General features: G+C 37.8%; 8 protein-coding genes and 2 long non-coding RNA genes across 17 annotated transcripts in view; 8 read left to right on the top strand and 2 right to left on the bottom strand.

The window, feature by feature from the left end:
• Positions 1-16734, top strand: part of LOC136261113 (adhesion G-protein coupled receptor V1-like) — a 17701-nt gene extending 967 nt beyond the window's left edge. The window contains exons 5-26 of the mRNA XM_066055081.1: positions 7400-7603; positions 7653-7790; positions 7842-8042; positions 9678-9818; positions 9869-10066; positions 10819-10956; positions 11006-11212; positions 11276-11413; positions 11465-11497; positions 11544-11735; positions 11788-11922; positions 11983-12183; positions 13519-13671; positions 13715-13924; positions 13979-14122; positions 14172-14372; positions 14423-14560; positions 14610-14813; positions 15716-16087; positions 16144-16281; positions 16333-16533; positions 16589-16734. Coding sequence (XP_065911153.1) covers positions 7400-7603; positions 7653-7790; positions 7842-8042; positions 9678-9818; positions 9869-10066; positions 10819-10956; positions 11006-11212; positions 11276-11413; positions 11465-11497; positions 11544-11735; positions 11788-11922; positions 11983-12183; positions 13519-13671; positions 13715-13924; positions 13979-14122; positions 14172-14372; positions 14423-14560; positions 14610-14813; positions 15716-16087; positions 16144-16281; positions 16333-16533; positions 16589-16734 — 3833 coding nt within the window. The remainder of the gene's footprint in view (positions 1-7399; positions 7604-7652; positions 7791-7841; positions 8043-9677; positions 9819-9868; positions 10067-10818; positions 10957-11005; positions 11213-11275; positions 11414-11464; positions 11498-11543; positions 11736-11787; positions 11923-11982; positions 12184-13518; positions 13672-13714; positions 13925-13978; positions 14123-14171; positions 14373-14422; positions 14561-14609; positions 14814-15715; positions 16088-16143; positions 16282-16332; positions 16534-16588) is intronic.
• Positions 16735-16869: 135 nt separating this feature from the next.
• LOC136260664 (uncharacterized) lies at positions 16870-21613 on the top strand. Its single transcript, XR_010703633.1, has 3 exons — positions 16870-16982; positions 21069-21344; positions 21499-21613. It is a non-coding gene; the product is annotated as an uncharacterized lncRNA (long non-coding RNA).
• Positions 21614-21668: 55 nt separating this feature from the next.
• Positions 21669-43267, top strand: LOC136261112 (adhesion G protein-coupled receptor L4-like). Its single transcript, XM_066055080.1, has 26 exons — positions 21669-21758; positions 21869-22100; positions 22233-22330; positions 22385-22495; positions 22546-22636; positions 22750-22851; positions 22902-23181; positions 24281-24338; positions 24388-24444; positions 25759-25882; positions 27074-27217; positions 27280-27340; positions 27397-27502; positions 27676-27728; positions 27889-27994; positions 29153-29256; positions 29301-29412; positions 32209-32365; positions 32439-32508; positions 32572-32638; positions 35030-35127; positions 37304-37430; positions 37482-37523; positions 39375-39437; positions 39500-39530; positions 43012-43267. Exons 1-26 carry the CDS (start codon positions 21669-21671, stop codon positions 43128-43130), a joined length of 2703 nt encoding a protein of 900 aa, XP_065911152.1. The 3' UTR covers positions 43131-43267.
• A 6566-nt stretch (positions 43268-49833) lies between these two features.
• LOC136261388 (kynurenine formamidase-like) lies at positions 49834-56518 on the top strand. The gene is made up of 10 exons (XM_066055390.1): positions 49834-49981; positions 50852-50944; positions 50992-51058; positions 51372-51457; positions 52129-52201; positions 52821-52918; positions 55028-55106; positions 55219-55348; positions 55401-55505; positions 56333-56518. The coding sequence occupies exons 1-10, from the start codon at positions 49861-49863 to the stop codon at positions 56363-56365; spliced, it is 885 nt and encodes a 294-aa protein (XP_065911462.1). The 5' UTR covers positions 49834-49860; the 3' UTR covers positions 56366-56518.
• Positions 56519-58332: 1814 nt separating this feature from the next.
• Positions 58333-60529, top strand: LOC136260581 (uncharacterized). Its single transcript, XM_066054373.1, has 4 exons — positions 58333-58654; positions 58917-59164; positions 59216-59492; positions 59686-60529. Exons 2-4 carry the CDS (start codon positions 58948-58950, stop codon positions 60506-60508), a joined length of 1317 nt encoding a protein of 438 aa, XP_065910445.1. The 5' UTR covers positions 58333-58654; positions 58917-58947; the 3' UTR covers positions 60509-60529.
• On the bottom strand, positions 60393-63746 carry LOC136260580 (uncharacterized). Of its 2 annotated transcripts, XM_066054371.1 has the most exons (8): positions 63605-63746; positions 63507-63554; positions 63014-63457; positions 62837-62968; positions 62088-62689; positions 61935-62037; positions 61482-61781; positions 60393-61435 (listed from the first exon to the last, which is right to left on the bottom strand). In XM_066054371.1, the coding sequence occupies exons 3-8, from the start codon at positions 63158-63160 to the stop codon at positions 60518-60520; spliced, it is 2202 nt and encodes a 733-aa protein (XP_065910443.1). In that variant the 5' UTR covers positions 63161-63457; positions 63507-63554; positions 63605-63746; the 3' UTR covers positions 60393-60517. The 2 variants fall into 2 exon arrangements, with proteins under 2 accessions (XP_065910443.1, XP_065910444.1); XM_066054372.1 differs by lacking the exon at positions 63507-63554 and having other exon boundaries at positions 63605-63725.
• A 6069-nt stretch (positions 63747-69815) lies between these two features.
• LOC136262038 (uncharacterized) lies at positions 69816-98840 on the top strand. 5 transcript variants are annotated; one of them, XM_066056167.1, is made up of 14 exons: positions 69816-69834; positions 70432-70551; positions 70596-70716; positions 76878-77110; positions 77487-77679; positions 79688-79825; positions 89339-89468; positions 89545-89660; positions 90490-90633; positions 94175-94247; positions 97339-97417; positions 97539-97668; positions 97721-97825; positions 98657-98840. In XM_066056167.1, exons 2-14 carry the CDS (start codon positions 70436-70438, stop codon positions 98687-98689), a joined length of 1611 nt encoding a protein of 536 aa, XP_065912239.1. In that variant the 5' UTR covers positions 69816-69834; positions 70432-70435; the 3' UTR covers positions 98690-98840. The 5 variants fall into 5 exon arrangements, 3 of the variants coding, with proteins under 3 accessions (XP_065912239.1, XP_065912238.1, XP_065912240.1); XM_066056166.1 differs by lacking the exon at positions 69816-69834 and adding an exon at positions 70252-70277; XR_010704083.1 differs by lacking the exons at positions 69816-69834; positions 97539-97668 and adding an exon at positions 70252-70277.
• Positions 81081-113881, bottom strand: LOC136262042 (uncharacterized). 3 transcript variants are annotated; one of them, XR_010704087.1, is made up of 3 exons: positions 113783-113881; positions 81558-81691; positions 81081-81391 (listed from the first exon to the last, which is right to left on the bottom strand). It is a non-coding gene; the product is annotated as an uncharacterized lncRNA (long non-coding RNA). The 3 variants fall into 3 exon arrangements; XR_010704086.1 differs by lacking the exon at positions 113783-113881 and adding an exon at positions 83369-83749 and having other exon boundaries at positions 81082-81391; XR_010704085.1 differs by lacking the exon at positions 113783-113881 and adding an exon at positions 82216-82330 and having other exon boundaries at positions 81082-81391.
• LOC136262040 (uncharacterized) lies at positions 103664-125724 on the top strand. The gene is made up of 9 exons (XM_066056171.1): positions 103664-103862; positions 103907-104027; positions 108428-108660; positions 109037-109229; positions 111287-111424; positions 120900-121029; positions 121128-121243; positions 122080-122223; positions 125495-125724. Exons 1-9 carry the CDS (start codon positions 103747-103749, stop codon positions 125609-125611), a joined length of 1308 nt encoding a protein of 435 aa, XP_065912243.1. The 5' UTR covers positions 103664-103746; the 3' UTR covers positions 125612-125724.
• A 560-nt stretch (positions 125725-126284) lies between these two features.
• On the top strand, positions 126285-138676 carry LOC136262039 (uncharacterized). The gene is made up of 9 exons (XM_066056170.1): positions 126285-126445; positions 126503-126623; positions 127524-127756; positions 131096-131288; positions 131457-131594; positions 133317-133446; positions 134945-135060; positions 136810-136953; positions 138469-138676. The coding sequence occupies exons 1-9, from the start codon at positions 126330-126332 to the stop codon at positions 138583-138585; spliced, it is 1308 nt and encodes a 435-aa protein (XP_065912242.1). The 5' UTR covers positions 126285-126329; the 3' UTR covers positions 138586-138676.
• Positions 138677-144179: the final 5503 nt, after the last annotated feature.

Genomic DNA, 144179 nt, shown 5'->3' with positions numbered 1-144179 from the left:
TAAAATCCTGCCTTCAAAAATCATCCTAGAGACATCTTACACCACGAAAATCACCGTTACGGAATAATATTTGTCCATCTAGCATGAAATACAGCATTAAAAACAAGAAAAACTTACCGGTGACCGGATATAGAATTTTTTTTTAAATCTCCAAAACTTGAAATTTTGTCTCACTCACTCACTCACTCACCCACTGACCACAGTCACAAACCTAGAGGCCAAATGAAGCAGCGTACGGTCACCATTTTACGCCACAATAATAAACTCACCAGTGGGATGTGCCTTTTGGGGTTCCGACGAGTATAGGCCCTCTGCGCCTTTATCATTTCTTTTATTTTCAATCAGGCTGCTTGTCTTCTTCTTCATCATCCAACGAAACCATACCGAGGCATTAATTTTCCATATCAACACTTTCTTTCACAGCATATTTAGATGCCATGGAATTATTTCAGGGCTGGATATCAGAAGCACTTCAGTCCCTGCACTACTATAAGAGGTATACTAGCTAGATATCTGCAACTTTGCAATTGGGATCCTGTTCGTGATAGATTCGCGACCACATCCATCAAATAAGGACTAATGGCGATAGAGTGCAATCTAGCTATTTGACTTAACAGTAAACAAGATGACCTCACCCCTTATTGGTCTGCACACCCGTTTGGTAGATTGAGATACTCTAATAGAACAGTCACTGTTATTCATATATGATACAGTCACAAGTTACACTGTAACTAGCTGTGCTGCAACAAAAAAACTAAACAAACTAGTATTTTAAAAATTGTTAATTTAAAAGTGAAGTAGGGATCTATGCAATAAAAAGTAGTGAAACAGGAGATGAATGGTGGTATTACAACATAGCTCGGTGGGAAAATCCCTACTTTGGCATTGGCACATTAGCTATAATTATTATTTTGTTCAATGCCAAAGTAGGAATTTCCCACCAAGTTATGTTGTAATACCATCATTCATCTCTTGTTTCACTACTTTTTATTGCATACTTCATTTTTAAATTAACAATTTTTAAAATACTAGTAATAGAACTGTTTTGGTGTGCCATAGTAGCTGAAGTACTTTTCCCTTTTCAATATAGTTAAAGACTGCATTAACGAATGACTGATTTTGTGACCAAAGGCTTAGGTCTGTAAAGACATACGCATAGGCCAGTAGGTTACTAAGTCATGTGCCATAAACCCAGATGTGACAAAAACTTTACGACAGATGAAGTTGAAAATTTATAATGACATAGCCATATCTGTTGAAAGCTTAATGCTGCAGCATACTGGTAAAATAATCTGTCAAAGACAAAAATCAGGCCATGCAGACTAGGCATTATATCCTTCTATTAGACTGGTATTATCAAACCTTTGATCCTTTGGCGAAACAGCATATGAATAGTTACAAAAGAAACACAGATAAAATTGCATTATGAGTGATGTTGTTTGTAGCCTATTAGCCTGTAGTAGTAGTAGTCATTCATTGCCTACTACTGTATACGTACATTTTTTTCAAGGTAAATAATTTTTTAGGATTAACAATTATCAGCAGTTTTATTTTCAAGGATCACTCATTTTTCACTTAGATTATCTCTATAGCAATGAGCCAATCCTGATAATCATTAATTTTCAAGGAGGACAATTTCGTGGACAGCAAAGTCCACAAAAATTACGTCCTTCGAAAATTTGTATATTGCGGTATGCTCCCATCTTAACCTATCATGCTTTTACGCAGTGCTCAAAAATCTTTCCTATAATCTTCATAATTTAGTTTTCAAACTAGAGATCATATGCTATAAAGCTGACTATTTTATTAGAGAGCATCAAGTTCCTTGACTGTTGTATTAGAGTAAGTGACTGCTCTATTGGAGTATCTTGTTGATATTCAGTGAGGTGTAAGTAAGTAATCAGTAAGGAAAATATGCATCAAGCAGTATTACTAAAGTCAGTTAACTGTGTATTTAGTTCATTATTTGCTTTCACTTTTTTGAGGGCATGCATTGCAAACTATAATTAAATTTTTCCTCTATGTGTATAATGCTGGTATAATACTTGATGCTTTTAGTTACATCTGTTATACTTCAAGTTATGCTGGCATGATCAGCTGTGACCTAGCGATTTATATAAACACACGAAATGAATTTTGTTGATGAGTAAAATACATTCATGTAGGGGCAGAGAAATCAGTGCGCCCTCCTTTTCCAATGCCCAGTTGCTAAAGTAAAGCAACTATTGTGGTCATTAGCCAACTTATTTTGCTTTGATTTACTGGGATTAGTGCTAAAGGTTATACAAGAATGGAATATTGCATGAATCAGTGGTGGGAGTGCATGAGATCAAGATACTCTAATAGAGCAATCACCTAACTTCTCTAATAGAACATTCAGCAAAATCATACAGTCCTGCTACACAATTAATTCAATCTCTCTCCATTAACACATATATCTATCTAATCCAAAACAGCCAAGCTGTAAAAAAAGAGTGCGGCCCTCAAAAAGGCTATGGTGAAAAAAGATGTGAAATCCAAGGTGGCGGCCAAGAAATGGCTGTGATGGTAGGTTAATGGTAAAAATTTTAATAACGACAATTCAAGTGAATTTTGTGCCAAGACCAAGCGGCACCAAATTCACTGAATTGTTGTTATTAAAATTTTTACCATTAACCTACCATCACAGCCATTTCTTGGCCGCCACCTTGGATTTCACATCTTTTTTCACCATAGCCTTTTTGAGGGCCGCACTCTTTTTTTACAGCTTGGCTGTTTTGGATTAGATTTCACTTCTTTTTGTATTTGTATACCCCAAAGCCGGCCTATGGCCGGCTTTAGGGCTTTTTAACCTGTCATTTTTTTCTTACTACAGGAAGAAGAAAAGATGAAGCAGGGTGATTTCTTTGTAGCTGACCTCTCTGCAAGGTGATCCTTCTAGCTGATCCCTCTACTGGATGACTTGTTTGTAGCTGAACTCTCTACAGGGTGATTTGTTTGTAGCTGAACTCTCTACAAGGTAACTTCTTCTAGCTGATCTTTCTACAGGGTGATTTGTTTGTAGCTGAATTCTCTACAGGGCGATTTGTTTGCAGCTAAACTGCTGAACTCTCTACAATGTAACTTCTTCTAGCTAAACTCTCTACGGGTGGCTTGTTCCTAGCTGATCTCTCTACAGGGTGACTTGTTTGTAGCTGAACTCTCTACAAGGTGATTTGTTTGTAGCTGCACTCTCTACAAGGTAACTTCTTCTAGCTGATCTTTCTACAGGGTGATTTGTTTGTAGCTGAATTCTCTACAGGGCGATTTGTTTGCAGCTGAACTCTCTATATGGTAGTTTCTTTGTAGCTGAACCCTCTACAGGGTGATTTGTTTGTAGATGAATTCTCTACAGGGTGATTTATTTGCAGCTGAACTCTCTACATGGTAGTTTCTTTGTAGCTGAACTCTCTACAACGTAACTTCTTCTAGCTGAACTCTCTACAGGATGACTTGTTTGTAGCTGAACTCTCTACAGGGTGATTTGTTTGTAGCTGAACTCTCTACAAGGTAACTTCTTCTAGCTGATCTTTCTACAGGGTGATTTGTTTGTAGCTGAATTCTCTACAGGGCGATTTGTTTGCAGCTAAACTCTCTACATGGTAGTTTCTTTGTAGCTGAACTCTCTACAATGTAACTTCTTCTAGCTGAACTCTCTACAGGATGACTTGTTTCTAGCTGATCTCTCTACAGGGTGACTTGTTTGTAGCTGAACTCTCTACAGGGTGATTTGTTTGTATATAGCTGAACTCTCTACAAGGTAACTTCTTCTAGCTGACCTTTATACAGGGTAATTTGTTTGTAGCTGAACTCTCTACAGGGTGATTTGTTTGTAGCTGAACTCTCTACAAGGTAACTTCTTCTAGCTGACCTTTCTACAGGGTAATTTGTTTGTAGCTGAATTCTCTACAGGGCGATTTGTTTGCAGCTGAACTCTCTATATGGTAGTTTCTTTGTAGCTGAACTCTCTACAGGGTGATTTGTTTGTAGCTGAATTCTCTACAGGGTGATTTATTTGCAGCTGAACTCTCTACATGGTAGTTTCTTTGTAGCTGAACTCTCTACAACGTAACTTCTTCTAGCTGAACTCTCTACAGGATGACTTGTTTCTAGCTGATCTCTCTACAGGGTGACTTGTTTGTAGCTGAACTTTCTACAGGGTGATTTGTTTGTAGCTGAATTCTCTACAGGGCGATTTGTTTGCAGCTGAACTCTCTACATGGTAGTTTCTTTGTAGCTGAATTCTCTACAATGTAACTTCTTCTAGCTGAACTCTCTACAGGATGACTTGTTTCTAGCTGATCTCTCTACAGGGTGACTTGTTTGTAGCTGAACTCTCTACAGGGTGATTTGTTTGTAGCTGAACTCTCTACAAGGTAACTTCTTCTAGCTGATCTTTCTACAGGGTGATTTGTTTGTAGCTGAATTCTTTACAGGGCGATTTGCTTGCAGCTGAACTCTCTACATGGTAGCTTCTTTGTAGCTGAACTCTCTACAATGTAACTTCTTCTAGTTGAACTCTCTACAGGATGACTTGTTTCTAACTGATCTCTCTACAGGGTGACTTGTTTGTAGCTGAACTCTCTACAGGGTGATTTGTTTGTAGCTGAACTCTCTACAAGGTAACTTCTTCTAGCTGATCTTTCTACAGGGTGATTTGTTTGTAGCTGAATTCTCTACAGGCGATTTGTTTGCAGCTGAACTCTCTACATGGTAGTTTCTTTGTAGCCGAACTCTCTACAGTGTAACTTATTCTAGCTGAACTCTCTACAGGTGGCTTGTTTCTAGCTGATCTCTCTACAGAGTGTCTTGTTTCTAGCTGAACTTTCTACAGGGTGATTTGTTTGTAGCTGAACTCTCTACAAGGTAACTTCTTCTAGCTGATCTTTTTACAGGGTAATTTGTTTGTAGCTGAATTCTCTACAGGGCGATTTGTTTGCAGCTGAACTCTCTACATGGTAGTTTCTTTGTAGCTGAACTCTCTACAATGTAACTTCTTCTAGCTGAACTCTCTACACGGTGACTTGTTTGTAGCTGAACTCTCTACAGGGTGATTTGTTTGTAGTTGAACTCTCTACAAGGTAACTTCTTCTAGCTAATCTACTTTTCTACAGGGTGATTTGTTTGTAGCTGAATTCTCTACAGGGCGATTTGTTTGCAGCTGAACTCTCTATATGGTAGTTTCTTTGTAGCTGAACTCTCTACAGGGTGATTTGTTTGTAGCTGAACTCTCTACAAGGTAACTTCTTCTAGCTGATCTTTCTACAGGGTGATTTGTTTGTAGCTGAATTCTCTACAGGGCGATTTATTTGCAGCTGAACTCTCTACATGGTAGTTTCTTTGTAGCTGAACTCTGTACAACGTAACTTCTTCTAGCTGAACTCTCTACAGCATGACTTGTTTCTAGCTGATCTCTCTACAGGGTGACTTGTTTGTAGCTGAACTTTCTACAGGGTGATTTGTTTGTAGCTGAACTCTCTACAAGGTAACTTCTTCTAGCTGATCTTTCTACACGGTGATTTGTTTGTAGTTGAATTCTCTACAGGTGATTTGTTTGCAGCTGAACTCTTTTACATGGTGGTTTCTTTGTAGCTGAACTCTCTACAAAGTGACTTCTTCTAGCTGATCTATCTACAGGATGACTTGTTTCTAACTGAACTCTCTACAGTGTGATCTGTTAATAGCGGAACTTTCTACTGGGTGATTTGTTTGCAGCTAAACTCTTTGCATGATTGTTTCTTTGTAACTGAACTCTCTACAAGGTGACTTCTTCTAGCTGATCTCTCTACAGGATGACTTGTTTCTAACTGAACTCTCTGCAGTGTGATCTGTTCATAGCGGAACTTTTTACTGGGTGATTTGTTTGTAGCTAAACTCTTTGCATGATTGTTTCTTTGCAACTGAACTCTCTACAAGGTAACTTCTTCTAGCTGATCTCTCTACAGGGCAATTTGTTTGTAGCTGAATTCTCTACAGGGTGATTTATTTGAGCTGAACTCTCTACATGATGGCTTATTTGTAGCTGAACTCTCTATTAGGTACCTTCTTCTAGCTGATCTGACTACAGGGTGACTTGTTTGTAGCTGAATTCCCTACAGAATAACTTCAATATAATATAACTGAGTAAATTATAAATGCAGCTGAATGCTTTATTAGGGTGACTGTTCTATTAGAGTATCTCGATCTCGCATTTGCTGCACCTAGTTGCCTTTCGAATCATAACTCAGTGATTTGTAATCCGATTCTTCTGTACTACTGCAAGGACTTTCTATGATGATTATTCCAGCTACATACTGATTTTCAGCTCGTTGCTCTAAGCGGTTTGCCTGGTAGATACGAAAAGTAATAGTTTTTTTATTCATAAAAATCGATCGCGTAATTTTGACACAGGTTGGGTTTCGTGTCATATCTCCGTGGTCTTTATCCCGATTCCTTTCAAACCACAAAAAGGCACTCCTACGATGGTTGCTCCATCTACATATCAATTTTCAACTCATTCCTCCAAGGCGTTTACCCTGTAGGCGTGACAGACCTTCGACCTTATTTTACGCAAATAATCGGTCATAACTCCGTGAATGTTCATCGGATTCCTACCAATGTTGGTACGGAGATCCGCCTTAATGAGCCCTTTAAGTGTGCCAAATTTCAGCCAAATCCGAGCACGCATTCGTGTTTTATGGCGAAGTGTGCAAGATGAAGAAGAAGAAAAAACGAAGAAATTAAAATGAAATTTTGTTCGCTCGTATCTCGGAAATGGCTGGAGCGATTTTCTTCAAATTTGGTATGTAGACTACCCTAACTGGGCGGCACGTCTCCAGCAAATTTGGTTCCAATCGGATAAGGGATCACAGAGCTACATAGGTGTGAAAATTGCGTTTTCTTTCTTCCTGTTAATATACTCACGGTGTGGCGCGCCGACTTCTTGGGCCGCACGACACACTATCGTGTGTCTTGATACATAATCAAGAGCATGAGTCGATCTGAAATGGCTTCATGTATTTAATTGTACAGTATCTTAATGATAGTCATTGCTAATAGGAGTATCCTATTGAAGTATACATGTACCACTGAAAATGCTCTCAGATTCAATCTCAAAATTTTCCTATGGAGAGTATTCCCCAGACCCCTCTAGTATTGGCATGTGTTTCACATGCTAGTGTTCTTTGCACACTATGGTACAGTTAAAACACTTTGTAACTTACAGCCATCCCACATGACTTGCCCCCCACCCCCACCACCACCACCACCACCACCACCACTTTTGAGTACTGTTCTCACCCCTGCATTCATGATAACCATGGCTGCATTTTATAGGCTTTGTATATATCACACAACACGCAATCTCTGACTGCTACATGCTATACATGTGACAATTCTATAGAAAACATTGACTATGATTCTGGACCATTCGACATTGTGATACCTTCTGAAGTAGTCAATTTGACTTTTAACATTTCAATATTCACTGACAATATATTGGAAGGAGATGAAGCATTCTACCTTAGAATTGATTCATCATCTGTACCTGATAATGTTACTGTTGGTAAATGGAACACAACAACTGTAGTGATATTGGATGATGATTGTAAGTATTTCAATATAATCTTCATATCAAGTATATATAAATACCATAGCTATTACCATCACATTCAATCAGTCAACATATATTACTGATGAGGACAGTGGAATGGTACAGGTTGAACTAGTAATCAGTAATCCATCAATGACTGATATAACAGTACAAGTTAGCACCATTGACATCACTACAAATGGTATACAATAGGTCATACAGATAAAGTACTAATAGTATTATATTATTACAGGTGATGATGATTATGATACTGGACCATACAATGTTACATTATTTGCTGGAATGATCAGGAGAAGGTTTAACATTGTCATAATTGATAACAATGTATTAGAAGATAGTGAAACCTTCAACATATCTATTCATTCAACCTCATCACCCCATGAAATATTCTCTAATAATCAAGCATCACAAGTAGTTATTAATGATAATGACAGTAAGTATTAGTAACCTATCCATAAAAGGAAATACAAATAGATAAAAGTGTTTGGTATTGCAATGGTCAAATGGTGAAGTATGTAGCTTACTGTACTGTGGGAATTCCTACTCCTAAAAGAAAGTAGTGCCTGCCAATCTGCCTTACTGATGAAAGTTAAATGCTAAATGCATTTAATACAACCACCACCATTGCATGAAACAGCTCTAGAGTGGCAAATGCCTTTTGAGGTTCTGACAAACATCTGCTCTCTCTATCTTGCCTTTATTTTTCACCTCCAATTCTCTTTATCATTTTGTATTGACACTTTTCTTTACAGGAACGAATATAGACACCATAAAATTTATTTAAATCTCTTAGATTATTACAATATGGTCAGCACAGTAATGGTAAAATATTCAGCACTTGTAAACTAAAAAGTGAAGCAATAGACTACTGGATTGCTACTTTAGCTTTGAGTATGTATCAATGTAGGGATTCTTCCACACAGATGTATAGTAATACCATCAATCATATCTCTTGTTTCACAACTTTTATTGCATGAATACCTACTTCATTCTTCTTAAATACACTAGTACTATATACTGTTTATTATATCTAGTTATACAAGTACACAAAAAATTTAGAATTTTCAACTAGAGTAGGGACCATAGCACATCGATAAAAAGTACTCAAACAAGCTAGAGTAGTACACGATATTAAATCACAATAAGACGTGTTATATCCCTACTGTGCTCTTCTTATGGTATCTTGAGCACAGTAGGGATATATCACTTCTCATTATTTTACTGTGATTTAATATTGTGCACTACTCCAGCTTGTTTGAGTACTTTTTATCGATGTGCTATGGTCCCTACTCTAGTTGAAAATTTCAAATTTTTTGCATACTTGTTTGTTATTTTTTTTGTAATCATTATGGCTGGTGAACCCACACATACCGCATCAAAATAAATGGCGCCACGCGCCCCAGATACTAATTATCATCTGAAAAGTGAAGTATCCATTATGCTTTGTTGTCAACTATGTTCAACCTGTTACACAGCGTTACGAATCAAGAACTGTTTGAAAAGCGCCTCTGCAATCAAAGTAGCCACTAGGATGATTTCCATTATGAAGGGAAGCCATCACATGCCACAGCAAAATCGCCACCTTTCGCTGTCAGCAGAGAGGAATGGGACACAAAGGAGGACACTGGTAAATGCATTGTGCATACTGCGGTATGCCAAAAGGTACCTCTCAAGTTGAAGCAATCTCGAACAGTGAAAAAAATCAAGCCCGTAGCTTTAGCCGTTATCAAGTTATGCTTGTCTGAAGGAATCAGTTAGTCAGTCAGGCAGTCAGTCAGTAGAAAATTCCATTTAATAATTTTTTTTTTAATTTCGTAGCAACTTGTTGAAAGCGTTTTGGGTCAATCTAAAAGCTTGTTTGGGCTTAGTTTTACCTAACCAATACTGCCCCATCGTTGTCAGGGAAAATTGAGGCTGGTTTTTGGGTGATGTTTTTTCGTGGGCCACACCTACTCCTTTGTGGTCCCTACTACACAGTACCATCGTACTGTATGATTAATTTTATATGCACAAAGAGGTGTATGTGTACTTTCAGCCTTATAATGCTCAACCTGCTTTCTGTAACTAGACATCATAGTGAATTTCAGCCATGCGGTATATATTACTAAGGAAGATTACGGACTGGTTCAGCCTGAAATAACCCTCAGTAACCCATCAGCATTTGATATTGCTATACAAGTTAGAAGTATTAGCATCAATGTGACCACTGGTTAGTAAAGGCATATTATTTGTCCTTAAAATATGTGTAAGCTTCTGTAGATGATTACAATCCTGGACCATATGATATTGTTGTTCATGCCACTGAGATTAATGTCACATTTGATGTTCCAATAACTATTGATAACTTGCTGGAAGGAGATGAAATATTTCATTTAGTGATTGACTCATCATCACTACCTGATGCGGTTACTACTGGTGATCAGGAAACAACTGTTGTGCTGATACTTGATGATGATCGTGAGTATAGTTACATAGCACTGAGTTAACTAAATGCTTTCTAAAAAGATAAATGTTCCTTTATCCAGGTACATTCTAGGCTCCCCGGTTTCGTTAATCTCACTGTGTTTATTAAGTTCTTAGACTCCCTTGGCTTAGAGACCACCCTATTATCCTCTAATATGTGATGCTGAAAAATTAACACTATTATGCTCGTAATTATTATTCCGAATTTATAACTTACAATAATAATAACTTTTGGGTTTGTGAAAAACTGTTTAAAACTAAACGTATTGCTGCTTGTGAAAATTTTAACATCTTGGGTGCTTTGTAATGTATCCCATTAGTAAACTAGTCATGTCAAAGAGCTACTTGACTTCTCTATTATAGTCACTGACTATTCTATTAGAGTATGATTTCTATCAGTGACATGTATTTTCACCAGCAAGTATGGCACAATAAGTCCACTTATTCATTATACCTATGCTTCAGGCATCTATTATATTCAATATTATGTCATCATAATTTATGGGTGACTACTTGGTAAACATGTAATAAGACTGCAAGTTGCATGTGTGTCTTTTTGTAAACCCAGACCATAAAATGTTCAAAAGATAAATTTTATTCATTTTCATTAATGCTCTATTAGACTAATTCACTACGTCCTGATTGTTTTATTGGAGGGTGTATTATTCAATGCAAACAAGTTGATATTGTGCGACCCACATGTATGCTTTAGCTTGTCATCAGCTCTGTGTATTGCTTTAATGTAGCTATCAGTATCAACTTCAGTAAATCACTCTACACAAATGATGAGAATACTAGAATGATCCAATCCACACTACTTCTAACTAATCCATCATCAAATGATATTACAGTACAAGTTAGAAGTACCAATATTACTGCATATGGTAAGCATGGTTAATAACCAATGAGTATTACATGGAATATTAATGTTAGGAAGAGGTATTGATTATGATTCTGGTCCTTTCAACTTGATAATTCCTGCTGGAGGAACTAGTTATCAGTTCAGCATTGAAATTATCAATGATAACATTCTTGAAAGTTTTGAAATCTTTAATTTAACAATTAATCCACTCTCTTTACCCACCAATGTCAGTGTTGGCAACCCTAATCAGACTATGGTGTTAATTATTGACAATGATGGTAAGTTCAGGAGCTCAAGCAGATAATTCTGTATGTGTCACATTGCAAATTCATTTTCTGTAGCAATTGTCGTTAGCTTTTCCCAATCACTGTACACTTTTGCGGAAAATATTGGAGTGGCCAGACCTGAACTAATTTTCAGCAATCCCTCTGATACCAATGTAACAGTGATTGTTATTAGTAGCAACAACAAAGCAACAGGTAATTATATACAAGATTCAAGTTTCTAAAGTTGCATAATTTTGTCCACAGGTGGTCCTGACTTTGTGTCTGATAACAGCATTGGTGAGAACAAAGCATTGTTTATTATAATCTTCAGCCCAGTATTTAGATTTCATATCTGGACCATACAATATTACATTTCCTGCTGGGGTAACTAGGGTATCCTTTGATATTACACTAAATGATGATGGAGTAACAGAGGGAAGAGAATCTTTTAACCTTACAATATCTGATATTTTACACCCCAATGTAACTCTAGGCAATATTCAGCAAGCTATGGTATCAATAGTGGATGATGCTAGTAAGCAATTATCACACATCTACATTTCATGTAATACAACATACTTGTAAAGGTGTGGTAATGTTCAGTCAATCAACTTATGAGATTAATGAGGGTGATGGTTTACTACAAGCTGTGCTAGTACTTAGTGTATCACTGGCCAGTGATACAGTCCTACAAGTTGAAACTAGTAGCATTACTGCAACAGGTACATACATAATTTAATGTTTTCACTGTAAAACCATGTGTTTCTGTTCCAATGCTGCAGGAGATGATTATCGATCAGGAGTACATAATGTAACATTAGCAGCTAGAATGACTAGTGTACAAATCAGTGTAACTATTAAAGATGACACTATACTTGAATCACAAGAAGAGTTTAAGCTAACCATCTTATCCCTATCACTGTCAGAAACTCTGATCATTGGCAGTCCTGGTGAAGCTATAGTCACTGTTATAGACAATGACTGTAAGTTGTACCCTTTGTGGTGAATTTTGGAGGTGTCTAAATGCTTAAACCTTTTTTATGTTTACTATAGATTTCAGACCACTGGGGCCTACACAATTTAATAACCCTTAGGCTCTGTAGTAGCACCTTTGCTTTGTTTAGGTGCCACAACACAGGGCCTTCTGGTTACTAAATTACATAGACCCCTGTAATCTATAGTCCAACTATCTGCATAAAATGTACAATCACACAATGTTTGACCAGCTTCACTACCAATTCAATGATGTGCTACTGCTCCCCATCAAGCAAAATCATTTCCAAGGCCAGAAGTTGTCATTCAATCTTGTCACAAAAAGACAACTTTCAAAACCTGTCTCATTTACATAGTTTAAGTTTGAGGAATCTGAAGCATAAATTCAGTAGTATGACTGAGTAGCTACCCATTTATGAATTGTATGTGATTTGGAATGGTTTTGTAACATCTTGTCATATCAATTTATGGGTAAGTAGAATTCTAGGATAACAGGAATGGGATGGGAACAGAAAGTAGTAACAGGAACTATCAATGGAAGGTGTCTGACAAAGTTAATTTACACAATGCTTCTTTGGAGCAATGTTATTGAAACACTATAACAGAGCAGTCACCCAGCATTAAAATACTCTAATAGAGCAGTCAAGCAATTTGTTAACTATCCCACCAGGGACCTGCATTGAAAGCCTGTGAATTGATGGACTATTTAACGGTTTACAAAGTATTCTAGTTAACTGACATTGCATATTATAGGCTGGAGAATGTAGTGGTATGCTTATTAGGTTGGAGCGGCTTAATGAGGGGGCCACATGACTATAGCCTCCTCATTGGAGTTCCAGCTTGGCAAGCATACTGTAGCTGCCACACATCCCATCATGTGACCTATATCATGAGTACATATGCAGGTACTGTCAGTTAGCTAAACCTCTTCATAGTTCATGGTTGAATCTTTTAAAAGTTTTAAATGAGTAGCTATTGCTTTTAGTGTTCATAACTTAGCCAGTCCATTGCTTGTACCAGCTATAGTCCATCAAATTGATAGGCTTACTTTCAATGCAGGTCCCTGGTGGGATAGTTATTAACAAAACAGTCTTAACTGTTGGCTCTATTAGAGTGTTCCAACTGAAACATCAAACAATGAAGCTGCAAAAAAACATTGTACTGTAAAATCCAACCTGTATAATGACATTATGACCATCACAGGAATTTTTCGGTAGTCATCCCTGTTCCTGTTTTCTGTTACCATCTGTATTCCTAGAATTCTACTTATCCTAATTTTATACCCTTTATGAAGCTGTTGTCTTTGCTAATTTCATTGATGTTAGGGCCATTGACTGTACAGTTTTCTCAATCAACTTTTATGGATTCAGAGTCATCCACAAATATGACAATTGTTTTGGTTCTGGGTGGAGGTACCTCCTCTAGTGACATTACTATAACAGTGATACCTTCTGAGCAGTCTCCATTATCTGCTGAAGGTAAGAAGTGTTTAGCTGCAATGTGGTGATGTTAATTTATCAGGTAATGGAGTGGACTACACATCAACACCATTGTTGGCCACTTTCTCTGTTGGAACTACCAGAATTGAAATTAGTGTACCAATTACTGAAGATGACATAATAGAACCATTGGAAGAACTTGACTTTATTTTTGCCATTCCTTTATCAATAAGTGATGTGATTGTCGCTGGAACTGAAATGATTGCTACTGGTATTATTATAGATAGTACTGGTGAGTAGGTTTAGTAATATGTGTTCAGATAATTTCTGTATCTATTTTACATAGTTGCAAGGATGACATTTAATCAGTCAGTTTATATGGTTGGTGAGTCTGATGGAGAAGTCCATCTTGAAATAAACCTCAGTAATCAGACATCACGATCAATTAACTTAACTGTAGAAGTATTATCTGATGGTACTAATGCAACAGGTAGGTACTGTGCGTGTATAAAATGTATTGTAATGTTGTGACATTACAGGAGGTGTTGATTACCGATCAGGACCATATAGTCTAGTATTATCTGCTGGAACACAAAGTGTTTCATTTAACATTTCAGTGTATGATGATAACATATTAGAATACAATGAAACATTTATTATAACAATTACTATTGATGATCCAACACTTAGTGATAGGATATCAACTGATACTACTTCAGTAATCATAATAGATGATGATCGTAAGTTAACAACCACTATTACTAGATATTAAACTTCATTTGCCACATAGCCATCATTGTTGAATTCAGTCACTCACTATATTATGTAAAAGAGGATGATACAAAAATACAATTTGCTCTACTTTTCACTAACCCATGTGCATTTGAAATAACTGTAATCATCAATACCACTGGTATAACTGCTCTGGGTAAGTGACACAATACAACAACTATTTATGATGTTGACACACAACACAGGTGATATTGATTATGAACAGGGGCCATACATGATTACATTTCCTGCCAATACAACTGAGACATTGTATGATATTTCAATTACTGTTGACAATATTTTGGAAGTTGATGAGATGTTTGATATCACAATTGATTCATGTTTACTTCCTTTTGATGTGTTCACTGGAAGTATTTATCAGGCACTGGTCATTATATTGGATGATGATCGTAAGGAGTCTTAGTAGTTACTGTACTATGTGGTTGTGTAGATATATACAGTACCATATTTCCTCACATACAAGCCTGCATGGGCTTTCATTTTTCCCCAACATTTTAACCAATCTTGTAGATATAGGGTCTTTAGGCATTTATTTTGTGTAATCCTGAGTGGCATCTGGCATTTAATTGAAATTGAGTTGTGGTGTTCTACCATTATTGTAATGGTAAGTGTAGAGGACTTTTATACAATGTGTCTACTACAGAAAGAAGTGTACCTAAAATGTTTGAATAACAGTTGTATGATCTCAGGTCCTGGTTGTTGTGGCTCCTCTGGCGCATGCCTAGACTGCATGTTGCGGGGGATCAAGTCACAACTGGGTCTGGGATTTTTTCCTGAATTCTTCATGTTTCAGCTACACATTTCTGACTCCTTGTATTCTCGTAGGCTTTAAGCCTCCTCAAAGGTCCCTAGTGGGATAGCATTCACAGAATGATACATACTTATTTGCATGTGCTGTATGTGGACTCACACTAACTGCTCACACACATAATCACTTGTAGCATCTTCAGCCTTAGATGGCTCTAAACTTAGTGTTAATAAGTTTGACAAAAAAGGGATAGAACTAAAACCACTAACAGTATACTTCATTGAGACCAGGTGTTATTTTCCAAATGTACTGGAAACTGCCTAGCTTATAATCAAGGCAGGCATTAATCAAGTGCGGCTTTTATAGGTTTCAGGGAGTCAGAAACTTAATATTAAAACTGTTGAAGGTAGAAAAATCCCAACCTAGGTGGTGACTTAATCCTCAGACAGCTTAATATACAAGGACATGTGGTACATGATTATGTGTATAATGCCTATTGTCATTTTATTATGTTTACATACATTTACATACTTGTGTCTGTAGCAATTACAGTGAGATTCAGTGAAGAAAATTTGCAATTTAATGAGAATGTGAGGGCACAACCTATATTAGCTCTCAGTAGTCCATCATCATTTGATATTATCATCAATGTGATTACTAATGATATCACTGCAACGGGTGTGAATAGCAGCGAATGTTTGGAAGCCGGCGGTGCAAGTGATTACCTTTATGGAGTATACGCTGTCACTTTTACAGCTAATGTGACCGTACGGATTGTGGATATTCCGATGTGTGATGACAGTGTACTTGAGGAGGACGAGACATTTAGTCTTACCATTGTTTCAAATTCCCACCCCAACAATGTGACAAACGGCAGCCCTGACCATATCACTGTTGCCATTGTGGATAATGATCGTAAGTTTTACAAATAGATATTACATGTTGTACATAATGAATGTTGTTAACTATAGCAATTAACGTGATGTTTCATCAACCGATGTACAATTTTAATGAAAGTGATGGAATAGTTCAATTGATAGTCAACTTCAGTAACCCGTCATCCACTGATACCACTGTACTAATTGAAAGCAATAACATCACTGCATATAGTAAGTGCTGCTTTTATTGTGCTAAATCTTTTAACTGTAGTAACTTCACAGGGAGTATTGATTATGATTCTATGCCACACAATATCACTGTTCCCGCTGGTGATACCAATGGGGAATTCAATGTTACATTGAAGGATGATAGTATATTTGAACTTACAGAGACATTCAGTATTTCCTTACATGTTGATGCAACTCCACTTAAGATCAGCACAGATGGTGGTGTTGTAGTAGTGACTATACAAGATGATGATCGTAAGTGTTGATGATAATAAAGTTCCAGTTCTCATCATGATATTTGTGTGTATAGCTATTACTGTACAGTTTACCCAATCAACATATTTGATTGATGAAAATGAAGAAATTGTACAGCTAACACTGGACTTCAGCAATCCATCATCATTTGATATCATGGTACCAGCAAACACTATGGATATTAATGCCACTGGTAAGTGAAATATTCTGAAAATAGTGCTAAATATTATTAATTGGTTTCTGAAATACAGAAGGGACTGACTATGTTTGTACTCCGTCGTGTAATGTCACGTTTGGTATTGGAGAAGTTACAGAAGTGTTTGATATTACAATACTCAATAATGAAATATTTGAGGGGATAGAACACTTCAGTGTGGGAATTGATCCACCAAATTTTGTTTTGCAAGGCAATCCCACTGAAGCTGTAATACTGATTATAGATATTCATGGTTAGTTTGTTAAATAAGTATACATGTATTGTTTTGATGTGGGAACCTTGTGTCAATCTTAATGCCACTCTCCTTTTGTAATTTTCTGGTTCATTTTGCTATCAATTTTAATATGCAAAGCATGCAATGTATGGCTTCTTGTTTATAGTCTAAAAGTAGTATCTAGTATTTTAAAAAATTGTCAATTTAAGTAGGGATCTATGCAATAAAAAGTAGTGAAACAAGAGATGAATATTTAAAAAATTGTTAATTTAAAATGGAAGTAGGGATTTGTGCAATAAAAAGTAGAGAAACAGAGACGAATGATGGTATTACAGCATAGCTCGGTGGAAAAGTCCCTACTTTGGCACATTTGCTATAATTTTGTTCAATGCCAAAGTAGGGAATTTTCCACCAAGCTATACTGTAATATCATCATTCATCTCTTGTTTCACTACTTTTTATTGCATAGATACCCTACTTCAATTTTAAATTAACAATTTTTAAACTACTGGGTTTTTTTGTTGTTGTACTACATAATGGCTAGCTGTAGCAAATAAGAAACACACACATAACAACCACAAAGTAGTGCTGCCACAATATAAAAAAACTCTATATGTGACTGAATTTGACAAAACCCAGCTTCGACGCACAATGCTTCGTTAGGAGATATGGCAATTTTAAGTAATCATAGTGTAGTAACTTCCCAGTGCCTACAGCTGTGCAAACAAAATTTGCAACAATTATTCATCTATTTATTAGCTGGGTGTATAAGTTTCTGATACACAAAATATGCCCTGTTTTGGCAGCTTTTTTCAAGCGGGTAATAATATCAAAGGCGGTAATAATAAGGGCGGTGGGTGGGCTTAATATAGGAGTATAAAATGGAGCAAGAAAACAAATGGAGTCCAAAGGCCACGTTTGGGCCCTCTATGGCCCTCAAATCACTCCTAATTGATTGGGAACACTATTGGTGAGCTCTCTGTGAAGTCCCAGCTCACTACACACCATTACAACAAATCCATGGCCATTTAATGGCACCAATCTTCCACTCATGGCTTTGACAGGGTCGGAAGATAGCTGCTGCAGAAACCAGACTTGCCAGTCCTGAAGGAAATACAGAGTGGAATATGATAGTGTATTAGACCAGCAATCCTTTTCTGGTAAAACGTAAGTTTGATTTTGTGTGTGTGGAAGCCTTGTTATGTGAAATCCGGTCACATATTACATCATGTCACGATATGAACATATATCACGATATAGAACTAACTGTAACATTTGCAAAACAAACATATGCATACTCTTCACTGTAAGGTTAAATTTAAGTTGGATGTATACCACAAGCAAAAGCTACTCTTGTTTATCAGGTTTTAATGCATTTTGCTACTGCTTTACAGTTGAGACAAGTGGCTGACACTACACAGATACCTTAAAACCTCCCAGTTTACTTTGGGGTTGGCTTGTTTACCACACTACACCATCAACGCATAACTTAATTAAATGCCAAATATACCATATGTCTGGCCACCCCTACATCATTATACTAAGCTGCGCCTCTATTGCGCAACCATCGATATAACTGATTGGCTATATCATATTATATCACTACCTTGTTATATCGATACTATTGATGTATCGATATATCGTGACAACACTACCATGAAGTGACATAAAAACTATATAGCTAGCTATTAAGTTCCCATGCAGCTTATTAAAGTACGTACTGTGCCAAAATTGGAAGCACATAGGCCCATAGTAGCGTGCATAGCTTACCTTTGATTGTAGTAGCAGTGGCGCTCAGATCTATGACCTGTCTCAGTAGGATGGTCCGTGCTCTATTCCCCCAGGCCGGAAGTTGTTCAGACGAACAGGCCCTTTCAGTTGTCAGGAGCTTAGTCTCGACTAACAGGATGAAGTAATACAATTTCCACTCAAGTACTATCCAATCACATGAATCACTCGCTGATCTCGCCGTCCAACACTGAGTGGCTGAGTCAGTGTGTTCAGAGAAACAAGCCATCGAGTATCAGTCTGTCTATTAAGTAACAAATGTCTTTGTCCCCCCTTGTCAATTGCAATCCAGGCATTGGCAAAAGTCAAAATGACAACTCAGCATTTAATTTTTAATACCAGCACATGTACAACTTATGGCTTACAGTGTGTAACTAAAAGTGATTTTCCTGCATCATACAGTACAATAATACTGTATCAGCCTTAATGTTTCACGTGCAACATTTGAAATTATAAGCACCCCGCTCTTTCAGCAGCATAAGTGCTTTCTGAAATAATTTTGTGGTGTCTACAGAAAAGTGTTGATATGGAAAATACATCTCGGTATGGTTTTGATGCTTGAAGAAGACAACCAACCTGATTTAAGATAAAAGGAAAGACAAGGCACACAGGGCATACCCTCGTCGGAACCCCAAAAGGCACATCCCACTGGTGAGTTTGTTGTGGCGTAAAATGGTGACCATGCACTGCATCGTTTGGGCTCTAGGCTTGTGACTGTGGTCAGTGAGTGAGACGAAATTTTAAGTTTTGGAGATTTTAAAAAAATTCTATATCCGGTCACCAGTAAGTGTTTTCTTGTTATTAATGCTGTGTTTCATGTTAGATGGACTACTATTATTCCGTAAAGGTGATTTTCATGACGTAAGATGTCTCTAGGATGATTTTTAAAGGCAGCATTTTAAGCAATGCACGTCATTTTCGGGGGGATTCCTACATAAACAGTACTACAATGATGGTATTACAGCATGGCTCGGTGGGAAAGTCCCTACTTTGGCACATTCAATTAACAATTTTTTAAATTAATTTGTTTAGTTTTTTTGTTGTAGCACAGCTAGCTACAGTGTAACTTGTGACTGTTCTATTAGAATATCACACATTACTGTTGTATTAGAGTATCATGACTGTTGGATTAGAGTGACTGTTGTATTAGAGTATCTCGAGTCAGCCAAGGGGTGTGCAGCTAGCTAGACCAAAAAGGGGTGAGGTCATCTTCTTTACTGTTACGTAAATTACTAGATTTGTTAAGAGGTGTGGTCTCCACACTCTATCGCTATTAGTCCACCTAGATCTTTATTTGATGGATGTGGTCACAAACTTATCGCGAACGGGATCCCATCATGAAGTTGCAGATATCTATAGTAACTGGTATAATAGTAGCGCTGTGACTGAAACGCTTCTGAAATCCAGCTCTGAAATAATTCTGTGGCATCTGAAAGAAAATGTTGATACGGAGAATTATTGCCTCAATATGGTTTCATTGGATAAAGAAGAAGACAAGCAGCCTGAACATGAAAGAAAAGACAAAGCACAGAGGGCCTGCACTCATTGGAACCCTAAAAGGCACATCCCACTGGTGAGTTTGCTATTGTGGCATAAAATGGCGTTTGGTCTCTAGCCTTGCAACTGTGGTCAGTCAGTCAGGCAGTCAGGCAATGAGACTAAAATTCGAGATTTGGCAATTTTTAAAGATCTATATCTGGCCACCTGTAAATATATTATATATTATATGGACTGGTACTATTCTGTAAAGGTGATTTTCGTCACGTAAGATGTCTCTAGGATGATTTTCGGAGGCAGAATTTTGGGCGGCGTGCAAATTTTTTGGACGATGCCTACTTAAATGGTACTACCGTACCATTTGATAAGTAACATAGCTACTAGTTAGTAATTTGGAAACAATTCTTTGAAAGTTTCTTTACGCAAACTCAAGTTCTGTAGTAGATCACACTTCAAGCACTGGCATGAGCATTCATGGCCAGCACGAACCAATTATGTTTTGAAATTAGCCTATTATACCTATGAATAATGCAAGCCCATTAGGTGCAAAATTCTGCTTTTAAAATCATTGAGAGCTGACTGTTTTATTAGAGTATATCAGCATTTCCTGACATATAATTATTAGAGTAGGTGACTGCTGTATTAGGGTATCTCAACTGTTTAACTAAGTAGCAGTAAAATTAATATAGTATATTTATCTGTAATGCATTTTACAGTAGTACTGTATTCTCAATTTCTTTCATTATTTCATACAACCTTTTGTAAATCTATTCATCATACACAGAACATAATGAATTTAATTTCTCTACTTTATTTTAGACATTGTACTTGAAAGACCATTTTCATCACTCATCTTATTAGAAGGAACAACTATCACTTTGTCATGTAATCCAACACTGTTTCCAGAATTTGTTACACTCTCCTGGATACACAATGGAAATGGTATCAGTGATACTGTAGATGGGACAACCTTTTCACCAGTTGATCGTAATCATAATCTAATAATAGAATCACCAGGTGTGAACAACAGTGGGATTTATCATTGCATTGCCGCTCCAGCAGTTAACCTGTCAATTAATGTAACTGTTGTTGAAAGTAAGCGTGTTGTCATTAACAAAGATTTCCACTTAGTTGCACTTGTAATAGTAATGTGTGTACTAGTACAATCACTAAGCAGATAATAATGCTCCCATGGTACAATTAGATAGACTGTGCATACATACTTCATGTTTTGTGAACTATCATTTAGCTTGTGAAAATGACTTCTCTGGGGGTCTATTTTGGCCTGCTAGTAGACGTAATCAACTGGTGACTCAGCGATGTTCTGAACTACATTCCAGCTTCCGCTCTGGTGTCACTATCAGCAGACAATGTGGAGATGATGGAGAATGGTCACCTGTGGATCTAAGAGACTGTACCATGTTCATTAATTCTAACCCACTAGTAATAGTCTACTTTACATTGAATGGAAGTGTGACTGATGATAGTACTGCTAAGGATGTCATTGAAGTAATGTAACTAGTGTAATAATTCCCAGTAAATTACACATGGCAATTTTTCTCATGCAAGCAAGCAATAAGTTAAAGCAGGATTATTTATGTATGGTTTGCATTGTATAGGTGGTTGCACAATATCAATCTTTAGATATCGCTGATTTTTCTGGCACTGTAAGAAGATACAATATTGCAGAATCAGAATTTGCTGCTATATCAATATCATTTACTCTGCAAGTAACATTACTTTCAGCCAACATTATTGAAACTGTCAAAAACACTACTTCAGATGCTCTTACAGCTGGTAGTTATGTGACAAGTGATGATGATATTGTAGTGATAGTTTTTCAGCCAAACTGTAAGATATTAAAATATTATCCTGAAAGTTTATGTATTGTGTATATGTAATGGTTATTAAAACTGCGTGTATGCTTAGCAGTTATATGATGGTGTCAACATTTTAAATGTTTTTGACTGTTAATTTTTACAGCCAGCTGTTCATGTGATACTACCATCTCACCCAATGCTATACAAACAGTTTGTACTGGACCCAGCACTCCACCTTGTAAATGTACAACTGATTGTAGTGTAAGAATTTGTGTCACTTGTAGAATTGAATAAATACAGTTGATGCTTCCCCAGTGTAACAATCCCACTTATGTTGGAGATGGAAAAGTGTGTGGAATAGATACAGACTACGATGGATTTCCTGATGTGAATCTGAATTGTGATATTGCACCATTTTGTGAAGAGGTATGTTGAAGAAATGGTCAACATTCTTTATTACCTATGAATGATTGTAGGATTTGTGTCCAGATATATACAGCACCATCTCTGGCTCTAGTGGTACTCAACAAGATGCTTCATTTTGTTCTCAAACAGTGAATGCCACTGGTATGTTTGTGGTAGGACTATGCTCTCGTATGTACACAATATAATGATTCTAGGCATTGTATTTATATTGTTTAGGCTGTTCAATTGTTATGATTACCTTCTGTTTTGTATAGGATGCACTATGGAACGAGATACAACATGGAATATCACATGGCCAGCAACTGATGTTGGTATTATTGCTATACAAAAGTGTCCAGGTGGCAGTGAAGCTGATGGTAGCTAAATTATTTGATATGAGCTGACAGTATTGTGAGATACATTACAGGATTAGCTACTAGAATATGCATTGGTAGTGATGAATGGGCAAACCCTGATGTCTCGGATTGTACAACTGTTGAGCAAATAAGACTTGGAGCTCAAATTAGAGAAATAGAACGCATAGTTGGTAATATGCTGAGCAATGAGACAAGAGATTTGACTGGAAGATTTGAATCCCAAGTAGTTACGAGCATTGCAAAAGAACTCAATATTGTTACTAACACTTCAGTGCCACTTGTCCCTAATGACGTGGGTCAAACTAATCAGACTTTGGGTTCCATTTTAAAGTGAGTGCAATGCATTTTACATACATTGTTATTCAATACATTTCTTAAGATAATGGTTATCATTCAAAGATTATTTCTGCCAGAAAGTTATCAAGCTGCCAATTGCTCATATTATATTAAAGTCCAGCATATAGTAGGCAAAAGTGACCTTGTTTCTCCTTGTGTATTGTATGTACAATCTGTTCTATTATGCTTAAAGATATACACAGGGCCAGATCTAACATTGCTATGGTGGTTAGGCCATCTGAGTGGACTATAAGCACTACAGTTGAATCTAAGTAGGTCTGTAGGCATGCTTCTTGGGAATTGTTTTAATTTAGTGCTCTGAAATGACGTCTAGAGCACTTTTAGTTTCAACTTTAATGTTTACCATACCAGTAATCATTGTGAAAACACATTAAAACAAATCCTGACCAATCCACACAGAACAGAACAAGCATTTTTATCGACTTACAACAGCTGTGAATCAAAACATGAGTCCACTAATCAAAATGTAAGTCCACTAATGATGAAGAATCCAAGAAGAACCTGTTAATACGAGGTTCACCATAAATAACGCATGCGCATTTTGATTATCACTTGTGTGCATTTTCTCTTTTTAGAATTAAATGGTCATAGTTGGTATGACTAAAATCATACCAGCCATATGGCCTTGATGCAATTTACTTGTAACCATTGATCAAGTGATATGTTTAACAATGTTTGGTTAAAGCTTAAGACTTGTCCAACGATTAGTAGCAATGGTTTATATATATTTTTAAATAGTATATTTTAATGTTTATACTTTGCAAATAATTACTTTTGCATTGCTTGAACCATTTGGTATTACTGTTTTATTGGAGGAGTGTATTAATTGATGCTTCATATGGATGCACATTGCCAATGACAACAACAATAATTTAAATAGTTTATCACATAAAGGTGAAAAATTTATTAGCTAGACATGTTGGCTAAGACTTTATTGGTACAATGAACATAATAATTTTTTTTGGCACTGCAGCATAGCATAGGAGGTAAAATTGAAAGCACAATATGTTGGTACTTATGCATTTCTGTTTGTATATGTGTGTGATGACTTTATATCACATATTATATGTAGTGTAGCAGAGAGTATTATTGATCAAGTTGGATCAACAGTTGTCAAAGATGTTGTCATGGTAATATACATATAATTACTATAGTGAATCATGTAATTTCTCTTTACAGGATTGCACTAGGGTTTTAAGTAATCTAAATGATGAGGGAAATGATGTCTCTTTCCAGGTAAAAAAGTGGTTTCAAATGTGGACACCATTTGAATCTTGTACCAATACTTGTTGGCATTATTAATATAATCAAGTCTTGTAGCAGTGAGAGCATATCTCTTGTGATGATAGCTGCTATATCACTTCTTGAAAACTGGCTACATCATGTTTGATATCAAACTAAGGCTGAAATATCTTACCAACTTAAATATATGAATCGTTGTATAGATATTTACTATATCTATACAGACATATTGAAGACAGACTTACAATTGTGTTGTTCAATTTAATATTTGTTAATATTATTGTTATACTCTAATAGAGCACATGTTTTTGAGGGCTTCTACTAGAATGCTAATAAAAGGTTCTGGAACAATCTAGATCTATGAAATTATAAACGTTAACTAATAAGCAGGAAATTTAATTTATAAAGCAGAAATTGAGTGAGGTGAACAGCCAATTTAAGATAACAGTGACTAAGTGGTTAAGAATCTGGGTGTTAGTTGTAGAGACAAACCCTAATATAGTTTTTCAACTTTTTGTGCACTTTTTAACCCGCTCTATTAGGGTAGCTTGACCCCATCATTTTACACTTGTTTTACAACTCTGATCTGTAGCTAAAACTTAATTGTTTTTCAAACCATCAAAAGGCACTGCTACGATGATCAGCCTATGAACACACCAAAATTCAAATTATTCCCATACACGGTTTATCCTGTAGTCATCACAAAGTTTGATCTTTTTTATGACACTTACAGGATAAACTGCATATGGGAATAAGTTACACATTTGCATTTTATAGCGATTTTTGCAAAGTGTACGTGCAAAAGAAATCTGAGCTCCCATAGACCCCTGAAGGCTTAGTGAAGAAAAAATCTAAATGCTAATGCCCATATCTCACAAATGGCTGATGTAGATGTAATCAAATTTGCTGTGTGGCCTGTCCTACCTGGTGGACAGCTATAATGCAAAAATGGTGTACTTTGGAGGAGGGACCATGGAGCTATGTATGCGTGACCATCACATTTTCTTTCTTCCTGTCAATATGCAGACAGCGTGGTGCACAAGCATTCTTGGCTACACAACATACTACCATATGTCTTGATACCAGTACAATGGATAGAGATCACTTCAGTATTAATTGGATGTCCAGTTCTAATAATAACCAGAGATGAGCAGATTTAGCAACAGAAGATAATTTAATATTGTTTCCTATGCATGCCCACTGTGACTTGTGTTCTGCACTGTCTAACTTTAATACACTTGGGTAATTACATAACATTTTTCTACTATGTATAATTGTACAAATACTGTTGTGTGTTACCTGTGACAGGAGAATGAGACTGTTAGTGAGAGCTTGCTGATGACTACAGAAAGAGTTTCTATTCTATTAGGAAATACACTCGACCGTAGTTCAAATGTGACTACCCGTACAAATATTACAACAGAGAACATATGTAAGTATTACTGTATAACTACACACATACACACACAAAAGCATGCACTAAAACAGACACACTGACTTACATACAGCTTATACTTTGCCACACCACACATCTACTACCATAATATGACCTGGAAAACCATCAGTCTACACACATTAGTATATTGTGAGATATGCGATTTTAAAACATTTCAATCCATTTAAAATTTTCACCATGAATGCAGCCAACCATAGTGTTTATCTCACTTTTATCCATAGCAAGCTAGCTATTGATATTTAGACTCTATTTAGGCTGTTTTGGGTGGGTAATAAAATCTCATATACTCCACCTTGTTTTCTAATATACTCCACGCCTTCAGGCACAATATAACATATGCTCAAAATCCGGTTTGTCCAATTACTATGCATTGTTCACGTGCGGTGATTTAACAAGCACGATTTTTTGTCACGTGAGGACGTATAGTTGCCATGGCGCTAGTATTATCGTAAGAAAACCCAGCCGCTTTGCCGAGCCTACAGCAGAAACAGCCATGGATGAGGTAAGTAATCTGAGTGTAATGTGAAATAGAGTCTAAAGCAGTTATACGGGCACAATGTGGAGTCTATGAAATTTATAAACCCTCAGGCCCTTAGTAGCACCCTCGCTTCACTCGTGCACTACAGCCCGGGCCTTTGGGTTTATAAATTTCATAGACTCCACATTGTGCCCATATAACTATTATGTAACCATGATTTTGAGTACCTTTTTCATGATGGTATCTGTAACACAAGCACGTATCCATGGGTGGTGTTGGAGGTGGTGGATGGGCAATAGTAAATTGCTGAGTAGGTCTTATGGTGTCCCCAGCCTTAATACTGGGCTCTCAATAACACTTGCACCACTGAAAATGAAAGAAATTTACGTAGAAAACATCTAAGCACTGCATGTCCAAGGCTGTTCATGTCTCTATCCTCATGTTTCAGCTGGCCAGTGGCATTTGAAGGTGCCAGAGTATTCCTAGTGGCTGGTACACATCTCTAGAAATCCATTCATGAAAAGCAGCCAGAGCAAATCAGCGGCATGGCTGTGGTGCAAATGTGTAGTATATCGGTGTGGCTATCCATTCATGGTGAAAAGTGAACTTCACTGGTGTGTGCGTAGATTGACAATTATCAAAAATATAGTCACATATAATAATTGTGGTTATGCAACTCTCTTCTGTAGTTATTGATGCACAACTTCCAACTAGTTTAACTGCTGAAACCATTACATTTCCAAGTGATCTTAGTATGTTCTCAAGACCAAACACTAGTGCACTGCAGATTGTAATCCCTAGAGAAGCTATTCTCTACAGATTTGTTGTTGAAGGTTAGCAATGACATAGCTAATGTGATGCATCCAATAATAAAATAATTATGAATACTCTTTAGGAAGGAACCTTCCTATTGTTAACACCATTACTAAAAATTCAAGGCTGCCAACTAAGCAAACGTATGTGCATTACACTAAATATTTATGATACAGAAATACTGTATGTGCATTCACAGACAACACACGACTAGCACACTGCTATCGTGCCAGATATCTACTACTGTACAAGAGAGAGTTCCACTTGGGAATGAAACAATTTCATTCACAACAAATATGGTGGAGGTAATGCACTTTTAGCTATCAGAATGATGGGGTAAAGTTAAAGTATTATATTGTAAGGAAACCATTTTCATTTTAAAATTTAAAGAATTTCTATGAGTCGTTTGCTGCACTCCTGTAACATAATCGGTAACTGGTCACTTGATTTTAATTGCATTATCTTTGTAACACTGTAGATCGTTAACCAGCCACTGTCTGATCCACAATGTGCCTTCTGGGATTTTATAAAGTATGTTTCTTGTGCATAGCATATTTCCAAGTAGTATTATTGTATGGATATAGCACAACTTTAATTTGTATACTAAATTTATCTACTATAGAAATATATGTGTTCACTGTAAAGAGAAGTCTGATAACTTTGATTTAAGAGTATTACTTTCTACTTACAGTGGTACTTTCTCTAATGAAGGCATCTCAACAATTAATGATGGATCATTTGTAACCTGTTCTTCTAATCATCTGACCAGCTTTGCTGTCTTAGTGAGCTTCGGGGATGTAAGTCTATAATTAATAAATGTTTCAGTTAATTCATACGAGTGTATTTATTTAATACTACAACCCCAAAACATGTAAAAGCACAGAAATTGTGTTATAGCAAAATTCCTACTACCGCATAGCACAAATTGTATAGCTGCAGTCTGAATTTTTCTGCATAGCTATAATAATATTAACTGCACAAGTATAGTACTACTGCTTAGTAGGATTCCTCCCTAAAATAAATGGCACCTACCTATATAAATGCTGCCATCAAAAATTGTCATAAAATATCATATGTGATGAAAAGCACAACCATCTTAGCATCAAATCCACCATTAAAAACAAGAGAAAACTGAATATTTTATTTTAAGAAATTATTAAAACTTTATTTTGATTTGCCTGCCCTGCCTCCACATTTGCAAGACTAGAGGCATTGTACAGCCACTATTTAATGCTACAATACTTTTGGTGTGTGTCTTTTGGGGTTCAGACGAGTCTCTACTCTCTGTACCTTCACTTTCCTTTTATCTATCTTCAATTATACCGGTCTTCTTCTTCTTCATGCTACCAAGATTAATTTTCCTTATCAACACTTTCCTTAGAGGAGCATATGTAGATACCACAAAACTAATTGAGGTGCTTATGCTACTGTAAGCGGAAGTAGATAACATAGTGACCAATGATCAGAACACACTGCCACATCCTTAAACAATCAAATCACAGCAACCATGCCCCTTAATAATCTAGCTGCAATCAACTGCAGTTTTACTGTAGTAAACAAGATATGGCAACCATGTCCCTTAATCTATTGCATAGCTCACTTAAAATAAGCAGGGAGATCAAATAAAGCACATGAGTATATCATAGCTTTGCTATAGCAACAAAAGTTAGCAAACTATTGCAAATAGAAATTATTAATTTAAAAATGAAATAGGTTCCAGTGATAAAAAGTAGTGAAACAAGATATTTGAATGATGGTGGCTATTATAACATACTGTAGCTATGAGGGGAAAATCCGTACTTTGGCATTGAACAGATAGTAGTGTTTCCACATAGCTTTGTTGTAATAGCTACCATCATTCATATCTCTTGTTTCGCTACTTCTTATTGTTGGACATAGTACATACACATTATATAATACAGTATTCAACATTTCAGTGTTAATGTTTTTATCAGATCTCTGCAGTTGAGACAAAAGCACTTTCCATTGTCACATACATTGGATGTGGAATATCAATAGTCTGTTTAATGTTGACTATGATTATAATTTTGTTGTTTAGGTAAGTATTATTAATTAGAATGTTTATAATGTTGTTGTCAATAGACATAATGTGTTTACTAAAATACATCATTACATTCACTTTAACCTCTCATTGACACTACTGGTGGGACTAATAGTGTTTGTTAGTGGAATTGAAAATGCAACTAGCTCAAGGGTAAGCTTGTATGTATGTATGTATGTATGTATGTATGTATGTATGTATGTATGTATGTATGTATGTATGTATGTATGTATGTATGTATGTATGTATGTATGTATGTATGTATGTATGTATGTATGTATGTATGTATGTATGTATGTATGTATGTATGTATGTATGTATGTATGTATGTATGTATATACATATACCTTTGCCTATAAAATAATGGCAACCCTGTGTGTCCTCTCATGCTTTGTTACATGAATATGTTGAACAAAGCATGATTTATAGTGGTCTTTGCATGCATACTTAATATGTGATCTGTGTGTGCATGCATGCATGCCTGTGAGTGGTGTGCATATGTGTGCCAAATTAGTGTCATTGCTGTTTCCTTGAGCAAGTAACTTTGCTCACATTGTTCCAGTCTACCCAGCTGTATAATGGGGACCTGGTGGCCTGGTGTTGGAAGCAGTCTGCCCAGCTGCAACATCAATGGGTACCTTTTGTTTACTAGGGAAGTAAATTCCCATCTGTCCTTGTCTCTCTTAGCAGTGTTGAGGTTGTTATGGAACTTTGGGTTCCATGACCTCTCTCCATGAGACCTGGACAGTCCTCCTGTGGATTACTAGTCCTACCCAGGAGGATTTTCCTGCACAAGACTCTCAAGTTCCTGAGTGGTGCATAGGCATCCCAGTACCGATTCACTGGGCAGCAATAGCTGTGTTTTTTGCACAGCTGCTGGAGGCTTTGCTTTGTGTGTGTGTGTGCGTGCGTGCGTGCGTGTGCGTGCGTGCGTGTGTGCATATGTGTGTGTGTGTGTGTGTGTGTGTGTGTGTGTGTGTGTGTGTGTGTGTGTGTGTGTGTGTGTGTGTGTGTGAGTGCGCACACATATATGTGTGTGTGAGTGCGCACACATATATGTGTGTGTGTGTGTGTGTGTATGTATGTAAGTGTTAGTTGTATGTGTGTGTGTTGTGTGTGTGTGCATGTGTGAGTGCGCACACATGTATGTATGTGCGTGTGTGTGTGTGTGTGTATACAAGCGTTAGTTGTATGTGTGTGTGTTGTGTGTGTGTGTGTGCATGTGTGAGTGCGCACACATGTATGTATGTGCGTGTGTGTGTATGCAAGTGTTAGTTGTATGTGTGTGTGTGTGTGTGTGTGGTGTGCGTGTGCATGTGTGCATATATATGTGTGTATATGTGTGTATATGTGTGGGTGTGTGATGGCTTTTAAATGTATTGGAGCTGGAGACACCTCATTACTGCTCTTACTTTCACTTCTGTTTATGACCATTAATTTTATCTGTCCCCACACTACCCTACTTGAGTATATGTGATACTTTCAACCTCATGAAAAATTATCTAAATTGGTGGGAAAATTAATCCAGATGTCTTGTGTGTGGGATGGTCAGTCTTGAAGGGCATAAATTACTTTGCATCTGTGAATGCAAATTTTTTACATGTATCTGCAGCTTTTGGATTATAATGCATTAAAGTATATAATTCACAATACGTATCTCAATACTTTTCATGCATGTGTGTTTTGTAAATTAATTTTAGGGATCTAAGTGATAAAAAGTAGTGAAAGAAGAGATGAATGATGGTAATACAACGTAGCTCAGTGGGAAAACCCCTACATTGGCAGGATGAATGCCAAAGTAGGGGTTTTTCCCACCAAGCTATGCTGTAAATATTTTTTTTAATATACCAGCTTTTTGTTATAGCATACAGCTATACACGTGTGACTGTTCTATTAGGGTGACTACTTTATTAGAGTATCTCAAGTCAGAGACTGAGGCATAGTCACTATTCCTTATTTTCACTAAGCTATTATTATAACTGCAGCCTTGAATACAGCTAAAACAATAAGAGTGTGGTAATTGTGTTCGAGTAAATAGATTGTTAAGAGGTGTGGTCTCCGCACTCGATTGTTATTAATCAACCAAGATCATTAATGGGTATAATCTTGAACTATCGTGAAGTTACAGGCATCTACTGGGTTCCCAGTATCTACTGGGTTCCCAGTATCTTTTACAGTAGTGTGAGCACTACTTTAAATAAATTCGTGGCATCCAAATATGCTGCTCAAGGAAAATGTTGAGATGGAAAATTAACACCTCGATATACATATATGGTTTCGTTGCAAGAAGACAACAACCAGCCTAATTGAAAATAAAAGGAAAGACTAGGTGCAGAGGGCATGCACTTGTTGGAACTCCAAAAAACACGTGCCCCTGGTAAGTTTGTTATTGTGGCTTAAAATGGTGGCTGTATGCTGCTTTGTTTAGCCTCCAACCTTGCTATGACGAAAATTCGAGTTAAGGCAATTGTCTTAAAACTCTATATCTGGCCACCTGTGTTTTCTTATTTTTTAAGCTGTATTTGATGTTAAATTGACTAATATTATTCTGTAAAAGTAATTTTTATCATGCAAGAGGATGATTTTAGCATTTTAGGCAGCACGTGTCATTTTATGGGTGATCCCTACTTAAGCAGTACTACCATACTGTTTGAGCGTTCCAGTCACAACCAATGCAACACAGCAAGGTACCAGGGCAAGGCATTTATCATAAGAATAATGAACTTCTAACATCAACTACTAACTCCAATGTCATCAGTAATGTTTAGTGTTGCATGCTACGTACTTCGTTATATGCATATGATGTAACTACATGATGAACACCTGGTCCACATAACTAAATTTGCAGTAAATGAAGAATTTTGCTAAGTACTTGAACTAAATTGTTTACTAAGTACTACAGTGGATGTTAGTGTAAATTTCCATTATTTCATTTCTCAACATATTTAGGTTGGTTGCTTCATTGTGGCAGTTCTCCTCCATTACTTCTTTATTGCTACATTCTGCTGGATGTTGTGTGAAGCGCTACTCTTATTTGCACTACTATATTTTGTATTCTATCAAGGATTTTTTAATAATTGGAAATTTTATACTATTCTTGGCTGGGGTAAGTGCTGAGCTATGTATGTAGAACACATGTGAAATGCCAATTGACTCTATTTACACATATGCTACTAAAGGAATGCCAGCGGTCATTGTAATCATTTCAGTCAGTGCTAACTGGTTTCAGCACTATGGGTCTGACACCAGGTCAGCATTACTTGTGATATATGCAGACATTTGTTTAATATAATTACTGTATATATTTCAAAGGTGCTGGATATCTAATGAAAATGGAGCTATTTGGGGATTCATTGGTCCAATGTTGCTAATAATTGTGGTAAGTAAATATTAGTGAGCAATGCAGAAAGCAACGTAACCTTAACCTTAAAATCTTTTAAAAGTGATCACTAATATTTTAGAATTTTTAAGATGTAAGTGAGGATTACAGGTATAGACACTGAGTAAATAATGATCTAAAGCCATGCAGATGAAACAACTTTCCTTACTCTTTCCTTATAAGTAGAGTATACAGTAATCATACAGTATGATAGTACTCTATAGTAGGGACCACAAAGGAGTAGGCATGGCCCACAAAATAACATCACTTAAAAACCAGCCTCACTTTTCCCAGATAATGATGAGGCAGTATTGGTTAGGTAAACTAAGCCCAAACAAGTCTTCAGATCGACCTGAAATGGTTCCAACAAGTTGCTACGGAATTTTTTTTTTAAATTATTTAACAGATTTTCTACTGACTGGCTGACTGAGTAACTGACTGATGCCTTCAGACAAGCATAACTCGATAACAGCTAAGGCTATAGGCTTAATTTTGCACTGTTCAATGTTGCTATGGCCCAAGAGGTGCCTTTTGGCATACCGCAGTATGTACAATGCATTCTTCATGGACTTACCAGTGTCCTCCTTTGTGTCCCATTCATCTTTGCTGACAGCGAAAAGTGTCAATTAGGCGGTAGCACGCGATGGCTTCCCTTTGTAACCGTATTTTTCATAGTAGCTATTTTGATTGCAGAGGTGCTTTCAAACAATTTTTGATTCGTACTGCTGTGTAACAGGTTGAAGATAGCCAACAATGAAGTGTAATGGATACTTCACTTTTCAAACGATAATCGATATAACTGGGGCGTGCAGCACCATTTCTTTCTTTTGGTATGCATGGATTGCAGATGTGCTTTTCGAACAGCTCTTGATTCTTAATGCTGTGTAATGGGTTGAACATAACTGACAACGAATTGTAATGGATACTTCACTTTTCAGACAATAATTGATATAGCTGGTGTGCACGGCATCATATCAGATGCAGTATGTGTGGGTTCACCAGTCACAATAATTATTTACAAAAAAAAGTTGACAAACAAGTACACAAAAAATTTGGAATTTTCAACTAGAGTAGGGACCACAGCACATCGATAAAAAGTACTGAAACAAGTTGGAGTAGTCCATGATATTAAATCACAGTAAAACAATAAGAAATGTTATATCCCTACTGTACATTTCCATTATGGCATCTTGAGCACAGTAGGGATATAACACTTCTTATTGTTTTACTGTGGTTTAATATCATGGACTACTCCAACTTGTTTCAGTACTTTTTATCGATGTGCTATGGTCCCTACTCTAGTTGAAAATTCCAAATTTTTTGTGCACTTGTACATACTTACCACTTAAGTACAGCTCGCCTATGTAAATTGTTATAGCCTTACAAAAATTCAGATTTGTTTTCTACATAAACATTGTACAATTCATTTGGGCTAGGAATTAAAATATATCAGAGTAAAGAAAAAGAAAAGTCTCTTTAAAGTAGAATGGAATATAGGCAATGGTAAACAAGTAAACACATTGAATTTCTACCAGCATTCAAAAGGTACATTTCTGTTTGTTCCGTTTTGTGAATGACAACAGAGCCACACTTGCATGTAGCTATTTTTCCTTTACACTTATCTAAAGGCATCAGTCAGTTTGGCAATAAATAGTTAGTATCAACGCAGAAAAAACTGAATATCAATATTACCAAGTTGTCATGAATTACATATGAAGTTGTCTTTTGGTCAGTATTATTGCAAGTCTTCATGATATGCAGTTTAATATGACCTATTTGTGTGAAAGGGTTGCACAAATCCAATGAAACTTTTACCATCAGCTATACTCTTGTGCTACTATATAATCTACTATATCCATGTTCCTAAAAAGCCTTCTGATTTGTGATGCATATTGTATTGGTAAAGCACACATACGCAAATGCAATGCTGTTGTTATCAACATGTTCAAACAGTCCAGTTGATTGTTGATTACACCATAATTTGCTTTTTTTTCATTGTAAAATAATTTTTGTATGCAAAGCTTGTACGAAAATTTCTTACACGAAAATTTTTACTTAAGATCGAACTACTCTAATAGAGCAGTCATTCACATAAATCATACGAAAATATTTTTACATGAAAATTTTTATCATGAAAAATTTTTGCACAAAAATGAAACAAATTACAGTACATATCATTAAGAAGATAATTTCTCAATTTTCGGCCATTATTTTCCTTTTCACAGTTAAAGCAAATTTATGCCCATTGTACTTACAGTACGTATAGCACAATATCAACTTGTTCACTAATACATATTTGCATATTTATTTATGTTTTTACTAATGTGATTGTGATAGCAGCATCGGTACTGTATAGTACACAATTTATTATATAGTGCATCAATTTTTCAGATTAATTTTGGTCAGTATATCATGATATTGCAACAAGTGTTTAGAAGTAAACAAGGACTACTGACTGCTGAAGAAACAAAATTACATAATTCAGTCAAGTAAGCCAGCTTTGGACATAGTACAAAGTCACAAAACTTTTGGATCCATTGTATTCTGTAAAAGCAGGGCAGAGAGTTAATTAGCTAGAGGGAGGGGCAGAAAGGACAACTGCCACCTCACCTCACCTTGACTAGTGGAGGATAGTGCCCCCCTTCCCCCACACACACGCACACACATTTTTCCAATTCCCAGATGCAAATTAGAACAATTATTGTAGCACCTATTTTTACCCATTATCCAACTTACTTTGTCTTCATTTAGTAGGATTAGAAGCTACAGTACAAGTGCAATTGCATCTAAAGAATATGTGGGCAATGAAATGATGGGAAGAGCAAGAAGATAAGAGCTAATCACTTCTAGGAAAATAAGGGTGGTCAAAATTATATTTCAGTGTTAGAACTGCTTTAAAGCTGCTAAAATCGAAACAAACATCCTAATAGAGCAGTCAGCTACTCTAATAAAACATCCATCACTAAAGCTCTTCTATAATCTATAAGGAACAAAGATCAGTTCTTCTTCTTCACCTGTGCATATGCACTACTATCTCACCATTGTACCAAACATCCTGACTTACTAATTGCTTAAAAGTTACAATCTATATACCGTATACGTACAAATTTTCGAGGATTTTGCAGTTACTTAGCTGTCCATGAATTTTTTATCCTTGAAACTTAACAATTATCAAGACTGGATTTTCGTGGATTGACAAATTTCAGGATTTTCACAGTTTTATGTTTGTGGATCACTCATTTTTCTCTCAGGCTATCTGTTATTTAGCATAGGGCTATTACATACCTCAAAAATTTGTACCTATACGGTACCTTTTTATGTATCACAAGATATCAATCTGTTTTAAAAGGCAAATAACTTCTTTTGATTTAATGTATAGTGGCCTAGTAGGTAATTAGCTACAAACTTGATGGTTGGCTGAAATGCTTCCTTTTTAAACGAAATTTTAAAGTGAACAGGCTTACTGGGAGCTGCGATTTCAAAGTTACTTGATCAGGCTCCACACATTTTCTAATTTTTCCTACTTTTAAACAAAATAAAATGTGACCTCTGTATACATCCCTTCTGCTTGTATGTTGCATTTTGCAAGTACATACGTATAGGTGTATATTTATCATCATACTGTAAATGTTGAAAGTACACTATAACCTTAGTTCCAACTTTGCAAAGGAGATGCTTTAGAATAACCACAGGAAATACTGGCCTTCCCTGGTGAAAATAAATTGAAGATGAAAACATAGATTCAGTAATATTGCTGGTCACACAGTTTCATTTTTAGTGTTACTAGCATTAGTTTAGGCTAATAAAATTAAATATCTTATACAGCTTCAAATTCTGCATGGAGGTTGCACTCCTAAACCCCTTGAAATTCAGCCATACAGTGCATGCCCTTTATATGAAAGCTAGTATTACCACTGCTAGAGAATAGTGATTTCACTTATACTTATAACAATGCTTTTGCTTACCCAGAGGCTTAAATTTGCAAAACTTTCCTGTGGGGCATGCCCCCAGATCCCCTCTAGGTAGAGCATGCGGCTGAGTGTGCTTCACACACTGTGACTGGTTGCATCAACCAGTTGTTACTTTTCTTAGAATAGCTTAGCACCCCCTTGGGAATCCTATATCCACCCCTGGCAAGAATGGAACCCTACCTGAATTAGTATTGCATGGATCAAGATACTCTAATAGAGCAGTCACCTAATTTCTTTAATAGAGAATGTTCAATGTATACATTGGTTTTTCATATGCAATTTATTCAATCTGTGTGCATTAAGAGATATTAAGTGCATGAGTCTATCTGAAATGCCTTCATTTACTGATGTGTCTATTTGGACAGTATCTTAATGATAATCAATGCCAGTACGTATATTGTAGGTGTATCCTATTCAAGTATCACTGAAAATACTCACAGATTTATAATCTCAGAGGATTCAAATCTCAAAATTTCCCTGCAGAGGCATACCCACAGACCCTCCTAGTATTGACGTGCTTTGTGTGCACTAAAGCACTTTTTAAAATCAAAAACCACCCCACATGACTTGCCCCCCACACTGGTACTGAATCAAGATGAATCCTTTTATTTGCTAAAACTGTTTGATATTACTGAGTAACAGTACTGTGTGTATGAAAGAGACCTTGTAGATATGTGATTATTCTTTGTTGTAGGAAACTACTCATAGCAGCAATGTCTTTGCTTCCTATACTTGGTGTGACTTGGGTATTTGGACTGCTAGCAGTCAATGATGACACTGTAGTGTTTGCATGGATATTCACAATACTCAACTCACTACAGGTAATCTGTGGTTTTGAATGCATTTTAGTAGATGTACCACTGTTTCATTAGGGCATGTTTATCTTTTTCTTCTACATTGTCAGAAATGATAAGGTCAGTGAGCAGTCGATGTATGTAATAATTTGTGTGGCTTTGTATAATAAATGCCTATACATTTATATATATATAAATATATATATGATTCATGATGCACACTGTAATAGTTAGAGACGTGGTATGGAGAGGTGTAGCACTAGTAATGTTGTATATAGCCACAACTGTACATTAACTATTAGTAATTGGACTAAGAAAATACAGACAGTATTAATTAGCATGACGATAATTGGCACCAGAAATATCAAGGTGACCACAAAAGATCCCATTGAATACCGTATAATGGGTTATTTTCGAAGGAGTTTACTTTTCGAATTATTCAAAGAACTTAGCTTCTACAAAAATTTAACTCTTCAAATATAAAGCTGCCTTGTGCTAGGTCAGATGAATTCTGTCTACTAACAGAAATTTCACATCTTATCATCCCGGGTAGAAGATGAATAGATATCTCTATCATTACCTGGCAAAAATCTTCACTTTCTTTAGCTATAACGCTGCAACTAGCAGCCACACCTACAGCAAATCGATCATGAAGACCATTGGCAAAACCAACTTTTCCCAAGTGGAGCAGTCCATATTTCTTTATAATGCAATAACCCTTAATGACTGTCTAAATTTCAATTGTACCACTACATGCAGTTATTGGTGCAAAACGTGTGAAAATTTGGTACACATAGCTTCAACCATTGGCGAGCTACAACACACTAAATACTTAAAACTGGCATTTCTCGGTACTTTTAAATAAGCGATAAGCCCGGCTTTCCCAGACTGGGTCACAAATAGTAATGAAGGTTTGGGCTTTTCTGATCAAACAGATCACCCTAACTTAATATCTTCATGGCACCTTGGCAATATTGGGTAGGTATGACCAAGCCCAAAAGTGCCTTCAGTACAACCTGAAATGGTTCCAAAAAGTTTCTACGAAATTTTAAATCTTTTTTTATTTAGTGGGATTTTCTACTGACTGACTGATGCCTTCAGATAAGTGTAACTGAATAACGGCTAAGGCTATTGGCTAAATTTTTTCACTGTTTGATGTCGCTTCAACCAAACAGGTTCCTTTTGACATACCACAGTACATGCAATGCACGCACCTGAGTCCTCCTTTGTGTTCCATTTATCTTTGCTGTCAACTCAAGGTGTCGATTCGTGGTAGCGGCATGTGATGGCTTCCCTATGTTTGACAGGAATCATCCGAGTTTTCTGTTGTGACTGGATTGATTGCAGAGGTCCTTCTAGTATTCTTCATTTGTAACACAGTGTAACTGAAAACAAAGTGTAATGGTCACTTTGCCGTTTAAGTTCAATAAGGGTTAATAGAAGATATATATAGCTACTAGTGGAAATTGAAATTTAATCCCTAATTCAGTTGTGGGTGTAATAGACTGAGGTAGGGATTTAATGTCCACTAACAGCTACATCTTCAGGTATAGACAACCTCCCTTGTTTCACAACTTTTTATTCTATGTTCCCTGATCGAACTTAATTTTTTCTTATACTTGTCATCATTAAGGCTATATCATGTTTCATGGACTTTAAGGTCTAGTGACCCAGCAGGTCAAATATGTAAATGATTTCAGCTGTGCCTGACTGTTTTATTGGAGTATGAATATGACTTCTCTATTGGAGTATCTTAATCTACGTATACAAATGCGGGAGCTAAATCCCTTCTGCAATAAGTGAGGAAACTCTCTTTGCTTTTAAATTCATGACTACTTGTTCAATCTTAAGGATAGTATGCCAAATACTGACCCATTACATCCTTAAAACATGTGACTAATTTGTCATGGTCTAAGTACTTACACACAATGCAATTATAACATCACTCTTAGTATTTTGTCATTTGTACAGCTGCAAAAGAAACTGAAGACTTTCATAAAGGAATCCACTGCAAGTACAGCATATCCTACAAGTGTAAGCAACCATCATCATGAATGAATATATAGAGAAGAAAATAATGTGTTTTCATTGTATAGGATACATCTTCTAGCTCAGAAACATCTGCAGGTACGTATGAATAATCTTATATGTTTTCAGCATCATGCAGTACAGTAGCATCATACAGTACGGTAGTACTGTATATTAGGGATCATGTAGATTTGGGTTTTCCACAAACATTCACCCAAAACCAGCTTCCCAACTCTATCCTGGCACCTTGACAGTATTGGTTAGGTATAACCAAGCCCAAAAGTGCCTTTAGTATGATCCTAAAGGCTTCCAATAAATTGTTATGAATTTTTTTTTAAATTATTCAATGTAATTTTCTACTGACTAACTGCCTGATGACTCAATAACAGCTAAGGCTGTGGACTTGATTTTTTCACTGTTCAATGTCGCTTCATCCCGAGACGTGCCTTTTGGCATACCGCAGTACATACGTACAATGCACGCATCATGGACTTACTTTGTCCTCCTTTCTGTCCCATTTCTTTTTGTTGACAGCCCAAGGTGTAAATTCACGGTAGCGCGATGCATGGCTTCCCTACAGTACAGTACGTTTGTAAACAGGAATCGACCGTATTTTCCATGGTGACTGGATTGATTGCAGAGACGATTCTATCTGTAGCACTGTGTAACGGGCTGAACATAGCTGAAAGCGAAGCGTAATGGCCACTGCACTTCAGGGACAGCGGAGAAGAGGGAGCAAGGGGGGCTCTATCCCTTGTGAAAAATTACCCTGTAGCTGTGATGTAGAGCCTAGCTCAGTGGCATCAGTAATTCGAGATACTCTAATAGAGCAGTCAAGATCGAGATACTCTAATAGAGCAGTCACAGTATTCTTAGAGAAGCAGTGTAACAAGCTACGTATGATAAGGAGTCTAGTTGGTGGAGGGTAACTATTGCCAGTGACCATTTTTTTGGGTCTTCCACTTACGACTCATTAAGGCCATGGCAGACCCCCAGCCCCTCCTAAATAAAGGTGTCTCCGCCGCCCTTGCTGCACTTTCGAAGCAGTATTGATAGCTGGGGCACGTGTTCAGATGAAAACATTAATTCTGGTGCCATCCTTTCTTTTGATGCGGTATGTGTAGATTCACCAGTCATAATGTTACAAAAAAAGTAAACAAACAAGTTTAAGGAAAAATTAGGAATTTTAAGTTCGATTAGGGATCATAGAAAAAGAAAGTAGGGGAAACAAGGGAGGTTGCCTACACCTGCAGATATACTAGTGAACGTTTAATCCCTAATTCAGTCTTGGTCTTGGGGTATAGACTGAAGTAGGGATTAAATGTTCACTAGTATATCTGCAGGTGTAGGTGACCTCCCTTGTTTCCCTACTTTTTTTTCTATGATTTCTAATCGAACTTAAAATTCCTAATTTTCCCTTAAACTTGTAGTACTAAGGCTATTCACTATTTGTTATTGTTATTTACTGTGTAGAACTCAAAAGAGTATAAAAACACAGATAATTATACATATTTTTTACTTTAACCATGCTGGTTTAACTCCCTTTGTTTAAGCACTTTTTATATTTGTAATATAAGGAGTTTTAAGTTCAACATAGAAAAAAGTAGGGAAACAAGGGAGGTCGCCTATACCTGCAGATATACTAGAGGACATTTAATCCCTACTTCACTCTATACCCATGACTGAATTAGGGATTAAATGTCCACTAGTATATTTGCAAGTGTAGGCGGCCTCCCTTGTTTCTCTACTTTTTTCTATGATTACTAATCGAACTTAAATTCCATTATTATGACTGCTAACCTACGCATACCGCATAAAAAGAAAGCAACACCTGAAGATATACTAGTGTACATTAAATCTCTACTGCAGTCTATATCCACGACTGAATTAGGGATTAAATGTCTACTAGTATATCTTCAGTTGTAGGCAACCTCCCTTGTTTCACTCCTAATCAAACTTAAAATTCTTAATTTTTGCTTGTACTTGTTTGTGTATTTTTTGTAATGTTATTATGACTGGTGAGCCCACGCATATCAAATTAGAGCAGAAGGAATGGTGCCAGGCTGTCAATCCAGGAAATCAATCCAGTTGCAATGGATAACTCGGATGACATATTCCCGTCAAATGTAGGGAAGCCTTCACGTGGCACTACCATGAACCAACACCTTGCACTGTCTATTTTTTATTAAGGTTTCACAGCACCAGTGCTGAAGGTCTGTAGGACACCTGGTCCTACAGCCTGCTTAAAGATGTTATATTAAGTGTGATTGAAAAGTTACAGAAAAGAAAAAAAAATCCATGATAGACCTAGGCAGCCTCGATCCTGCAGCCATCCAACTTATGCTCAAATGCTTAGAGGAGTCTGCCAGGCAGTCAGGATGTTTTCCCCTTGTTAGTTACATGTTTTTGTATCCATTGTCAACAAAGATAAATAAGACACAAATGAGGACAAAGGTAAGTCCATGAAGTGTGCATTGTACATACTGCAGTATGCCAATAGACATCTGTCGGGCTGAAGTAACATTGAACAGTGAAAAATCAAGTCTATAGCCTTAGCCGTTATTGATTTCCTGAAGGCATCAGACAGCCAGTCAGGCAGTCAGTCAGTCAGTAGAAAATTCCACTACATAAAAAAAATTAAAAATTTTGGAAGCGTTTCAGGTCGTACTGAAAGCACTTTTGGGCTTTGTCATATCTAATCAATACTACCAAGGTGCCATGAAGGTATTGTGAGGCTGGTTTTAGGATGATATTTTGACCACACTTTTATGATCCTAATATACAGTACTATCATACTGTATGATAAGTGACACATGAGTCAATACCTTGTAAACGTATTTCAAGAAGCTCTCCTGGGTTTGCCCATCAATAAAATAGAAACTATTGTTTGCCCAGGGAAATATGGAGAGGAGTTTTCTGGGGTTTCGAAAATCCCTTCTGAAATTTAAACTTGTAGGCTTGCAGCGAGACCACCAAACTATCAAAATAGAAAGGTACAAAAGAAGACAAGAACAGTGTAGTATAGCTAACAGGAAACTTACATTGATTCCTCAGAGGTGGAAAAAGTCAAAACAAGGATACACATGCAAGGAAACTTTATGAAGACCAAGATACTCTAATAGAGCAGTCAAAGTATTCTGTAATCAAAAAACTACTTTAATAGAACATTCATAGTTTAAAATAGGTACCAAAAAGGATTGAGGAAATTTAGAAAGTGCATATAATACAGAACCTTTCAAATTTAGTAGCTACATATTAAGTTTTCTATCTTCAATTAGAAATTTAAAGTCCCTTAATAGGTTAGCTATAAGTTTTATGGCTGATCGTGAGATATGGATATTGGTGTTAACAGAAATCTAGAATTGTTTGAAAATCTGGGTACCAGACTCCCTCATCTGTGACTATAGTTACTGCCATATTCTGGAAACCGTCTTTGAAAGATCTTGGCTTGATGATCCATGCACTGGATATATGGTGAATGTATTAAAATGTCATCATTGTATAGATATCTAGAGAGTATACGTACATAGCAATGACAGAAATATTAGTTTAGTATCATGTACCTTAATGCTTCATATAGGACTTAGCAATAACAGTAACACTCTTGAATCAGTACAAACTGGTGAAGGGCTAACACAAAGATCTGTTGAAGCCAATGCCACTTTAGCAGCTGTAAGTGAGGAGAAAGAGAGCAATTAAACTGTCATACTACTATAATGCCATGGCTCTGCCTGTAATTTATACAATCTTTTGTTCATATAACTGTAACTACTACGCACAGAACTGCATTTATATATGTACACAAATGTACCGTATGCATTTTAACAAAACCAACAACTACCGATATACTTGTAAGTAAATTTTATATTAAGTTTCTGAGCTATCATCTTAACTCTATACTGTATTTCATAGCAAATATTATACTGCATATAACTTTAACTGTATTGATTTGACGTGAGTATGCATACAATTAATATACAGTATGGCATTATGTTCAGGACTCTCTGAAGTAATTGCAGGATATATGCATTATATTAACAAGAGTTTGTTTTATGGGCTGCTATATATACTGCATGTTCAGAGACACCAGAGTAACCCTGCATGGCTTCCATAGACATGCAGTACATTATTGTAACTTCAATGTGGATTGTTAAGTGTATACAGTGAAACCTCTCTAACCTGACTACCCTATAATCTGACATACTAAAAAGACTTTCTATGTAATATATATTATTTCGATAATCTGACATCTTCACTAAATTTTCTTGACTAAATTTTCTTGTCCCAATGAGCGTCAGATTGTAGAGGTTTCACTGTAGTAAAATTTAAACACAACATCAACATTTTCCTGTGGCTAATATAAAAGATTCCTTAATAGTTGGGGTATGGATCCTGCATGCATGATTGCCCTATAGTCAGCTACAGCTATAGTAGATATTATACTTTATAGAATACATCCTATTGTGAATTATGATTTTTATCAGAAGAAACTGTCACAACAGACAGTAAGCAATTATTTTAAAAAAGAATGCAGTGAAGCACAAGCATAGTGGCTAGTATAGTTTCCTGTGAATCCATGCATGGTTGAGGTATCTATTAGCAATACATGATGTACGCTCTAAATCCCATAGTGTTATGCAGCTTAACACTAAAAGAGCATCATTTGCTTAGGAGCATACTTACATACATGAGCTTTACCTGAGAAACATCATTTGCTCACCATTACTGTTTACTTGCCTATTAAGCAGCTCTCACAATATAAGATTATTTTCTGTAGCATTCTCAACTTTCTGCTGTCTGTTTTTGTAGTTAGCTACTTACATTATGTTATGTTAATGTATTGTAAAACTGCACGGAAGAACAGCATTAGCCAATTGTATCAATCAGATGCACATTCAAAGTTAACTGCATAGCAAAATGTTACTCTGAACAATGGCGGATCCAGGATGGGGCATTTGGGGCAAATGCCCCCCCCCCCCCCTCTCACCTTGTAGAGAAGCTAGCCATAGCTACTTCCGAATAAAATACTGAACTTTGTCAGGCCAGGATCAGTTTTGCTATTAAACTTGTGAAAATATGGTAGAATTTCACCTGAAATCAAAGCAAACCAGTCAAACTAGTTGTGAAATAGTTACCCAGCACCTTCGTACGTACTAAGCGCCTCTAAAATAATTATCGTGTTGCTGTTGTTTAAGACATTCGAAACCTTTTGAACAGCTTTTAAGAGTTCACAACCATCTGCAAAGGGCAAAATTCAACAGTGAGACACTACAAAGAGGTGATTGTTTGGTGCTTCAAAAATGCAGCAACTAACTTGTGACAAGAGAATCTACTTCCCCACCACCTACAACTTAGCCTATTTGTGCCCCTCCCCTTGCCAGCTCCTGGATCCGCCCCTGCTGAACTATAATCACATAATAACCCTGGAACATGTACAGTGCAGAGCCACAAAATACATCAACCATATAAATCATGGCTCCAAACACTAAATTAAATACTTTTCATGAACATGCAAATAATTATGAACTCAATGATCCAATGTTTCTTATCAAATCTTTGAACACCCCAACAGATATTACAACATCAAAAAGTGTATATCCCTTTTAAACACCAGCAACACCAGATCTGAAACTGATTCACAGTATGTCTGCTACTTACCAATTTAATCAAATTGTAAGACTTTGGCCGGAACTGTCTACCTGTCATTTATCCTTATTTGATCAAACACTAAACAGAAAGTTACAAAACATATCTATGGGAACACTCTAGTTTATCTCTGTCCATACCACCGATGCTCAGAATGACCAAAACTCCACCAATTTTCACTCTCTTTAATTCACTGGATGGTGCTAGCACACTTTCAGAATTCAACCAACCAGTTCACCAAATGATGTACACGTATACTATAATAAATAAACACCCACCAGCTACCATATACTTATAGCTACTAACTTCTATCTCACACATTTGAAGATAAGTAAATAAAGTGCTTTGATAGGAGCTGATCCATCTGATATTAGTAATGTTGTGACGTACAGTAAATCCTGAGGTAAATCACTGTAAATGCTTTAGTAGAGAGGCTAAGCAACAAATTTTGATGAAATCATTCACTTTGTGATAAAAGCTATATAGCACCAAATTTTCTGTGAAAGTTGAGTAAGGTATACTAAATCATTTGGTGCCATATCAAAATCATTGCCTTTAGGGCATGTTTGGAAACTTTTAAACTAGGATATAAGCCCATTTCCTAGCTGTTCAGGAAACCATAAAAGTACATTCAAAATCTTCATTTTGCTTAAATAGCAAGAATATATTTCAAATTTACAGGTTCAATCAGAAAATCTTTCAAAATGTGATAAAATAAACTTTTAAACACTTCTAATGGAGCCAATATTTCAGTGTTAAAAGTGCAGGCACAATCCAATAGAAATAACGCATTACACATCTATGGCTTCATATACCATGAATAGGCCTGCGTCAAATATATATGCCAACATAATAGGCTGGAGTGTTATGCCAGCATAATGCTAGTACATTAGGTGCATATTTCAAACTATGGAGCTTACTTCCATGAAAATTGATCGATACTCCCTAATAGAGCAGTCAGTGGAAACTGCAAGCACTCAAATGCATTGTACATTGCTCCTTAGATCGATACTATCTAATAGAACAGTCACTTTGTAGTGAAATACTCTAATAGAGCATTCACTGATTGAAATGTTCCAAGACAATTGTTAGAAATGCTGCTAACCTAGGAGCATAATGTAAACATAATGAGAACAGTGAAAGAGCATAATATATATAGGTGGATATTTTGGGAAATTCCTGGAAGCTCTTTTGGGAAAAATTTTGAGCATATTTGACCCAGGCCTAACCATGAACTTCCATGCTTCTTTACATGGCAAGCTAATGACCTGGATGTACACCACCCTTGATCAGCTTTTGGATATAACAATCCCTTGCTTTGACTATGCAGATGCAAAGTTTCCGTAAAACACTTTATGGCTTCCCCAGTACAGTTTCTATTGATTTAATTGTCAGGTTCTTTGAGCATGATATGATTGGTAATTTTAATGGCACTGTATCTAATATGAAATCATATGAATCAAGCAAACATTGTACCAAGTTTGGTGCTTTTATCATAAAGTGAACAATTCTTTCGTTTAGCCGCTTAGATAATATGACTCTTAATGGGGATTTGTAACAGCATCACATGCCCAGTATACTACCTGTACAATCGATATCACCGGTTGGATACGAAACATGTTTCACTTGTTACCACATTGAAGAGCACGAAAATACTAACATTTCTTCTTACTGCTGTAGACTATTACTGTACGTAGGTTTTGTATTATGAAAGTTCTCTAAGGCTGAGCAATACAAGCTGCTTTGGTGGAAGCCATTGCCCATTGACTGGCACAAAAGAAACTCATCATAATTGTTGTGCCATTTCGGCATTGCTTCTATACACCAAGGTATATGTTTCTGTTCTTATAGCCTCTGTACACACCTCCTGGTATCAATGATACATGGTTTCTAGAACCCCTTTGGTCATTTGAATTTAACAGAACAGTTTGTAAGTCACACCCCTAGTTTAACTGCCTTTTGTGACAACTTTGTTTAGTGTTGTTATACTGCATGTTTCTGTTCTTGTAAATCAGCACAGTTTTTGTCTATAAAAACTAGCTATTTGTCTTTCTAGCCTAAATCTAATGCTCAAGCAGCCAGTAAGATGGTAACACGTAGGTTCTAATTCCTCTCGCAAACTTCCAGAACTCCAGATCCATCAATGGCCAATAAACTTAGTATGCAGTGCAAACTATGAAAACCACATGCATATTCAAAACACAGCTATTAATTTTCCGGAATGTGATGCTGTTACCAATCTCATATATCTGTGGTTCAAAGAAAAGATCAATAGTGGTTTCACTGAACCTTAATACAGTAGTAAAACATGGCTATAGGCAACTAGCTGGCATTTTTCAACAAATCATTCATTGATATCAATCACTTTCTGTTAGAGCCTAATTTTTTTCAAAAATTTCTCCCAGAGGTGGGCATGCCTCCTATAGATTGGCATGCTTCTCACACACTAAGATCTGTCTCTCTTCCTTAAAATTCAGTGACTACAGAAAAATTCTTAGTCTATGAATCTCACCACTGATCAGTGTACAATCAAACCAGCCAGATTCATACGTTCTCACTGTCCCTGTGGTCCAACTCAGTTTGCCATCTCTCAGGACTAACCTATATTTCCAAGGCAAAGTTGACAAAGAAAGGTTAGTTGGATAGTACTTATTAACGGACTACACCGGCTGAACACTTGCATGACTGATCGGCACTAGCCGGCAGAGATCAGCATCTGATTCTGAGTAAAACTTGTAATGCACTTGTCAATTTCATGCCCCGTCCCCACACCCCAAGTGGGGATTTGACATTGCTTCTTGTCCCCACTCCTGGGACAATTGACAGTTGCCCAATTCACTGACCGATTTTTGGTAGTTGCATTTCTAAACAATAAAATCACACTCGCTATAATTTTACTAGCTATATATAGATGTATACCAGGTTCGAGACCAGGTTAATTATTAGTCACATGCATGAAATATGCGCTTATTCTTGAGGTGTTGTCAAATCCCCTACTAGGGGGTGGGGATTTGACAGCCGATTTTGCCCCAGTAGTGGGAAATTTGACACCACGATTTGTCAAATCCCCCACCCTTCCCGGGGGTGGGGGGGTGGGGCATGAAATTGACAAGTGCATAAGATGGTCAGGAGTGAACTCTCCCCGTTAGCAAAGATCTGAAGAACAGAGTCGTGGAGCCATGTGTACCTCCCTCGATCTAGAGCAGTGGAGTAACCAGTTAGAATATGATACTGCTCTGATACTTTAGATCGTTGCACTTTTCGCCCACCCACTGCGCAAGTGGGTGTGAGTACTTTTTTTTTCTTTTTTTTGAAGATATAAAGAAAATAAGATTAGAACATACAAATAAACAGTTAAACAATTAAATCAAAAACTGAGTCTCTGATTGCACCAAGGCCACAGGAGCACTTTAGATGTAATGACCTTGTGAAGATCGCGCTCCTCTAATGCACTGGATTGCTGAACGTAGCAAACAAAATAACAATCTACATCTAGTACTGTGGCATAAGAGTCATTCCATTTGTCAGACAATAAACTCGCCAATTGCTTGTAAAATACACTGGCTTCATGGCCCATTCCTCCGGAAGCAGAGAACACTAGAGGGGTAAAAGAACTGTGTTCCACTTCACAGATTCGTAACTCATAAGCTCTCTTCTTTGTTATTTCGTGTTTCCTGTAACATAACTGAAGGGTGGTTCCACTGTTGGATGGTGCAAGTGGGTTAAAAACTCTGACGTCCGTATAACATTTTTCATAGCGACCACCCCAAAATCCATTAATGGCAATGTCCAAGCATGCGCCATCCTGAATGTTGGCAGTCTTCTGTGAAACCTTTCATCACTTAGAGGCTGCAGATGAGGCTCAACCTCCACATCATGGCACACTTCAGATAATAATTCAGCTGTGATATCCCTCACTTCGTTGTGGTGTATTGAAGGGAATCCACCCTTTGGACAAGATAGGGCATGATCAACAGAAAAGTTGGTACCACACGCACAATGGGAAGTTGTACGAGAGGGCATGGCATCCAGCCATACCTCAAAGCAAGGGCATCTTGAAAGGCAGTCTTGTGTAGGGAGAAACCATGCTCCTGCACAGGTAGGGCAGTAAGCCAGCTAGAAGCACCCTTTTCCTGTGCTAAAGTAACAGCCCTCTGAAGAGTGGGAGTAAGCTTAGAGAACAGTTCCTTAGAAAGAGTGGACAAATTGATAGTCTTGGATTGTTTAATTTCAAGCTTACGGGAGTACAGACTACAACGAGTATCGGCAGTATAGCCAAAATTCTGTGATAAAATGAGTGATCGTAAGGGTGCTGTGACATACATTGAAGCAGAAAACTCTATAGATGATAAAGAATCAGGTGCAACAATGCCTAGACCACCAAATCTAGTTGGAAGGGCAAAGAGTGAACGTTGAAGAGCACCAGGAGGGTCAAGGGCAGTCAAGGCTGGAATAAACTTTGTCAATAAGGCTTTCTTGAGTGACTGGAAACTAGAAGATGTATCAGGGACTGTACGTGTTACATACAGCCAACGGCTAAATAGTCCATGAGTAAAACATGTATAAGCAGCATGAGGTTGGGTCTTGTGATCTCGCTGATCTATAACTGAACTGACATAGATGATATCTATGGACCATAGTCCGTCTATTATCTAAGTATGGACCTCGGTATGGACTGGCTAATGTTCGGCTGCTCGACTGCTCGGGCAGAGGCTCGGGCAGCTATTCAATATTAAGCGCCAATAAAATAAATTATTGGTCAGTGTGCCAACTCAAACGCCACATGGCATTTCACGGGTATTCTTCGCAAGAAGAATTCGAGCGGCAATTGAATCCTTCTCGCTGGAGTAAACGATTGGATAGTGATGCAGTGATAAAAGAACATATGACGCAAACTAAGAATGGTACGAGACCGATGTTTTGTGTGTGGGCGGGGAAAAGTGACGACACAAGGAAACAACAAAAGCGCTCTGGGCTACGCGAGACTACGTGCTCAATGCGTAATGCGTGATCTGTCAGTTCAGTGTAAAATAGTTTATGCACCACACTTTGTATTTTGCACACATCACCCCAGGCTAGATGGGCTGCCCTTGCCTTTTCACCACCTCCAGTTGGCATGTGCTGGATGGAGGACCACTATTTGACCATGTATTAAGGCATCATATTAAATTTATTTGGCTGTCAGTGACATCTTTGATAAAGCACCGCTACCTGAATATTGGAGCTAAAGTGAAATTCAAACAGCTTTAAATCAGTTAAGTAGCAATATTATGTACAATGCCATTGATTATGAAATAATGCCATTGTAGTTGATGAGGCCACTCAAGCAGTGCATAGTGTATACGTGACTGTCTGTGGCGAACACCAACTCCCTAAATTCCTCCCACCCGGCATAGTTATTTGCGTGTGTGTAGTTGTAGCATTTGTGTTAGCACAAACATTATCATCTAGAAACATGTTGCAGTTTGTGTACTTTTTTCTTGCAAGTTGACTATTGTTCCATGAATAATGAATTCTTAACAGACCAATGTTGTGATTATTGTTACTAAACCTGTGTGCTGGCTGTAAACAGATGTGAGCAAAGCTAGTAGACAATTTTTTGAGTGGCCTTAGCTAGTTGATTTACAAACCTGAGGAACCAGCTTTATGCTCACTTTAATAGCGAATAGTTTTATATTCCTAAAAGTAATACAGTATTGATGAAACCATTTTGTAATTAAATGTTGCTATACTGCAGCTGCTTTGTGATCACTTGAAATTTGTTTACTGCATAGCTACAGAGAAGGCTCGTAAAGAAATACAGTGTGAGCTAGATATACAATATCATGAAAGCGGCTCCACGCTGGACATCTACTATCCACACAATGGTATGTTTGTTTATTGCTCTTGACATATTTTTTTGGTTCTCTAATAGAAACTGGTTCATACAGCAACTCTCCATTGTTTGTATTCTTCCATGGCGGAAACTGGCAGGCACTCAGGTTTGCTGAATTGTACAAATAGTATAATAAAAACAGTACCCCATGGGATTGTCTACATATGTTTACTTTTAAAAGGACACGTCAGGAAACTTTCTAGTAGCCTGGACTGTCTTGAAATTGTAGTTAATATTAGTTGCGAATTTGTACATGTACTGAGAGTAACTTTAGGGCTTGTTGAACATAGGTAATGCTTTTAAAGCTACAGCATATTCCTAAAATTGGCAATTAATACTTTATCTATTGAGCAGGTGAAAAGTTCATTTTCCAAGATTAAAAAAAAATGAGTTGGACTGCCTATTGTTATATTTTCTAGTAAGGATCATGGAGGAAGTATGGCAGTTACATTTACGAAAGCTGGAGTAATCGTAGTGGTAGTGGATTACACTTTGTGTCCTAACGGTATGTAAAAAAAGATTTCTCCATGATAGTACTCTATTAGGGTCCCTGTGATCCTATATCAATAACTGTAATGAAATAATTATCAGTAGGAATCATCACAATAAAAAATGTTTAGATTATTGCATGATGTGGGGATTTAATTCCTATATTATAGCTATTTATAACAAGTACACAAAAAGATTGAAATTTTCAACTAGATACAGCACATCAATAAAAAGTACTGAAACAAGCTGGAGTAGTGCACAATATTGAATCACACTAAAACAATAAGAATTGTTATATCCCTACTGTGCTCTTCTTATGGTATCTTGAGCACAGTAGGGATATGACACTTCTTATTGTTTTACTGTGATTTAATATCATGCACTACTCCAGCTTGTTTCAGTACTTTTTATCGATGTGCTGTGGTCCCTACTCTAGTTGAAAATTTTTAATTTTTTGTGTACTTTTATTTTTATATCACTTTTACTACAGAATTTAAACAAATGGAATGTAATTAGTTTCGCTTTGAAGTCACATTTGGGTTTGATTATACTGTAACTAACCAATGCTGCCAAGTTGTTGTGAAGGAAACACCACAAGTCAATATTTTTTGACCAAAAATTGTTAACCTTCATGATTCCTACTACAAAAGAGCTCCATGTAATGTATTCAACATTGTTGTTATATAGGCACCATCACAAAAATTGTTGAAGAAGGACGTTCTGCTTGCTGCTTTGTTAGAAGACGGTTTCCAACCAATAGGTTTGTTAATGTTTGATCACATATCCTGTTAAGTGTGATCTGCTCAACTATTATGTTACAATCTTAATTACATCACTGCATTCAGATGCCCCTACATTTGACCTAGCAACTGTTATATGATGCAAACCATTTTGAGTGCTACACACTCTTCCTTTATGGCTTGTCTAGATTCACATACACTCCCTCTGTACACATTATTCTATTACGCATGTACCACAAATATGGATATAAGTAATATCCATAATATGCATCTATATACTAGGGCTGGGACAAAGCTTTGTATCCTTCAAAGGTGATTTTACCTGCTTCATAACCATGGATACTAGCACGTCTAATTAGTCAAAAAGCCATGTGTTTCTTGGAACCATGTAACTATTGTTGTAGTCTAAACAGTTGTACTAGAGCCTGTGCTACAGCTGCAACAAAGTGTGAGACCATATGATTGTACACCCATCAATTATGATTATTATGATTACTGATGTGACATAATCAACAAGCTTTGAAGCTTAATTTGGTAGCTTTCTTACAAGAAGCTTCAGAGGTTAAAATTTGACCTTCATTCCAGCCCTATACTATATACTCTATTCCTCTATATGCACCTACATGTGTATTCTAATAGGTTATTCTTGTGTGGTCATTCTTGTGGTAGCCATATCACTGCCTGTATTATGTGTACTGACTGGAGTAGTCTTGAAATGATCAATCCTCAAGTCACTGGTATGTGTATAGTGTATTAGTAGTACAATAGAACAGTATCTGACATGCATTATATAGCAGGTGTATGTGCCATTTCACAAAACTGTTCTAAATTTGTTCAACTACTCTAATAGTGAATACACATATGTAGCACACAGCTGTGACAAAATACTCTAATTGTATGGCAACATTCGGATTACAGCTCTTTTGGATTATATCTGAGCATAAAGAGCTGAAAAAATGCTAACAATATGTTACAAATTCATGTACATACACCCTGTACCTCTGTGAACCTGGTCTGGAAGTGCAATTTTGCAGGTTATAGTAGCACTATCTGCCCTTTGTGATTATTGTATGGGATTTTTAATGTTATAATTGGAGTGAGCCTCAGTGTGCATATCAAATTCAGGAGTGTAGCCAGACACTTTCTGATGAGTGGGCTCCCTTGTACACATGAAACATACTCCCATTCGTGAGAGGCATTATCAAATGTCATGTGAAGTGCATGCACACTAGATCTATAGCTAGCTATACTACAGTAGTAAAACAAATGATGCTGCATTCATGCATGCACATAACAAGCAGCTAACTAACTATGTATAGCTGTGCTTTTCACTACATTTGCAACAGTTATCCATTGATCGTAGTAGCAGAAAATCTGGTGACATCAACCACACTAGATTGGGAGGCTTGCACTTTCTCACAAAAAAAAATGACTGATGACTTCAGTTAAGCATAACCCAATACTGGCCATGGCTGCGGGCTTAATTTTTTTCACTTTTTGATGTCACTTCAGCCTGACAGTATGTACGATACACTCATCATGGACTTACCTTGTGTCCTATTTCTCTTCACTGACAACTCAAGGTGACGATTTGCAGTAACACGATGGCTTCCCTACAGCTGTAACAAAAACCATCTCTATTTTTCTGTAGTGACTGGATTGATTGCAAAGGTGCTTCTCATAGTGTTCTTTATTTGTAGTCCTGTGTATTGGGCTTAAAATGAAGCATAATGGCTATTTTACATTTCCAGTAGCTGATAGTTGGGTCACATGTTCAGACGAAAGCAATAAGTCTGGTGCCATTCTTCCTTTTGATGCAGTATATGTGGTTTCACCAGTCATATAATATTACAAAAAGTAAACAGACAAATACAAGGGAAAATTAGGTTTGATTGGTATTATAGAAAAGTTGATGTTATGCTACTTTTAAAAACCAGGCGCCCAATTAATACATGCCCTTTCTCTTTGGTAGCTACAAAGCCAGATGCATTGTTTTACGCCCACATAGCCTGTTGTGGAAGGCATTCATAAAGTCTTCAGAAGTTTACTTTACCTGGTTTTGAAGCTGACACGAATAAACCACCACACCTCGGAAGCTTACCTACCAGGAAGGTTTATACTGGTTCTGTGCAGCAGCCTTCATTTCACATATGAAGGCTGCTTTTGACACAAAACTGTTTGCTCATGTGGGTGACATGGACTTACACACACGCACGCACGCACGCACGCACGCACGCACGCACGCACGCACACACACACACTTTTTCTAAATTGATTACAGTAACCAGGTGCATGCCCCGCTGCAGGGTGTGTGCCTGGTTAAAAAAAAAATAGAAATAATTTAATCCCTAATTCAGTCACAGGTATAGATATGTAGGGATTAAATGTCCACCAGTAGGCAGCCCTTCCTTGATCCCTAATTGAACTTAAAAATTTTTCTTGTACAGTACACCCTCAGTTATCTGACCCTCATTTATCCATACCCTTGTTTATCTGAAATTGGAAATGATTGTTCTATTAGAGTATTTCAACAGAGCTCTGCATGGGCTTTAGTTATCCTAACAGTTTACTTATCTGTACACTTACCATTACCTGGGGTTTGGATAACCAAGGATCTACCGTACTTGTTTATTTGAGTATGGGTGTACGTGTACATGCACGTAAGTGTACAGTATCTTGGCTAACAATAGTAGTTCATTTCATGATCACAACAGAGTGATGTGTTTAATGGTTGTTTCTTACTAGCATACTGTATGATAGTGTTGCTTGTTAAATTTGTTTCCATTTTACTACAAGTCATTGCATTTATAAGTGCATGCTTGTTTTGTTGTAATCCACCTCTGTAGGTATAGTGTTTCTTAGTGGAGAATTTGATCTCGAAGTGTTTCAGTACTGTTCAGATAACACTAATGTAAAAGTAACAGAGTAAGTTTGTTTAAGTGTTCAAAAGAATATACACAGTTTTTTATGTTACTTAAACTACTCATCTTGACACCATACACGCTTTATAGCCTTGATATTTATGTAATGCATCTAGACAAGAGGTGAAGAACTTCACACCAATTAAAATCATGCAAAATTTGTCAGTTAAGGACTGTAAATGCCTGTTCTATTATGCTGAAAATGACCCTGATGAGTATAAGAGGCAAGGAAAGGAACTCTTAAAAGTTAGCAAGTTGATGCATTAAGTTGTAATAACTGTACAATGTTTATGTATAGGCTCTTACTGATTCCAGTGTTAGCTGCAAATATGAAGAGTTTCCACAATTAGACCACTTTGATATCATAGACAATTTTCAACTGGAAGACTACAAGTTGTCTGCAGTAAGTAATTAGTATAGATTATCGTGAACCTTACTAGTGGGTCATAGTAAGGATTGCCCATTTTCCTAATAAAACGTGCACCAAAAATCACCTTGGAAAGCATCCTTCATCTCAAAAATAATCCTTTCATTGTTCTTTGCAATAAGTAGAGTTCAATTATTGGGTATCAGATGAACAGGAAAAGTACAAAAGTGAACCTTTGAAGGCTGCACCCTTTAAAAACCAGGCCAGTTTCCTGAAATTGTTTTCTGAAATATGTGTGTATGTACTGTCTATGTAGTTTGATTGGTGAGGATTTTAATTTGGAAAATTAGCAAATCTTAGCTGAGTTGAAAGGTTATGCAGTTTCTGGTAGTCTCAAAGTGCACGCTGTCACTTCAGTTTTTCTCAGTTGTATCAATATCCCCACCATATTCAGAAATCGTTCAAACCATATCTCAAACTATCACAAAGTATATGCCTCAGAGTAAACCTTACCTGCTTGTATGTACAATACAGGGTCTACAGGTGTATAGAGCACTCACACTGGGTGGTTGTATAGTAGGGATCACGAAAGTGTACTCTTATAATATGGTACCATGTCTTGGTAATTTCTCTGAGTCACATACTATTTAAATGCACAATGAAAGAATTAAATTGTGCATATTTTTATGTGTACTTTATTTCAATATGTTATGGCAAAATAGAATTTTGCAAAAATGGCCATTTTTTGCTCAGTACATAGGTCACATACCAAAAATTTGTTTCTATTATTAATTTTGCAGTATATATATTTAGCTATAGTATGATGTGCTTAAATCACTGTGACCTTGTGCTTCTGTTAATAGGATATTCTGCAGTTTGTACAACATATACCGTGATGGTATAAACTATGAGCAACACTGACATTTGCTTCAAAAGCTTTGACTATATTGTTCTCTGTATATGTGTGGTGTATAGCTGCATGAATGTATGCAGCCTTTTGTATACAGGTTTTTTTTGTTTTTTTTAACAATATATATAGCATTAAGTAATAGAGTGAGTTTAGTGTGTGTATATGTGGCGTGTTTTACAAAGATTAACTGGCTGCAATGAATGGAGAAAGATATTTTAGTGAGATATCTGCTTCTGGATCAAGAGTTGATCCTGAACAACAACAACAACAAAGATGTCTTCTACCAGGATATGTTGCCTAGGGTTTCAAGGTTATGACCACGATAATCTTGTTGATGGCTGGATGGATTATTGCAACCTCGAGGTTACTCATAAATGACCTAAGATATCAACATGTTATCAGCCAAAATTTCATCTTAGTAATGCTTCTGTTTCAACCACTTGTATATGGGCTTTATTTTAAACAAATCTGTGAGCCTGATAGCACTATTGAAGTAGCTACGTTACATGTGCAAGTTTAATTCAGCTGTTGTTGCTCCACTACCTCTAAGAACCACCGGGATGTAACCAACTTACACCATGCATGGACAAAAAAATTTTTATGTATACAAGTATATTATACTAGTATTCATTCTTTTTTCAGTGATAAATTGTGCACATTTATTATGTATCCAAAATAAATATATAGCCACAGGTGCACTGTTCATATAATTCAGTGAATACACAAGGAAGTTGCATACCCCATGATCAGTCTGATCTGCAATAATAATAGTTTCCATTGTTATATACCCTGAATTATCACTGATCATGAAGAGCTTGCTATGACACTTGCATATATGCCGTAAATTCTGTTACATTATTCACAATAAGCTAGCTAGTGAAGTATCAGTTTGGACACTGTAGGTCTGCTGGCATGATTATCATGCATAATGTATAATATTACGTCTATGCAATTGCTACACAATTACATAGGGCTTTGCTACCTTCACACAAGGCAGTGGAGTGGCAGCCCATGCATTCAGTGCATCCCTGTTGTGCGTAAGAATGATGTAACCAATAATTATATAGGCTGCCAACACTAGTGGCACCAGCATGGTTATGTTTTCTGGACTACAAATGAAAGCCACCATCTAATTTGGAGTGCATATACCCAGCAATGTAGCTTGCAGTAGGCCCTACCAATAAACCGGTACCCTATCAAATAAGTAGGTTTATGTATGCCAGACCAAGATACTATAACAAAATGCTCTAATAGAACAGTCATGGCTTCAAGCAGTTTCAAAGCAGCGTGGGTATCTATATACACACATAGTTACAAAGAAAACTACTTTAGCAGTGGTTTTATAGTTGTGCTTATTTAGAACTGTTACTTTTTGAGGGCGTGTTCATGCAGACCCTCAACACTGGCCTAGTCAGTGGTGCAGTAGGCAGTTACCCTAGGCTTGTTCCCTACTAATTAAACCAGATATTCTAGACACATACCATTATATAGGTGCTCCTATGCAGTTAAATTACATGAATAAATCACATAGCCATACTGTATAGAAGGAAACTTTGTGGATATAAAACATTGATGAATCTTTAATGTGAAGTATATTTCCAACCACCGCTAGCTATAAGTAGTATGTGACAAAATATATGGGGCAATTTTCCAAAGTTTTCTTTACCTATCGATTATTTGCATTCGCCAAAGTTTCCCACTGTATGGTATTTGTAAACAGAGGCGTAGCTAAGGGGGGGCATTTGCCCCCCCATCACTAAATGATTTTTTTTAAACCTTCGTCACAAGTTTACTAGTATTAAACTGACACGCAATTGCAAATGACTGTAAATTATGTACACTACTACGCGGTATCACCAGGGGTTGCTAGTGAATGCGCACACACAACATTCAACTCGTTCGTGAATCCATCGAACGAAAATATTAGAGACATACTTCTATATTTAGCCTAGATTACTCGCGTGATAGAACATTTTTGAATCTAAAAGGAGTGACCGGCACCCGCTTCTCCGCGGCAGGAGTCACAAGTGACAAAGGAGACCAGATGACGCTACGAACCTACTGCCTACGAGGTGATAAAGTGTTAGCTAAATAAATGTACCAAGTATATTTTATCGAGTCGATCACACTGGACCTTTGTACGTACGGCAGTGCAGTCTGTTTCTACTTTGTCAGTCAGTCAGTCAGTCAGGTGGATCAGTCAAGCTTACAAGTTCTGCTAGCAAGACAGGTGGGATTTCGTGCAATACATGGCATTTCAATTTCGCCGAGTGAAGTGAGTGAATACGTCATCCTGTCAGCAGTGTGCTAGGACTGCAGCACAGGCTGTGGCTAACGTAAAGTAACCTGTATTTGCACTAAAGTATTAGCTCTACCGGACTTAGTCTCGCGTGGCCAGACCGCTGTTCCGCGCAGGGGCTTATCGATTGTAGATTATAAGCGCCCGCGCCGAATAGGGTCTGGTACACTTCCAATAGGCCAATTGTGTTCGCGACCCAGCAAAATGTTGGGTGTAAATTATTTCCATCCACCTATAGGCGCCGGATAGATTTTATTTAAGACTTAGAAATGGAAAGGACTGCCCATGTCTGTGGAAGTTCGTCTATTATAGATGCAGCAATTGAAGATTCCATTCAAGATCTAGGTTTAGACACCATCAAACCCAAGCAGCGCGATGCGATACAAAGCTTCTTGTCTGGAAATGACACGTTGGTTGTTTTGCCGACTGGTTATGGGAAGTCTCTCATATATGCAGTTCTTCCGCTGATTTTTGATAAACTGAGAGGTAAGACTAATCAGTAAGTAATTTGGTTCAGTGGTTTTATTTTACTTACAGGGTGCCAAAAGGAAAGCATTGTTTTAGTTGTAAGCCCTTTGATAGCCCTGATGATGGATCAAAAAAGAATTTTATCTCAGAAAGGCCTATCAGTGGAGTATGTTGGAGAAAAACTCGAAAACATAGATGATGTATTGAAAGGCAAAGTACAACTTGTGTATATCAGTCCAGAAAGTTTACTGGGCAATGCAAAGATCAGGAAAATGTTGTTGACTTCTGTGTACTCCCAAAACTTAGTAGGATTTGTTGTAGATGAGGCTCACTGTGTGAAGATATGGTAAGCCAGCTCGTAGCCGGGGTGTGGCAACTTCCGAGATATCTGATACAGTTCCACCACATGTTTTTGATTTATAATTTGCTATAGCAGTAATTACAAGGGTGAAAGGGGTGTCAGACCTCTTTAGTGTACCACCTACACTTTTAGGTAGACGTGATTAATTTTAACTACACATTTGTTTTCCAAAATATAGGGGTGACAAGTTTCGGAGGACGTTTGCTGAGATAGGGACAATCCGGAGCTTGATTAATAAGGAAGTAAACATTCTTGCTCTCACAGCCACTGCTACACATGAAACAGTGAAGAGTATCTTTGAACGTTTGTCAATGACTAATGTTACAATGGTCGGACTTCCTCCTGAGAGGCCAAACATCAAGTACTTTGTTGTCCCTATGCCTAAAATGGCTGATCTTTGTTCAATACTAGCTCAGGAGCTTATAAGCATGAAGGCTGACATGCCTAAAACAGTTTTGTTTTGTCAAAGTTTGCCGCAGTGTGGTGATTTCCATGTAAGAATCAAGAGGCTACTAAAACAGAACATTGCTATACCACCAACAGCTCCCAGTATATTTCCTTTTCGAATGCTCAGTCTTTTTACATCGGCATCTAGAACAGTGATATGGGAGAAGACCCTACAAGAATTCTGTAAAGAAAAGACCAACTTAAGGTTGATCATTGCCACTACTGCTTTTGGCTTGGGGGTGGATTGTCGAGATATAACTCGAATCATCAACTGGGGTGCACCCAATTCCTTGGAAGAATTGGTTCAAGAATCTGGTAGAGCTGGACGAGATAGTAGTGAGGCAGAATCCATTTTATACTATGGGAAAGGAGCCATGACACACATTTCAAAGCCCGTTAAGATTTATGGAGAGAATCAATCTCACTGTAGAAGAACGCTCTTGTTCAAAGATTTTCTTTTCAGTGATGTTGACAAACACGATATTGTTGCATGTAGATGTTGTGATTTGTGTGCTCGATTGTGTGTTTGTGCTAAGTGTAAAAACAATAATTAAAATACAATTTTAAAGATCTAAGTTTATAATTTTCTCTTTAAGCCACTCAGTCACTGCTTTCCAATCAAATGTTTGGAATAAAGGACTCCTCTTGTACGATTGGAGATTCTGTTGACTACTTTCACTGAACACATCATCTGACACCAATTGAGATAATATCATAGCCAAATCTTTTTTAAATGCAGGAAATGTGTGATAGTCCTTATTCTTACTAGCATCAGCCTCATCTTCAAAACGACCACACAGCTTATTGATAATGCCCAGTGTACGTCCTACAGTTTGTATGCACTGGGGCTTCAAATTTGAACCCAGGTTCTCCATCATAGACTTCACACGCCCATTTAAATGTTCCATATGTAGATTGCAAGCTATATTGTGTCCAATTCTTCCAACAGTATTGATAGTTCTCCCCCACTTTAGCTCAGTAACCTGTCTAGGTGACATCACCATAGTCTGAGATAATAATTTGAATGCTTCCAAAGCATAATTTCGGCGGCCAGTATGTTTAAATACAGGCATCAGAAACCGCCAATATCTAATAATGCGATCGCCATCACCCTCTTGTACAGCATCATGGAAGCCATGCCACAGCAAGCCTAAACTCATGACATCCAGTGCATAACTGTAGTCAGTTCCTTTGGGTGGTGTTTTTGAGTTGCTTGAGAATAAATTCATCTTAATCCAATTTCGAACTACGCATTTGGCAACAACATTGCAAGTAAAAACTCTGGATGGCTCATCTTTCATAAGCTTTGTGGCACCAGCAACAATGTACCCGTGCAACACAACCATCAAAAAATCTTCTGTTGCCTTCATGCACTTAGAAGGATCACTCTTAACGGCAGTACAGTTGATTAAGTTCCTAAGTTGATACAGCGTGCCTTTATCTTTACTTGACTTCTTGGTGTATAGTCGCTTCCACATTGCCTGTAGTATATTAGTAACACTTGTACTCAAATAATACACCTGTTACCTGTAATAGACACATTCTAGCATGCCAGTCAGCAACAGCAGGAACAAAACCCTCCAATCGATGTAAAGCTGATGTGTCATCATCCCGTAATGTAATGGCACCTCTAGCACGAGCAGCAGTTAACTGATCACCAAAAAGCAAGATCTTGATTAATCTTGAGTCATCAACTGTATAATCTTTTCCCTCTACAGACACTGTCTTGGTTGCAACATGCACTGGAACATAGTTACTCAAATCATCTAACACCTCAGTCATTTCCTTCAGCAGAGCTTCATTCTTCAGAATCACACCAAGTGGTACCTAGATGCAGATAGATATTACATATATCACAAGTATCAGAAAATTTAGATTACGTCGCCTACAGTATATTATATATCTAATACAACAAATCCATGACACATAGCTATCTACTGTACAAATTTTATAGAATCAGTTATATATGAATATACATACCACTTCAGACTTGCAAGCCATTTCCTTAGAAAATGCACTGGGGATATGCCATGTCACCAAACTTTGCTGATCCTTGAATTGCTCCATGCTTTGCACCAAAATCCTACAATAATCAATGTATTACAAAGAGACACTAAGCAGCAGAATACACACCTTGCTACTAGGGTTTCAAATTCACTGAGTAACTTCTCCACATCATCTGAGCTAGGCAAAAAATTATCAGGATATATGTCAATAGAAGAAGGACAATCATCTGATATTTCAGCAGTGTTGACTCTATTCTGCACAGCATATGAATGAAAATAATGCAATGACCGTGTAGTACGGTCATGACGTTGGAACGAAGGCCGTACATTCTTATCTATGTTGTCCCCTACTATGACATATCCATTCACTGGCTGGTTGGCAGAAACAGTTAAGCTGATCTCATCAGGGCTAACTGGTGACTGGATCAACATAGGACTTTGGTGCACTTCTGCTGCCGTGACACCGTTATCATGTCTTGGATGGCAACTCTCATTTATAGCACTCTCAGTATTCGCATCTTGCAAATCATTCAGGTCAAAGTCATCGTCATCATCCAGATCAAATTCATCATCATCGTTGAGATCAAAGTCATCATCAGATAAAAAATCTCCAAATGAAGAGTCACTGCAGCAGCTGCTATCATCATCTTCGTCGCTGTCGTTTCCATCATTTGCCATATCCAAACAAAGTAATGGGTCACTATTGGCCCGTGGCTGGTCATCGGATACCTAAAAGTATTTTAATTTCAATGCTAATAACCATTATTTTTTATTTATTTTATTATAGTGCTAAAAGTCACCTGGTCCTACAGCCTGTTAAAGATGTTAAGACGATAAGGTGTGTTTAAAAAGTTTGAGATTATGAACATGTCTAACCTTAATAGTCATCAATAGCTTGTTCACCCAAGATATCACATCTGCATCATGATTATCAGACAGTTTTCTAACAGTGTTAGCAGTTGCTGTCACTGATACGGTGATCATAAATGGTTGTAAGCATCGAAAAACCTGTTACAAATAGTAGAAGAGTCATTAAACAGACAACATTAATACCTGCTTGTGTACTCCATTTGCATATAACATCATTGACACAGCCTTTTGAACTTGGCAAAGTTGCTTGCATTGCATCTTCAATACCATCGAAACTATGAAACAGATAAACTTCTCCTTAGCATTAGGCAGTAGATCATGTAGGAACATCCAAAGTGTAGGAACAGCCTCCTTCAATTCTAAGCCCAATAATTCTCAACTAAACTTTTCAAGTTGTTTTGGAGACTCCCTTAACATTGATTTATGTGTTGGAGAATTCAATACCTTCATCTCTTCACCAGCTTTATTGGCCATTGCTTTTATTGTGCAGTCATGTAGGTCCTCTGACTCAACAACTTTCTCTGATGTAGCATTGTACGACTTTCTGCTTAGGGATGTTACAATTGGTTTACGCTTTGGTGTAATACGGTGGTTCCTTACGCGGCCATCTCTGCCTTTAATCTTCACCTACAAAATAATGATTTCGATAGATTTTTAAACATGCATAGCTACTCACAGTTACTTCTGGAGTATTGGGTCCTGTGGATACTGTTGATGTGGTGTTCTATTTGACAATTTAGTATAGGAGCATACTGGTACATAAAAATTGCTTACTATGGCTTCATTTTCATCAGCTTCTCTTTCTTGATCAGGTTCCCCTAGTTGGGCAGTCTCAGCAGATCACTTCTCTCCTGTGTGTGGCCTGGAACAAGACAACTCTTAGTCTCGCGTGGCCAGACCGCTTTTTCTCCGTCACGGCGCTTATCGATTAGAGATTATAAGCGCCTACTCCGAAATAGGGTCTGGTCCAGAATCAATACGTAAACTCGTTTTCACACCCCAAGCAAGAGCTCGGGGTGTTTAATCAACTTTCGTCATAAAACGTATACTTCCTTTTAAATTTCAAGCCACGTACGCACTGGAAATGCCATGAACGATACCCGGTAGACTGTTGATGAGAGACACTGAGGCTGGTATTCTACGGTTAAAAAGGTAACGGATCGATTCCTTGTGAAAACGAAAAGGCTAAAGGCGAACTGAGCAGGGAATCAACCCGTGTTCTTTTTAGCCTTAGAAAACCAGCCTCAGTGTTTCTTATCGACTCTACCGGCTATCGTTCATGGCATTTCCAGTGCGTACGTGGCTTGAAAATTAAAAGGAAGTATACGTTTTATGACGAAGGTTGATTAAACACCCCGAGCTCTTGCTTGGGGTGTGAAAACGAGTTTACGTATTGATTCTGGACCAGACCCTATTTCGGAGTAGGCGCTTATAATCTCTAATCGATAAGCGCCGTGACGGAGAAAAAGCGGTCTGGCTACGCGAGACTAGACAACTCTGTCTGTGGTGGTGCACTTAAATTAGAAAGAATGTCAGAGGATAGCTGGTTAACTTTCACAACAGCTTTGTTGTAGTTTATCAAGTTTCTCTGACAATGTGCACAGAAGTATGCCTATTCTTCAGTTAGCTTCTCAAAAGAATTCACTGACAATCCTGGCCATGTGGCAAAAATAAGTCGATTCAAAATCGCCAGCTCATTTGAACAACTGTTTGCCTTTCCATATAACAACTTGCGGTATCTTCGAGAACCGTCAGTGTCACACTGAGGCTGTAAACACAGAGCACAAGACTCCATCTACCTCGAGTCCATCACTCAAATACAGGCGCATATGATCTAAGACCAGCACGAGTTGGTCAACGCCATATTACTGTTAAATAAAGTGCGAACACAACTGGCCTATTGGAAGTGTACCAGACCCTATTCGGCGCGGGCGCTTATAATCTACAATCGATAAGCCCCTGCGCGGAACAGCGGTCTGGCCACGCGAGACTATACCGGACTGTGGATGAATTTGTTGGAGTACAGTTGTGGCACGTGCGATGATGCTCGCGAATATAGCTACCTCGATTGGAAGCAGTCAGTACTGAAATAGTTACGTAGCTAGTTCTTTAATACTACACCGTATGCTGGCTAGCCCACCATTGGGTCATTAGCCTTTTTTGCAATCATAAATGATTTTGAGTGTTTTGTGGGGTATGCCTGCCCCTCCATCACCTTCTGGCTAGCTACGCCCCTGTTTGTAAATACATAAACTACAATGTGTATTGCACTTATACACTTGTATATACCCCAAATGCGAAGTTGGGGAAATTTACTGTTGACAAACCCCAGGCTGAAGTGTTTAAATTTCCAATGACTGAGGATGAGGAGTGCACTACACCAAAGTAGTTGTGGTATGATATATACTATGTCTCATAATTAAAACACTATACTACTAACACACCATACGCATACAAACTAAGTAACTCATGAGTACTTTGCAATAGCTTGGCGTGTTGTAGACTTACTCATAGGCTTCCTCTAGCAATTGAGTTTGCTCACAACACAACAATCAATTGTGGCACTTAGTATATATATTTCCGTATATCCCCAGGGCATGTCCGTTTATATCAACAAACAGGTGCAACATTACCTGCTGCCACCCATCATCAAAGTTGTGAGGTATGCCTATAAAATGAATCCAGTGATTGTACTTGAACTGGCTGGGATAATTGATCACCTGGCACAGTGTGAGCTATTAGCCTGCACTGGCTTGGATGATTGGTCATATAGGTGACACCCGCCATGGGCTATTAGCCTGCAAATGGGCATGGCACACACTAATGTCATGTTCCTCAACCACAGGTGAGTACGTATATACTCTTCCAAGTAGGTATACCTGTGGTTTGACGTCTATTTACCTAATAATGGTTCTCCATCATGCCTAATATACAACTGGTGGCTCCTCTGAAGCTTGACGTCATCATGGTATATAAATACATACAGATAACTGATAAATACATGATATACATAAATATATCAGCCAACCTGCTGTTATAAATGCTTGCTAAAAACTAAAAATAAACTCAGGAGTTAAAATCGTATCCTGACAAGGAGTCTAACTTCTGAATGTTTGCTTTAATTTCTTCAATCTGATAATCCTGCCATTTCAGTTTGTAACGTGTTTTCGATTCTTTATTGAAAATCTTTTCACTGCATTTGTTAATGAACTCCTCAGAACAACCGACTCCCAGAAATTTGCACAGTTTACCAATCACTACTCTTGGCTGAGAAACAAACTCCACGTTATGTATTCTCATCAAGTCTAAATTAAGCACTTTTTCAGCTTCTTCTATTGCTTTGTAACGCACAAAATACGTACGAATCTGTTTATCAATTACTTCAGGAGTAACATTAATTGTTTCATTGCTATATTTTAATTTAGTGACTTGCATAACATCGTAACTACTATATAAAACAAGAGTGGCAATATTATCGTATGGATTGCGGACAACATGCAACACTTTAATAGGTACATGGAGAGTTGACTTTAATTTGTCAAGCAACGTTTGAAATCTATTGGGACTTCTTGCATACAACAAACTTGCTGAGGAACCTTGCTTTTCACCCACTACTTCAATGTGATCCAAATATTTTCCTTGGTAAAGCTCATCTATACCAAGAGTGTATCCTTTCCGGGTGGTACTTTCAGCATATTTTGTCCTATTCGAACATGAACCTCTCCAGATTTCATTTAAGACAAACGACTTGTCAGCACATCGTCTGTTGAGAACACGTGTTAAAATCCCTGATTCGTGAGCTATGACAATGTGTGGATGACTGTCCAGGATAGTACCGATAATGCTGTGCCCACTCCGTGAATGTCCCATGAAGAACACAAATGTCTTTACACCATTAACGATCTCTACAGGAAGTTCACCAATACCTGTTTCGTGTGTCCTGAACGCTCTAAAGCTGTCGCAATTGTCCAACGCTGCATTTTTGTATTTATGACGAACGAGATCATGAACTTCGCCCCACCGGTACCATTCACAGCCATAGTATGTGAAGGTGAGGATTATAATGAACAAGCTAATCATCAACAACGAAGCCGATCGTCTTGATTTCATAGTAATGTTGTAACACACATTTAGTATCTCCATAATAATAGAGTAGGGAGGAGAGTGTCTAACTTCAGTGGATTCACCAAACTCACTGCGCTCAGACCTTACACAATCAACTATAGCCACCAAAGGTGACAAATGGCTTGCTCTATGAAGGAGGTTGTAGCACTTCTACTGCTTCAATTAGGAAATACAGTCTTCTGTTGGTGGGGACTATTCTACGGAACGGAACGGAACGGAACGGAATGATGGACTAAACCACGGAACGGAACGCTTTCTCAAATTGAAGCTTGCAACTTACCATTGCTGAAACTTCCCTTATAAGTTAGCAGTGGCATCTCCAGTGGGTGATTAAACATAAGACAAAAAGAATTAACGGATCGATTGTGGGTTTTTGTTGGTTGTCATTAGTAACGAAGTATTATTGTGGGATGAGCTGTATCAGTGATGTTCATCCATACGGAAGGGAACTTTATGTGAGCTGTTTTTCTTATTTAGACTTTAGAAAACAGTCTGGGCCGGTCTTTCAAGTCATAAGTCAGTGTATAAATAAAGCAAGCAGGAAGATACTGGTAACAGGAAAGAGCCAGATGAATTAATACTTGAAGAATTTTGTGCAGTGTGTGAGGAGCAAATATTTTGGCAGACCGCAAGGAGGGTATATTCTGCAAACATCACTGAAGTGTATGCATGGAGTTATTTATATATTAACAGCTGGTGCAGTGTACTAATGCCGTATTCAATAGTCAGGGCTCAACCCAGATTATTAACCTAGAGGGGGGCGAAGTAAGTCGCTTCGGATTCTAGGGGGGTCTGGGGGCATGCTCCCCCAGGAAAATTTTGAAAATTTAGGTGTAAATATACTCAATTTTGGTGAAATTTTACTGTGATGCCATTGAATATTGACCATTGGATTATACAACTTTGGGATCAATTAAACCTTTCCATTTCTCAAGGCTTTAGGTATAAACCTAGGGGGGGGCAATAGCTAACCCAGAGGGGGCCTGTGCCCCCCCCTAGATTAACCCCTGATAGTGAGCTGATTTTATCTGTTGCACAATTCAAGGATGTGTCTGACTGCTAGCCTTGAATCAGGCTAAATGCCAGAACTCCAAGATCAGCCAAATCTCTATTATAAGCCACATGTGAAACCATGCCCGTAGTCACCAGGCAAATGTGATTTGGACCAGGATGTGTTGTAATTTCAATGTATCTAGTCAGACCTGAAATGGAACACACATTAATTACATACCACCTAAGAATCCTAGGATTTCTTAAGTGTAACATTTCACATGCTTCACTTCAAACGAAACAGGTTAAATTTGTTCGTCTATTTTCAAGTGATTCCCAGTCCAGCTGGTCCATGAAATTACAATGGGATCACATGTATTTGTTACAGTGCGGGCTGTCCTGTGTTGGAACTACTCTAGAGTTGAAATTTCAAGGTAGACTCACTGCCAATGTACTGACACTAGTACTGTTGTAGCATGTTTAAGTGGAGGACAAATGAAATAGTAATGCTAGATTATTTATGTATACAAATTTTTCATAATGAAATTGATATCCCATTTTGATTTGTACTTCCACTTTGCAACATATTCAAGAACAAGAAGCTACCACACTTAATCTCCAACCACTGTCATTAATTAACCAAGATCTCACTAGTCTGTAATTCACCTTACTGTAGTGATTTTATTGATTCATCTGTATGTTTCCTTTGAAGTTGCACCAAGAGTTCATAATAAGGTGGAGAGTGTCTAACATTCACCAAACACCCTGCTTAATTATAAAGTAACACCTCGGCCTTATTTCAGAACAAAGGCTTTACCTTCTTCAGCAACACTAATCACCAGTTTTCTACCCCCCAGTAAAGGTGTTGATTTGATGAAGGTGAACTTTACGCAGGGTGTTTGTACAGGCCATACTGAGAGTTAGACACTCTCCCCCATACAAATCAGTATTACGAACTCTTGGTTGTACAGTATAGGTAAACAAAGATAAGTTTCTCTCCCATCTTATTCTAGGATTTCTCTTGACAAGGAAAATTCAATTATTTGTATACAGGCTCAAAATTGAGAAAATATAAAGAAAGTGAATTAATATTATACAGTCAGTTTGCTTTTGGATATTTAATGTCTCCAACCACAACAAAAATTCGATGAATCCATGCATCTCATCACTGGTCGTCTGAACATTCTGAAAGTGATACCTCACTCAATCAACCATATATTCTGTTTATTAGACTGAATAAAGTCATGATTACCTAAACAATCACTTAATTAATGTTTTATAATTATCCTATTCCATTTTCCTGAAGGTTCCACTGATAAAATGCAATTTCAGCAATGATAGCAGCTAGCCAAGCTGCAAGTTGATTCAGAAAGCATTCCATTCTGTAAAATAGACCCCATCCAGAATTCAACTCAGTACGCAGGCTGAGATATCTGACAATAGTCCACTACTCTGTTAATGAATCATTGATGTTCACACAATATAGCCTCCTTGAGGTATCTGAATGTTTGCTCCTCACACACTGCACAAAATTCCTTTAGATTCTGCTTAGACTGAGTTGATTCAGCTTGTCACCATACTTGTTTCCTTTGTAGTGTAGCTATACACATACTGATTTATGCCGATTAGAAAGGCTGGGCCTCAGACTGTACATTCTAAAGTCAAGTAAGTAAAAATAACTCACATACTAGTAAAAACAAGTCATGCATTAAGTTCCCTACTTGATATATCCGAAGATGAACACACTGAGTCAGCTATTCCCACAATTAGTACTTCGTTACTAATGACAACCAACAAAAACCCACAATCGATCCTTAAATTCGTTTTATCTTTCTCGGGGTACGTTTGATTACCTGCTGGAAGTGCCACTGATAACTTGTACAGCAATGGTAAGCTGCAAGCTTCAATCTGAGAAAGCATTCCGTTCCGCAGTTTAGTCCATAATTCCGTTCCGTTCCGTTCCGTAGAATAGTCCCCACCTCTTCTGTTCACTTAAAGGTATTGATTTATTACTAGAAGTTTTATGGATTGAAGTAGGAGGGTTTGAGCGCAGTGTGTTTGTATAGATTATATTGAGAGTTAGACACTCTCCTCCCTCTTCTATTATTATGTACTCTTGGTATCTCGTTTACTGTAAAATGCCACGACTCGACACACCACTCAGACCGGTTAAAACCACTTTGGACACATGATCTCATACGTAACGGACACACCCGCAATCAGGCCATTATTGTAAATAACCACCTTGACCGTCATCAAAAATAGATGTACATGTCTCGCATTGTATGAAGGGGGGAAAGGTATAGCTCTACAACTACGAGATGGTGATAAGGTACTTGCTTATTTCGGAAAAAGACAATAGATTTGAAATTACCGGTCTCAGCTTTAAGCCACATTCCAAACTTAAGCGCCTGTTCCTCTGCATTAATTTCGCTGTTTCAGCGTTGCCTTACAAATATTTATTTATGGTTGTAAAATTTACTTAGAGAAATGTCGCTTGAAATTGGATTTAACGAAGAACGTTATGTGAAACTGCTTATAAACCTAATCGGAGAATCGAAGTTCCTTCAGAACAACCCACCGCGCCATGTTCCAGAGGAAGACAGGTATAATATGCAGATATCATATGATGTTACACGCTAATGTATAGGGCTATCAAACATCTGCTGGACGTTATGAAGCCGTACGTGAAGGAAAATGGAGGTATTTTGAAGGTGGACCATGTATCATATGTTGAAGGGAGAGGAAACCTAATGATCGAATATGAGAACGTGAGTAGTCTATGTATGGAAATTGCGAGGGGTTGCTAATGACCTAGGTCTCGTATACACAATCTGAAAATTTGACTAAATATTTATAAATCCTGAAATCTGGCTGGAATCATGCACAAAATTAGTTATTTTTGTTTCCATCCACTCATGACTCATGAAACTCAATGACTAAAACTATGACAAAGAAGATGGCTTTGAGCAAGACTTCATGGATGGCTTTGACCAGTATTGGGGGTAACGCGTTACATAATAATTATTACTTTTGTGGTAACTAAGTGATATAACAAAATGTACCACTCTGCGTGGGCAGTTCAAAGGCACTGCCAGTGCCATCATTTGCATATTGCACTGCAGCGAGTGCATTATAACTTATAACGCACTGGTTGCAGTTTTGTAGACTGCAACAAGTGTATTATAAGTTATAATGCACTGACCGCAGTGCAATATACAGATATTGCACTAGCTGCGGTTTTGTGCAGCATAGCACAAGTGCTGGTGGCCAAGACCACTACGACACCTCACCTAATAGGTGGAAAGACACTTCACAGATCACTCGGATTCTTTTATAGCCTGACATGTAAAGGTCGATTGTGGGCCATAACATCATCAATACGTATAATGTTTATCAAGCAGCCAATGGCGATTGAAAAAGCCAACGTGGTGGCCACAGCTTTAGTCTACATATATATAAACGTACTTATACACCTTACTAGTCTGGTGCCAGATTAAACTGTAGTCCACTTTGACAATGACTCAATAAAACTATTATATTTTAAATAATACTCACCTTTACGTTCGATTGTGGTAACCAGTTTTTGTCATGCCACCAGATTCGAGTTAAACCAGTGTGAATAGTAAGAATTAGACTAGTATCGTTTTGTAGTTAGGTTTTGTTTACTTAAACCGTATTTTTTTCGCTAGAGAGAGAATCACTATGGCGATTAGCCTGGTGCTTAGTCTATATGGTGATTGAGTGATCACGCTGGCATGCTGAGCACTACATGATGAGAATTGAACAGCGAATGCAGGTTAGTGATATAACCCATAGCATACTAGCTTTCAATATCTCAGGTGGCTGCAGTACTGTAGAGGGAACGTCATCGCAACGTTCGGCTTGGTTACCCACAATCGATGTTAGAAACCTGGCCTTTATAAGTGTTACAGCTGTCTTGCGAGACTCTCCCCACCTATTAGGTGAGTGGTACATAACAGTTATACAACGTGCACTCGTGCTCTGCCTGTATAAACGTACTTGCCTTCGGGCCTGATGGCCCTCAGGCTCGTACATTTATATCAGGCAGAGCACTCGTGCCCATTGTATAACTATATAATACGCTGTAATATACCATATGGCGGGTTTTTCTCGTGGACAAATTTACCTGCGAAAATAAAATCACGCGACACTTAATCTTGCGAGGTGATAAATTCGCAATATTAAATTCCTTGTGCGAATTTGTTACTATGTTCGCATACGAGATGGAAAGCAGTGGAATTTTGTCATGCTTGCCGTGTTACTTTGTATCTATGCTTGTATCCACAATGAAGTGGTGCAGGCGCCTGAAGTTCTCCAGGAAACGGGTAGGGCAGCCATCTTCAGCGATGTTTGGTGAAGAAACATGTGTTGTATAGGGAACAAGCACACTGATTGAGCCGTTATACAGCAGTTTTACAGGTGCTAAAAAACTCACGATCAACAAAACTCCACGTGATAAAATATGTCGTGAATTTTAATATTGCGAAGTGCCCAAATCGCAACATTAGAGTCCTCACAATAAAAACCTGCTATACAGTAACACAAGTTACTTTATCTATGAATGTAACACGTTACGAGTCTAATATTAAGTAATATTATTACTACTAGTAACAAAGTTACTAATCTCGTTAGTAATCCACTGAGTAACGCCTAGCCACAATGAAGTAATGAAGCCTACTAAATGAAGCTTATTCACCAGCTTCTTACTTATAACCAAGATTTACACATTGTCCAACAACGCAATCATGTCACGTGATAAGGTGGTAGTTGCACACGTGATAGCTTAAGGATGTGGACACAAAGTAATATAATATGTAATAATAATGGGTAATATGTAACTGTAACTAAATAGTTCAGTTGCAAGTAATATGTAATGTGTAACGAGTTACTTTTAATAAATAATTGCCCCAACACTGGCTTTGACAGTGCTATAGCTGTTCCATTGATCTATGCATTAATCAATCTGTGCAAAGTATATCTGTGTCTCTGTTCTTGTGGTCCCTGTTGGCTACTTCCCATTTCCAGAAGTGAAAACATCCAGGTGAACAATTGAGGCAAAAATTTCAATAATTGAAATACTGAAGCATTTTTGAAATCCTTAAATATTGTAGTTTTGTGGGGGGCATTGTTGATCCCTCAGGTAGTTAAGAATACCACTAGTCTTCTATTCTGTCTGTTGAAACATGACAGGGGTCAAGATCCAGTCAAGCAATCAAGAGGCTTTTGCAGTGAATCAAATGATCAAGATGTCTCAAAGCTGTGATCAAGCACGCCAACTTTTAGTTAGAGATTTTTATAGTTGGCAATGGAAGTTTTATAGGTAAGACAAGTGATGAAGGCAAACTTTTAACAAACAAAAATTTTGATCCCAGTTGCAAGTGCATCAAATGGTACAAGAGTTCATCATCAAACAGTACGATAGTACTGTTTAAGTAGGGATCCGGGTGGATTTGGCGCGCGCCTCAAATTTCGATCCCTCAAAAATCATCCTAGAAATATCTCACACAGCAAATAAACCTTTTACTAAAGAGTCTTCAAGTTTCTAACTTTATTTCTAGCGTTATATATATCAGGAAACGACTAGAAAAGTGCTGGAATTTTATTTCTAAAAAATCGCTAAAACAGAAATTTTCGTCTGCCTGCCTGCCTGCCTGACCACATTCGCAAGGCTACAGGCCAAACGAAGCAGCGAAGGATCACCATTCTATGCCACAATATTTAACTCGCTGCTGGGATGTGCCTTTTCGGGTTCCGACGAGTGTCTGCCTTCTGCGCTTTGCCTTTCCTTTTATCTTCAATTACGGATCGTCTTCTTCTTTTCCAGTCACGGAGGCGTTAATAATTCGTATCGACACTTTCCTTAGAGCAGCCGTATTCGGACGCCACAAAACTAATAACGGATTCCGTACTGTAAGGGCAAGTAGATGCCTGTATAGCAACACTTGCAAAGCGATCAAACAGCCTAGTGAAGTAAGAACACACGGCCACGCCCTTATCAATCAGAGCGCGCGCTCGTACTTAACGATCAGTGGACCATGCCCATTATTAATGGTCCAGCTGTAACTAATTGTAGAAAACAGGAGATAGAAACCCTGCATGCCTTTCAATTTAGTAATTGAGCAGCTTGCATAAAGCAAGCAGCAAGATCGAGATACTCTAATAGAGCAGTCAGTGCCAAAGATCAATAATAGCTATATACCTATACCAAAAAAAGTTAACAAACTAGTGAATTTAAAAATTGTTAATTTAGAAATGGAAGTAGGGATCAAGCGATAAAAACTACTGAAACAAGTGATTTGAATGATGGCAACTATTACAACATAGCTTTGTGGGGAAATCCCTACTTTGGCATTGAACATATATGGTGACGTGGTGAGATGCCAATGTAAGGATTTCCCCACAAAGCTATGTTGTAATAGTTGCCATCATTCAAATCACTTGTTTCAGTAGTTTTTATCGCTTGATCCCTACTTCCATTTCTAAATTAACAATTTTTAAATTCACTAGTTTGTTCACTTTTTTTGGTATATTATTATGTACTCTTGCATTATTGTTGGAATTTCATCACCTGGGAATGTATATATCTTATTTTTAACCAGGCGTATGCTCACATTGTAGGTGCATGCTGGTTTCCTGATTTTCGAAAAAACTGTGTGTGTATTAGGGCTGGAACAGATATCCGTATTATCCGGATATCCAGATAATAATTTACTATCCGGATAATACTCTGAAGCCAAGCGGATAGTAATAACTTAAAGCCATTTATCTGTCCAACTTTCTCATCACTAGATGAATCAATTTTCATCATGGAGAGTTAGCTAAGCTAGATTGTGTGAAGTTAACAGCAGCCTGGTAAGTTAATCAGCTTGCTCGCGACCACGCCCATCGCTAAATTACGAAGCGAGGCTGTGAATGTTGCTGAAGAAGTTGTAACAGAATAGTTATTACCTTATAAAGAGTTCTTTACGACTAGTTGTACCTGGAAAAGGTCTTGTAGCAACTGCTACATCTTGTATTCATGTTTTCTCCAGCTGCCAATCTTGTTACAGACGGTGCAAAGTAACAGTGTAACATTACCACAAACCTTTTGCTATCATGTTAATGTTTGTTTGCTTCTAGTACTAGTAAAACAAGGATGTTTACAATAAACTATAAAATGTTTCTATAGCAAGTGATGATGTCACTATCCGTAGGATATCCGGATAGGTTTTGTTCAGGATATCCGGATAGTAAAAGTTGCTATCCGTTTCAGCCCTAGTGTGTATTATTCGAATGTTTGTATATTTTTTGTTGTCTTTCTGCACCCACATAAGCAAAATGGTTTATGCTAAAAGCAGCCTGTATATGAGAAATGAAGGTTGCATAGAACCAGCATTAACCAGATAGGTAAGCTTTTAGTTTATTCATGCCAGCTTGAAGGATGGGTAAAGTGAGTTCCTGAAGACAGTATGGATGCCTTTCACAACGGGTTATATGTGGTGTGTGTGTGGGTAGGTGGGTGGGTGTGTGTGGGTGTAAAACAACTGGAAAATGGCATATCTGGCTTTTTAGGTTACCAGAAATAACGAGTTACAAATTCCTTCAAATGAAAGGAGGTGTCTCCCATACTTACATGAACAAGGCAGCCTTGAGGCTTTCTCTAAACAATTTGCATGAGAAAATACAATAGATGCACTATAAAACAGTTGAGAAGATACTTCTGTGCATAATATGTGGTTTGTTTGAGTTACTGTCATCTAATTTCCTTATAATATTGTCTCTTTGTTATGATCCACGCATGCCAAATACTTGCTTTATTGTATCTAAACTTAGAATTTGACACTAGAGTACTTGCTTAGCTTTTCAAAGTGGCTCTATAGCAAGTCAATCCAAGCATGATGACTTAATCTATACTATCTTTACTGTGTTATTGACTATTTCAGCCAAACTGTAGGTAGTGAGAAGCTCTATTCACAGCCACGTACTTGCCCACAAGTAGGTGTGACAAGGAATACAGCTATCTGTAGCTTGATTTGAAAGGAGCTGACACAACTTCGAAAGGATGATAAGATAATGACAAGAAGTGGTGTAAAACATTTTATTCAACTGCACTGTAACAAGTTGATACTGTGCTACTTCTAAAAACTAGGCAATTAATAGCTTCCCTTTCTAGCAATTAATCAACGATTAGCATTAAGGTAATTAATTAAGGTAATCCTAAGGCTGCAGTACATGTTGCTGTCAGACCTTCAGTGCTGGTCACTGTAAAGTGCTAATAATAATAATAATAATTCAGCTAGATAATTAGATTTGTAAATATTGTAATTTAGTGTATTTCATAATTCATAAATTATTCTGTAATTTGGTCTATAATTTTGGTCTATACCCCAGAGTGCTGTGTAACAGCACCACTTCAACCATAGACATGCATATTTATGTTAGCAAAGTTATTCATTGTAATTAGGGCTGAGCGATACTACCGATTTAGCGATATATCGCGATATTTTGAAAGTATCGATATCACAATATTTTGTTATTAACTATCGTGATACCATACCTGTACATTACTGTCATTAAAAAAATTCATTTGTTATGTAGTACTAGACTCAAGAATCCTTGTAAGTCATAACCTGGTTACCCCTACAGAGAGGTGTGAACACCATAACATAACTTCAAAGCATGTGTTACAATAACTGTTACTGTAAACAAGGATGACAGTGGCTAATTTGATGCTACTTTTAAAGACTTCCTGCAGGAATATGTAATAGCACCAGCTATGATTGACATTTGTAAGTATCGTGAACTATTCAGTATCGTGAATAGTGGCTTTAGTATCGATCGTGATACTAAAACGGCAGTATCGCTCAGCCCTAATTGTAATGTACCTCTTAGTTCATTGGTATTGCAAAATATTTGTTTTAATATGTAGGGATATGAGAAAGGTACAATGGCATTTATTGGTAGTCATCTTGATGTGGTACCTGCTAACCCTGAGACTTGGGAACGTGACCCATTTAAACTGACAATTGAGGGAGATAAGTTGTATGGACGAGGAACTACTGACTGTCTAGGACATGTTGCCATGGTTACCGAGCTGTTCATTCAGTTGGCTGAGAAGAAACCAAAACTGAAGCGTAAAATAGTAGCTGTGTTTATTGCATGGTAAGTAAACAGATAATTGTTACAATTTGTGTATAATTTGTTTAGGAACACAGGTAACAGAATACACAAATGGGTGTGTTAATTATCAACTGTTTTGTGGTATAGTGTGTGGGTGAATCATGATATCTCTGTGATAGGTGATAGTTGGTTTCACTTGGTGCTATTTCTGGTCAACTTTATTTGTGAAAATGTGTAGGTTTTGTGTAGATTTCTAAAATTGTGAAGAACCAAAGGTGTAGTGACCTTGTTAAATATCAAAGTGTGTTCTAATAAGCACTTTACATTGTAATGATCCCTACTAGCTTGTAAAATTCCTTACACTATGTGTATGCACTGTATACAGTAGAAGTACATACACAGTTGTGTTGATTTGCAGTGAAGAGAACAGCACTATACCAGATGTGGGGGTAGAGATGTTGTTGAAGAATGGAAAGTTGGACCACTTGAAGGATGGACCAGTTTATTGGGTAGATTCTGCTGATGGTCATCCTTGTCTAGGGACGGCCTCTGCTGCCATGTGGACACTGAAGTGTCGTGGAAGATTATTCCATTCTGGACTGCCCCATAAGGTGTGTGTAGTGTGTGTGTGTGTGTGTGTGTGTGTGTGTGTGTGTGTGTGTTGTGTAGTGTGAGTGTGTGTGTGAGTGAGTGAGTGTGAGTGCGTGCGTGTTACTGTGTCTCATGTTGGCCTTGCAAATCAACAACACAGCTTACATCATACATACACATCGTGCTTTCTGTGCAGGAGAGGATGCTTTGCTTCTGTCTGTCTGTCTGTGCCTCTGTGTGTGCACGCGTGTGTGTATGTTCCTCCAATTGATTGTTTGTTGATTTGCAGGGACAATTATAGTTATTATCATGCAAAGCATGCCTTATCTAGGGGAATAAGTCCATAAAGCTGTTGTCTGGTTATTGAAGGGTTTTGCAGCTAAACTTGTTATCGTTATCTGTGTCAAACCAACGTACCAACCCAGTCTGCAACAATCCAATAGGTATTCATGGCCTAACAAAAAAGCCAGATGCTATTCTATATGGCTTCATAAGAACTAATTATTCCAAGTAGCTCAATGAATAAATTTTGTGCTAATATATAGTCTTAGGCTAGCACTCGCCAACGCTTACCCATTCATACGAAATTGTTAGCAATATACGTATACGGCAGCTGTACTGGTATAAACACTGCCAATATCAATGGTAATGTATTAGTTATTGAAGGCAACATCGCACTCCGGAAGCCACGTCATAGACAAATTGTGTCGTCACAGTCTAACCACAACATTCCACTGCCTTAAACAAAAAGGCCTATAGAGTTAGAAACGTCTGACCATGTGGGTTCAAGGGCTAATGACCAGACATTAATACAATAATGACCAACCAAAAGGATTAATGGACTGCCCAAAACTCCAGTGACCGGCCATTGTTATAGTTGTCTCTGATTTGTATGTTTATGTAGCATTGTTTCTATACCATTTGCAATACAAAGAATTTAGTACATTGTACTTGTGACATACGTTGTGTACAGTAGCCTTGTGCAATGCCATTTGTTTGTTAGTATCATTCATACATATCAGACAGTACAGTAGTACTGTTTAAGGATTCCCCCAAAAATGACATGTGCTGCACAATTCCACCTTCAAAAATCATCCTAGAGACATCTTATGCAATGGAAATCACCTTTACGGAATGATATTAGTATCAAATGCTGCATTAAAAACAAGAAAATGTTAATAGGCAGCTGGATATAGAATTGAATAAAATCACTAAAACTCGGATTTAGTCTTCCAGCCTGTCGCAAGGTTGGAGGCCAAACAAAGCAGTGCATGGCCACTATTTTATGCCACAATAACAAACTCACCAGTGGAATTTGCCTTTTGGGGTTCCGATGAGTGTGTGCTCTCTGCCCCTTGTTTTTTTCTTTTATCTTCAATCAGGCTAGTCTCTCTTCCTTCTCCATGCAATGAAACCATAATCATTGAGGCAATAATTTTTCCTTTCCTTGAACAGCATATTTAAATGCCATAAACTTATTGAAGTGCTTACACTCGGTAGATACCTGTAACCTCACAATAGGTTCAGTGCCATGTCTATTAACACGGTTTTGGTTGATTTATAATGATTGAGCACCGAGACCACGCCTCTTAACAATGTATCATGATGACACATCCCATTTTTATTGGCCTATTTGTATGGTAGCACAATGAAATAGTGACACACCCCCTGGTTGTAAAAGGCTGACTTGAGATACTCTAATACAGCAGTCACCCTAATACAACAGTCACATGTATATGTAGCTGTAAAACCAAACAAACTAGTATATTGAAAATTATAAACTTAAAAGTGAAACAAGAGATGAATGATGGTATTACAGCATAGCAAATCCCTGCTTTGGCATTAAACAAAATCCTTGTTATAACATGCCAATGTAGGGATTTTCCCACCAAGTTATGTTGTAATACCATCATTCATCTCTTGGATACTTACTTCATTTTTAAATTAATAATTTTTAATATACCAGTATAGTTGTTACCTGCTGTAAAAGTTTTGAAACCTGTACATGATTGTTTAATTGTATTTTAGGGTGTGAACAGTGTAGAGCTAGCCATGGATGCAGTGACTCACATACAGAAGAGATTCTATCAGGAGTACCCACCACATCCTTCTGAGAAGGATTACTTGTTTGCTACACCTTCTACCATGAAACCGACTCAGATCAAAGTAAGCTATGTGTACACCAAACATAATCCTGAATAGCTATAGATGTTACATGCACCAGTGTTAATATTAGTGAAGTGCTTGCATATGCACAAAGTATCTGTGTTAATTTTTTTTTTGTTATACGTTAAAGAGTCTAAGACACAGTGTTGTGTTGTGTGGCCAAGGGATGCTGGTGAGGGTGGCCAGGTACATGACAGGTGGTATTTGTCCATTTTATTCTATCATTCACTTCGTCTTAATTTGTGGATGCTTTATTTGATTTCGAATTCAGCCGTCATATCAAGATATTGTGCTGCAAGTAGTTAGGACAAGATGTCACATCAAGGGGTGATAAACAAGAAATGGCTGCAGTTATATTAATCTATACCAAAACAGCCAAGCTACAGCCCCCAAAAAGTGAAATCTAGAGAGGCAATCAAGAAATAGCCTCATTGATGTTAATGCATTTTAATGGTCACACTGTCATGATTTTAAATGTGATTGGCATAAACATCATCATTGCAGCCATTTCTTGGTTGCCACCTTTGATTTCACAACTTTGTTTTTGGATACACTTTTTGTGTGTGTGTGTGTGTTTTTTTTTCCATAGCTTAGCTGTTTTGAGATAGATATCATCTTTTATCAAGACTCACGGTAGTGAGGCGCGCCGGCCACAATTAAAAAATGCGCGCGGCTACTACTGTGAGTTATTTACGTGTAGGGACAGTTTTGCAATTTTAGCCCTGAATTATGCAATTATTCCCATTAGAAATGTATTGTACAGCGGGCGCCGTGATTGTAAATGAGTGGTTATCTTGTCGCAACCACGAAAATAAGACCAGGCTCACTTTATTACGCTGATATCTCGGCTTGCGTTAGCGTTATCGCCATTACTATCATTGAATATAACTACCTTTTGTGGAGTAATACTGGCACAGGAGTTTTCTAGTACTGGACTCCCTGTACAGCAGATTTTGCTTACCAAACGCCTAATCCAAATGATAACTTTTAAAGACGCGGCATGGACACAAACTCAACACTCATATAAACATACTGTGAAAGCGTGAAGAACGTAACTTCCCTAGGGAGAGTGTTTTCAGGATAATTTCATTTAGCGCCACCCATTTACTATCACGTGATTGCCTTTATTCGTATAGACATTGTCACTCCCAATTTGGATCTAACTTTCTGACGAAACGGTGCTCATGCACAGTAAAACCAGACAGCTAGTGATTAATATATCATGTCACACAAGTTAATTGATACATGCAACAATACAGTATTTCACAAAATGCACTTAAAAATAAACCATTGTCCCATGTTGGTAGACAAATAAGAAATGATTATTGGCTTTGCTTCATCTGCCATTGTGTACTTGAGGGGACACCAATCTTCAGTACTACCGAGAAGGGGATGGGGGTGGGGTGGGGGTTCAACTGGGGCAGTTTGCAATTTTTCTCCCGGGCTAGATGGAACACCCTTGCCACCACCCCCACTGGCTGTCAAGTGCTGGACAGTTGAATAACACCGGATGACAAACAGAGGAATCCACCACTGTCTCTCCCTATTCCACTTTGGGTCACATACCTGGATTTAAGAATAGCGATATGAAGTTACGACCGAATACAAAGCTAGTACAACCAATATGTTGTGTACGCATGTATATTTTAATGTCCATGTATATTGTGTGTGCGTCTCGTGCTCATGTACAGTATGTGTGTGAGTGCAAAAAAGTACACGGTCACATGCATACCAGTTTGTGATTGATCTCCTTTACAAAAAGTGTGGTCCGTTCACAAACAACCTGTGCTGCAAATGGCAAACCATCAGTAATCCTAGCTAATGGGGTGCCTTCCCCAATAAACCAATGCCTGAATTTCACTGGACCTGTCAAGAAAAAACAACATGTTAATTGTGTGGTCACTCTAAACCTAGGTAACAAGTTTGGCATGCACTATGGAGCACATTAACCATGCACAGATAGTCGAAGGTTCTACAAAATCTCATTGCACATCAATGTACCTGGAAAACCAGGACACTTTCCTAATCAGGGTAGTCTCATGATCTAGATACTGGTGGTTAGAGCCATTAGCCCATTACTAGTAATTAATCTGTAAAATAACTAGTGGTGGGACAAATGTCTGAAAATTCGAACATTTATTCATTAAGGAGATATGTGACAAATGCATTTTACCAACAAACATTCGTTAGCATGGTTACTATGGTACATAAGTATAGCAACATTTTTAGGAAATAAATTCAGTTGAATTTAGATTACCACACTACTGAGAACACATCTGTAAACAGCAAGTTGGCAAAGTGGGCACTACAAGTACAAAGAGATTAATGTGCAAAAATATGGACACTTAAAACTCAAGATACTCAAACATGAGTCCCTGAAAGAAACTGACCTGGAGAATTACAATGCTAGAATCACAATACATGTAATCATTGGTCCCAATCTGCCAATAACACAGACGTCTGCAATATGGTTCCATTCCTTCTTTTTTAATATAATTTGTTGATAACTAGTGTCCATTTGGTTCTACTTGGGGTACTTAGAGATAATGAGTTACTCTCTAGAATTCCTATGGATATAATTACATGAAAATAACAAGGAGAAAACATCCTGACCACCTGGTAGACTCCTGTAAGCGTTCGAGCGTAAATCGGATGGCTGCAGGTTCGAGGCTACCTAGGTCCAGTCATGGATTTTTTTCTCCTTTCCCCAACTTTTCAAACACACCTTAATAGTTAAAGTCTAAGTAGCTAAAGTCTTTGAGCAGGCTGTAGGACCAGGTGTCCTACAGACCTTCAGCACTTGTGCTGTAAAGCATTAATAAATAATAAATAAAAATGATGTAGTAGACCACAATAATGAGACCTTGAAAATGCAGGATAATATCATGCAGTTAAGACCTCATAGTATAAACAACAAATTGGCACTAAAAATATGTAACACAATTTTTCTTTCACCAGGCAAGGTCAATTTCAACATCTGGCAAAACCATTGCCTTAGGAAACTTACTTCAGTACTTCTTACATGAAGAAACACATGCTTTAACACATACAACAGTGTGAGGTAGACCTTCAAGTGACCTGCAGAAACAACCATCGGGACATCTGATAAATATATCAAAAGAAATAACTTGTTTTGCTCTTTGCACAGTTTAGTATGTAACAGGAGCACATTTAACAACTATATAAAGTAGCAACTACCCGAGGGGTCCGCAACTATGGGGTTTCGATAGACGTGATTTGTAAATCACACTGATTCTACAACTGATTCTGTGATTCCTGGCGCTAAGGATACATACATAGAAATACGGAGAAGCACAAAGATTTACAGGAAATTTTTAACAAATTGTGATTCCTGATTCCAGAATCACATCTGAACCATCGACGTGATTCCTAGAGTTTCGGACCCCTCGCAACCATCGTCTGAGGTTCCTACTATGCACTAACTCTAATTAATTCACTCATGTTCAGCCAAGACTGAAGAGAAGGAGTGAAACACCTTATTTACACACATACAAAAACATTTCATATGCGATATTAACTTACAGTTAGATCTACACCCTTTCGCAAAGTAGGTCACGATCAAAGTGAAGCTCCATTTCCGTATTTGGTCATACCACTTCATACCAGGCAGTAGATTTTAGAGGCGCGTCAACCCATACAGCAGGCCATGGGTGCATGGTACTCAGGTTTCATGATCAGTGACGTATACAAGAGTGGGCATATGGGCATTTAACGTTCCTTGCCCGACCATCATCAATTACAACTTGTGCTAGCAGGGGAAGTCCCTTGGAAAGTCCCTTTCACACCTCAAGTAGCGCACGTGAACACTAGTAGGTACTCTTATGATGGATCGTGAGTTTCGTGACCGTGTGTCCTTTTACCGAAGACACCGGTGAGAGTACACAATTAATACCCTTGAATCCACTGTACCGTGGTGGTCTGTCTGATGATGTTGTCTCCTCCTCCAGTTTTCCATCTTAGGTAAATAATTTAATAAATAATAATGTGAATTGTTCTTAGTAGCTTTTATATGGAAGAACAACTATGCCAAATTATTTGAGCTAAAAAAAATCATCCATGCAGTTAACCAAATCCTGGCTTTAAAGGTGCTTATTCAATTAATCGTATTCAATTTCAAAGGGAAAGTTTTTAAAAACTTCTGCAAGGATTATGCATACTCCAGCAGATATGCACCCATCCTCCCTTCTAAAAGTTGTTTCCTCTGCCTCTGTAATGGTACTCAAACACACCAGTACAGTCTACCATCATACCAAAAGGTAATCATATTGTGAGATAAATCATGCACATTAACATAGCAATGGTAATACAGTACATAAGCAATTAATATTGATTTCACATTGCAACAATTATTGTGATTGAATATGATGTCAGTGATAACCCTTCACTCTCCAGTACCTCCGTTTCAAGCACTGCAAGAACTTTTTAACATCTAGTAAGGGAACTCCCAGCTCATCTACGAGAGCATTGTGATATTAACTTGTTTACATCAATATGTCGTGTATTTGTGTTGACATGTGTAATATGTATAGTGTTTGCACATTGTGTGTGTGTGTGTGTGTGTGTGTGCTTTGTGCTTGTATAATATTATAATGATGATGTATGCATGTGTCTATGTACTGAAATGAAAATAGTATAATGTGGTGTACCACATTTGTGATCTCTGTAATAGACCCTCAGCAAAGCATCTTGTGCTGTGAGTGGCAAACCAAGTTGCTGAATTGTCCTAAGGACACTACGGCCACTATGGTAGTGGCCATAGCAGGTTTTATTCATGGAAAAGTATCAATATATTCTAATAGAACAGTCAGGCAATAAAATACTCTAATAGAACAGTCATCAAATAAAATAGCAGAAAGTGCTAAATTTCTGTCTGAAAACACTCCCAGATGTAATCTCAGAGTTGCTATGTCAAGTTTTTCAGATTTGGTATCCTCCCAGACAACCTAGTAAAGCATGCTTTGCAAATAAGTGTATTACATACATTATTATTATTATTATTGTTTACTGTGCAAAACCTCTTACAAAGAGTATATACAAGCACAGATAATAAATCAGCAAAATTAATTATGTGGTTAATTGATGTTCAGCTAGCCTTGCTTTAAATTGGTCTAAACTTGAACAGGTGATGAGGTCGTTGGGTAAGTTATTCCAAATCTTTATACTTGAAGGGAAGAATGAGTTAAGGTATGAGTTTACTCTTGTGTTTGGCTGTAACAGCCTCATTGAATGACCTCATAGAGAGTAGTTAGATGGAGCTGGTATGAGTATGGTATCAGCCGGTATATCTATTAAGTGGTGCATGATCTTAAACATTGTGATCGCTTTCAGCTGGTGTCTGCAGTGAGCCAGAGGTGGCCAATTCAAATTTTGCAACATATTTGTGACACTTGCATATGAAGAATAATTATTATACACAAACCTCGCACGCCGTCTTTGAACTGATTCAATAGCTAAGATATCCTTTTGTGTATAAGGGTCCCAGACCACACAGGCATACTCTAGGATTGGTTTAATAAGTGACTTGTAACAACTCACTTTGACCGAGATTGGGCAGCTATGAAGGTTACGTTGTAAAAATCCTTTGATACTGTTAGCTTTGTTAGTTATCTGTCTAATGTGTTCAGACCAGGATAGCTTCGAGTCAATAGTAAGACCTAGGTACTTGGTGTGCGTCACCTCCTGCACAACAGTGTCATACAAAGTGTAATGGTAAAATATAGGCTTTTTCTTGTATGTTATTCTGATGAATTCACATTTCTTAACATTAAAGGCCATTTTCCATTTATTTGCCCATCTTTCCAAAATAGTTAGATCTTTCTGAAGTTGGTAACAGTCTTCTTTTGAGTTAATAGGGGTGTACAGAATGACGTCATCTGCATATAATCTTACTGTCGATAGTATGTTTTTTGGTAAATCATTTATGAAGCATAAGAACAATAATGGAGCAAGAACGGTAGTGGTAACCCTGACTGTAGCCATTACTTGGCCTGACCAGTAAATTGCAGTTTCCACCAGCCCTGGTTCTAATAACAATTCACAGCTACTATAGGAATGTATGATATATGTTCACCACTTTGTGTTTGGTCTCAACACCTCTACAATGCAGAATTCATCATACATCCCCATGGCTTGATCAATCAAGTTGAGTCTGTAAATTATATAACTGATAAAAATTAGTGATATCCCCCCCAAAACACCTTTGCTGTAAAAAAGGCGTGCCCAAGAAACTACAAGTAACTGAAAAAAACAGCTCAGCTATAGAAAAAGACTAACTGGCAACTGGAAGAGCTGATATCTGGAGCGACCAAGAGTCAATGTTACTACAACTACCAAAGTACCAGATTCATGCAAGAACACCTTGGCTGAAAAACAGATAAATGAAAGTAACCGGCAACCAAAACAGCTGATATCTGAAGCGGCCAAGAATAAAATTTATGTTGATACAACTAACTACAGTTATTAATGAAGTTGTAACATTGAATCTTAATCATTCAACTGTGTTCTATACATTCATCCCTGCTACATCGTAAATTAATTCTTTGTAACTCTAATTGGCTGGAAATTTGGCCGCCTTTTTCAATAGTCAGTATAAAGAAAAAAAGGTGGCCAAATTACCAGCCAATTAGAGTTACAAAGAATTAATTTACGATGTAGCAGGGGTGAATGTATAGAACACAGTTGAATGATTAAGATTCAATGTTACAACTTCATTAATAACTGTAGTTAGTTGTATCAACATAAATTTTATTCTTGGCCGCTTCAGATATCAGCTGTTTTGGTTGCCGGTTACTTTCATTTATCTGTTTTTCAGCCAAGGTGTTCTTGCATGAATCTGGTACTTTGGTAGTTGTAGTAACATTGACTCTTGGCCGCTCCAGATATCAGCTCTTTCAGTTGCCAGTTAGTCTTTTTCTATAGCTGAGCTGTTTTTTTCAGTCACTTGTAGTTTCTTGGACGCGCCTTTTTTTACAGCAAAGGTGTTTTGGGGGGGGGGGGGGGGGGGGGGTTATTTACTAGCATTGGTACCTGCCCTACTTTCCACATTAACTAAGATTCACAGATTAATGTAATGGGGAACCAAGTGTGTTACTATTCATTTGATAAGTACATGATCATGAACCTTATGTCATCCTGCAAATATACTGAGTAGCAGAACTACAGTACATATAGCTTAACTAAGACAACAGTAGTATTATGGATATACCATATTAATTTTGTACATCATACAGTACGGTAGTACTGTATATTAGGGATCATGAAGAACTGGGCTTTTCCAGCCAAAAATATCACCCTAAAACCAGTCTCAATTTCCCTTTATGACAACTTGGTGGTATTGATTAGGCACAGCCAAGCCCAAAAATGCCTTCATACCAACCCCAAACCCTTCCAAAAAGTTATATGGAATTTTAAAAACTTTCTATTTTATTCTGACTAACTGATGCCTTCAGCCAAGCATAACTCGACAATGGATATAGCTTCAGGCTAGATTTCTTCACTGTTTGGTGTTGCTTCATCCCGAGATGTGCCTTTTTACCAACCGTAGTATGTACAATACACGCATCATGGACTTTCTTTGTCCCCAGTTCTTTTTGCCGACAATGTAAGGTGTTCATTTATTTGCGATAGTGCATTAGTGGCTTCCTACTAATAATTTATTTAGTATGCGCTGCTCAACTTTCTGTGCTGGTAAATTTGTTTCTCGTGTTCAACTGATTGTTCCAGATGACGGGTGTAGGATAAGAACTCATTTTTAGCAAAGTAGAACAGGCATCTGCTGATTAATTAGCACAGTTTAATCGCTTGTGTTTCTTAACGGGTAGCTACTAAGATATTAGGCACCGGTTAGCTGTTTTTTTCTTCTCTTGTGTTTGAGTTCAACTGACTGTTCCAGATGACGGGTGGATAAGAATGCATTCTTAGCAAAGTAGAACAGCATGTGCTGATTCGTTGGCACGATTTAATCGCTTGAGTTCCTTCTGCCACAAAGTAGAAGAAAAATGAAAGAATTGATGGCATCTTCTTTGATTGACTTCCCATAGCTACATTAATTCATCTTTATAAAACAAACTAGTTACGTAGATTGATCACCAGTTCTATAAAATGAACACAAACAGTATAAGAAAAAATTAGGAATTATAAACTAGAGTAGGGATCAACTAGAATATAGTGCACCAATAAAAAGTACTGAAACAAGCTTGAGTTAGTATATTATGACAGAAAATTACTGTAACACAAAAAGAAGTGAATATCCCTACTGTGCTGTGGAGAAATGCACAATATGGATATTCACTTCTTTTTGTGTTACAGTAATTTGCTGTCATACTGTACTAACTCAAGCTTGCTTCAGTACTTTTTATTGGTGCACTATATTCTAGTTTAAGATTCCCAGTTTTTTCTTATACTTGTGTATTTAAGAGACGTGCAGAAGTTTTTATGCAGGTTTAAATGACAAAAAGTTCTGCTTTACTAATGTCTTCAAACATGAAATTTGGTGATGGAGTACTATATTTGACATCCATGACTTTATACCACCTTTAATTAATCCCATGTGTAGTGTACAGGTTCAGTATAGCTTATCTTTGTCATATTTGTCAGTCAAGTTTAAGTATTAACCACTATGATACAAGTACACCTGACATACAAACATACATCCATGAGTAGTTGGTTTCTTGCAGTCTTCTGCTGTTATTTCAATTGTCGATATGAGCCAGGTTGCACATGCACAAACTCGAACTTTGCTTGTCATTTGAATAATGCAACATTCGAACCATTGAACGAATTCAGTACATTCATTTATGCACTAAAAAATATCTCTGCATGCCATTTGCAAACCACTGGACAAACAGTTCAACTGGTCTGAAGTTGTTAGGATGTGGGTTCGAATCCTGCTGGTGGTATAATTTTTTTCCCGTTTCATATACCTTTTTTTACAGCATATGTGACTGTCGGAAAAGTATATAGTAGCACATTTAGGGCAGGTCTGGGCAGTCCTTTAAGTCATGAGATATGACGTTTTGAAGTTGCAATTTTCCCATACATTGTCAATGAGAGAGGCAACAGTTGCCCCTTCTCGGTAAGCACATAAATCTTGGAATTCAAATATGTCATATATTATGACCTACATGCACTGTCCATTTAAAATTTGGAGAGATTATTGTTGACATTCCTACAAATTATGTAAAATTGAGATAAATGTACTTTGTTTTTTGCATACGTTGAAATACGTACCTCATTTATGTGATTGCATGCCCAGAAAGGGCAACTGTAGCCCTCTCACATAGATATGTATGTATGGGAAAACCACAAATTTCCAAATGTCACGTATTATGACATATATATGCTATCCTTTCAAAATTTGGAAAAGTTACTTCTGTGTCTTGAATCTTGGGTGTACGTGGTATAGAAAATCTTGTCAGATTTTACAATTTATGATTTTTTTTTTTTTCTGTTGTTTGAGCATCATAAATGACATTACTTCTGTTGTCCCTATAGACAGCTGAAGGTAGTGTAAACCAGATCCCACCCTGGACTGAGGTACAGGGTGATATCAGACTGACTCCATTTTATGACATCGCTGAGTGTTTGAAGAAGGTGGAGGGATATGTTGCTGAACTGAATAAAAGTAAATCAACATGTGTTGTGGTGTAAAAGTATTTTTCCAAATCACCTTTGTGTGTGTGTGTGTGTGTGTGTTCCAGATATTAGTGTGCTGGTATCTGGTGATCGTGGTCCATGCAGCAAGTATGACATCAGTATTCCAGAGGGTGACTTTAAGGGAGAATTGGAAATTGTTTGGAGCGAAGAACCGATGATGGTATAGTTGTAGATTTTATGAAATGACTGTTCTATTAGAGTATTTTGTGTAAATTGGATGTTGTTCTTTATTTTTTAAAACACTTTTAAGCAAGTAATAATGTCTTCCAGACATTTCACCACAACTAGATGTAGAAAGTACCACACTTACAGTAGGATGAATTATTTTCAATGGGTGGATGTTGTTTCACCCCCCAAAACAAAACCATGACTATATTGTGCAGTGTGTGATTCACCTCCAGACCAACAACTATCATATGGTACAGTAGTATTGAATATTACTATAGGAGTTTGGGTTTTTCTGGCCTAAAATATCACCCAAAAACCAGCTTCACAATACCACCTTGCCACCTTGGCAGTATTGGTTAGGTATAACCAACCCAAAAGTGTCTTCAGTACGACCCAAAATGCTTCCAATAGATTGTTAGATTTTTTTAGTTTCAATGGATTCTACTGACCTGCCAGCTTGCCTACCTGTCCACCTGCCTGATCCCTTCAGGCAAACATAACTTTGATAATAACAGCTATGGCCATGGGCTTTATTTTTTCACTGTTTGATGTGACAGTCACTTCAGCCAGGAAACAAGGGAGGTCTCCTAAATCTGCAGATATATGGACATTTATTCCCTAGGTCACAGTCATGGGTATAGACTGAATTAGGGATTAAATGTCCACTAGCATATCTGCAGGTGTAGGTGACCTCCCTTGTTTCCCTATTTTTTTTTTCTGTTATCCCTGATTGAACTTAAGATTCCTTATTCTTAAAATGACACAATGTGTACCAGTATACATGATCTTATCACGTTAACATGGTTATTTGTACTGTGTAGGGAATTGCCTGTCAACTAGACAGTGTCGGACATATAGCATTGAGGGAGGCCACTCAGTCAGTGATTGGAGAGTGTAAACCTTACTCTATTACTGGTAGTCTACCACTGGTAGGGGACATGCAAGCAGCTGGATTTGATATACAGGTTAGGCTAAGTGATGACTTGTACACATACGTATGTGCAGGGACTTAGCCAGGAATTCCTGGAGATGAGTTCCTGAGTTGGGGGATATGTTCCCCCAGATTTTTTCCTGAGACTTTTATTTTCAAGTTTCAAATGCCATGTGTTTACAAGTCTCCAGTGAGATTACAATTGCAATTGCCAAGTTTTTAAACAGGAATGATGTTTACACAAAATGTGTATAGCCATACATGTATTATGTTTGCATGTGTACACTGTTGTTTGTGCAGCATATAACCAACCTATTGTAATATTAATAACTTTACTTTTACTTCAGTAGTATTCTGATGGCTCAGATTGCCTGTTACTGACCAGCAAAGCAGGATGAACCTCACTTTTAACTCACATCTTTTTAGTCAATAAATATCTCCAAGTGTCTGGTACTTCAATGCCTGCATCTTGTTCATTCACAATAATTATAACTCTTAGTCTAGCATGGCCAGACCGCTTTTTCTCTGTACAGTACTGATTGGAAATTATAAGCGCCTGCTCTGAAAAGGGTCTGGAACAGTTAGCATAGGCAACTCATTTCTAACACCCTCAACCACTGTGGAGGGTGTTAATGAATCCTAACAAGCCTTCGCCCACAACTTGGCCCAAAAACATTCATTATTCAAGTTCTACGCCTTTTCAACGGAAAGATTTCGAGTTGTGCAGCTTGTGCCATGACATCGTAGAGCCTGCTTCACTGTTGAGTGAGAACTGACTGCTCCCAAAGAAGAAAATCACCTGCAAAACACATCTTTTACCATCAAGATGCTCAATCTGTGATGCAGTTATTCAACAAATCAATAATGCCAATTACCTCGGAGTTACTATAACAAGCAATCTCTCATGGTCTGAATACATCAACAAGATAACCAACAAAGCCAAGTCCACCAGAGCTTTCTTACAAAGAAATCTTGTCAATACCAACCATCTGTTAAATCAGCTTGTTTCACAACCTACGTACATTCATCCCATACTATATAGTATGTATGTGTTGAGCTGGATCCTCAGAAACATTTAATAACTCATGGATGCAATTACACACATTCTTGAAATTTGGCTCATTTGTAGTCTTGTGCCCAGAACCCACCCACTACGTTGAGTAGGACATTCGCAGGAGTTTTGGGCCCTACGTCATTTTTCTTTTCTGACCAATCGGACGCCTTGATTCAGGTACAGCGTGATTTGATAGGCTGGAACTAGGAAAATGGCCGACTATAGCTATTGATACAAATGCGTAAGCAATATGGTGGTGGGCCCAAAAACATAGCGTAAGTCACCAGACCCTACTCAACAACGCAGTGGGTGGGGTCTGGGCACGAGACTAGCTCATTTGTAGTACTGCTTGACCCACTAAAGATATTTCAAAATCTTTTTGTTCAAATGTCTGACATAATATTTTACGGCCAATCTAAAATATCACTATACATTTCCTATAGGAAGCCACAAAAGTGCAATATCTATTACTATTTCCTGAACTTGAAATGGAGCTACACTGTATGTGAATGTTGTTGACAGCTTTGCTGTCATTACTAATCATTGTGGTGTTATATGACTGATCAATAATCAATGTTAATCACTCAAGCACATGTACAGTTCTAATTAATGTACAGGCACGTGTCCACACAATTACATCATTACCTAATAAGATTACAAGTGATTACATAATCAATATAAATACATATAATAGCGTTACATCCTCCACAATCATCTGGTTGGCTGAAATGTTTACTCTCTTAAGAACTGGCCAACTCTTGAGCTCAGAAGAAATCAAATATGTTTTACAAAATCATCAATAATCTTATCTCAGTACCACATGACCACCTTACCCAGTCATCTTCAACCACCAGAGGTCACAGTATGAGATATATACAGCTGGCAGCCAGAACAAACACATATCTGCATTCCTTCTTCCCATCCACCATCAGACTATGGAACTCCCTCCTAGAAGAAATTGTTAGCTCACCAGACTTCATTAACTTTTAGAAAATCATATATATATATAATCAATTATATCTGTACATGTACATCATAAGCGGCAGAAAGGGGGGGGGGCTAGCCCTCAGAATGATATCACACTGAAATTATCTTTCTTGGAGTGGGGCTGAAAACCGTGATAAAGATTGAGATACTCTAATAGAGCGGTCACTCTAATAAAGTAGTCAGTGTGTAGCAAGCTATGTAAGGATTTTTATGTAGTTTATCAGCTAGAAATGGTAGCTGGTGAGGTGGAAAGCTCTTGTCAGTTGGTTGTGACATTTTTTTTTTTTTGGTCTCACCTTACCAAACTATGAAATAAATCTGGGTCAGCCCAGTCCCCCCTCATATCAACTACTTCCTCCGCCGCTGATGTACGTTACACTCTATTCTGAGTCCTGTACATTATAATAAACAAATAAATGGTATGGTTTAAAACACAAAGCATGCTCACCTGTTAGGCATAGTGTCAGTCACTCCATGCTTCACTTCTAGTGATGCATGGCTTGACTGAGCAAGTGCCAAAAAAGATTGAGAATTTGAATATTGAATGTTTGTGGGTAAAGGAATTCATTAACACCCTCCATAGTGGTTGAAGGTGTTAGAAACAAGTTGCCTATGTTAACTGTTTCAGACCCTTTTTTGGAGCAGGCACTTATAAAGTCCAATTGATAAGCACTGTGCGGAGAAAAAGCAGTCTGGCCATGCGAGAGACTATGTAACTCTTTTAAGTAGACTGACATATGTAATCATTTAAAGTCTCCAGTAATCATTTAAAGTTCCTGTTAGGTTAGGTAATCCAGAGGCTGCCAGCACGTGTTGCTGTCAGACCTTCAGTACTGGTCACTATAAAGTGCTAATAATAATATGTATAATGGGATATGGGATCAGTAAAGGTATGCTTCTTTGTAACTATAGTCAACTTCAATTCTTACTGTTTGCGGCTGTGGTTCGCTTTCCGCATGCACAGCTGTACATCATATTGAAGCAAGCTTGCCACCAAATCGACCCCCAATGATACAACAAATCCATGAGTGTGATTTTTAAACTTTCTGGCTTTTGGGGGGATACATCCACATATCCCAAAGCTCACCCATGACATGCACATACACACACCTAAAAATGGTCATGGTTGTCCCGAAAGGAACAGCAAAAGCAGCCACATCATGCACACATGCACACAAATACGTGAATGCACTCATGTGCTATGTGCTACACGTGCAATGCTTCCTTTTGCTATTTAGCACGTATATTTGTGAGTATTCCTTTTGTAGGTATGTGGTTAAATTTTTTATTTTTTTGTGTACTTTTATTTTTATATAACTTTTACTACAGAATTTAAACAAATGGCTATAAGTCATGTAATTAGTTTCGCTTTGAAGGCACATTTGGGTTTGATTATACTGTAACTAACCAATGCTGCCAAGTTGTTGTGAAGGAAACACCACAAGTCAATATTTTTTGACCAAAAATTGTTAACCTTCATGATTCCTACTACAAAAGAGCTCCACATAATGTATTCAACATTGTTGTTATATAGGCACCATCACAAAAATTGTTGAAGAAGGACGTTCTGCTTGCTGCTTTGTTAGAAGACGGTTTCCAACCAACAGGTTTGTTAATGTTTGATCACATATCCTGTTAAGTGTGATCTGCTCAACTATTATGTTACAATTTTAATTACATCACTGCATTCAGATGCCCCTACATTTGACCTAGCAACTGTTACATGATGCAAGCCATTTTGAGTGCTACACACTCTTCCTTTATGGCTTGTCTAGATTCACATACACTCCCTCTGTACACATTATTCTATTACGCATGTACCACAAATATGGATATAAGTAATATCCATAATATGCATCTATATACTAGGGCAGGGACAAAGCTTTGTATCCTTCAAAGGTGATTTTACCTGCTTCATAACCATGGATACTAGCACGTCTAATTAGTCAAAAAGCCATGTGTTTCTTGGAACCATGTAACTATTGTTGTAGTCTAAACAGTTGTACTAGAGCCTGTGCTACAGCTGCAACAAAGTGTGAGACCATATGATTGTACACCCATCAATTATGATTATTATGATTACTGATGTGACATAATCAACAAGCTTTGAAGCTTAATTTGGTAGCTTTCTTGCTAGAAGCTTCTGAGGTTAAAATTTGACCTTCACTCCAGCCCTATACTATAGTTGCTATTCCTCTATATGCACCTACATGTGTATTCTAATAGGTTATTCTTGTGTGGTCATTCTTGTGGTAGCCATATCACTGCCTGTATTATGTGTACTGACTGGAGTAGTCTTGAAATGATCAATCCTCAAGTCACTGGTACGTGTATAGTGTATTAGTAGTACAATAGAACAGTATCTGACATGCATTATATAGCAGGTGTATGTGCCATTTCACAAAACTGTTCTAAATTTGTTCAACTACTCTAATAGTAAATACACATATGTAGCACACAGCTGTGACAAAATACTCTAATTGTATGGCCACATTCGGATTACAGCTCTTTTGGATTATATCTGAGCATAAAGAGCTGAAAAAATGCTAACAATATGTTACAAATTCATGTACATACACCCTGTACCTCTGTGAACCTGGTCTGGAAGTGCAATTTTGCAGGTTATAGTAGCACTATCTGCCCTTTGTGATTATTGTATGGAATTTTTAATGTTATAATTGGAGTGAGCCTCAGTGTGCATATCAAATTCAGGGGTGTAGCCAGACACTTTCTGATGAGTGGGCTCCCTTGTACACATGAAACATACTCCCATTCATAGAGATGTCATGTGAAGTGTATGCACACTAGATCTATAGCTAGCTATGCTACAGTACTAAAACAAACGATGCTGCATTCATGCATGCACATAACAAGCAGCTAACTAACTATGTATAGCTGTGCTTTTCACTACATTTGCAACAGTTATCCATTGATCGAAGTAGCAGAAAATCTGGTGACATCAACCACACTAGATTGGGAGGCTTGCACTTTCTCACAAAACAAATTGACTGATGACTTCAGTCAAGCATAACCCAATACTGGCCATGGCTGCGGGCTTAATTTTTTTCACTTTTTGATGTCACTTCAGCCTGACAGTATGTACGATACACTCATCATGGACTTACCTTGTGTCCTATTTCTCTTCACTGACAGCTCAAGATGACGATTTGCAGTAACACGATGGCTTCCCTACAGCTGTAACAAAAACCATCTCTATTTTTCTGTAGTGACTGGATTGATTGCAAAGGTGCTTCTCATAGTGTTCTTTATTTGTAGTCCTGTGTATTGGGCTTAAAATGAAGCATAATGGCTATTTTACATTTCCAGTAGCTGATAGTTGGGTCACATGTTCAGACGAAAGCAATAAGTCTGGTACCATTCTTCCTTTTGATGCAGTATATGTGACCGGGCCTGCGATAATAGGGCATGTGGGCACATAAAAATTGCCTACTTTTTCAAACTTTGATTCATCATAACTTTGTATTCCAGTACCGCATGGTTATGAAATTCTCCGCATGTATTCAAAAATTAGTTGGCTTTAACATACAAGTTACAGAAAAAACTATTCCATGCCAGTACTGAGATATGAGATGTTATGTGTTGGGGTGTAGTTTGTGCCCACATGCCCTATTTTCGCAGGCCCGGTCACATATGTGGTTTCACCATTCATATAATATTACAAAAAGTAAACAGACAAATACAAGGAAAAATTAGGTTTGATTGGTATTATAGAAAAGTTGATATTATGCTACTTTTAAAAACCAGGCGCCCAATTACTACATGCCCTTTCTCTTTGGTAGCTACAAAGCCAGATGCATTGTTTTACGCCCATATAGCCTGTTGTGAAAGGCATTCATAAAGTCTTCAGAAGCTTACTTTACCTGGTTTTGAAGCTGACACGGATAAACCACCACACAGCGGAAGCTTACCTACAGTACCAGGAAGGTTATACTGGTTCTGTACAGCAGCCTTCATTTCACATATGAAGGCTGCTTTTGACACAACTGTTTGCTCATGTGGGTGACATGGGCTTACACACACACACGCACACACACACACACACACACACACACACACACACACATACACACACACACACACACACACACATACACTTTTTCTAAAACGATTACAGTAACCAGGTGCATGCCCCGCTGCAGGGTGTGTGCCTGGTTAAAAAAAATAGAAATAATTTTAATCCCTAATTCAGTCACAGGTATAGATATGTAGGGATTAAATGTCCACCAGTAGGCAGCCCTTCCTTGGTCCCTAATTGAACTTAAAAAAAAATTTTCTTGTACAGTACACCCTCAGTTATCTGACCCTCATTTATCCATACCCTTGTTTATCTGAAATTGGAAATGACTTTTCTATTAGAGTAGTTCAACAGAGCTCTGCATGGGCTTTAGTTATCCTAACAGTTTACTTATCTGTACACTTACCATTACCTGGGGTTTGGATAACCAAGGATCTACCGTACTTATTTATTTGAGTATGGGTGTACGTGTACATGCACGTAAGTGTACAGTGTCTTGGCTAACAATAGTAGTTCACAACAGAGTGATGTGTTTAATGGTTGTTTCTTACTAGCATACTCATTACTGTATGATAGTGTTGCTTGTTAAATTTGTTTCCATTTTACTACAAGTCATTGCATTTATAAGTGCATGCTTGTTTTGTTGTAATCCACCTCTGTAGGTATAGTGTTTCTTAGTGGAGAATTTGATCTCGAAGTGTTTCAGTATTGTTCAGATAACACTAATGTAAAAGTAACAGAGTAAGTTTGTTTAAGTGTACACACTGTTCAAAAGAATATACACAGTTTTTTATGTTACTTAAACTACTCATCTTGACACCATACACGCTTTATAGCCTTGATATTTATGTAATGCATCTAGACAAGAGGTGAAGAACTTCACACCAATTAAAATCATGCAAAATTTGTCAGCTAAGGACTGTAAATGCCTGTTCTATTATGCTGAAAATGACCCTGATGAGTATAAGAGGCAAGGAAAGGAACTCTTAAAAGTTAGCAAGTTGATGCATTAAGTTGTAATAACTGTACAATGTTTATGTATAGGCTCTTACTGATTCCAGTGTTAGCTGCAAATATGAAGAGTTTCCACAATTAGACCACTTTGATATCATAGACAATTTTCAACTGGAAGACTACAAGTTGTCTGCAGTAAGTAATTAGTATAGATTATCGTGAACCTTACTAGTGGGTCATAGTAAGGATTGCCCATTTTCCTAATAAAACGTGCACCAAAAATCACCTTGGAAAGCATCCTTCATCTCAAAAATAATCCTTTCATTGTTCTTTGCAATAAGTAGAGTTCAATTATTGGGTATCAGATGAACAGGAAAAGTACAAAAGTGAACCTTTGAAGGCTGCACCCTTTAAAAACCAGGCCAGTTTCCTGAAATTGTTTTCTGAAATATGTGTGTATGTACTGTCTATGTAGTTTGATTGGTGAGGATTTTAATTTGGAAAATTAGCAAATCTTAGCTGAGTTGAAAGGTTATGCAGTTTCTGGTAGTCTCAAAGTGCACGCTGTCACTTCAGTTTTTCTCAGTTGTATCAATATCCCCACCATATTCAGAAATCGTTCAAACCATATCTCAAACTATCACAAAGTATATGCCTCAGAGTAAAGCTTACCTGCTTGTATGTATAATACAGGGTCTACAGGTGTATAGAGCACTCACACTGGGTGGTTGTATAGTAGGGATCACGAAAGTGTACTCTTATAATATGGTACCATGTCTTGGTAATTTCTCTGAGTCACATACTGTTTAAATGCACAATGAAAGGATTAAATTGTGCATATTTTTATGTGTACTTTATTTCAATATGTTTTTATGGCAAAATAGAATTTTGCAAAAATGGCCATTTTTTGCTCAGTACGTAGGTCACATACCAAAAATTTTGTTTCTGTTATTAATTTTGCAGTATATATATATAGCTATAGTATGATGTGCTTAAATCACTGTGACCTTGTGCTTCTGTTAATAGGATATTCTGCAGTTTGTACAACATATACCATGATGGTATAAACTATGAGCAACACTGACATTTGCTTCAAAAGCTTTGACTATATTGTACTCTGTATATGTGTGGTGTATAGCTGCATGAATGTATGCAGCCTTTTGTATACAGGTATTTTTTTATTTATTTTTAACAATATAGCATTAAGTAATAGAGTGAGTTTAGTGTGTGTATATGTGGCGTGTTTTACAAAGATTAACTGGCTGCAATGAATGGAGAAAGATATTTTAGTGAGATATCTGCTTCTGGATCAAGAGTTGATCCTGAACAACAACAACAACAAAGATGTCTTCTACCAGGATATGTTGCCTAGGGTTTCAAGGTTATGACCACGATAATCTTGTTGATGGCTGGATGGATTATTGCAACTATCAAAACAACAAGGAAGTTACACAAACCCCATGCATGTCATAGTATTAGCATTAGCAAACTCTTTGATACCAGGTATCATGATAATTGGTTTTTCCACCAGATGGAGAAATTTCAGTACTTGTAATGTGGTCAACTACCTATTCTACCCATTGATGGTGGGTCATTTAAAAAACCTGATATCAGTTAACAAGGTGATAAGTATGGAAGAATCATGACACCTCATTTTCTTCTTCTAGGCATAGTTATTAGTGTGTGTACTAACTACAATTTGCCTTCCTGTGCTATGGCGTCTGTGTCTCAAATGAGAATCTTAGCCTGGTAACTCTTTTCACTGTTTTTTTTGTTTTTTTTTGCCTGTTGTCATGGAGGCATCTGTTGCTATACTTCTCAACGTTTATCTATCCATAAAAGCTTACCATGTCGACAAACAAATTCAAAAGGAACCCTGGGGCTAGCAACGAGCTTGAGGCACTAAAACAGAAGCATCATAAAATCAAGACATAATATATGAAACCTATAGAAACATTGCTGGTTATGCAATTGGAATATCCTTGTATATTCCAGGGATCTCGAGGTTACTCATAAATGACCTAAGATATCAACATGTTATCAGCCAAAATTTCATCTTAGTAATGCTTCTGTTTCAACCACTTGTATATGGGCTTTATTTTAAACAAATCTGTGAGCCTGATAGCACTATTGAAGTAGCTACGTTACATGTGCAAGTTTAATTCAGCTGTTGTTGCTCCACTACCTCTAAGAACCACCGGGATGTAACCAACTTACACCATGCATGGACAAAAAATTTTATGCATACAAGTATATTATACTAGTATTCATTCTTTTTTCAGTGATAAATTGTGCACATTTATTATGTATCCAAAATAAATATATAGCCGCAGGTGCACTGTTCATATAATTCAGTGAATACTCAAGGAAGTTGCATACCTCATGATCAGTCTGATCTGCAATAATAATAGTTTCCATTGTTATATACCCTGAATTATCACTGATCATGAAGAGCTTGCTATGACACTTGCATATTTAATATGCCGTAAATTCTGTTACATTATTCACAATAAGCTAGCTAGTGAAGTATCAGTTTGGACACTGTAGGTCTGCTGGCATGATTATCATGCATAATGTATAATATTACGTCTATGCAATTGCTACACAATTATATACGGCTTTGCTACCTTTACACAAGGCAGTGGAGTGGCAGCCCATGCATTCAGTGCATCCCTGTTGTGCGTAAGAATGATTATATAGGCTGCCAACACTAGTGGCACCAGCATGGTTATATTTACTGGACTACAAATGAAAGCCACCATCTAATTTGGAGTGCATATACCCAGCAATGTAGCTTGCAGTAGGCCCTACCAATAAACCGGTACCCTATCAAATAAGTAGGTTTATGTATGCCAGACCAAGATACTATAACAAAATGCTCTAATAGAACAGTCATGGCTTCAAGCAGTTTCAAAGCAGCGTGGGTATCTATATACACACATAGTTACAAAGAAAACTACTTTAGCAGTGGTTTTATAGTTGTGCTTATTTAGAGCTGTTACTTTTTGAGGGCGTGTTCATACAGACCCTCAACACTGGCCTAGTCAGTGGTGCAGTAGGCAGTTACCCTAGGCTTGTTCCCTACTAATTAAACCAGATATTCTAGACACATACCATTATATAGGTGCTCCTATGCAGTTAAATTACATGAATAAATCACATAGCCATACTGTATAGAAGGAAACTTTGTGGATATAAAACATTGATGAATCTTTAATGTGAAGTATATTTCCAGCCACCGCTAGCTATACGCAATATGTAGTAGCATGTGACAAAATATATGGGGCAATTTTCCAAAGTTTTCTTTGCCTATCGATTATTTGCATTCGCCAAAGTTTCCCACTGTATGGTATTTGTAAATACATAAACTACAATGTGTATTGCACTTATACACTTGTATATACCCCAAATGCGAAGTTGGGGAAATTTACTGTTGACAAACCCCAGGCTGAAGTGTTTAAATTTCCAATGACTGAGGATGAGGAGTGCACTACACCAAAGTAGTTGTGGTATGATATATACTATGTCTCATAATTAAAACACTATACTACTAACACACCATACGCATACAAACTAAGTAACTCATGAGTACTTTGCAATAGCTTGGCGTGTTGTAGACTTACTCATAGGCTTCCTCTAGCAATTGAGTTTGCTCACAACACAACAATCAATTGTGGCACTTAGTATATATATTTCCGTATATCCCCAGGGCATGTCCGTTTATATCAACAAACATAGGTGCAACATTACCTGCTGCCACCCATCATCAAAGTCGTGAGGTATGCCTATAAAATGAATCCAGTGATTGTACTTGAACTGGCTGGGATGACTGATCACCTGGCACAGTGTGAGCTATTAGCCTGCACTGGCTTGGGTGATTGGTCATATAGGTGACACCCGCCATGGGCTATTAGCCTGCAAATGGGCATGGCACACACTAATATCATGTTCCTCAACCACAGGTGAGTACGTATATACTCTTCCAAGTAGGTATACCTGTGGTTTGACGTCTATATACCTAATAATGGTTCTCCATCATGCCTAATATACAACTGGTGGCTCCTCTGAAGCTTGACGTCATCATGGTATATAAATACATACAGATAACTGATAAATACATGATACACATAAATATATCAGCCAACCTGCTGTTATAAATGCTTGCTAAAAACTAAAAATAAACTCAGGAGTTAAAATCGTATCCTGACAAGGAGTCTAACTTCTGAATGTTTGCTTTAATTTCTTTAATCTGATAATCCTGCCATTTCAGTTTGTAACGTGTTTTCGATTCTTTATTGAAAATCTTTTCACTGCATTTGTTAATGAACTCCTCAGAACAACCGACTCCCAGAAATTTGCACAGTTTACCAATCACTACTCTTGGCTGAGAAACAAACTCCACGTTATGTATTCTCATCAAGTCTAAATTAAGCACTTTTTCAGCTTCTTCTATTGCTTTGTAACGCACAAAATATATACGAATCTGTTTATCAATTACTTCAGGAGCAACATTAATTGTTTTATTGCTATATTTTAATTTAGTGACTTGCATAACATCGTAACTACTATATAAAACAAGAGTGGCAATATTATCGTATGGATTGCGGACAACATGCAACACTTTAATAGGTACATGGAGAGTTGACTTTAATTTGTCAAGCAACGTTTGAAATGTATCGGGACTTCTTGCATACAACAAACTTGCTGTGGAACCTTGCTTTTCACCCATTACTTCAATGTGATCCAAATATTTTCCTTGGTAAAGCTCATCTATACCAAGAGTGTATCCTTTCCGGGTGGTACTTTCAGCATATTTTGTCCTATTCGAAGATGAACCTCTCCAGATTTCATTTAAGACAAACGACTTGTCAGCACATTGTCTGTTGAGAACACGTGTTAAAATCCCTGATTCGTGAGCTATGACAATGTGTGGATGACTGTCCAGGATAGTACCGATAATGCTGTGCCCACTCCGTGAATGTCCCATGAAGAACACAAATGTCTTTACACCATTAACGATCTCTACAGGAAGTTCACCAATACCTGTTTTGTGTGTCCTGAACGCTCTAAAGCTGTCGCAATTGTCCAACGCTGCATTTTTGTATTTATGACGAACGAGATCATGAACTTCGCCCCACCGGTACCATTCACAGCCATAGTACGTGAAGGTGAGGATTATAATGAACAAGCTAATCATCAACAACGAAGCCGATCGTCTTGATTTCATAGTAATGTTGTAACACACATTTAGTATCTCCATAATAATAGAGTAGGGAGGAGATCAGTGGGAGGAGATAGTCTCGCGTGGCCAGACCGCTTTTTCTCCGTCACGGCGCTTATCGATTAGAGATTATAAGCGCCTACTCCTATTTCGGAGTAGGCGCTTATAATGAAATAGGAGTAGGCGCTTATAATCTCTAATCGATAAGCGCCGTGACGAAGAAAAAGCGGTCTGGCCACGCGAGACTAGGGATTATGCACCTATCAATGTATTGCCCCACTACCCCCCCCTCGGGCATATGTGGGGCTATAGTGGGGATTTGACACAGTCGAATGTCAAATGCCCCATAGTAGGGCAAACCTATCGTGTCAAATCCCCACCGTTGGCCTCAGTTGCAACGCGGGATTTGACATAGCGAAGGAAGTTACAACAAAAAAATATTTGGGTGCTTACTGAACGATCGTCAAATGCCCCATAGTGGGGCAGCAGTTTCGTGTCAATTCCCCCTGTAAAGCCCCACTTACGCCCGAGGGGGGGGTGGTGGGGCAATACATTGATAGGTGCATTATGTACTCTTGGTTCACTTTGGACACATGATCTCATACGTAACGGACACACCCGCAATCAGACCATTATTGTAAATAACCACCTTGACCGTCATCAAAAATAGATGTACATGTCTCGCATTGTATGAAGGGGGGAAAGGTATAGCTCTACAACTACGAGATGGTAATAAGTTACTTGCTTATTTCGGAAAAAGACAATAGATTTGAAATTACCGGTCTCAGCTTTAAGCCACATTCCAAACTTAAGCGCCTGTTCCTCTGCATTAATTTCGCTGTTTCAGCGTTGCCTTACAAATATTTATTTATGGTTGTAAAATTTACTTAGAGAAATGTCGCTTGAAATTGGATTTAACGAAGAACGTTATGTGAAACTGCTTATAAACCTAATCGGAGAATCGAAGTTCCTTCAGAACAACCCACCGCGCCATGTTCCAGAGGAAGACAGGTATAATATGCAGATATCATATGATGTTACACGCTAATGTATAGGGCTATCAAACATCTGCTGGACGTTCTGAAGCCGTACGTGAAGGAAAATGGAGGTATTTTGAAGGTGGACCATGTATCATATGTTGAAGGGAGAGGAAACCTAATGATCGAATATGAGAACGTGAGTAGTCTATGTATGGATATTGCGAGGGGTTGCTAATGACCTAGGTCTCGTATACACAATCTGAAAATTTGACTAAATATTTATAAATCCTGAAATCTGGCTGGAATCATGCACAAAATTAGTTATTTTTGTTTCCATCCACTCATGACTCATGAAACTCAATGACTAAAACTATGACAAAGAAGATGGCTTTGAGCAAGACTTCATGGATGGCTTTGACCAGTATTGGGGGTAATGCGTTATGTAATAATTATTACTTTTGTGGTAACTAAGTGATATAACAAAATGTACCACTCAGTTCAAAGGCACTGCCAGTGCCATTATTTGCATATTGCACTGCTGCAGACCGCAGCGAGTGCATTATAACTTATAACGCACTAGCTGCGGTTTTGTGCAGCATAGCACAAGTGCTGGTGGCCAAGACCACTACGACACCTCACCTAATAGGTGGAAAGACACTTCACAGATCACTCGGATTCTTTTATAGCCTAACATGTAAAGGTCGATTGTGGGCCATAACGTCATCAATACGTATAATGTTTACCAAGCAGCCAATGGCGATTGAAAAAGCCAACACGGTGGCCACAGCTCTAGTCTACATATATATAAACGTACTTATACACCTTACTAGTCTGGTGCCAGATTAAACTGTAGTCCACTTCGACAAAGACTCAATAAAACTATTATATTTTAAATAATACTCACCTTTACGTTCGATTGTGGTAACCAGCTTTTGTCATGCCACCAGATTCGAGTTAAACCAGTGTGAATAGTAAGAATTAGACTAGTATCGTTTTGTAGTTAGGTTTTGTTTACTTAAACCGTATTTTTTTCGCTAGAGAGAGAATCACTATGGCGATTAGTCTGGTGCTTAGTCTATATGGTGATTGAGTGATCACGCTGGCATGCTGAGCACTACATGATGAGAATCGAACAGCGAATGCAGGTTAGTGATATAACCCATAGCGTACTAGCTTTCAATATCTCAGGTGGCTGCAGTACTGTAGAGGGAACGTCATCGCAACGTTCGGCTTGGTTACCCACAATCGATGTTAGAAACCTGGCCTTTATAAGTGTTACAGCTGTCTTGCGAGACTCTCCCCACCTATTAGGTGAGTGGTACATAACAGTTATACAACGTGCACTCGTGCTCTGCCTGTATAAACGTACTTGCCTTCGGGCCTGATGGCCCTCTGGCTCGTACATTTATATCAGGCAGAGCACTCGTACCCATTGTATAACTATATAATACGCTGTAATATACCATATAGCGGGTTTTTCTCGTGGACAAATTTACCTGCGAAAATAAAATCACGCGACACTTAATCTTGCGAGGTGATAAATTCGCAATATTAAATTCCTTGTGCGAATTTGTTACTTGTGATAAATGTTCGCATACGAGATGGAAAGCAGTGGAATTTTGTCATGCTTGCCGTGTTACTTTGTATCTATGCTTATATCCACAATGAAGTGGTGCAGGCGCCTGAAGTTCTCCAGGAAACGGGTAGGGCAGCCATCTTCAGCGATGTTTGGTGAAGAAACATGTGTTGTATAGGGAACAAGCACACTGATTGAGCCGTTATACAGCAGTTTTACAGGTGCTAAAAAACTCACGATCAACAAAACTCCATGTGATAAAATATGTAGTGAATTTTAATATTGCGAAGTGCCCAAATCGCAGCATTAGAGTCCTCACAATAAAAACCTGCTATACAGTAACACAAGTTACTTTATCTATGAATGTAACACGTTACATTAGTAATCAAGTTACTGTAACGAGTCTAATATTAAGTAATATTATTACTACTAGTAACAAAGTTACTAATTTCCACTGAGTAACGCCTAGCCACAATGAAGTAATGAAGCCTACTGAATGAAGCTTATTCACCAGCTTCTTACTTATAACCAAGATTTACACATTGTCCAACAACACAATCGTGTCACGTGATAAGGTGGTAGTTGCACACATGACAGCTTAAGGATGTGGACACAAAGTAATATAATATGTAATAATAATGGGTAATATGTTACTGTAACTAAATAGTTCAGTTGCAAGTAATATGTAATGTGTAACGAGTTACTTTTAATAAATAATTGCCCCAACACTGGCTTTGACAGTGCTATAGCTGTTCCATTGATCTATGCATTAATCAATCTGTGCAAAGTATATCTGTGTCTCTGTTCTTGTGGTCCCTGTTGGCTACTTCCCATTTCCAGAAGTGAAAACATCCAGGTGAACAATTGAGGCAAAAATTTCAATAATTGAAATACTGAAACATTTTTGAAATCCTTAAATATTGTAGTTTTGTGGGGGGCATTGTTGACCCCTCAGGTAGTTAGGAATACCACTAGTCTGTCTGTTGAAACATGACAGGGGTCAAGATCCAATCAAGCAATCAAGGGGCTTTTGCAGTGAATCAAATGATCAAGATGTCTCAAAGCTGTGATCAAGCACCTTCAAAGGCCAACTTTTAGTTAGAGATTTTTATAGTTGGCAATGGAAGTTTTATAGGTAAGACAAGTGATGAAGGCAAACTTTTAACAAACTAAAATTTTGATCCCAGTTGCAAGTGCATCAAATGGTACAAGAATTCATCATATTATTATGTACCCTTGCATTATTGTTGGAATTTCATCACCTGAGAATGTATATATCTTATTTTTAACCAGGCATATGCTCACATCATAGGTGCATGCTGGTTTCCTGATTTTCGAAAAACTGTGTGTGTATTATTCGAATGTTTGTATATTTTTTGTTGTCTTTCTGCACCCACATAAGCAAAATGGTTTATGCTAAAAGCAGCCTGTATATGAGAAATGAAGGTTGCATAGAACCAGCATTAACCAGATAGGTAAGCTTTTAGTTTATTCGTGCCAGCTTGAAGGATGGGTAAAGTGAGTTCCTGAAGACAGTATGGATGCCTTTCACAACGGGTTATATGTAGTGTGTGTGTGGGTGGGTGTGTGTGGGTGTAAAACAACTGGAAAATGGCATATCTGGCTTTTTAGGTTACCAGAAATAACGAGTTACAAATTCCTTCAAATGAAAGGAGGTGTCTCCCATACTTACATGAACAAGGCAGCCTTGAGGCTTTCTCTAAACAATTTGCATGAGAAAATACAATAGATGCACTATAAAACAGTTGAGAAGATACTTCTGTGCATAATATGTGGTTCAAAGTGGTTTGTTTGAGTTACTGTCATCTAATTTCCTTTATAATATTGTCTCTTTGTTATGATCCACGCATGCCAAATACTTGTTTATTGTATCTAAACTTAGAATTTGACACTAGAGTACTTGCTTAGCTTTTCAAAGTGGCTCTATAGCAGGCCTATAGGAGAAACAAATAGTCAATCCAAGCATGATGACTTAATCTATACTATCTTTACTGTGTTATTGACTATTTCAGCCAAACTGTAGGTAGTGAGAAGCTCTATTCACAGCCACGTACTTGCCCCACAAGTAGGTGTGACAAGGAATACAGCTATCTGTAGCTTGATTTGGAAGGAGCTGACACAGCTTCGAAAGGATAATAAGATAATGACAAGAAGTGGCATAAAACATTTTATTCAACTGCACTGTAACAAGTTGATACTGTGCTACTTCTAAAAACTAGGCAATTAATAGCTTCCCTTTCTAGCAATTAATCAACAATTAGCATTAAGGTAATTAATTAAGGTAATCCTAAGGCTGCAGTACATGTTGCTGTCAGACCTTCAGTGCTGGTCACTGTAAAGTGCTAATAATAATAATAATAATTCAGCTAGATAATTAGATTTGTAAATATTGTAATTTAGTGTATTTCATAATTCATAAATTATTCTGTAATTTGGTCTATAATTTTGGTCTATACCCCAGAGTGCTGTGTAACAGCACCACTTCAACCATAGACATGCATATTTATGTTAGCAAAGTTATTCATTGTAATTAGGGCTGAGCAATACTACCGATTTAGCGATATATCGCGATATTTTGAAAGTATCGATATCACAATATTTTGTTATTAACTATCGTGATGCCATACCTGTACATTACTGTCATTAAAAAAATTCATTTGTTATGCAGTACTAGACTCAAGAATCCTTGTAAGTCATAACCTGGTTACCCCTACAGAGAGGTGTGAACACCATAACATAACTTCAAAGCATGTGTTACAATAACTGTTACTGTAAACAAGGATGATAGTGGCTAGTTTGATGCTACTTTTAAAGACTTCCTGCAGGAATATGTAATAGCACCAGCTATGATTGACATTTGTAAGTATCGTGAACTATTCAGTACCGTGAATAGTGGCTTTAGTATCGATCGTGATACTAAAACGGCAGTATCGCTCAGCCCTAATTGTAATGTACCTCTTAGTTCATTGGTATTGCAAAATATTTGTTTTAATGTGTAGGGATATGAGAAAGGTACAATGGCATTTATTGGTAGTCATCTTGATGTGGTACCTGCTAACCCTGAGACTTGGGAACGTGACCCATTTAAACTGACAATTGAGGGAGATAAGTTGTATGGACGAGGAACTACTGACTGTCTAGGACATGTTGCCATGGTTACCGAGCTGTTCATCCAGTTGGCTGAGAAGAAACCAAAACTGAAGCGTAAAATAGTAGCTGTGTTTATTGCATGGTAAGTAAACAGATAATTGTTACAATTTGTGTATAATTTGTTTAGGAACACAGGTAACAGAATACACAAATGGGTGTGTTAATTATCAACTGTTTTGTGGTATAGTGTGTGGGTGAAACATGATATCTCTGTGATAGGTGATAGTTGGTTTCACTTGGTGCTATTTCTGGTCAACTTTATTTGTGAGAATGTGTAGGTTTTGTGTAGGTTTCTAAAATTATGAAGAACCAAAGGTGTAGTGACCTTGTTAAATATCAAAGTGTGTTCTAATAAGCACTTTACATTGTAATGATCCCTACTAGCTTGTAAAATTCCTTACACTATGTGTATGCACTGTATACAGTAGAAGTACATACACAGTTGTGTTGATTTGCAGTGAAGAGAACAGCACTATACCAGATGTGGGGGTAGAGATGTTGTTGAAGAATGGAAAGTTGGACCACTTGAAGGATGGACCAGTTTATTGGGTAGATTCTGCTGATGGTCATCCTTGTCTAGGGACGGCCTCTGCTGCCATGTGGACACTGAAGTGTCGTGGAAGATTATTCCATTCTGGACTGCCCCATAAGGTGTGTGTAGTGTGTGTGTGTGTGTGTGTGTGTGTGTGTGTGTGTGTGTGTGTGTGTGTGTGTGTGTTGTGTTGTGTAGTGTGAGTGTGTGTGTGAGTGAGTGAGAGTGAGTGTGAGTGCGTGCGTGCGTGTTACTGTGTCTCATGTTGGCCTTACAAATCAACAACACAGCTTACATCATACATACACATCATGCTTTCTGTGCAGGAGAGGATGCTTTGCTTCTGTCTGTCTGTCTGTGCCTCTGTGTGTGCGAGCGTGTGTGTATGTTCCTCCAATTGATTGTTTGTTGATTTGCAGGGACAATTATAGTTATTATCATGCAAAGCATGCCTTATCTAGGGGAATAAGTCCATAAAGCTGTTGTCTGGTTATTGAAGGGTTTTGCAGCTAAACTTGTTATCGTTATCTCTGTCAAACCAACGTACCAACCCAGTCTGCAACAATCCAATAGGTATTCATGGCCTAACAAAAAGCCAGATGCTATTCTATATGGCTTCATAAGAACTAATTATTCCAAGTAGCTTAATGAATAAATTTTGTGCTAATATATAGTCTTAGGCTAGCACTCGCCAACGCTTACCCATTCATGCGAAATTGTATACGTATACGGCAGCTGTACTGGTATAAACACTGCCAATATCAATGGTAATGTATTAGTTATTGAAGGCAACATCGCACTCCGGAAGCCACGTCATAGACAAATTGTGTCTTCACAGTCTAACCACAACATTCCACTGCCTTAAACAAAAAGGCCTATAGAGTTAGAAACGTCTGACCATGTGGGTTCAAGGGCTAATGACCAGACATTAATACACTAATGACCAACCAAAAGGATTAATAGACTGCCCAAAAGTCCAGTGACCGGCCATTGTTATAGTTGTCTCTGATTTGTATGTTTATGTAGCATTGTTTCCATACCATTTGCAATACAAAGAATTTAGTACATTGTACTTGTGACATACATTGTGTACAGTAGCCTTGTGCAATGCCATTTGTTTGTTAGTATCATTCATACATATCAGACAGTACAGTAGTACTGTTTAAGGATTCCCCCAAAAATGACATGTGCTGCACAATTCCACCTTCAAAAATCATCCTAGAGACATCTTATGCAATGGAAATCACCTTTACGGAATAATATTAGTATCAAATGCTGCATTAAAAACAAGAAAACGCTAATAGGCAGCTGGATATAGAATTGAATAAAATCACTAAAACTCGGATTTAGTCTTCCAGCCTGTCGCAAGGTTGGAGGCCAAACAAAGCAGTGCATGGCCACTATTTTATGCCACAATAACAAACTCACCAGTGAGATTTGCCTTTTGGGGTTCCGATGAGTGTGTGCTCTCTGCCCCTTGTTTTTTTCTTTTATCTTCAATCAGGCTAGTCTCTCTTCCTTCTCCATGCAATGAAACCATAATCATTGAGGCAATAATTTTTCCTTTCCTTGAACAGCATATTTAAATTCCATAAACTTATTGAAGTGCTTACACTCGGTAGATACCTGTAACCTCACGATAGGTTCAGTGCCATGTCTATTAACACGGTTTTGGTTGATTTATAATGATTGAGCACCAAGACCACGCCCCTTAACAATGTATCATGATGACACATCCCATTTTTATTGGCCTATTTGTATGGTAGCACAATGAAATAGTGACACACCCCCTGGTTGTAAAAGGCTGACTTGAGATAGCAGCAGTCACCCTAATACAACAGTCACATGTATATGTAGCTGTAAAACCAAACAAACTAGTATATTGAAAATTATAAACTTAAAAGTAAAGTAGAGATCCAAGTAACTAAAAGTAGTGAAACAAGAGATGAATGATGGTATTACAGCATAGCAAATCCCTGCTTTGGCATTAAACAAAATCCTTGTTATAACATGCCAATGTAGGGATTTTCCCACCAAGCTATGTTGTAACACCATCATTCATCTCTTGGATACTTACTTCATTTTTAAATTAATAATTTTTAATATACTAGTATAGTTGTTACCTGCTATAAAAGTTTTGAAACCTGTACATGATTGTTTAATTGTTGTATTTTAGGGTGTGAACAGTGTAGAGCTAGCCATGGATGCAGTGACTCACATACAGAAGAGATTCTATCAGGAGTACCCACCACATCCTTCTGAGAAGGATTACTTGTTTGCTACACCTTCTACCATGAAACCGACTCAGATCAAAGTAAGCTATGTGTACACCAAACATAATCCTGAATAGCTACAGATGTTACATGCACCAGTGTTAATATTAGTGAAGTGCTTGCATATGCACCAAGTATCTGTGTTAATTTTTTTTGTTATACGTTAAAGAGTCTAAGACACAGTGTTGTGTGTTGTGTTGTGTGGCCAAGGAATGCTGGTGAGGGTGGCCAGGTGTATGACAGATGGTATGTGTCCATTTTATTCTATCATTCACTTCATCTTAATTTGTGGATGCTTTATTTGATTTCGAATTCAGCAGCCATATCAAGATATTGTGCTGCAATTAGTTAGGACAAGATGTCACATCAAGGGATGATAAACAAGAAATGGCTGCAGTTATATTAATCTATACCAAAACAGCCAAGCTACAGCCCCCAAACAGTGAAATCTAGAGAGGCAGTCAAGAAATAGCCTCATTGATGTTAATGCATTTTAATGGTCACACTGTCATGATTTTAAATGTGATTGGCATAAACATCATCATTGCAGCCATTTCTTGGTTGCCACCTTTGATTTCACAACTTTGTTTTTGGATACCCTTTTTGTGTGTGTGTGTTTTTTTTCCATAGCTTAGCTGTTTTGAGATAGATATCATCTTTTATCAAGACTCATGGTAGTGAGGCGCGCAGGCCACAATTAAAAAACGCGCGCGGCTACTACTGTGAGTTATTTACGTGTAGAGACGGTTTTGCAATTTTAGTCCTGAATTATGCAATTATTCCCATTAGAAATGTATTGTACAGCGGGCGCCGTGATTGTAAATGAGTGGTTATCTTGTCGCAACCGCGAAAATAAGACCAGGTTCACTTTATTACGCTTATATCTCGGCTTGCGTTAGCGTTATCGCCATTACTATCATTGAATATAACTACCTTTTGTGGAGTAATACTGCCACAAGAATTTTCTAGTACTGGACTCCCTGTACAGCAGATTTTGCTTACCAAATGCCTAATCCAAATGATAACTTTTAAAGACGCGGCATGGACACAAACTCAACACTCATATAAACATACTGTGAAAGCATGAAGAACGTAACTTCCCTAGGGAGAGTGTTTTCAGGATAATTTCATTTAGCGCCACCCATTTACTATCACGTGATTGCCTTTATTCGTATAGACATTGTCACTCCCAATTTGGATCTAATTTTCTGACGAAACGGTGCTCATGCACAGTAAAACCAGACAGCTAGTGATTAATATATCATGTCACACAAGTTAATTGATACATGCAACAATACAGTATTTCACAAAATGCACTTAAAAATAAACCATTGTCCCATGTTGGTAGACAAATAAGAAATGATTATTGGCTTTGCTTCATCTGCCATTGTGTACTTGAGGGGACACCAATCTTCAGTACTACCGAGAAGGGGATGGGGGTGGGGTGGGGGTGCAACTGGAGCAATTTGCAATTTTTCTCCCGGGCTAGATGGAACACCCTTGCCACCACCCCCACTGGCTGTCAAGTGCTGGACAGTTGAATAACACCGGATGACAAACAGAGGAATCCACCACTGTCGCCCCCTATTCCACTTTGGGTCACATACCTGGATTTAAGAATAACGATATGAAGTTACGACCAAATACAAAGCTAGTACAACCAATATGTTGTGTATGCATGTATATTTTAATGTCCATGTATACTGTGTGTGCGTCTCGTGTTCATGTACAGTATGTGTGTGAGTGCAAAAAAGTACACGTGCACATGCATACCAGTTTGTGATTGATCTCCTTGTGCTGCAAGTGGCAAACCATCAGTAATCCTAGCTAATGGGGTGCCTTCCCCAATAAACCAATGCCTGAATTTCACTGGACTTGTCAAGAAAAAACAACATGTTAATTGTGTGGTCACTCTAAACCTAGGTAACAAGTTTGGCATGCACTATAGAGCACATTAACCATGCACAGACAGTCGAAGGTTCTACAAAATCTCATTGCACATCAATGTACCTGGAAAACCAGGACACTTTCCTAATCAGGGTAGTCTCATGATCTAGATACTGGTGGTTAGAGCCATTAGCCCATTACTAGTAATTGATCTGTAAAATAACTAGTGGTGGGACAAATGTCTGAAAATTCGAACATTTATTCATTAAGGAGATATGTGACAAATGCATTTTACCAACAAACATTCGTTAGCATGGTTACTATGGTACATAAGCATAGCAACATTTTTAGGAAATAAATTCAGTTGAATTTAGATTACCACACTACTGAGAACACATCTGTAAACAGCAAGTTAGCAAAGTGGGCACTACCAGTACAAAGAGATTAATGTGCAAAAATATGGACGCTTAAAACTCAAGATACTCAAACATGAGTCCCTGAAAGAAACTGACCTGGAGAATTACAATGCTATAATCACAATACATGTAATCATTGGTCCCAATCTGCCAATAACACAGACGTCTGCAATATGGTTCCATTCCTTCTTTTTTAATATAATTTGTTGATAACTAGTGTCCATTTGGTTCTACTTGGGGTACTTAGAGATAATGAGTTACTCTCTAGAATTCCTATGGATATAATTACATGAAAATAACAAGGAGAAAACATCCTGACCACCTGGTAGACTCCTGTAAGCGTTCGAGCGTAAATCGGATGGCTGCAGGTTCGAGGCTACCTAGGTCCAGTCATGGATTTTTTTCTCCTTTCCCCAACTTTTCAAACACACCTTAATAGTTAAAGTCTAAGTAGCTAAAGTCTTTGAGCAGGCTGTAGGACCAGGTGCCCTACAGACCTTCAGCACTTGTGCTGTAAAGCATTAATAAATAATAAATAAAAATGATGTAGTAGACCACAATAATGAGACCTTGAAAATGCAGGATAATATCATGCAGTTAAGACCTCATAGTATAAACAACAAATTGGCACTAAAAATATGTAACACAATTTTTCTTTCACCAGGCAAGGTCAATTTCAACATCTGGCAAAACCATTGCCTTAGGAAACTTACTTCAGTACTTCTTACATGAAGAAACACATGCTTTAACACATACAACAGTGTGAGGTAGACCTTCAAGTGACCTGCAGAAACAACCATCGGGACATCTGATAAATATATCAAAAGAAATAACTTGTTTTGCTCTTTGCACAGTTTAGTATGTAACAGGAGCACATTTAACAACTATATAAAGTAGCAACTACCCGAGGGGTCCGCAACTATGGGGTTTCGATAGACGTGATTTGTAAATCACACTGATTCTACAACTGATTCTGTGATTCCTGGCGCTAAGGATACATACATAGAAATACGGAGAAGCACAAAGATTTACAGGAAATTTTTAACAAATTGTGATTCCTGATTCCAGAATCACATCTGAACCATCGACGTGATTCCTAGAGTTTCGGACCCCTCGCAACCATCGTCTGAGGTTCCTACTATGCACTAACTCTAATTAATTCACTCATGTTCAGCCAAGACTGAAGAGAAGGAGTGAAACACCTTATTTACACACATACAAAAACATTTCATATGCGATATTAACTTACAGTTAGATCTACACCCTTTCGCAAAGTAGGTCACGATCAAAGTGAAGCTCCATTTCCGTATTTGGTCATACCACTTCATACCAGGCAGTAGATTTTAGAGGCGCGTCAACCCGTACAGCAGGCCATGGGTGCATGGTACTCAGGTTTCATGATCAGTGACGTATACAAGAGTGGGCATATGGGCATTTAACGTTCCTTGCCCGACCATCATCAATTACAACTTGTGCTAGCAGGGGAAGTCCCTTGGAAAGTCCCCTTCACACCTCAAGTAGCGCACGTGAACACTAGTAGGTACTCTTATGATGGATCGTGAGTTTCGTGACCGTGTGTCCTTTTACCGAAGACACCGGTGAGAGTACACAATTAATACCCTTGAATCCACTGTACCGTGGTGGTCTGTCTGATGATGTTGTCTCCTCCTCCAGTTTTCCATCTTAGGTAAATAATTTAATAAATAATAATGTGAATTTTTCTTAGTAGCTTTTATATGGAAGAACAACTATGCCAAATTATTTGAGCTAAAAAAAATCATCCATGCAGTTAACCAAATCCTGGCTTTAAAGGTGCTTATTCAATTAATCGTATTCAATTTCAAAGGGAAAGTTTTTAAAAACTTCTGCAAGGATTATGCATACTCCAGCAGATATGCACCCATCCTCCCTTCTAAAAGTTGTTTCCTCTGCCTCTGTAATGGTACTCAAACACACCAGTACAGTCTACCATCATACCAAAAGGTAATCATATTGTGAGATAAATCATGCACATTAACATAACAATGGTAATACAGTACATAAGCAATTAATATTGATTTCACATTGCAACAATTATTGTGATTGAATATGATGTCAGTGATAACCCTTCACTCTCCAGTACCTCCGTTTCAAGCACTGCAAGAACTTTTTAACATCTAGTAAGGGAACTCCCAGCTCATCTACGAGAGCATTGTGATATTAACTTGTTTACATCAATATGTCGTGTATTTGTGTTGACATGTGTAGTATGTATAGTGTTTGCACATTGTGTGTGTGTGTGTGTGTGTGTGTGTGTGCTTTGTGCTTGTATAATATTATAATGATGATGTATGCATGTGTCTATGTACTGAAATGAAAATAGTATAATGTGGTGTACCACATTTGTGATCTCTGTAATAGACCCTCAGCAAAGCATCTTGTGCTGTGAGTGGCAAACCAAGTTGCTGAATTGTCCTAAGGACACTACGGCCACTATGGTAGTGGCCATAGCAGGTTTTATTCATGGAAAAGTATCAATATATTCTAATAGAACAGTCAGGCAATAAAATACTCTAATAGAACAGTCATCAAATAAAATAGCAGAAAGTGCTAAATTTCTGTCTGAAAACACTCCCAGATGTAATCTCAGAGTTGCTATGTCAAGTTTTTCAGATTTGGTATCCTCCCAGACAACCTAGTAAAGCATGCTTTGCAAATAAGTGTATTACATACATTATTATTATTATTATTGTTTACTGTGCAAAACCTCTTACAAAGAGTATATACAAGCACAGATAATAAATCAGCAAAATTAATTATGTGGTTAATTGATGTTCAGCTAGCCTTGCTTTAAATTGGTCTAAACTTGAACAGGTGATGAGGTCGTTGGGTAAGTTATTCCAAATCTTTATACTTGAAGGGAAAAATGAGTTAAGGTATGAGTTTACTCTTGTGTTTGGCTGTAACAGCCTCATTGAATGACCTCGTAGAGAGTAGTTAGATGGAGCTGGTATGAGTATGGTATCAGCCGGTATATCTATTAAGTGGTGCATGATCTTAAACATTGTGATCGCTTTCAGCTGGTGTCTGCAGTGAGCCAGAGGTGGCCAATTCAAATTTTGCAACATATTTGTGACACTTGCATATGAAGAATAATTATTATACACAAACCTCGCACACCGTCTTTGAACTGATTCAATAGCTAAGATATCCTTTTGTGTATAAGGGTCCCAGACCACACAGGCATACTCTAGGATTGGTTTAATAAGTGACTTGTAACAACTCACTTTGACCGAGATTGGGCAGCTATGAAGGTTACGTTGTAAAAATCCTTTGATACTGTTAGCTTTGTTAGTTATCTGTCTAATGTGTTCAGACCAGGATAGCTTCGAGTCAATAGTAAGACCTAGGTACTTGGTGTGCGTCACCTCCTGCACAACAGTGTCATACAAAGTGTAATGGTAAAATATAGGCTTTTTCTTGTATGTTATTCTGATGAATTCACATTTCTTAACATTAAAGGCCATTTTCCATTTATTTGCCCATCTTTCCAAAATAGTTAGATCTTTCTGAAGTTGGTAACAGTCTTCTTTTGAGTTAATAGGGGTGTACAGAATGACGTCATCTGCATATAATCTTACTGTCGATAGTATGTTTTTTGGTAAATCATTTATGAAGCATAAGAACAATAATGGAGCAAGAACGGTAGTGGTAACCCTGACTGTAGCCATTACTTGGCCTGACCAGTAAATTGCAGTTTCCACCAGCCCTGGTTCTAATAACAATTCACAGCTACTATAGGAATGTATGATATATGTTCACCACTTTGTGTTTGGTCTCAACACCTCTACAATGCAGAATTCATCATACATCCCCGTGGTTTGATCAATCAAGTTGAGTCTGTAAATTATATAACTGATAAAAATTAGTGATATCCCCCCCAAAACACCTTTGCTGTAAAAAAGGCGTGTCCAAGAAACTACAAGTAACTGAAAAAAACAGCTCAGCTATAGAAAAAGACTAACTGGCAACTGGAAGAGCTGATATCTGGAGCGACCAAGAGTCAATGTTACTACAACTACCAAAGTACCAAATTCATGCAAGAACACCTTGGCTGAAAAACAGATAAATGAAAGTAACCGGCAACCAAAACAGCTGATATCTGAAGCGGCCAAGAATAAAATTTATGTTGATACAACTAACTACAGTTATTAATGAAGTTGTAACATTGAATCTTAATCATTCAACTGTGTTCTATACATTCATCCCTGCTACATCGTAAATTAATTCTTTGTAACTCTAATTGGCTGGAAATTTGGCCGCCTTTTTCAATAGTCAGTATAAAGAAAAAAAGGTGGCCAAATTACCAGCCAATTAGAGTTACAAAGAATTAATTTACGATGTAGCAGGGGTGAATGTATAGAACACAGTTGAATGATTAAGATTCAATGTTACAACTTCATTAATAACTGTAGTTAGTTGTATCAACATAAATTTTATTCTTGGCCGCTTCAGATATCAGCTGTTTTGGTTGCCGGTTACTTTCATTTATCTGTTTTTCAGCCAAGGTGTTCTTGCATGAATCTGGTACTTTGGTAGTTGTAGTAACATTGACTCTTGGCCGCTCCAGATATCAGCTCTTTCAGTTGCCAGTTAGTCTTTTTCTATAGCTGAGCTGTTTTTTTCAGTCACTTGTAGTTTCTTGGACGCGCCTTTTTTTACAGCAAAGGTGTTTTGGGGGGGGGGGGGGTTATTTACTAGCATTGGTACCTGCCCTACTTTCCACATTAACTAAGATTCACAGATTAATGTAATGGGGAACCAAGTGTGTTACTATTCATTTGATAAGTACATGATCATGAACCTTATGTCATCCTGCAAATATACTGAGTAGCAGAACTACAGTACATATAGCTTAACTAAGACAACAGTAGTATTATGGATATACCATATTAATTTTGTACATCATACAGTACGGTAGTACTGTATATTAGGGATCATGAAGAACTGGGCTTTTCCAGCCAAAAATATCACCCTAAAACCAGTCTCAATTTCCCTTTATGACAACTTGGTGGTATTGGTTAGGCACAGCCAAGCCCAAAAATGCCTTCATACCAACCCCAAACCCTTCCAAAAAGTTATATGGAATTTTAAAAACTTTCTATTTTATTCTGACTAACTGATGCCTTCAGCCAAGCATAATTCGACAATGGATATAGCTTCAGGCTAGATTTCTTCACTGTTTGGTGTTGCTTCATCCCGAGATGTGCCTTTTTACCAACCGTAGTATGTACAATACACGCATCATGGACTTTCTTTGTCCCCAGTTCTTTTTGCCGACAATGTAAGGTGTTCATTTATTTGCGATAGTGCATTAGTGGCTTCCTACTAATAATTTATTTAGTATGCGCTGCTCAACTTTCTGTGCTGGTAAATTTGTTTCTCGTGTTCAACTGATTGTTCCAGATGACGGGTGTAGGATAAGAACTCATTTTTAGCAAAGTAGAACAGGCATCTGCTGATTAGTTAGCACAGTTTAATCGCTTGTGTTTCTTAACGGGTAGCTACTAAGATATTAGGCACCGGTTAGCTGTTTTTTTCTTCTCTTGTGTTTGAGTTCAACTGACTGTTCCAGATGACGGGTGGATAAGAATGCATTCTTAGCAAAGTAGAACAGCATGTGCTGATTCGTTGGCACGATTTAATCGCTTGAGTTCCTTCTGCCACAAAGTAGAAGAAAAATGAAAGAATTGATGGCATCTTCTTTGATTGACTTCCCATAGCTACATTAATTCATCTTTATAAAACAAACTAGTTACGTAGATTGATCACCAGTTCTATAAAATGAACACAAACAGTATAAGAAAAAATTAGGAATTATAAACTAGAGTAGGGATCAACTAGAATATAGTGCACCAATAAAAAGTACTGAAACAAGCTTGAGTTAGTATATTATGACAGAAAATTACTGTAACACAAAAAGAAGTGAATATCCCTACTGTGCTGTGGAGAAATGCACAATATGGATATTCACTTCTTTTTGTGTTACAGTAATTTGCTGTCATACTGTACTAACTCAAGCTTGCTTCAGTACTTTTTATTGGTGCACTATATTCTAGTTTAAGATTCCCAGTTTTTTCTTATACTTGTGTATTTAAGAGACGTGCAGAAATTTTTATGCAGGTTTAAATGACAAAAAGTTCTGCTTTACTAATGTCTTCAAACATGAAATTTGGTGATGGAGTACTATATTTGACATCCATGACTTTATACCACCTTTAATTAATCCCATGTGTAGTGTACAGGTTCAGTATAGCTTATCTTTGTCATATTTGTCAGTCAAGTTTAAGTATTAACCACTATGATACAAGTACACCTGACAAACAAACATACATCCATGAGTAGTTGGTTTCCTGCAGTCTTCTGCTGTTATTTCAATTGTCGATATGAGCCAGGTTGCACATGCACAAACTCGAACTTTGCTTGTCATTTGAATAATGCAACATTCGAACCATTGAACGAATTCAGTACATTCATTTATGCACTAAAAAATATCTCTGCATGCCATTTGCAAACCACTGGACAAACAGTTCAACTGGTCTGAAGTTGTTAGGATGTGGGTTCGAATCCTGCTGGTGGTATAATTTTTTTCCCGTTTCATATACCTTTTTTTACAGCATATGTGACTGTCGGAAAAGTATATAGTAGCACATTTAGGGCAGGTCTGGGCAGTCCTTTAAGTCATGAGATATGACGTTTTGAAGTTGCAATTTTCCCATACATTGTCAATGAGAGAGGCAACAGTTGCCCCTTCTCGGTAAGCACATAAATCTTGGAATTCAAATATGTCATATATTATGACCTACATGCACTGTCCATTTAAAACTTGGAGAGATTATTGTTGACATTCCTACAAATTATGTAAAATTGAGATAAATGTACTTTGTTTTTTGCATACGTTGAAATACGTACCTCATTTATGTGATTGCATGCCCAGAAAGGGCAACTGTAGCCCTCTCACATAGATATGTATGTATGGGAAAACCACAAATTTCCAAATGTCACGTATTATGACATATATATGCTATCCTTTCAAAATTTGGAAAAGTTACTTCTGTGTCTTGAATCTTGGGTGTACGTGGTATAGAAAATCTTGTCAGATTTTACAATTTATGATTTTTTTTTTTCTGTTGTTTGAGCATCATAAATGACATTACTTCTGTTGTCCCTATAGACAGCTGAAGGTAGTGTAAACCAGATCCCACCCTGGACTGAGGTACAGGGTGATATCAGACTGACTCCATTTTATGACATCGCTGAGTGTTTGAAGAAGGTGGAGGGATATGTTGCTGAACTGAATAAAAGTAAATCAACATGTGTTGTGGTGTAAAAGTATTTTTCCAAATCACCTTTGTGTGTGTGTGTGTGTGTGTGTGTGTGTGTGTGTGTGTGTGTGTTCCAGATATTAGTGTGCTGGTATCTGGTGATCGTGGTCCATGCAGCAAGTATGACATCAGTATTCCAGAGGGTGACTTTAAGGGAGAATTGGAAATTGTTTGGAGCGAAGAACCGATGATGGTATAGTTGTAGATTTTATGAAATGACTGTTCTATTAGAGTATTTTGTGTAAATTGGATGTTGTTCTTTTATTTTTTAAAACACTTTTAAGCAAGTAATAATGTCTTCCAGACATTTCACCACAACTAGATGTAGAAAGTACCACACTTACAGTAGGATGAATTATTTTCAATGGGTGGATGTTGTTTCACCCCCCAAAACAAAACCATGACTATATTGTGCAGTGTGTGATTCACCTCCAGACCAACAACTATCATATGGTACAGTAGTATTGAATATTACTATAAGAGTTTGGGTTTTTCTGGCCTAAAATATCACCCAAAAACCAGCTTCACAATACCACCTTGCCACCTTGGCAGTATTGGTTAGGTATAACCAAGCCCAAAAGTGTCTTCAGAACGATCCAAAATGCTTCCAATAGATTGTTAGATTTTTTAAATTTCAATGGATTCTACTGACCTGTCAGCTTGCCTACCTGTCCACCTGCCTGATCCCTTCAGGTAAACATAACTTCGATAATAACAGCTATGGCCATGGGCTTTATTTTTTCACTGTTTGATGTGACAAGTCACTTCAGCCAGGAAACAAGGGGTACTAAATCTGCAGATATATGGACATTTATTCCCTAGGTCACAGTCATGGGTATAGACTGAATTAGGGATTAAATGTCCACTAGCATATCTGCAGGTGTAGGTGACCTCCCTTGTTTCCCTATTTTTTTTCTGTTATCCCTGATTGAACTTAAGATTCCTTATTCTTAAAATGACACAATGTGTTAGCTAGTGTACCAGTATACATGATCTTATCATGTTAACATGGTTATTTGTACTGTGTAGGGAATTGCCTGTCAACTAGACAGTGTCGGACATATAGCATTGAGGGAGGCCACTCAGTCAGTGATTGGAGAGTGTAAACCTTACTCTATTACTGGTAGTCTACCACTGGTAGGGGACATGCAAGCAGCTGGATTTGATATACAGGTTAGGCTAAGTGATGACTTGTACACATACGTATGTGCAGGGACTTAGCCAGGAATTCCTGGAGATGAGTTCCTGAGTTGGGGGATATGTTCCCCCAGATTTTTTCCTGAGACTTTTATTTTCAAGTTTCAAATGCCATGTGTTTACAAGTCTCCAGTGAGATTACAATTGCAATTGCCAAGTTTTTAAACAGGAATGATGTTTACACAAAATGTGTATAGCCATATATGTATTATGTTTGCATGTGTACACTGTTGTTTGTGCAGCATATAACCAACCTATTGTAATATTAATAACTTTACTTTTACTTCAGTAGTATTCTGATGGCTCAGATTGCCTGTTACTGACCAGCAAAGCAGAATGAACCTCACTTTTAACTCACATCTTTTTAGTCAATAAATATCTCCAAGTGTCTGGTACTTCAATGCCTGCATCTTGTTCATTCACAATAATTATAACTCTTAGTCTCGCATGGCCAGACCGCTTTTTCTCTGTACAGTACTGATTGGAAATTATAAGCGCCTGCTCTGAAAAGGGTCTGGAACAGTTAGCATAGGCAACTCATTTCTAACACCCTCAACCACTGTGGAGGGTGTTAATGAATCCTAACAAGCCTTCGCCCACAACTTGGCCCAAAAACATTCATTATTCAAGTTCTACGCCTTTTCAACGGAAAGATTTCGAGTTGTGCAGCTTGTGCCATGACATCGTAGAGCCTGCTTCACTGTTGAGTGAGAACTGACTGCTCCCAAAGAAGAAAATCACCTGCAAAACACATCTTTTACCATCAAGATGCTCAATCTGTGATGCAGTTATTCATCAAATCAATAATGCCAATTACCTCAGAGTTACTATAACAAGTAATCTCTCATGGTCTGAATACATCAACAAGATAACCAACAAAGCCAAGTCCACCAGAGCTTTCTTACAAAGAAATCTTGTCAATACCAACCATCTGTTAAATCAGCTTGTTTCACAACCTACGTACATTCACCCCATACTATATAGTATGTATGTGTTGAGCTGGATCCTCAGAAACATTTAATAACTCATGGATGCAATTACACACATTCTTGAAATTTGGCTCATTTGTAGTCTTGTGCCCAGAACCCACCCACTACGTTGAGTAGGACATTCGCAGGAGTTTTGGGCCCTACGTCATTTTTCTTTTCTGACCAATCGGACGCCTTGATTCAGGTACAGCGTGATTTGATAGGCTGGAACTAGGAAAATGGCCGACTATAGCTATTGATACAAATGCGTAAGCAATATGGTGGTGGGCCCAAAAACATAGCGTGAGTCACCAGACCCTACTCAACAACACAGTGGGTGGGGTCTGGGCACGAGACTAGCTCATTTGTAGTACTGCTTGACCCACTAAAGATATTTCAAAATCTTTTTGTTCAAATGTCTGACATAATATTTTACGGCCAATCTAAAATATCACTATATATTTCCTATAGGAAGCCACAAAAGTGCAATATCTATTACTATTTCCTGAACTTGAAATGGAGCCACACTGTATGTGAATGTTGTTGACAGCTTTGCTGTCATTACTAATCATTGTGGTGTTATATGACTGATCAATAATCAATGTTAATCACTCAAGCACATGTACAGTTCTAATTAATGTACAGGCACGTGTCCACACAATTACATCATTACCTAATAAGATTACAAGTGATTACATAATCAATATAAATACATATAATAGCGTCACATCCTCCACAATCATCTGGTTGGCTGAAATGTTTACTCTCTTAAGAACTGGCCAACTCTTGAGCTCAGAAGAAATCAAATATGTTTTACAAAATCATCAATAATCTTATCTCAGTACCACATGACCACCTTACCCAGTCATCTTCAACCACCAGAGGTCACAGTATGAGATATATACAGCTGGCAGCCAGAACAAACACATATCTGCATTCCTTCTTCCCATCCACCATCAGACTATGGAACTCCCTCCTAGAAGAAATTGTTAGCTCACCAGACTTCATTAACTTTTAGAAAATCATATATATATATAATCAATTATATCTGTACATGTACATCATAGGCGGCAGAAAGGGGGGGGGGGGGCTAGCCCTCAGAATGATATCACACTGAAATTATCTTTCTTGGAGTGGGGCTGAAAACCGTGATAAAGATTGAGATACTCTAATAGAGTGGTCACTCTAATAAAGTAGTCAGTGTGTAGCAAGCTATGTAAGGATTTTTATGTAGTTTATCAGCTAGAAATGGTAGCTGGTGAGGTGGAAAGCTCTTGTCAGTTGGTTGTGACATATTTTTTTTTTTGGTCTCACCTTACCAAACTATAGAAATAAATCTGGGTCAGCCCAGTCCCCCCTCATATCAACTACTTCCTCCGCCGCTGATGTACGTTACACTCTATTCTGAGTCCTGTACATTATAATAAACAAATAAATGGTATGGTTTAAAACACAAAGCATGCTCACCTGTTAGGCATAGTGTCAGTCACTCCATACTTCACTTCTAGTGATGCATGGCTTGACTGAGCAAGTGCCAAAAAAGATTGAGAATTTGAATATTGAATGTTTGTGGGTAAAGGAATTCATTAACACCCTCCATAGTGGTTGAAGGTGTTAGAAACAAGTTGCCTATGTTAACTGTTTCAGACCCTTTTTTGGAGCAGGCACTTATAAAGTCCAATTGATAAGCACTGTGCGGAGAAAAAGCAGTCTGGCCATGCGAGAGACTATGTAACTCTTTTAAGTAAACTGACATATGTAATCATTTAAAGTCTCCAGTAATCATTTAAAGTTCCTGTTAGGTTAGGTAATCCAGAGGCTGCCAGCACGTGTTGCTGTCAGACCTTCAGTACTGGTCACTATAAAGTGCTAATAATAATATGTGTAATGGGATATGGGATCAGTAAAGGTATGCTTCTTTGTAACTATAGTCAACTTCAATTCTTACTGTTTGCAGCTGTGGTTCGCTTTCCGCATGCACAGCTGTACATCATATTGAAGCAAGCTTGCCACCAAATCGACCCCCAATGATACAACAAATCCATGAGTGTGATTTTTAAACTTTCTGGCTTTTGGGGGGATACATCCACATATCCCAAAGCTCACCCATGACATGCACATACACACACCTAAAAATGGTCATGGTTGTCCCGAAAGGAACAGCAAAAGCAGCCACATCATGCACACATGCACACAAATACGTGAATGTGCTATGTGCTACACATGCAATGTTTCCTTTTGCTATTTAGCACGTATATTTGTGATTATTCCTTTTGTAGGTATGTGGTTATGGACACAGTTCAGTCTACCATGGGGATAATGAGTACTGCTCACTGTCTCACATGAAGAATGCTCTGAAGATATTCACTCACATCTTGAACAAGTTCAACCAATAGACAGAACATGGTAGCTGCAATTTGCACTTTAATACTGAAAAACCAAATGGAATTTTAATGCACTTTTTGTGGATGTAGCTGCATGCTGCAATTATTTGAACTTTCGGAAACAACACAGTTTGTGTTATAGATCAGATCTGTATTCAGGACAGTGCATGAAAAGGACTGGTCCACTTACCCTTACACTATCAGTTGTGTAGGTAGAAATGAATTTGTGCTAGAGAGTCCATAACCTAGTACAGTCATGCCAACTTAACTATAGGTCCCAAGGTACTTACAGTAAATAACATATACCCACCTTCGGACACTGAAGGTATATTATCTGTGGAAACACTAGTTGATACCTACCGTTGCCACTAGTTTCACTGATGAAATACATGCAGTGGAACCTCTCAACAGACTCCCTCAAAATGTATGTATATAAAGAGAGGTTCCACTGTATACCTACCTACATGTTGAGTTAACTAGTTGTTAAAAAACAATAATTATTTTAATCACCTGGATGTGTAACTTTCATAATATAAGTAAATGGTCACGAGTTGTCAGGTAGCTAGCCCTAAAAGTTAGGAGAATGTGCATGCGAACAGTAAAACATGCACAATTAACTGAGTCACCTGATCACCGGATGTTTGCATCTGGGACGCGCGCCCTTTATGTCTATAAAGCAGCTGAGCACAAAGCGTGAGTTCTCTTTTTGTGGTTTACCTTGTCAGTAGTAATGGCAGTAGAACTTGGTTTCAACGAGGAGCGTTACTTGAAGCTTCTCACTAACTTGATCGGTGAAACGAAGTATCTGCAAGATAACCCTCCTAAATTTGTACCAGAAGAAAACAGGTATGAATTTTATTGAGAAAAGGTCGTTTTCAGTAATGAGGGCTGTGTACACGTTAGGGCGATCAAACACTTACTAGATGCTCTACAGCCGTACACGAAGGAGAAGGGTGGACTGCTCAAGGTGGAGCACGTGACGTACGTTGAAGGAAGGGGCAACTTTATCATTGAATATGACAATGTGAGTGTACTTGTACCAAAGTGTGTATACATGCGCGAGTTTTCACATGTACCTGTATACATTTATATGGGCTTTTGAATGGCTTATCCATGCTTAATACTTTTATTCACTTGACTCCTCACAATGCTAAATCAAGAAGATAACTTTGTCACCCTGGTTATTGCCGCAAACATTACATCAAGGGTGTAATGCAATGCAGCTACTGTCTGGGAATGAGCCACACAGCATGCTGATAAAATAGATGGAATCCCTTCAAACAGACATACAAGGGGGTAATTTATGCTACACCAATTGATCAAATCCAATGATATTGTAAGGCTTTATGGTGAAACTTCATGTATAATAAAAAAAGTGGTAAAAATAAAATTATATTGATCAAAAATTTTGATCCTGGTTGCAAGCGCTATTACAAGTCTAGTGACGGTGACTACCCCTTAAATTCCTGTTCCCTTGATCAACCATGTATGGACATATATGGAAACAAAGAAACGCCATAACACTTTGTTATAGTGGACATGTTACAAGTCCCAAGCTTACTCTGACCATGGTCTCTTTGTTAAGACCACCTTACCTTATTAGGTAGTCTCACAAACCAGAAATTTTAAAGAGTGCGTGGATAATAATAAACAGTTTTGGTAATATTCACCTTGGTGCAGAGCATGGCTTTATATCATTCGTCTTGGCTCCGTAACAACAATTGCAAGTGTGTTGCATCATTAAAATGCACAAACTGATTTGATTTTGTCAGTATCATTGGCAAACAAACAACAACAAAAAACTGGCTGGCTTGTAAGACTAATCGTTAATTATGTAAAGGTTCGTTATTCTGGCCCTATTGAAGAGGCTTCACTGTATTTATTGTGGTTGTGTGTTAGTACATGTGTATTATTACTTGTGTAGGAACATGAGAAGGGAACAATGTCATTCATTGGTAGTCATCTTGATGTTGTACCGGCGAATCCTGAGACTTGGGAACGTGACCCATTTAAACTGACAGTTGAAGGGGACAAGTTGTATGGACGAGGAACTACTGACTGTCTAGGACATGTTGCCATGGTTACTGAGCTATTCATCCAGTTGGCTGAAAAGAAACCAAAACTGAAGCGTAAAATAGTAGCTGTGTTTATTGCAGCGTGAGTCGTACATGTGGTGAAGTAAATATATTTAGTTATTATAAACATAGCACCCAGAGTATCTGGAGGTGTTGGTAGTTTGAACAATGCCATATTAATCTCTGCCAAAGTTTATTATTTCAAGAATTAATCCTTCTCCCTATCTAAAGATTGAGTAATAAAATTTTACTGAAATATTATTTTTCCAATATAAACAAATAACCGCTGAAGGTAACAGTACAAAGTTTAGTGGTTTACGTAAAATATTTTTATATATTCTGGGAAAACCATTCTTGTCGCCCAGGTTTGATTTTTCTCCAGGACACAAAACCTACATGAACACACTATCGAATTTCATTGTCAAAATCAGCCAGGCTTGAGTGGTCTGCTTTGCTGGCTATTTTTCCCATGCTCAGTAGCAAGCTATGCTAGCAAAATGAAAGGAAATTTGCAGCACAGGCCTTTATTCAAGACCATGGGGCTGTACACACAGCCATTCCCAGATTGGCCAAGGCTCTATCAAGGTCAGTTTTGAGGGCTGAATAGCCCATAATTTGGTCTAGTTCATCTCTACACATTCCTCTTTCATTTTGTAAGCAACTTCTCCTCCACCCACCACCCCTATTGGAGCTCGCCAGTCAACCTTGTTATCTAGAATGGTAGGAATCTTAGCTGTTGGCTACTTGTAGAGTGGATACTCTGGAAAGTTAGGAATTGGTGTAAAACGTGTACACATAGCTTCAACCATTTTGCAAGCTACAACACTCCAAAAACTGGCATTTCTTAATACTTTTAAATAGGCAGTTTTCACAGACCCAGTCACATATAAGAACTATCACTTTTGCTTCCCAATTAATCTTTCCCTCATACAGTATATGTAGTAGATATTGGGAGTGAGATTGTTGGTGTATTTTGTTGGACTTTTATCCCTTATGAGCAAACACCAGCAAGCAAGTTATGGGAGAGTTCATGTCGTCATGCGCCTTTGTTCATGCGCCTTTGTTTACGCTATAAACCAATTTGGTTTTTCCAGGAATATTACCCAATGGACTTAAAATATTACATTCCTGGAACTGTTTTGATGATACCATAATTGGGTACCTTGTAAGTGAGTGGTTTCCTGTACTGCTAACCTTTACTGGTAGTTGTGTATTGTATCTGTTGTTGATGTTGAATGCATGCCATAATAATAATAAGCTGTGGCTAGTATACTTGTAAATAAAGGAGGTTGGAAACAAAGCACCACTTAACCCTTTGAATTTTTGTTACACGTAAAAGAAACTAAACACTCTACAAGTTGCCACATGAGTACTATTCATCATAAGCAATATAAGGTCATTACTAGCCAAGGTAAAGAACTCACCAACCACATAACCATGAACACTTGCATGTTTTTATAGTCGCTCAAGATATAGGTGCCACCATTTTGACCTGTCACCTTATCATGTATAGCATGCTATGTGCAATCACCTGCTGAGTCGATTCCCTCATAGCACAAAGGATGAGGAAGTTATGACCACTTTTATAAAGGGGTACAATATTTTTGTTACACTGCTTTACAGGCGACTTTTATTACCATTGACTTTTATTACCATTGATCTTTTTACCGCAATGTCACTATGCATTGCATCACCTTCAAAATAGTTGTGGTTTTATTCATCTAGCCTTTCGTAAAAACACTTAGTTTTTTAGGTGAAATCTGTACAACACTTAATTGTGTGTTACATTCCAGGTATACATCAAAGCATTGATCTACATGTTTCATCATCCACATGTTTTACTACTTGGTCCCATGATTCATTTTAACTAGACAGATGCAAACAGCATCGTGGGGCGAGCCTGATGACTTTGAAGTATTGATGGCAGTGCAAACTACTATAGACCTTACGAGTTGTATGAATAGTTCATATTGCTCATGGATTTTACCTGTATCAGTACAAGCTTGTTAAATACACAAATGTGTAGGTTTAAATAAACAATGGCACACTTACAGCAAGTTCGGGTGGTACTGGGCCTGGATCCATGTTGTTGTCCCCAGAATACAATTTTGGCAAATGTTTATCCGTTGTGCATCTTTTACAAACGTTCATAGCATTAACGGATATGGAAGGGAAACGTTCCATACAGACTACACTGCATGAAAATTCTAAATTGAGTAAGCCCTCGTGAAACTCACACATCTTTCTTATGACGGCAGGATCATTAAATGATGGAACTTCCCGATTAAATTGCGTAGGGATTTGTGGGGAGGGCAGTGCATTTCTAGTTCTTTCAATTCTCCTCTGCTCCGCTGTCATCCCTGCTCTTCGCCGTCTCATATACTCCCTGTCTCTACACCTTCTTCTTTCCGCATCTTCAGGGGTTTCTCTATCTCTTCTGCACCTGTACTGCTCTCTCCTGCGTCGAAGGCATTCATCTGCATCCATTGCACGTGGCTGGGCAGTAACGAGGGCAGTAATCTATGCCGGTAAATGCTGTGATATGGTCCATTACACATCGCCAAATATGGGAAAGCAGTAATCTAGGCCGGTAAATCCCGTGATATGGTCCATTACACATCGCCAAATATGGGAAAGCAGTAATCTAGGCCGGTAAATCCCGTGATATGGTCCATTACACATTGCCAAATATGGGAAAGCAGTAATCTACGCCGGTAAATCCCGTTGTATGGTCCATTACACATCGCCAAATATGGGAAGCAGTAATCTAGGCCGGTAATTCTTGTGATGTGGTCCATTACACCGTTGACTCGCTAGTGTGGGGCTCGCTCAGGCTCGCCCCGATTAGGCTCAGGCTACTATTCACTGAAATAATAATAGGAATAGGGAGTAGTGGTCTTATTTGCCAGATTTTCACATTTTATTTCCAATTTGAAATAACTTGTTACGGTAGCTTAGTCCCCAGGAAACTGTGATCAATACTTTGTGGTAATTAAAGGAATCAAAAAGTTTAAATTGTTTCCATCCTCTTCTGATCATCCTAAGCATTATTATGCTTAAATTGTTTCCATCCTCTTCTTATCTTAAAGCATGTGGCTACTATCTGAGGGTGGTACTATGCACTTGAGTAGATATTATTGAGATAATGTTGTTAAGGGTTAACTACTTACCCTAGGCTAGTTTCTAGTTCATGACATCAACCATCAACATAATTCAGCTACAAGCAGTGTTTATTGAAGGATGATGTCTATGGCAATCTTTACAGGCTCTGATACACCTAGTGACTTATTAAATGAGTATAGCATCACATGTTCAAATTGGTAAACAAATTTGTGACTAAATTTACCAAAAGCAGTCAGTGTTATGTGATAGCTGGATGATCTGTTACTGTCATTAGTCTTGTCCCCATCCTACGCTATAGTGAGGAGAGCACAAAGATACCTGGTGTTGGGGTTGACATGTTGTTGAAAGATGGAAAGTTGGACCACTTGAAGGATGGACCAGTTTATTGGGTGGATTCTGCTGATATTCATCCTTGTATGGGAACTGCCTCTGCTGCCATGTGGACACTGAAGTGTCGTGGAAGATTATTCCATTCTGGACTGCCCCATAAGGTGAACTGTGTGCATGCACATGAGTTTGAGCATGTGTTTGTGTTGCAATCTCCATTGTGGTGTAGCAACTATCACTGGGAGTACATACTATCATAAACTGTCGTGTATGTAATACAGCATATGTACAAACTATGGTTAGATGAAAGTTACATATGGTGGATTTCTTAGGGTGTGAACAGTGTAGAGCTAGCCATGGATGCAGTGACTCACATACAGAAGAGATTCTATCAGGATTTCCCACCACATCCTTCTGAAAAGGACTACATGTTTGCTACACCTTCTACCATGAAACCAACTCAGATCAAAGTAAGCAATTACAAATGTGTTATCATATTATGTGGTTAGTGATGTGTGATTACATATGTATCGATATATTGGAATATCATGATATTGTAGCTGTGTCGGGTATGCATTTTTGTACATCGATATTAATTATTAATTTTTGTAGTCACAGAAGGCCTGATTGTATGCCCTAGACAAATGCTCATGAACAAAAAAAAATTAGCAACGCATGTCACTTTCTTCTATAGTGAGTGGCTATCGCTAGGAACCCAAAAGCGCTGCAAGGTTCTTTTCACAAATCCCCAGTTGCAAAAATCTATTTGGACTATTAATCACCACTACTTTAGAGTTACAAAATTACTCTGCTGACAGAGTGACTGTTCTATTAGAGTATCTTGATTTTGACAAAAATCTCAACGTACAAATACTCCTGAATTGCATTTAAATGTTACCTATGTTATTTCAAGACATTTGTTTATTTTCATCACTTTACAGCTACCCAGGTGGTAGGATACAAAAATCAGATGATATAAGTGATGATAAGTGAATAAATGGCAATCAATGCCAAAAGCTTAAGAAACTACTTAACTAAATAATTACAAGGGGTGGGGAAGCTTAACACTATTACAACAGTACAATTGTTATTTGAATTAAAATTAGTTTAAATGGTCTGATAAGTCTTTAGTTCTTCTGCAAGGTAAGATCAGTTATTGGCAGAGCAATCCATAATCTAGGAAGTTTATCAAAACAGTATGGTAGTACTGTTTAGTAGGGTTCTCCCTATAATGCTGCCATTAAAAACCATCATAGAAATATCATGCACAATGAAAATCACCTTTACGGATATTCTTGGTTAGTGCTGAAACGATTATTTGGTTATTTGACTATTCGGTCAGCATGACACTATTTGATTTGTTAACACACTATTCGAGTAATCGTTAGCACTTTGTACATTGTATTCAGATGGAAAAGCCAGCCTAGAAACTTAAGATTGTGAATGAAACGATGTATCTATGCTGTAAAAAATTCTATTTTGCAAAAGATAGAAATAGCTCTTAGGTTTTACATTGCTCCCTTTCAGTAATTATTAATAGAAGTATAAGTTTAAAGAATAATCAAATATTTGGTCATTTTGTTCACAGCTATTCGAATAGTAAAAATTGTTATTTGTTTCAGTAACAAATAACATCTCAAATAACATCTTGGTACATCTAAGGTCGAAACCAGAAACGAGAATGCACAGACAGCTGACTATAGAATTTGCCAAAGCCCGATTTTTGGTCTGCCAGCCTGACCACAGTCACAAGGCTAGAGGCCAAATGAAGCAGTGCACGGCCATTATTATTTCATACAACAAGAACAAACTACATGTGGCATGTGCCTTTTCTGGTTCCAACAAGTATCTGCCTTCAGCACTTTGCCTTTTCTTTTATCTTCAATTGTTGAAAGTAATAGTAGATGCTTCATTAATCTAGAATGTCTAGTAATTCAAATAGGCAATATGGGATATAATTAAGTTCAATTAGTCTTGCCTAGTAAAATCATGTACATAGAATAAATTTGGTACATTTTGCTGAATTCTTTTCAACATCAAAATCTTGCCACTGAGGAGACTGACATGTGATTAAACAGAGTTCTTTTGAGCTAAATTTTTGATTTGGTATTCTTAAATGCTCATCATATCAAACCAATTCATTTATAAGCCTTAGCTATAATGGCTTCATAGTGTTCTCTTTATCCTTATAGACAGCTGAAGGTAGTGTGAATCAGATCCCACCCTGGGCTGAGGTACAGGGTGACATCAGACTGACTCCATTTTATAACATCGCCGAGTGTAAGAAGAAGGTGGAGGGATATGTTGCTGAACTGAATAAAAGTGAGTTATTCTCACATACAGTACGTACTACTGTTAATGGCTCATAATAACAATTACATATTCAGTATTTACTCAAATTATGCTGTAGCAGTATTTTTGAGGATGAAACTGTGTAGAGTGTATGTGATGTAATTAATGCATGACAAATGAGTGCCCAATACTAATTACTAATAAACACAACCTGCCTGTTACATAACTTTACATAGGTGAAGCAATATGTGAAGCACACCTATAATCAGTCCTTGCGCTATAAGCAAGACACTAAAGAGGACATTGCGGATATCCATTGGAAGCATTTCAGAGTGAGTTTAGAATTGACAAACATTGCCAAGGTACCGTGGCTGGTTTCTGGTTGATGTCTGGGTGGTGAACACAAACCTTTATGATACTTACTACACTGCTGCCGCACTGTGTGATTCAATGGTGTGCTTTATATACCAGCTGTCCTGTTCGGAAAACACAAATCAAAGTCTAAGAGCTGTGAAACTGGACAGAATATCATAACCGGTTACTGAGCAGATCATAACTCTCAGTTAACTGAATAGAGTTATAATTTTTATGTTGCACTTAGCATGTAAGCTACGTACCCTTAACAGTTTATCAGATTGTCCTAATAGTGGCCAAAGTCATAGGCACTAAGTGATTATACCTATAGCAGAATCCTACTACAAGTGTGATATCAATGTTGAAGCACAAGATAAGTACTGTGTAGCATACATTTTTGAGTGAATATCTTAAGGATCAGTTATTTGGCTATGCAAGAAAAATAACTGATAACTTGAATAACTGGTCGGTTACCGTATTGCCTCGAATTATGGCCGGTCTTGTATAAACGCCTGGTCCTGTTTAGTCACTGGGGGTATACAGTATCATAACAAAAATAAGCACCGGGTCTCATATACACGTCTAATGCAGTCATTATTTTTAACAATTCCGGGCAGTGTTGAAATGATGAAAAGTGAAGAATTTATAGAGTACCTTTTAAGCTTGAATCTGTGAAATATGCTGAGGGAAACATCCAGGAAGTCCAGTAGAGTACAGCACCAAGGTGTGAAGTTGACTCGTGAATGCTGATCAGGTATATAAACACTGGTCTCGTATAGTCGCCGGTCTCATTTAGTAGCAGTTGCTTGAAAGAAATAAATGCCCGGGCCGTAATTTGAGATAACACGGTATTCGATTTAACTGGTAAGGTTTAATCAAACTATACATTTGATGAAACATGGGAAAACTCAATGAGAGATAACAACAATATTTACTTGCAGTACTACATATCAGGCACATAAACCTTAAACATATACAGTAAGCCTTCCAGGAATTGTACATTTAACCTCAGTCTCTATTAAGGACAATTTCTGAGTTCCCTATAGACCTTTGTCAACACAATATGTATACGTCCAACCTCCATATAACAGTATCAAAATCAGGTGTTCCCAAACATATATTAGGTACCGCTTTAGATGATCATGTAGTAGTACTGTTTCATTAATGATTACAGATATTAGTGTGCTGGTATCTGGTGATCGTGGTCCATGCAGCAAATATGACATCAGTATTCCAGAGGGTGACTTTAAGGGAGAACTGGAGATTATCTGGGAAGGAGACCCATTGAAGGTTAGAAGGAGTATCACTTGTGTAGATCATGTTGTACCAATTTGTGCATACTTTGGTAGCAGTTTGGTTTATGTACTACATAAGATCACATCATACTTGACCAGTGCATGCATTTGTATAAAACCAGAGTGTGAGTACCCTCAACGAACCAGACATCAATTAGCCTGTATCGGACATGAAATCTACTACTGTCACAGGTTATGCCTCTAGCAGATTAGCCCTTGAATTAGCCCATTTTTGGTATGTAGCTACAGTAAGTATGTAACCATACCTTGGTATGTAGCTTGCTATAAGTACGTACAGGAAAAGGAAGGTAGCGTTTGGTCCTGTCCAGCTTCAACACTTTGCTAGTAGAAAGTGCTTGGTAAACATTACAATTGAATTTTCTTATTACAGGTAGGAATTAATTTAAGATGCGTAAGTAAGTCGATGTGCTACTGTCAAAAACTAGACACCCAGCTAAATATACTACGCTATTGTTTATATGCTTTTTTGTCCTTCAATAGTACATCAAAAATATCAATGAAAATTTTTTTTATGTGGGTAGGTTTGACATAGGTACAAACTTTTTTCTACAGAAGCAAATAAATCCATATTATATAGTTATACAACGGCCACGAGTGCTCTGCCTGATATAAACGCACGAGCCTGAGGGCCGTCAGGCCCGAAGGCAAGTGCGTTTATACAGGCAGAGCACGAGTGCATGTTGTATAACTGTTATGTACCACTCACCTAATAGGTGGGGAGAGTCTCACAAGACAGCTGTAACACTTATAAAGGCCAGGTTTCTAACATCGATTGTGGGTAACCAAGCCAGACGTTGTGATGACGTTCCCCCTGCAGTACTGCAGCCACCTGAGATATTGAAAGCTAGTACGCTATGGGTTATATCACTAACCTGCATTCGCTGTTCGACTCTCATCATGTAGTGCTCAGCATGCCAGTGTGCCATATAGACTAAGCACCAGACTAATCACCATAGTGATTCTCTCGAGCGAAAAAAAGCAGCTTAATAGACGGTTTAAGTAAACAAAATCTAGCTACTAAACGATACTAGTCTATTTCTTACTATTCACACTGGTTAAACTCGAATCTGGTGGCATGACAAAACTGGTTCCCACAATCGAACGTAAAGGTTAGTATTATTTAGAATATATTTGTTTTATTGAGTCGTTGTCGAAGTGGACTACAGTTTAATCTGGGCTAAGATGGCACCAGACTAGTAAGGTGTATAAGTACGTTTATATATGTAGACTAGAGTTGCGGCCACCCGCGTTGGCTTTTTCGATCGCCATTGGCTGCTTGTAAACATTATACGTATTGGTGACGTTATGGCCCACAATCGACCTTTACATGTCGGGCTATAAAAGAATTCGAGTGATCTGTGAAGTGTCTTTCCACCTATTAGGTGAGGTGTCGTAGTGGTCTTCGCCACCAGCACTTGTGCTATGCTGCACAAAACCGCAGCCAGTGCAATATCTGTATATTGCACTGCGGTCGGTGCATTATAACTTATAATGCACTCGTTGTGGTCTACAAAACCGCAACTAGTGCGTTATAAGTTATAATGCACTCGCTGCGGTCTGCAGCAGTGCAATATACAAATTATGGCACTGGCGGTGCCTTTGAACTGCCCACGCACAGTGGTACATTTGCCTATATACACATGCCTTTTTAAATTCATGCATTCATCTGTTTGGAGATGCATGTACATTTGTTCACGTAATGATATATGTCTTGTATTGTTAGGGAATTGCCTGTCAACTGGACAGTATTGGACACACATCACTGAGGGAGGCCACTCAGTCAGTGATTGGAGAGTGTAAACCTTACTCTATTACTGGTAGTCTACCACTGGTAGGAGACATGCAAGAAGCTGGATTTGATATACAGGTTGGTCAGGGCAGATTTGCAGATGTGTTATCTGAGTACAAAGCTCGTACTGATTGGCTCTAATACTGCTTTGTGCTTGACTTTGATTATTAATTTCGGACATGACTAAAACACGGAACGGACTGGGAAGACGGACTCACAAACGGACTGGAAGGAACTCCCCTGAAAACGTTTTTTTGCCATAGAAACTCACTAAATCACTGCTACAAAGAATATAACACGTAACAACAGCCTTAAACAAACCTCTAAACGTGTGCTCGAGCCACCATTACTACCCTGAGATAATTTACAAAGCGCCAGTCTGCCAGTTTGAGCGCCTGTGACAGCGAAGTTGTCGGTTAGCTACTAACAGTTTAAGCAAACAAAGATTTGTAGTAGCCAGTTTCTTGCCAGCTGATTAAATACAACGTGGCACGAAGCCTACCTGTCACGAGCTGTCACCTGTAAAACTGAAGATCAGCCGTCAAACTAATTGCAGCAATTAACCAGACCATGAATTCCAAGTAACATAGTGTCTTAACAGGCTTAAAGCTTGTGTCTTGTCTTGTTTACACATGCGAAACGAAAGTGCGCTTTTAATTAAACACAAAATGAATTTAATTTCAGACTATCTTTAAGTGCAGGGCTTAATATCGGCTTGAGCAAACTTCGACATCATGTTCAGAGCAGTTCAGAGGTTTGTTTCAGGTCGTTGTTGCGTGTTATATTCTTTCTAGCACCTGTACAGTGAATTTCTATGGCCAAAAAACGTTTTCAGGTAAGTTCTTTCCAGTCCGTTTGCTAGTCCGTTTTCCAAGTCCGTTCCGTGTTTTAGTCATGTCCATTAATTTCCTGGGTATCAAATGACAAAATGGAACTGACTTGGTTCCCCCATTTCTATCAATGCAGTGTGTTGACATGTGTGTTGGCCACTTCATAAGGCAGTATTACAGAGCTCAAAATAACAGCCTGTCATCTGTGATTTTCTGACCCAAAAGCCACAATGACCGATCAAATTAAAAATGATCTGATAACAAAAAATGAGCATTTAAAAAATTCAGTGTGTATCTGAACTGCTTACTGTTATGTACCAATGACCAACCATGTTACATGTTGATGTGTCATTTTGACAGATCAAGTCAGAGACATTATATTGAGCACATGCTATGTAATGACTTAAAAAATGAAGCCACTGAGGTTTGTCCAGTCTCCATAATCAGTTTGTAGTCATAATCAGTTTGTGGTTATGTGCAATATCATAAACGTAACTGCCTTATTTTGTGGCAAGGATCCAACAGTAAATGATTGTTCAATAAGAGTGTTTTGGAAAATTAATGTCTTAGAGCTGTGCGATGTATTGTACTATGTGAGCACCTTCGATGATCATGACACTTGTCTGATCCATTGTTTATTAAGTGTACATCAGGTCACCACTGTATAGGAAGGGCACACTTCAGCATGGTCCTGAGGTGTCCAAAATAGAATGGGCTCCCTGTATTATTTCATCACCAGTCAAATATGTGATTCTCTTTGTAGGTATGTGGTTATGGACACAGTTCAGTCTACCATGGTGATAATGAGTACTGCTCACTGTCTAACATGAAGAATGCTCTGAAGATATTCACTCACATTTTGAACAAGTTTAATCAATAGGAAACAGTTGGAATTGTTGCACATTTTTTTGAGATTTAAAAATATTGTGAATTTTTGTGCTTGTTGTTTTTAAAAAAGGTTTGAAAGTTTATCACAGCACAGACAAGTTAGCTAGATGTAATTTCTGCTGCTACAAGTTAGAATCGACTCCTGACCTATGACATGACAGAATGTAGGCAGCAGAATTGAGATACTCTAATAGAGTAGTCAAATACTTTAATTGAACAGTCACATATGTTTGTTGTATGCTTCCAGCTCACCTGTGTACCTTTCATTGCCCAAATGGCCTTCTCCACAGCCTCTGTGACACAATAATTGTGTAGACCAGCATGTTGCAACAGTGGATTGAAAAGGTGTAGTTCAAAGTATAACACTATTTCTCTGGTGAAGCTATTCCATGTACAGGGTACATGTCAGCTATTACTGATTCTTCACAGCAAGGTGGTAAAACTAGATAGCTAGTTTGGAGGGGTAAACATTTTAGAGAATTGCGTACCATTAGCAATGAGGTATCCAAATTACTAGTAGTAAAATTTCAGCATTAATGTTTGTGTAATGGTTGTAGCTAGCTTGTATATAAGTTATAAGTGCAGAGTTTTAACTTTAAAAACAGTATACCGTGGCTATGGCCGCCTTTTTTTTCTGGTGATGTAATGGGCTAATAACCTTGTTTAAAAGTTTCAAAACATGCCCCAAGGTAATGATTTTGACATGGTACCATATCTCAAATGATCAAGACACACGGTAGTGTGTCGTGTGGCCCAAGAAGCCGGCGCGCAACACCCGTAAGTATATTGACAGGAAGAAAGAAAACGCAATTTTCGCACCTCCGTAGCTCTGTGCTGCCTTGATGAAACAAGACGATTTTTGCTGTGGACACTCCCTCCACCTTCAGCACTCCACATTTCAAATTTGAGCGAAATCGCTTCAAGCGTTCCCGAGATATGCGACTTCAAAAATTGGCTTAGTTTCTTTGGGTTTTTTTTCTTATTTTCTTCCTCTTTTCGCACACTTACAAAAACTGCTATAAAACGCGAACGCAATATCCTATTGCCTTGAAATTTGGCACACGGAAGGGGGGTATAAAGGCGCATCTCTGTACCAACTTTGGCTAGAATACGATAAACAGGAAAAGAATTATGAGCGATTATTCACGAAAAATAACACCAATATGTTGTCACGCCTACAGGTTAAACCGCGTATAGGAAGAAGCTGAAAATCGGTGGGTGAATAGGTTAACTATTGAACCTCAAACCTTTTGTGGTTTGAAAGAAATCGAGCTAAAAACCAGGAAGATACAACGAAAAAACCAACAGTGTGTAACAATTATGCAATCGAGATTAGCTAATAAAAAACTACTACTTGCCATGCCTACCAGATAAACCGCTTGCGGTAATGCTTTGAAAATCGCTGTATAGATGGAGTAATCATCTTACTAGAGAAAGGCTCTTCAATGGTGTAGAAGAATCAGACTTATAGCCACGGAGTTATAACACGAAATCCAACTTGGTGCAGCAAGACCAAGCGACACAAAAATTCACCTGAATTGTCGTTATTAAAATTTTTACCATTAACCTACCATCACAGCCATTTCTTGGCCGCCACCTTGTATTTCACATCTTTTTTCACCATAGCCTTTTTGAGGGCCGCACACTTTTTTTACAGCTTGGCTGTTTTGGATTAGATTTAGTATATCTTACTCAACTTCTACAGAAAATTTGGCGCTTTTATCACAAAGTGAAGAATTTCATCAAAATTTGTTGCTTAGCTGCTCTACTAGACTGGAAAATATTTGAATGAACTAGATCACCATAATTATGGGAAATACTGATTTGGCCAGATGGAGCAGACAAATCAGTGATGATATGTGCATTGATGTGGGGAAGAAATACGACATAGTATCCAGCTAGTACACTGTTAAAATGAAGAGTAACCATAACTCTCAAGGAGTTCCAAGTGTAGGGAGGAATTAACACCCCTGGAGAGTAACCATTGCTCTAAAGGAGTAACTGGGGAGTAACACATGCTCTGAAGGTGGTGTCACTTACTCTTCAGAGTAATGGTTATTCTCTTCAGAGTGTTGGTTACTCTCTACGGGGTGTTAAATCTTCCCTACACTGGGAACTCTTCAGAGTGGTGGTTACTCTTTATTTTTAACAGTGTAGATAATTGTGCTCTGATATTGTCCTTTTGTAATTGACACTCTTGCATTGCATTGCTTTTGAAGTGTCAGTTTTCCTTGTGACTAATTGCAACTTGTGTACACAAATTGGATTTCCAGTTAGAGCAGATGCAACTGCCCCCCTCCTCAAGTTGGATATTACCTATTGATTTCTCTTGGCAGCTCTAGTTAGATCACATCACACGTGTGTTATGTTAGAGTAAGGAGACACCAGTAACCAATAATGCAATGCTTTTTCTTACAAAAACATTTTGCAATACTAGAGGTGTGTGCCACTAAACTACCTGGTTTGAGCATTGTCCCCATCCATCTTATGAAAAAGCCTTCTTAAAGTCAAGGTACAAAACATCTACTGAATTCCCCATCAAAACTATTTGTCCAATCATCAAGTGCAGATAGTAACTGAGTCATACAAGACTTAATTGCAAGGGAGGAATCTGTGTTGATACGTTAAACAAATGCTCTAACATGCCCTCACAAACAATAGATTTGGAAACAACAGATGTCAAACTTACAGGACAGTAATTACAGGGTGACAATTTGTTCCCTTTCTTGAAGATTGGGATAATAGTTGCTGCTTTCCAGTCTACAGGTAGTTTATCCTCATGCACTTAACGACTCTTAAAAAATATATATATATATATATAGAAAGAGGTATGCTTATTTCAGCAGCTGCTTCCTTCAGCACTCTGGGGGGAGCCCATCAGGTCCAATTGCTCTACTAGAATTTAAATCACACAATTTTTCTCTTACAATGCCTGCATCAATTGATATGCCATCAAGACTAGTTACAAATTCTTGGTCTTGAAACTCAGGGATATAGTCCCAAGCCAAGGATTCTCTGGTGAATGTGCTGGTAAAAAACTTGTTCGACATCACTTTATTTTCATCAGTTGCTGTTTCAATATCATTAAGTGACTCATCGATAGGGATGGAGGCTTTGACTTTGACCTTAGGGTTTAAATATTGCCAAAAAGTTTTTAAAGTTGGTTTTCACTTCCTCAGCAACCTTCATATCAAATTTGGATCTCAAGTCACGAGTAAGGCTTCTGCTTACTGTGGTACATACAATGCATGCATCATGGACACCCATTTCTTTTTGCTGACTGCACAAGATGTCAATTTGTGGTGGCACACCACTTTGTGTTGCCTATCACACAAAAATTGTCCATAATTTTTGCACCTGTACAAGTGTGGCCTCTCAACCAAACTGACTTATATGTGTGATTTGTTATGCAATTATAGCCTCATCTGTCTGGTACCACTCTTTCTTTTGATGCAGTGTTATAGAAGTTCACAATGTGTTACAAAAATGTTCACAAACACATGTAAGGAAAATTAGGGAATTTTACAAGCTAGTAGGGATCATTACAATAAAAAGTGCTTAAACAAGGAGGATCATCACCCAGTTCAGTGAAATACAAATTTAATTCCTGCTTTAGCCCATATAACTAGCAACAAATCAGCATGTCTAAAGTAACAATCATTTGCACTTCACTGAGGTAATAATCCTCTTGTTCTAGGGATTTTTTTACAGTTTCCAACTGTAACAATAAGTTACTGGCAGCAGCTAGGAGTCTCGGGGCACAGCTCCCAGCTGCTGAGAGATCTTGAGCATTCTAATGGTCTAAAACTCAACAGATTGCTATATTTAATGAAACATTAATGTGATAGTGAATCATTTAGCTACAATTGTACATGTATAATCCTAGCCCTGGGAAAATGGCTATAGCCATAGTGGGACTACACATGTAGACATGGATCTACTGACAAAAGTGGAATGACTTATAGCCAATCGAATAATTATTACTTTGATTTCTTACTGTATCGAAGCTGTGTCTTGTACACCCAAGTACACGATAGTAATCTATTTAGTTCCATGACTGCAGACTATATAGCATGCATAAGTCCACAATCAGTTTTGTATCACCAACTGTCTGGTCTGGAAGTATTCCTACCTCAATGAAAAACCATCAAGTTCAACACTCTACACAATAAAGTTTCTTTCATGCACACATAGATATTTGTATGAATGCTCTAACAGAGCTACTTGACTGCTCTATTAGAGTATCTTAAGCTTGTTCTTAAAACAACTTTGGACTGTAGATACTTCCCCGAGAGATGAATGTAAGTTATAAATTGTTGTACTGTACTGCATGTTGTTACTCACTTTTGTGCTGCCCTATACTATAGTCTGATAAAAACTTATAAATCTAGGTTTCAAAGGAGGGTGTTCATAGAATTAGAAGGGGTTCCTGAAACCTTTGGAAACCCCCTCCCAATCCCCCACTTGTTTAAGCACTTTTATTGTAATGATCAATGCTAGCTTGCAAAATTCCTGGTTTTACCTTCTAGGAGGGATTATTGCAAAAGAAAGTGCTTAAACAAGGGGATTATTTCCTCAATAAAGTGCAAATAATTCCTACTTTCAGTAGCCACTATAGCCGCGCTGGCTTGTTGCTAATTATAATGGCTAAAGTAGAAATTAAATTTGTATTTCACAGAGCTGGGTGATAATCTCTCCCTTGTTTAAACACTTTTTATTGCAATACTATAGCTTGTAAATTCCTTCATGTAGGTAGATAAACCAACAGTGTGCGAACTACACTTATGCTAGAGGATCTGGGGTCATGCTCTCCCAGAATTGAAATTTACTAACCAGTGAGAAGATACTCAGTAGCTGTCCATCACACTTCTCACAAGTCAATACATGCACACACAATGTATTATACAATACATGCAAACACTTATCTTATATGATTACGTATACGGGCATGCCATCCATAAAATATGATAAATTATATACAGTTGACTGAACCAATGAACAATTGAACATACAAAGGTTCATGGCAATTCTAGAGCTAGAAGCTACAGTGTGGCTGTTGTATAATTTCAGAGGGGTCTAGGGATGCAACCCTCAGGTAAGGATTTTGCAATTCAAAGGCTAGCTATGTGTTATGTGCATACACTAGACCCTTTTGGGTGAATGCTTAATTACTGAGACCTTCTTAGACCTTTTCATGTCTATAGCTATTTTCCATCTCAAACACTGGTAGCACTGGAAATGTGTTACCACCTAGAAATTGGAATTAGTAGAACCAGTCCCAGGTGGTGCAATCAATCAATGGGATTACTTTTCTCTGTTGCATTTTACAATCATCCCACTAGAGATAATCCATGAGATACTAAACCCTGTTAATATAGGGAGTACAAGCAGCTGCAAAGGCACAACAACTATATAGGCTCTTTGCAGTTGTTGTGCCTTGACAGCTGCTTGTTGTAGAGAGCACTCTTTGCATGATATTGAGTTAAAAACCTCAGAGGTCCCTCAGAAGTTGAGATAATTCTACAAGCAGTGTCTTTCTAACAAATAACTTGGAGATTGTTGTGCCAGGACAAGAAAAGTTGGTTT

The sequence above is a fragment of the Dysidea avara genome, chromosome 7, assembly GCF_963678975.1.
Source record: "Dysidea avara chromosome 7, odDysAvar1.4, whole genome shotgun sequence".
Classification (NCBI taxonomy): domain Eukaryota; kingdom Metazoa; phylum Porifera; class Demospongiae; order Dictyoceratida; family Dysideidae; genus Dysidea; species Dysidea avara.
This window is presented reverse-complemented; position numbering and strand designations above follow the sequence as displayed.

Excerpts from the sequence above, each read along its gene's own strand:
- LOC136261112 (XM_066055080.1), top strand. The coding sequence starts at position 21,669 with ATGTTCATTAATTCTAACCCACTAGTAATAGTCTACTTTACATTGAAT. Across the intron at positions 24,339-24,387 it reads TTGTCAAAGATGTTGTCATG|GATTGCACTAGGGTTTTAAG; the intron begins GTAATATACATA and ends TTCTCTTTACAG. Across the intron at positions 32,366-32,438 it reads TTATACTATTCTTGGCTGGG|GAATGCCAGCGGTCATTGTA; the intron begins GTAAGTGCTGAG and ends ATGCTACTAAAG.
- LOC136261388 (XM_066055390.1), top strand. The coding sequence starts at position 49,861 with ATGGCATTTCACGGGTATTCTTCGCAAGAAGAATTCGAGCGGCAATTG. Across the intron at positions 51,458-52,128 it reads TTACACTTTGTGTCCTAACG|GCACCATCACAAAAATTGTT; the intron begins GTATGTAAAAAA and ends GTTGTTATATAG. Across the intron at positions 52,202-52,820 it reads AGACGGTTTCCAACCAATAG|GTTATTCTTGTGTGGTCATT; the intron begins GTTTGTTAATGT and ends GTATTCTAATAG.
- LOC136260581 (XM_066054373.1), top strand. The coding sequence starts at position 58,948 with ATGGAAAGGACTGCCCATGTCTGTGGAAGTTCGTCTATTATAGATGCA. Across the intron at positions 59,165-59,215 it reads GATTTTTGATAAACTGAGAG|GGTGCCAAAAGGAAAGCATT; the intron begins GTAAGACTAATC and ends TTTTACTTACAG. Across the intron at positions 59,493-59,685 it reads GCTCACTGTGTGAAGATATG|GGGTGACAAGTTTCGGAGGA; the intron begins GTAAGCCAGCTC and ends TCCAAAATATAG.
- LOC136260580 (XM_066054371.1), bottom strand. The coding sequence starts at position 63,160 with ATGTTCCTACATGATCTACTGCCTAATGCTAAGGAGAAGTTTATCTGT. Across the intron at positions 62,969-63,013 it reads CAAATGGAGTACACAAGCAG|GTTTTTCGATGCTTACAACC; the intron begins GTATTAATGTTG and ends TATTTGTAACAG. Across the intron at positions 61,782-61,934 it reads TGGCTTGCAAGTCTGAAGTG|GTACCACTTGGTGTGATTCT; the intron begins GTATGTATATTC and ends ATCTGCATCTAG.
- LOC136262038 (XM_066056166.1), top strand. Across the intron at positions 89,661-90,489 it reads GGAGCGAAGAACCGATGATG|GGAATTGCCTGTCAACTAGA; the intron begins GTATAGTTGTAG and ends TGTACTGTGTAG. Across the intron at positions 97,826-98,656 it reads AAGACTACAAGTTGTCTGCA|GATATTCTGCAGTTTGTACA; the intron begins GTAAGTAATTAG and ends TTCTGTTAATAG.
- LOC136262040 (XM_066056171.1), top strand. The coding sequence starts at position 103,747 with ATGTCGCTTGAAATTGGATTTAACGAAGAACGTTATGTGAAACTGCTT. Across the intron at positions 108,661-109,036 it reads GTAGCTGTGTTTATTGCATG|TGAAGAGAACAGCACTATAC; the intron begins GTAAGTAAACAG and ends GTTGATTTGCAG. Across the intron at positions 121,244-122,079 it reads GGAGCGAAGAACCGATGATG|GGAATTGCCTGTCAACTAGA; the intron begins GTATAGTTGTAG and ends TGTACTGTGTAG.
- LOC136262039 (XM_066056170.1), top strand. The coding sequence starts at position 126,330 with ATGGCAGTAGAACTTGGTTTCAACGAGGAGCGTTACTTGAAGCTTCTC. Across the intron at positions 133,447-134,944 it reads TGTTGCTGAACTGAATAAAA|ATATTAGTGTGCTGGTATCT; the intron begins GTGAGTTATTCT and ends TAATGATTACAG. Across the intron at positions 136,954-138,468 it reads AAGCTGGATTTGATATACAG|GTATGTGGTTATGGACACAG; the intron begins GTTGGTCAGGGC and ends TTCTCTTTGTAG.